Source organism: Micromys minutus, assembly GCF_963924665.1.
Source record: "Micromys minutus genome assembly, chromosome: 1".
NCBI lineage: Eukaryota > Metazoa > Chordata > Mammalia > Rodentia > Muridae > Micromys > Micromys minutus.
The window spans coordinates 223926875-224071053 of record NC_137969.1 but is presented as its reverse complement, the minus strand read 5'-3'; the positions used below and the strand labels follow the sequence as shown (position 1 = coordinate 224071053).

The 144179-nt window shown below is 43.0% G+C and overlaps 5 protein-coding genes across 6 annotated transcripts in view; 3 read left to right on the top strand and 2 right to left on the bottom strand.

The window, feature by feature from the left end:
* ZFYVE26 (zinc finger FYVE-type containing 26) overlaps positions 1–30344 on the top strand; it is a 57986-nt gene extending 27642 nt beyond the window's left edge. Inside the window, exons 22-41 of the mRNA XM_080936029.1 lie at positions 118–222; positions 1474–1596; positions 1958–2134; positions 3598–3844; positions 4487–4594; positions 7063–7226; positions 9051–9187; positions 11498–11529; positions 12345–12481; positions 13035–13255; positions 16167–16314; positions 16540–16749; positions 18288–18506; positions 21579–21776; positions 22654–22853; positions 23700–23841; positions 24343–24402; positions 25152–25334; positions 25838–25882; positions 28460–30344. Of these exons, the coding sequence (XP_080792155.1) occupies positions 118–222; positions 1474–1596; positions 1958–2134; positions 3598–3844; positions 4487–4594; positions 7063–7226; positions 9051–9187; positions 11498–11529; positions 12345–12481; positions 13035–13255; positions 16167–16314; positions 16540–16749; positions 18288–18506; positions 21579–21776; positions 22654–22853; positions 23700–23841; positions 24343–24402; positions 25152–25334; positions 25838–25882; positions 28460–28663 (3060 nt within the window). The 3' untranslated portion in view covers positions 28664–30344. The remainder of the gene's footprint in view (positions 1–117; positions 223–1473; positions 1597–1957; positions 2135–3597; positions 3845–4486; positions 4595–7062; positions 7227–9050; positions 9188–11497; positions 11530–12344; positions 12482–13034; positions 13256–16166; positions 16315–16539; positions 16750–18287; positions 18507–21578; positions 21777–22653; positions 22854–23699; positions 23842–24342; positions 24403–25151; positions 25335–25837; positions 25883–28459) is intronic.
* A 7512-nt stretch (positions 30345–37856) lies between these two features.
* On the bottom strand, positions 37857–50148 carry RDH12 (retinol dehydrogenase 12; the record flags this gene model as incomplete). Of its 2 annotated transcripts, none has more annotated exons than XM_080939377.1 (7): positions 37857–37959; positions 40605–40794; positions 45887–46096; positions 46897–47001; positions 47703–47858; positions 48266–48384; positions 50081–50148. In XM_080939377.1, 7 exons carry the CDS (start codon positions 50146–50148, stop codon positions 37857–37859), a joined length of 951 nt encoding a protein of 316 aa, XP_080795503.1. The 2 variants fall into 2 exon arrangements, with proteins under 2 accessions (XP_080795503.1, XP_080795504.1); XM_080939378.1 differs by having other exon boundaries at positions 46897–46965.
* A 21385-nt stretch (positions 50149–71533) lies between these two features.
* On the top strand, positions 71534–85136 carry RDH11 (retinol dehydrogenase 11). Its single transcript, XM_080940998.1, has 7 exons — positions 71534–71627; positions 74481–74599; positions 74946–75101; positions 76989–77093; positions 78091–78300; positions 80504–80693; positions 83282–85136. The coding sequence occupies exons 1-7, from the start codon at positions 71563–71565 to the stop codon at positions 83385–83387; spliced, it is 951 nt and encodes a 316-aa protein (XP_080797124.1). The 5' UTR covers positions 71534–71562; the 3' UTR covers positions 83388–85136.
* A 1817-nt stretch (positions 85137–86953) lies between these two features.
* Positions 86954–104126, top strand: VTI1B (vesicle transport through interaction with t-SNAREs 1B). Its single transcript, XM_080928871.1, has 6 exons — positions 86954–87167; positions 93156–93214; positions 94421–94612; positions 98938–99111; positions 102526–102587; positions 103860–104126. Exons 1-6 carry the CDS (start codon positions 87053–87055, stop codon positions 103954–103956), a joined length of 699 nt encoding a protein of 232 aa, XP_080784997.1. The 5' UTR covers positions 86954–87052; the 3' UTR covers positions 103957–104126.
* Positions 104127–104406: 280 nt separating this feature from the next.
* ARG2 (arginase 2) lies at positions 104407–129622 on the bottom strand (the record flags this gene model as incomplete). Its single annotated transcript, XM_080928861.1, has 8 exons — positions 104407–104617; positions 108141–108277; positions 109108–109212; positions 109343–109437; positions 110196–110355; positions 112758–112935; positions 128654–128726; positions 129512–129622. 8 exons carry the CDS (start codon positions 129620–129622, stop codon positions 104412–104414), a joined length of 1065 nt encoding a protein of 354 aa, XP_080784987.1. The 3' UTR covers positions 104407–104411.
* Positions 129623–144179: the final 14557 nt, after the last annotated feature.

The following is a 144179-nucleotide window of genomic DNA, read 5'->3' as shown; positions in this document are numbered from 1 at the left end:
CTGGAAAGTACAGACAGCTTGACACTTAATAAACGGCCCTTCCATGGACATACCAATGACTTGTTCATGGAAGGAACAGCTGCCGGCTGGTTTATGGGTCTGCCTGTCTTCTCTCAGATCCTAGGTTTACAGGATCCCCCAGCGTGGTGTGACTGGCAGACCCTGAGGAGCTGCTGTGCTGAAGACCCAGCAACTGTCATGAACATGATGCTGGAATCGCAGGTACCATTTCCCAGGGTGGATTAATCTTCCTTCCCAGGCTGTAGCTTCTTACTGGTCATGTGGATCGAGCCCTCTGGAGGCATCAGTGCCCACACACTTTATAACTACAGCATCATCTTTGTTTCTTTTAATTGTGAGATTTGCCAACACATAGAGAGTAGAAAGGATAGTACTGTCACACCTGTGTTCCCTCACACTAGTGTTCATGCATGCAGAATGTCCCCACACATGGAATTGCTGTTTATCACGAGCATCCCTTTTCTAGGATGAATTAAGTCTCAGCAAATCAGATGTCACAGCCTTACTCTCTCTGCTCCACATCATTGCCAACTCTTTATATTGACTTTTTTTTTTTTTTTTTTTTTTTTTTTTGCTACTCAGAGGTATCTTACTAATCCAAGTTGCATTTCCAGGATTGCTCATGAATATGAATCACTTTTATGAGTTTATTGTCCAGTTTGGCACTAATAGCAATGTATCTGGCTTTTAAGAAGCTGAAAAGTCAAAGTTCACAATGTACATGCTTATTCAGAAAACATTTACTAAGCACTAGACTAGATAACGGTAAGACAAAGTGAGCCACTCACCCTTGCTCTTGAGTGGCTCACATTTCAGAAGGAAAGGTAATATAAGATGCAACCCAAAGCAATGCAACATGAAATATCAAGTTACAAAATTTAGCCCAGACTCAGACAGGCACCTGACCACCACCTGCAAAGCAAAGAATCATGGTGATAAATCTCTGTAAAGCAAGCCCAGGCAGAGGCAGAGAGAGACATCCCAAACGGTAGCGCACTGGGAGACTTTGGCAATGTTAAGAAGCAGAACATGATGGTGCACACCTTTAATCCCATCACTCAGGAGACAGATGTATGTGATCTATGCAATTTGAGGCCAACCTGGTCTACATAGCAAGTTCCAGAACAGCCAGGGCTTACATAGAGAGACCCTGTCTCAAAAAAGCAGCAAAAAAAAAGAAAAAATGCTACACGTAAAGTTTGTATTACCATAATCTTTTTTAAAGATTTATTTATTTTTATTTCATGTGCATTTGGTGTTTTGCCTGTGTGTACTTCTGTGTAAGGGCGCCAGGTCCTCTGGGACTGCAGGTGTGAGCTGCCATGTGGGTGCTAGGAATGAATCCCAAGTCCTCTGGAAGAGCAGCCAATGCTCTTAGCCACTGAGCCATCTCTTCAGCCCCAACAGCTAGTAATTTAAAGGCACTGATTGAAGGTGTGTATTTCCTTCCAGGAGTATGAACTGTGTGAGGAGTGGGGCCGTCTGTACCCCATTCCAAGAGAACATTTGGTCAGTCTGCATCACAAGCATCTTCTCCACCTGCTAGAGGGAAGAGAGCATGAGCAGGCTCTTCAAGTAAGCTGTCCTTTTTACTCCTCATCCAGGGAGGGGCGAGGTTACTCAGCTCAGGTGACTGGTTTCCTACTGAATCCCAGGCAGAGTATTTGCCGTTGCAGACCTGCCCCTTCTGTGCTTCAGGTCCACTCACATTCATCCTGAGCTAGGTACCTACACCTGCCGTAGGTGCCACATGGAACATTTGGGTCCTCTCAAAGCCATGGCTCGTTGGTAAAGTACGGGGGTGGCAACAAATGTGAATGAGTCGAGAAAGATAATTAGCCGCAAATAAATGAACCTAAGTATGATCTTCTCACACCAAGCAAGGCCAGCTGGAGAGCTCTGTAGGTCTCACCTCCTTCTCTACCCTCTGCTGCAGCTCCTGCAACGAATCCCTGATCCCGCCATGTGCCTTGAAGTCACAGAGAGGTCCCTTGACCAGCACCCTAGCTTATCCACTTCACACTTCTTGGCCAACTACCTCACCTGCCACTTCTATGGAGAACTGACCACTGAGCGACACCGTGAGATCCAGGCACTGTACATGGGATCTAAGGTGAGGAGAAAAGAGGTCTGAGGACATGACACTTGACAGACACATCTGGCCTCGCTTACACTCTGGCCTGCCGGAGGCCCTCGTGCCAGGCACCTGCTCCCCTTGGCTTGTACTCTATAAAACTGTAATGTGGCAATTCACCTCGTCCTGAGTATCCTAGGTCTTTCTGTCTTCCCTCTGAAGAGAGGTTTGCCCAGTCCCCTCCCTTGGGCTTTCTATGGCGCCTGCTATATCATTGTTTCTCAAGACCGATCATGTATTAGAATCACTGGCCATTTCAGAAACATTGGTAGTCAGTGTTCACACAACCCGTGAACACCATGTGCTTTGTATGTGTGTGATTCATGTATAGACAAGCAGGTACATGTACACACACACATACACACACACACACACATGTACACACATAAATTTTAAAATTAATAGTCTGTGTGGTAAATAGTCCATACTTCTGGAAGAGGATTATTTGTCTCAGTAATTATATGAGAAAATAGGTGAGAGACACCAGTAAAAAAAGACTAAGTAACACATAGTGCAGGATTTGAAGACAAGACCTTCTGACTCTTTTCTAAGTTTTCTGATGTGTTGTATATACTGCCCGTACAAATAAAGTACCAGGAGAGCCAGAGACACAGTCTTGCTCTGAAGAGATTATTTTTCCTTCTTTCAGTTTGTTTTTGGTTTGTTTGTTTCTTTGTTATCTTGGGGGAAGTTTTGGTCTGTTATGTTTTAGCTGTCTGATTTTGGAGGCCCAGGCTGGCTTCAGGCTCACTACATAATTGGGGCTATTCCCAATTCTTCTGCCTCCACTTCCCATGAGCTGGGGTTTCAGGTGTAGCCCACCATGCTCAGCTCTTTTTGATCCACATCACTGAATTAATTGGGGAGTGGGAGGGTTTATAAGCAGCACAGGACCAATGCCTGGTCATCCTGACCACCAAAGGCCATTTAGATCCATCTTTTTATGACTAGGACGCTGGAGCTGCCAGGATCGCACAGCCTGCCAGCACCACTTCGTGTTGTCCATTCTAACCAAAACTTAGAATGACAGCATTCTAGGTTATGCAAAGCTCAACCACGCCTGGAGGGTCTAGGCCAGGGTGTTCTCTGGTTGCTGACTGTAGCCCAGAGCTAGCCTATTTCTGAAAGCCAAGTTGTATTGGAACAGGCCGCATCCATTCATAAATTTATTTATATATTTACCCATGCTTGCCTTCATGCTACCTTGGCAGAGCTGAATGGGTTTTAAGTCCTCAGCTCTAAAATATTTATTCTCTTGCCTCTTACAGAAAAAGATTAGCAACCTCTTGTCTATGCAAAGACCCTTAGGACACTTCTCATTTGCCACCCAGAGGACCCTGCTTTCCAAATGCAACAGTGCTTTAACCCTGTCACTCCTTGCAAGAACAGCGAGAGTCTCCTGAAGTTGATGTGCTATTTTCTTCTCGATACCCTCTAAACAGGTTCTTCTGACGCTGCCTGAACAGCACCGGGCCAGCTATGCCCACTTGTCCTCCAGTCCCCTGCTCATGTTAGAGCAGCTGCTGATGAACATGAAGGTGGATTGGGCCACCACGGCCGTGCAGACTCTGCACCAGCTGCTGGCTGGACAAGACATCGGCGTCACCCTGGACGAGGTTGACTCATTACTCTCCAGATACGCAGGGAAAGCCCTGGACCTCCCCTACCCTCTGAGAGGGAAACGAACAGGTGATTGACAGCATGCTAGACATGGAAGTTGTACAGGGAAGAAGAAATGCTATGCTACTCTTGGGTTCCATCTCCTCTCTCTACTAACTGAAGGGATCCTAGGGAAATGCAGCTGTTTATTACTTAGACAAATTCTGGATCTTAGGAGAAGGGCCAAATGCTACATGTGTGATAACACAGAGGTGTGGGAAGCCAGACAACCTGGCCTTGTCAGTGGATTCATAAGTGCTATGTTTTTTATGGGGGACACACTTCATTTCCAGGGTCATGTCAGGCATCAACTAAGCTGATTCAACTTCTTCTAAAAGGAAGAAAACACCAGTCTAGATGCTCCTGGCCAGTTCCCTGTCCTCCAGGGACATCATTTAAGTGTCTTCTGCTTCTCTTTGGGCATTTTTAGATTTATTTTGAGAAATGTGCTCCATTGTCTCATGTGCCTTAAGCATGACTTGTTTTTGTTGTTGTTTATTTTGAGGAAGAGGCATACATCTTGGGCTTACAAGTTTGTTTGTTTTTTACCATTGTTCTATATTTAATAGAACCATGTTGCAACAATCAACAAAACCAGCTGATGTTCATGCTAAGCATCTAAGATGCTTGTGGTAGACCAGTGTCTTGTCAGCTCTTTCTCTCTCTCAGCAGATTCCATGATTCACCTCCAGGAGCCTGTCCATCAAGCTTCAGACTCAGAGACACTGTCTAGGTCATCGTCAGCTGAGTTCTCCGCTGCTGCTGCTGCTGCTGCTCCTGGTGAGGACTGCTCTGCTCTCTCCTTCTCTCATTTGCTCTTATTTCCACATGAGAAGCTCTTTTTTTCCCATAATTTACTCCAGCTTTTTACTTCCCAGTAGATTCATCATATAGCTGACTCATTATCCATGACAGTGTACCTGTAAAATGTCTCCGAAAACACTGCATCAGTAAACCCTGAGCTGTTGCTCCCAGAGGAAGAAGCTGCGTACAGATGGGCATGTGTACACATACACAAACACACACACATTCATTCTCTCTCTCTCTCTCTCTCTCTCTCTCTCTCTCTCTCTCTCTCCTTATATACTTTATCTTACTCTGACAAAGTAACTCATCCTTGTAGATTCTGCATTCTTTATCTTACAAAGGAAAAAAGAGACCCAGAATGACTAACTCACTAACAGGAACCCGTGGTAGAACTCTAAGTCTGTCCATCAGTCTAGAACCAGAGTTCTTGCCCAGCCCTGACCTGCCCCTTCTATTTCCATACCCTTGACACCACCATGAGAGAGCTGAGACAGGCGGAAAGAATGTCACCTTAATCATCCTCTACTGAAAACCTGAATGTTGGATGACTCAAAATTTCTCCAGTCCAGACAAGCCCACATGTAGCTGTAAAAGCTTTGGGAATGTGGATTCTGAGTCTTAGTTTGCTTTTCTGATGCTGGGATAAAATACTGAGCAAACACAGCTTAGGAATGGAAGGGGTTTTATTGAACACTTGCAGGTTGCAAGTCATCACTGAAAGACACTAGGGCAAGAATTGAAGCAGAGAAACTCTGCTTACAGCTCGCTCCCGTGACTTCCTCAGCTTTCCCTTTCTCTCTCCTTCCTTCCTTCCTTTCTTTCATTTTTGTTGTTACTATTGTTGGGGGATTTTTGTTTTCTATTTTTTTTTTAATACTGATTTTCTTTGTGTATCCCTGGCTGTCCTGGAACTAGCTCTGTAGACCAGGCTGTCATCAAACTTGCATAGATCTGCCTGCCTCCCAAGTACTGCGATTAAAGGAGTACACCACTGTCACCCAGCTCACCAGCCTGCTTTCTTATACAACCCAGGACCACCTGCCCAGGGGTGACACAGAGAGCTAGACACACGCATGTATGCACGCACTCACACACGCACACACATGCACATCAGTTAGTAATCATGAAAAGGCCCTACAGACATGCCCACCAGCAGTCTGACGGAGGCAGTCCTTTAGTTGAAACTTCTTCTTCCCATGTGATTCTAGTTTGTGCCAAGTTGACAAAAACTAACAAGCACAAGAGTATTGATTCTGAAACAACATACTCTGAATTGACAACACTATAAATATGGGAAGATTAACTATATTTAGTCTTCATGAAAGCTGTATTGCCCACACAAGGGATGAGCTCCCTGAAGGCCTCAATTCTGCTCTGCTCACCGTTTTTCAGCACCCTTCACTACCAGTCTCCAAGGCCATGTACAGATGAGCCACATTCAGGAAAGTCTCAGTAGCTGTTAAGCCAAACAGTCAGGAGAGTAGGGCTCTGGGTGCTGAGAAGCTGTGTGTGTGTGTGTGTGTGTGTGTGTGTGTGTGTGTGTGTGTGTGTGTGTGTTTTCTTATTTTATCTGTGTGCCCATCCTTCTAAATGGGTTGTTTGCAAACAAATCCAGATATACATTGTTTCACTTATAAGTATGTCATTACAAACTTCTAAAAGCCAGGCACTTTTATAGAATCTAACCATTGGAGGCTGGGGGGATGGCTCAACAGCTAAGAATATGCACTTCTGTTACAGAAGACTGCAGTTCCCAGAACCCACACAGAGGGACTCACATTGGTGGAAACTCCAGCCACAGGGGAGTTAACACCTTCTTCCAGATTCTGTGGCTACCTGTGCTCACACCTGCTTATACCCAACACAAACACATAATGTAAAATAAAATAAAGTCTTTTAAAGAATCAAACTCAATGCTAGACCTAAAAGCAAATTAATGATTGTTATAAAATATCTAGTTGTTATTGAAATGTCCCCATTTGTCAGGTAAAGTTATTTTTTTTGTTTACATTTTTATTTTTTTGTTTCTAAATTCAGTTCCAAATAATCTCCACATGTGGCATTTGGCTTAAGTGTCTCTTAAGCCTATCTAATTGGTCAGCCCATCTCTTTTTTCTCCCTCATTTGTCCCATTTACTGATTTTTTTTTTTTTTTTTTTTTTTTTTTTTTTTTTTTTTTTTGAGACAGGGTTTCCTTGTGTAGCCTTAGCTATCCTGAAACTTACTTTGTAAACCAGGCTGACGTAGAACTCAGAGATCTGCCTACCTCTGCCTCTTGAATGCTGGGATCAAAGGCGTTTCTCTGTTCTGTGACTCAAACAGCCACCGAGTACCTAGATCTCTCATTCCAGTGGGACCTTGTGAAAGGTAAAATTCTGTCTTTCCCTCTTCACTGATGAGCTGGAATGTTGACAAGCTTTTTCTCTGACTTCTTACTCCAGGAAGTGCCTTAGTCCGTTCTCCCAGTCCCAAGGAGAGAGCTTTCCCTCAGACTCAGCCACCACTGGAGTTCATACCCCCAGAAACACCCCCTGCCAAGGATCAGTGGGTCCCAGATGAGACGGAGAACATCTGCATGGTCTGCTGCAGAGAGCACTTCACTATGGTAAGCAGCCTCTGCCCTCAGCATCACTCCAGGGAGAGAAAAGCAGTACCAGCTTGTGAGCTCGAGTTCTCAGTTAACTGTCCACAAGAAGATGTTTTCAGATCACAAACCCTACGACTGCATCTGCCTTTGACCTGAACAAGTGCATTTTCAGGACCCATTCATTAGTAGACATCCTCAGATATAAAACCATTGTCGTTATCACTGGATGATAAAAACAGGCAGAAGTCACCAAGCCTTTTGCGATCCTGTATCTAGTCCCTATGTCTTTCACAACAAGACAGTGACCTGATAATAGTTGTCTCTGCTAGCTCAGGAGACAGAAGACTCAGTTCCTCCTCTCAGCTCTGCTTCCTAATAGCATTGTGACTGTAAACAGTTTCAATCTCATGGGCCTCTTATAAGCTACAGTGGATGCATGAATTGGCTTATGGTGTTGTTAAAACTACATATAATTGCATATGGTACCACAGTTAATACCAGTACCTGTCAAAATGACTATCAACCACTGAAAGTGAAATGGAGCAATCCTTTAAAAACACAGTTTGGAGGGGCTTGGGTATGCACCTCAGTTGAGAGAGTGGTGGCCTATCATGGACCAAGCCCCTGGTTCAGTCCCAGCACCTCTAAGAATGGGTATGATGACGCACATCTGTAATACCCATACTCAAGAGGCAGAGACAGGAGGATCATCAGTTCAAGGTCATTTTCTGTTACATAGTGAGTCTGAGGCCAGCCTGAGCTACAGGAGACAGACCGTGAGTCCAAAAAAAAAAAAAAAAAAAAAAAAGCTGGAGAGATGGTGGTTCCATGGTTAAGTGCTTGCTGCTCTTACGGAAGACCAGAGTTCAGTTCCCAGCACCCACACCAAGCAGCTTATAACAGCTTCTAACTCTAGTTCTAGGGATCTGGTGCCCTCCTCTGGCCTCTGTTGAGGCCTGAACTCAAGTTCAGGCCTCACGCAGACATAGACATATAAATAAAAATAAAATAAAGCTGTAAAGCATGGAATCTGCTAATAATGTGGATTAACTCTGTGTAACCCTCCACTAAGCATGGACTCTGTTAACAATGCAGATTAACTATACTAACACTCGTGCAAATGCTATTGCCCTCAGAGCCTACAAGATCGTAGAAGGCCATGGCTCGTGCCTTAGTCTGTTAGTCTCTGTTCGGGGCCATTTCCCCAGTCGACAGACGCTTGCACTACAGCCACATTCAGAGGGAGCTCAGCAGTTACTTTACCAAATGGTCAGGAGAGCAAGACTCTGGAGTCCCCTGCTAGATTTTACTATAATTCAGGCTGGCTTAGAACTTACTGTGTATCTCAGGCTGGCCTCAAACTCTCAGCAATCCCCCTGCCTCAGCCTCCTGGATGCTGGGATTATAGGTGCGAGCCACACCTGCCTTCCCTGTTGCTTCTTATGGTATCTCCGCATGTTGCTTCCACACAGAGGCAAACCTTGTCAGGACCTGTTAGTTGAAAATGGAGCAGGACTTAAAACATTTGTTCTTCAGCTGAATAATACCTTAGAATATCTGTTTGGTAGGCTTTTGTTTGTTTTGTTTTCTTTTCTTTTCTTTCATTATATGAGGAAGAGGTGTTGAGAATCCAACCCAGGGCTTTGAGCACTAAGCTAAAAACCCATTCCCCTAAATATGGCCTTTCCAGGGACATGGGCTAGCATGCTTCTGTTTAGTAAAAACCCAAGTGCCCCATGTGCTTAATAAGCCATGATTTGTAGAAAAAAAAAGTGCAAACATATGAATGACAGTCTCACTTTCATCTCTTGTCATTTCTTCTATCCCAACGGCTCTCCTCAGTTCAACAGGCGTCATCATTGTCGCCGCTGTGGGAGACTAGTGTGTGGCTCCTGCTCCACTAAGAAAATGGTGGTGGAAGGCTGCAGAGAAAACCCAACACGCGTTTGTGACCAGTGCTACAATTACTACAACAAAGAGTGAGTATCCTGCCTGCGGCCAGTCTGACCACTGTCACCTCCCCCAGGTCCCTACTGTCCCATCACTCCCACTGTGCCCTATCACACTGTGTCACACCACAGAGGTGTTTGATTTAACATGTACACTGCAGTTAACTAACCGTATTGAGCAGGGCTCATAGGATGAGCTTTGTCAGAGACACTTTGAAGATGGAGGTAGGATGAGAAGGGAGTGTTCAGAGTTCTCACAGGCTGGGTTTTTTAGTTTTTTTTTTTTTTGTTGCTTTTTTTTTTTTTTTTTTTTTGGTTTTTGGGGTTTTTTGGTTTGTTTGTTTGTTTGTTTGTTTGTTTTGTGAAATCGAGACAGTTTGGTCCTCAACCCTTCCACACACCGAGGTCACCATCTCACCTCGTTACTTCTCTTACCTGGCCACTTGTGGTTCATGCGACTCCAGCTGGACTCCGAACGGTGTGCCCATGCCCGCTGAATGTGTGGCCTCATTTGCTCTAGCCCTAAACTGGCTAGTCACCTTGGCTTGTTACTCACAGACAAGCCCTTACACTCTCCTACACATGGTTAATCTCCGGATAAACTTCAGCAACTGCCCCTCCCTCTAGCAAGGCAGATGGATGAAGAATATGTTTTGTGAGTCATGGTGACTTGGCTTTTTTTTTCTACTGCTTTCTCATCAAGAGTGTAAAGTGCAAAGTCCTTAGAGGAAAATCAGCTATGCAAAAACAGTAGTATTTAGAGTCTCGGGTTTTATTTTATTTAATAGACTTAACTAGATTTTCTATTCTCCTCAAAGGCATTTTTGGTCGTTACTTGCAATAATACGTATTGACAATGTAGGAATGAAGGCATGACATACGTGTCGAACAGTTCCTGAAACCCTAACACACCACTCCCTGATCCCCCTTTCAGGGGTAGGACAGGGATTACCCAAACACCATCCTGATGGGATTTTAAGTGAGCAGAGCCTTTGCAGCAGTCACTCTGCAATAGTTCCATCCTCCTAAGGGGACCCATTTTACTAGGAAGACAGCTAATAAGCCCACCACAAGGTGACTGGCTAGGTGCAGTGGTGACAGAACACACAGATTGGCCCAGGGAGTTGAGAGAACCTCCTGGAGGTGACCCCTAGAGATGAGTCTCAGAGAATGAAGAGTTTGGTAGAAAAGGGACCTAAAAAAGAACAGAACAGAAAAGTTACTCCCAGAGGGTGGAATCGCACATCAAGAGCAGAGGCAGGAGATGACGTAAACCGTTTGGGGAGCTGTGAAGAGGGAGATGGGGAGATGGGCTAGGGTTCTGATCAGTGGACCCTAGACTTAAATAAAGCAGGCAACCGAATCCAAAAGATTTACTGGCACAAGACTTTGGCCTCTTCCCTGGTGCCAGGGACTGGAGTAGGTCAGCATGTTTCTTATAAACATTGTAAACTTAGCCCTTGACCAGAGCTCGTGGAGGAGCAATGGGACCCTTACAGCCTGAAGACAGGTCATGGGTGACAGGAGATAACTAAAGATGTGGCCATGCCCACTCTCAGAAGCCTTTCTTCTGAACCACAAATGAGAAATACTTTCAACCTGAGCAGCTTCTGAGGAATTCTTAAGCAGGAGCAGAATGTGACCATATCTGAGTTTCTGAAATCTTGCTGCAGCCACAAGTAGAGGCTAGGCAGTCGGAGTCAAGGAGAGTTATTTGCAGAATCATGGCAAAGTTATTACAGGTGCCAGTGAAAAATCACGAGGTCTCCTCAGCCAGAGAGAGATGGGGACTTTTAAATGGATATGTAAGAGATAAAAGGGACAAAATATGGTAAGAGATGGTCATGAGCATCAAGGAAGAGAAAAGGTTATAGGTGATTAATTCTCTGACTGTCTTAGTTACAGCCTTATTGCTGTGAACGGATGCCAGGGCCATAGCAACTATTATAAAGAAAACATTTAATTGGGGCTCAGAGGTTCAGTCCACAGTCTGTTATCGTCATGACAGGAAGTGTGCCGGCGGCATCCAGACAGGCATTGCGATTTAGAAGGAGCCAAGAGTTCTGCATCTTGATCCTCAGGCAGCAAGAAGAGACTGAGACACACTAGGCCTGGCTTGAACTTCTGAAACCCCAAAACCTACTCACAGAGACACACTTCCTCCAACACCACCACACCTACTCCATCAAGGCCACACCTCCTTGTGTCAGTCCCATGGGGCCATTTTCACTCAAACTGTCACACTGACCAATGACTAAGTATAACAAATGTCAGTTTTGTTCACTATGCAAAAAAACAGAGAAATGGTGGTTGAGGCATTTTGTTTTTCTCTGTTTCTAGTTCACCAGAGGAGAGCCCATGCCAGTCAGAAGGTAAGGCCTAATCTTGTTCCCTGTGACAACTCAGTCTGCTTGGTTTAGGAATGGAAAGTCATGGCTTTTCTATCTATCAGTTTCCCTTGACATCCTTCACAGGAACCTTTATCTAGGCCCATTAGCTTCTAGCACTGGGAAGGCCAACAACCAAGGGCTTTAGGTTTTAGCTCTTAGTAGGTGACCCCATCTACCACCACCCCAGCTCCCTCCTCTGTCATCCTTTGTCCTCCATTAAGCACTTTGTCCTTCCCTCGGGGGATCACTGTCGGCAGTTTAACCAGTACCCTTCTACTGCTGGCTAGTTTGGGGAGCATCCATGGTTGAGCCATGTCTTTCAGGGTTTCTTGTGTGAAACATCACAGTCATGTCACAAATGCTGTGACATTTATCCCATACATATGTCCAGGGAAGAACACTTGAAGTACCTTACAGGCTTTCCTGAAAAAAAATAAAATAAAAATAAAAATAAAAGGAAAGGGGGGAGAGCACAGTCAAAAACACTCACTGCTCTCACAGAAACCCAGATTTGATTCCTAGTACCCAAACTGAGTGATTCACAACTGCCTGAACGCCTAATTTCAGGTAATCTGGCGCCCTCTCCTGGGCTCACACACACACACACACACACACACACACACACACTCACGCAGGCACACACACAAATAAGTAAGTCTTTTAAAAAAGAAAAGGGACCAAGAAGAAAGATGGGGACCCTCAGACAGCAGGCGGGTAGCTGCCTGTGGCACACACCAGCTTGCCGGGACTGCAGGACCAGCCAGTGACTGGCACATGAATGACAAGCCTCTTCTCAGTTCCAGATAGTGCTAAAAGTGAAAGTCCTTCATATTCGGCTGTGGTGAGAGTCCCCAAAGCAACCGAGGTGGAATGGATCTTGAGTCTAAATGAGGAAGAAAATGAGCTGGTGCGGAGTGAATTTTACTATGAGCAGGTAATAACAATAAAATGTATTGGTCACATAAGATTCTTTATGAGGTCTAACAGTAGAACAGGAAATACAGAGGCTGACGAAGCCTGGTCCTTGTTTGTGAACCACAAAATTATATGCGAGCTGAAACAGGTAACCCAGTCAGGCAGAAAGTGAAGACCCTCACCGGAAATGGACAAAGAGAAGCCCGGAAGACTGTAGGAGTATGGTTGCCCTTGTGAGACAGAAGACCAAGAAAAGGAGGCCACCTGTGTAAATTGTCAAGCAGTAGGAAGTTCCTGAACAGCCAGGGCTATGTAGAGAGACTGCCTGAAAAACAAAACAAAAAGACAAAAGAAGTAAGAACTGTGGACATACTATTTTCTCACAGTTGGACAAAACCTAGCAGCCAGAGCTCATCAGCAGAACGTTGGGCATCTGAAAAGTGTCTGCTCTGATGGTTATCTGTGGAATGTCCAGCTTCCTTTTGCAGCGGTTTCCAGCCCTACAGCTGCGTTTAAACAATGCTCTGTTCCCTGAACTCACTGTCTTTTTCTCCCTTCCCCACCCTGATCAGGCCCCCAGCGCCTCCCTGTGCATTGCCATCCTGACCCTGCACCGAGACAGCAGCACCTGTGGCCACCAGCTCATTGAGCACTGCTGCAGGTTGTCCAGGGGCCTCACCAACCCAGAGGTGGACGCCGGGCTGCTGATAGACATCATGAAACAGCTACTCTTCAGTGCCAAAATGATGTTCGTCAAGTCTGGCCAGAGCCAAGACTTGGCTCTTTGTGACAGGTACATAAGAATGAGCAGGTTTTTATCTGGCTTCCTTTTCTGATTCTACTTCCATCTTTCCATCCTCTTTGATGAAACATGCTGACCTGTATCCTATCGATGCTTATGAGATATAAATACTAATCACAAGTGGTCTAGTTGGCAGTCCCTGCCCTATGTCAGCCTGTGTCCTTTTCTTTTCCATGGTCCTTAAAAGCAGATTATATTCATTTGCTTTCTCTTACCATGATAAAATAACATGACTAAAAGCAATTCTGAGAGGATGGGGCTTATTCAGCACAAAGTTCCACATCACAGTCCATCATAGAAGGAAGTCAGGACAGGAACCTGGAGACAGGAACTGAAGCACAGGCCATAGAGGAGTGCTGCTTACTTGCTTGTTCCTCGTGGCTTGCTCAGCCTTTCTTTTACCATTCAGGACCACCTGTCTGAGGGTAGCACCTCCCCAGTGAGTTAGGCCCACTCACATTGATCATTAATCAAGAAAATAGCCTACAGACTTGCCTGGCCCATCTTATAGAGGTATTTTCTCAATCGAGAGTCCCTCTTCCCAGATCAGTTCAGCTTTGGTCAAGTTGACATAACACTAGCACACAGAGTTTCCCTAGTTGCACCAAGTCACAAAGCAAGGAAAGACCTTAACTAGATTCTTTGTCTTTAAAATAATTTAGGGAAGTACCTTTAGTGTCTGTGGAACTCTAATTTTTAAAAGAAATGTGACCAGTGATTAACCTTGCACAAAACTCCTTCCCTGTCTTGACTGAAACCTCTGTGACTTCTGGATAATGGGTCTATAAAAAAATTTGGGACCACCTAGCCTCACTAGATGGAGTTGGTCTCTGGGATCCACATGGTAGAAGGAGAGAACTCCCACAGGTTCTCTGACTTCTACACACATGCCATAGCACCAGTGTGCACACAAGAAATGAAGAGATGTCTTTTAAAAATTAGGGAACTAGTGGACTTCTGTTTCATGGTGGATTGTGAGTCATCTTATGGAAATGAGGAGAATGTAACTGGTGGTTAGCCTATCTTCTCCTGCAGATTCCTGCACAACCTGCTTTGACTCCATCCATTAACTTGACAATGAAAACTCCTAGTTCCTTACTTATCCACCCAAATGCATGACTCATGAAGTGTGCTCCAGCACCAGTCCCAGCCAGCTTTGGGAACCAGGGATGTAAATGCCTCCTTCAGACACTCACTCAGAGCACATACCTGCACCATCATCTCTTCACACTCTAATCTCAGACAAGTCTCCTTAACCCCATGAGCCTCCTGAGGGTGGCAGAGATCCAGGAAGCCTAACTTTAACAGGGTTCTCACCCCCACAAACTAACACTCTCTCTCTCTCTCTCTCTCTCTCTCTCTCTCTCTCTCTCTCTCTCTCTCTCTCTCTCTCTCTCTACTTCTCTGCTACGTATTGCTATACAAACCAGAATATTCTGTTTTTAACTATGTCTCCTTCTGATGGATAAATAGAGAAAATGAATATATTTCAAAACAAACAAATAACATATCTAGTTCAAATGTTTTCATTTTCCAAATGGAGAGTTATATTACAGCTTCAAATCTGATTTTATAAACCATTCTCCTACCCTGTCCCTACCAGGTTAAAATTATTAAAGATGTGAAATTTTAAAAAATTGCTAAGCAGATGAGTCAGGAGCCACAGATTTCTTTGCTGTAGTTATGGGACAAACCTTAGGAACCATGAGCTTACCACATCAGGCAGAATGGTCTGGCCCTCTAGACCCTCTTGATAAGATTCTCCCAGTCCTCAGGTGTCAGGAGTAAAATTTTTGATAGAGAATGGCCATTCTTAGCACAGAGGAAGAATATGAAGTCTAGGAGACTAGACCAGAAAGGCCAAGGTACCTCTGTAGGTACCACCATAGTAATGATGAAACCACTGTACTGACCAGGAATATAGGTCAATGGGTTTTTTGTTTTGTTTTTTAAGAATTATATGTATGTATGTATATGTGTGTGTGTGTGTGTGTGTATATATATATATGTATGTGTATATATGTATATATATATATATATATATATATATATATTTTTTTTTTTTTTTTTTGTCTGAGTATGTGTGCCCGGTGCCCCCAGAAGTCAGAGATGGTATCATGTCCCCTGGAATTGAAGTTACAGGTGGTTGTGAACCATCACATGGGTGCTGAGAACCAAACCCAGGTCCTCTGGAAAAGCAGCCAGTGCTGTTAACTGGTGAACCATCTCTCCAGGCCCTAAGTCAATGGTTCCCGTTCTGTACTTTCTTGCAACAGTGTTCCAAAGGACCAAAAGCAAGTGGGTAGCTTGTGAGCTCCAGCATTCAGTATGGGGGCCTGTCTCAGAAATCCCAAACACCCATGCTCCTACTCAAACATTAACCACACAGTAGGACTGCCTCAGAAGTTCCAGACACGCATGCTCCTACTTAAACATTAACCACACAGTAGAACTGACTTAGAAATCCCAAACACCCATGCTCCTACTCAAACATTAACCACACAGTAGGACTGCCTCAGAAATCCCAAACACCCATGCTCCTACTCAAACATTAATCCCACAGTAGGACTGCCTCAGAAGTTCCAGACACGCATGCTTCTACTCAAACATTAACCACACAGTAGGACTGCCTCAGAAGTTCCAAACACATCTGACACATTGCATTTTATCCTTAAAACTTTCAGCTTTACATCCATTAAACAGATGAGTATCCTGAGGCGGGTCTCAGAGCTGTTGAGTTAGAGGTGGGGTTAAGAGTCTGACTCTAGACCCTTCACTCAGAATACCTATGCTCTGTATCTCTTGGCTCCCATGATCACACTTAGCACTGAAAACGAAATAGCCTTCCAGCAGCAGTCACTTCAGAACTCAACACAGCCTCCTCTGCTCTTTCTCCCTGTAGCTACATCAGCAAGGTAGACGTCCTGCACATTTTAGTCGCTGCTGCCTACCGCTATATGCCTTCTCTAGATCAGATCTTGCAGCCAGCTGCAGTAACCAGGCTGAGAAACCAGCTCCTGGAAGCTGAGTACTACCAACTGGGCGTTGAGGTGAGACAATGATGAAGCGTCCTTATACCCTGCTGTCATTAGTGGCTTTGAAACAGGCCTTTCTGTCTCCATTGTCCTCATCATGGACAGACACATAGAGGGTACACCCAGCTTGCCAGGGTGAGTGACAGCACTTGGACGGTGGGCAGGCAGTTGGCAAAGGAACAGAACAGGGCTTGGGAAGACTCAGACCTGAACATAGACACCTCTCGTTTTTACCTCCAGGTCTCTACAAAGACTGGGCTTGATTCCACAGGAGCATGGCATGCCTGGGGCATGGCCTGCCTCAAAGCTGGAAACCTCTCTGCTGCAAGGGAGAAGTTCAGTCGCTGCCTGAAGCCTCCTTTGGACCTGAACCAACTGAGTCATGGCTCAAGACTAGTCCAGGATGTGGTCGAGTACCTGGAATCCACAGTGAGACCCCTCATGTCCTTGGTAAGAGCAGAGCAGGCATTGGGCTCCATTCAGTAAGAGACTAGGGACAATGAATGGTGCATTTGGGCTCAGAGGTTCCTCACTGATGTCTGTCTGTCTGTCTCTTTCTATTACTTTTGGTTAGATTAGTGTTATAAGATTAGATAACATAAGATTGCATAAGGTTAAATAAGATTTGGCTATCTATGGTTATATAAGTAACTGAGTTGGGAGGGGGTTGTTATATGATTTTTGTTTTTTCAAGACAGGATTTCTCTGTGTAGCCTTGGCTGTCCTGGAACTCACATTGTATACCAGGCTGGCCTTGAACTCATAGAAAACCACCTGTCTCTTCCTCCCAAGTGCTGGGGTTAAAGGCATGGGCCACCACCACCGACTTACAAAATCAGTTTTTTAAAAGAAACTATAAGAGATATTAAAAAAATTAAAATCTCATTACCAGATTACTGAGTTTTAATATTCCATTTGGAGTTTCTTTGCTTTTTCATTTTGAACAGTGCATCGCCATGTATTTATGTGTGGCCATATAAACTCACCCATGCATGTATTGTTGGCTGTCGTCTCTCACTTTCCGTTTTGTTTGTACATTTGTTTTGAGTGTGTGTGAGTGTGTGACACACACACTCATACACACACACACACACACACACACACACGTCAGAGGACAACTTGCAGGAGTCCATTCCATCCTCCCTCCAAGATGAAATTCAGAGGTCAGGCTGGTTTCCTGCACCCTCACAGGCTGAACCTCACTGCTGCACCCAACTTGCTGGACTTTGAGCTCACCATTAACAGCAGATTCTCTAGTTAGCCCCAACCCAAACACTGGGTTACAGATGCCCCAGAACACAAACTTTTACACAGCTGCTTGGGTCCACAGACCTTGCACAGCAAGCACTTTGACAACTGAGCAGTCTCCAGTCCCTGGTTTAATTTTGTTTTATCCAGAACAGCCTTGAACTCATAATCCTCATGCCTCAAGCTTGTGCACCATCAAACTCAGCTAGTGTTAAGATCTGCTGGGAGACAGGCAAAGTGATGCAGACCTACAGTTCCAGCTACTTGGGAGCTAAGAGGGCTTGGAAGAGGGAGAACAACTTCTTAAACTGCAATTCAAAGTCAAATTGATTAGCCCAGGAAGACTGTCTAGAAGCAAACAGCATGTTTATGGTGTTGAATGGGGCTTGAATTGTGCCTCTTGTAAAGGCTCTCATATCCTTCCTGTCTTTCTACCCTACAACTGTAGACTTTTCCACTGTTAAGTGTTCCCTCAAGCAGCCATGCTTCCCTGAGGTGCAGACAGATGCTTCTAGTAGCTGTGAAAACTCTCCACCTTTGATTGTTTGTATGCCTGTTTTTTGAGACAGGGTTTCTCTGTGTAGCCCTTGCTGTCTTGGAACTTGCTCTGTAGACCAGGCTGACCTTGAACTCATACATCTGCCTGCCTTTGCCTCCTGTGCATTGCTTCTGTATATTGCATTACAGTTATAACACAGTACTCCGTGCCTGGGCTTTTCTCACCCTCTTTTTCCTGCCAGCAAGATGATGATTACTTTGCCACCTTGAGAGAACTGGAAGCCACCCTTCGAACTCAGAGCCTCCTCCTGGAGGCCATTCCTGACGGGAAGATCATGAACAACACTTACTACCAAGAATGTCTCTTCTACCTGCACAACTACAGCACCAACCTGGCTATCATCAGCTTCTACATGAGGCATAACTGCCTTCGGGAAGCCCTGCTGCACCTGCTCAACAAGGTAAGACTTTCAGACACAGTCCAGGGGCAGTGGCTGCCCCATTACCTCCTTAGACGTAACTCAGTGTCAGGTCAAAATGAAAGCTTGTCTGTAGTCATTCAATGAGGGCAGCAAGTCTTAACTTAAGAATCAAAAATTCCTCCTGACCAGCAATAGCAAATTTGTCTCTTTTCCCAAAGCACAGAGCACATTCAGAGAATCGACCCAGCCTCTAGAATAAGGGGTTCAGTGAGAGTCTTGTGTGGCATCAGGCACATTGTTGCAGAGATGGGCACACCACATGTGTGTGTACTTAAGAAAGCAGCATGCCCTCTCCTTGCCCTCTCTCCCCGGCACCTCCTGCTGGAGGCAAGAGCACTAAGAACACCACCACTTCCTTGGCCATCACTCTACTGTGTACAGGGGAGGGGGATCGGGGGCAAGAGAAAAAAAAGGGGTGGAAGGGAGAGCAAGAGAGAGAAGGTCTGTATATAGGGGTCCTGGTACACGTGGCAGTCAGAGGATAAATCCCAGGAGTCACTTCTCACCTTCCATCTTTGAGGCAGGGTTTCCTTCCTGTCTCTGTGGCTCTTCTGCATCCTCTAGGCTAAGCTTTCTCTTGTTTCTGCCTTCCATCTCGTCAAAGGTGTCCTGAGCTTACAAATACACGCTCCTGCACGTGACATGGGCTCCAGGACCAGACTCTGAGCTCTCTTCTATGCCTGCACTTCCTTTTATCTCAACATTCCATGAGTAACTTCCCGACAAAGCAACTGATATTTACCAAAGTTCACAGAAAACGAAACATTATTATTCAACCACACTAAATCTGAATAGCAGCCAATGACAATTTACAAAGAGGTCTATCTTATAGATGACTCCAGGAGAAATCCTGCATCATGGTAACTAGACCCTTCTAGAACAGTGAGAGAGACCATTGCTTAGCTTGTTAGTCTTGGCTGCTGAGCAAGTCTTAAAAGTCAGATAGAATGAGGCTCATTATTTGGAATTTCATTTCCCCTTTTCCTCCATCTCCACATGAGTTGAGAAGTAACGATGTTTCCACAAGGCACAGACTGATGGTGTAAATAGGTCCCGTTGCCTTGGATAAGGACAGCCAGAGGTTAGCAGCTTATCTTCTTATCCAGGGAGAAGCTGACCACAGCACTGCCTCACTCTGAGGTTCTGTCACATTGGCTACCTTTGCCTTTGTTAAGAGCCTTGCCTTTATCCTCCAGGAAGTAGGGATACAGAAAAATGCACTGAAACATGACACTTGAGCTCCTAGCATTGCAGGGTTTCTGCCCTCAGTGTGAACATTCTAAACATGACACCCTCATGTTGTTCCTCTCACCAGAGGGCCTCGATGAGTCATTAGGATGAAGGGCACCTCCTTAGCATGCCCCTGGACTTCAAGATCTCTCTCCATACATCTCATGTTTTTGTCACCACAAATGCTATTGATGTTCCACATTCCAGACTCACCAAAATGTTAATATTATTATCTTTATTGGTTTCATGCACTGCTCTATTCATCTAGAGTGCCCTGGCCCTCCTTGTTTCCTTGGAAAAATTCCATTCATCCTTTTAGGCTAAACAGGGGTTAAGCATCCCTAGACTAGGAGCACAAACTAGAGAGGCAGAGTCAGGGATATTTCTGTGAGTTCAAGGTCAGCCTGGTCTATATTTCAAGTTCCATGACAGCTGGGGCTCTGTAGAGAGGAAGAGGAGAAGAGCTTGGAAGGAGAAAGAGAAGCAGAAGAGAACAGAGGAAGAGTGGAGAGGGGTGGGGAAGAGAAGGAGGGAGCAAAAGAGCAGGTTTGTGCAATATTACATGGGGTGCCCCAAGAAGGTGGCCTCTGAGTGAAAGGCTGAAAGACAGAGGACAGCTGGAGGGAAGTAGCAAATGACAAGGCCAGGGTGGCTGAAGCCAGGAAAGATGAGACAGGTTAGTAGCAGAAGCAGATACAATCAGGAATGCAAAAGCTAAATCATTCAGGGTATGTATACATTGGGAGAACCTGGGCTTTCTTTTAGTGAATGAGTAACAAAATCACAGGAAGATGGTGGGCAGAAGAGTGACTTCATCTGACTCATGTGTCAACAGCATTGATGTGTGGGCTTTATGTGGAAGGAGTGGGCGGTGGGAGGTCATGGAGAAGGCTGCTTCAGTAATCCAGCTGAGTTGACGGTGGTGAGGGTCAGCGCATGAGGTGTTCCAATGGTACAGCTTGCTAAAAAGTTCTGTCAGAGTTTGAGGAGGAAAATGGTCCTGAGGCTTTTGACCTCAGCCACTGGAAGAATGGCATTGTGTTTGGGAAAGAGGGGAGTGTGAAAGGAGCAGGTTTCATGGAACAATCAGGAATGCACTTTTCAGTGTGTTGAATTTGTCAGCTTTGCAGGAAGACGTTAAAAGTTAGCTGGGTTCCATGGGAGATGTCAATTTGGAGGTCCAGGAGGGTGAGCAGGCTGGGATAGAGGTGTGCGTATCGTCATCACACAGCATGGAAAGCCATAGGACTAGATAAAATCACTAGGGTAGAAGGGCTACAGGGATGAGAGGAACCAGCTAGGACCTCAGTGGCTGGAGATGTTGAAAGAAAATCTTTAGAGGATGGTTCCTAGTGTCCTGGAAGCAAAATAAAGAATTTTTTCTCAGTTAAAGTGAAAGTTTTAAGCTTAAGGGTCTTCAAGGAGAAGGAAGGCATCATCTGTCAAAAGCCACTGTTCCCATTGGGGATGACAAACCAGTCTTCTAGCATGCGAGAGGTCTTGGTTGGTCCCCAACACCACAGAGAACCAATTCTGATAGAATTAACAGTGTAGAGCTTCTTGTTAGCTAGCTAGCTGCAGTGTGAAAGCATTTGGGGGCAAAAGTGATATTAGGAGAGAAAACCTTGGGAGAGGAAAAAGAGCCCATGAGTGTAGAGAGACGTCAAGCAAGGGGCAGAGTAGAGCGTCTAAGGAGTGTGTTCTCAGAGGAACTTGTGATGCTAGGTAGTGCTCCAGGAAGATGCTGAAGCTCAAAGCCAACCCTAGAATTTGCCAGAACCAGCTCTCACACTTCTGACTTCCTACCTTTCCCTACTCCAGGAAAGTCCCCCAGAAGTCTTCATAGAAGGCATTTTCCAGCCAAGCTATAAAAGTGGGAAGCTGCACACTTTAGAAAACTTACTGGAATCCATCGATCCAACCTTGGAGAGCTGGGGAACATACCTGATCGCTGCCTGCCAGCATCTGCAGAAAAGGAACTACTACCACATCCTGTATGAGCTGCAGCAGTTTATGAAGGTGATAACACCCCAGCCTCTCTTCCTCTCCTGTCCCCAGTGCTCTGTCGTGCAGGGAGGCCGTGCAAGAGAAGGGGACAGAGCTGTCATTTCATTCCTGACCTTGGTATTCCACCAGGCTCTCTAACATTGTTAAATATTTAGACTTTCATCCTACATTTAGAGCCAAACTTTAGTTTTGTCCATAATAACATTTTTCAGAATTCAAAAAATGTGGGGACTCATAACCATCTATGATTCCAGTCCTAGGAGATCCAACGCTCTCTTCTGACCTCTGTGACCACCAAGCCCACACGTGGTACACAGACATGCATGCAGGCAAAATACTCACACACATAAAATAAAATAAAACTTAATTTTAAAAAAGAATTCAAGGACTGTAAAGATTAAATATATATATATATATATATATTTAATATATATGTATATTATATATATATATATATATATATATATCGAATCCATAAGGAATGATGTTCCAGAAAAGAAAGCTGGGGTCTTTAGAAGGAAGTGTATACAACTAGAAAGGCCACGTTTCCTATAACCTCAAAGAAATTACATCATCTGATGCCAATTAAGACCGAATCCATACTCAGTGGAGAATCAGAAGGATCTTTCTTTAGATCTCTACAGGGTGAAGTAATATCTAACCCAAGAGCTTAGCTGCAAGTCCACTGTAGGGTCTCTGGGACCCTGTAATTACCAACATAAAAATGCCAGGTGATAGGAAAGGCACCAGAGCTTATCAGGGAAGAAGAGGGAATCTGGAATAGAGATCATAGGGCCAGAGCACAAAGGTCTGCTGTGAATTCTCATGACACCCAACCTCCAACATCTCTGACCTCTCCTAACCCAAACATCAACCTTTTCAATCCTAGGACCAAGTCCGGGCTGCCATGACCTGTATTCGGTTCTTCAGTCACAAAGCAAAGTCATACACAGAGCTGGGAGAGAAGCTGTCATGGTTGCTTAAGGCCAAGGACCACCTGAAGATCTACCTCCAAGAAACATCCCGCAGCTCCGGAAGGAAGAAAACAAGCTTCTTCCGGAAGAAGATGACTGCGGCTGATGTGTCCAGGTATTGCAATGCCCTGCTGATGGTCAGAGCAGGCAGGGAGCTGGGGCTGAGGGCATCAGCCCTGGACAGCAGTGTCTGCTACAACCTCGAAAGCTCCTGGGGTGCTTGTAGGAAGGGAATTAGGATCACATAGTACGGCCAGACTGAGACCCACATTCTGTACAATGAGCAAAAGTAATTAGAAAATAAAGGTCCCGTAAAATGTTCCTCTTTCCTCTTTTCTCCCTTGGTATACATCAGCCGCTGGCCAACCCGGCCTCCAGGATCCTCAACCCAAGTGCTTTCTTCTTTTATGCTCATCAACCACTTTATTTAGAACACACTATTGCAAGTAAATGCTTAGCCAGACATGGTAATCCATGCTGAAGCAGAAGAATTATGAATCTGAGGTGAACCTAAGCAGTGTAGCTAGATATAGTAAAAAAAAACCTGAGTAAACAGTTTTCCACTACCCTAATTTGTTCTTTTTAGACTCAGTCCCCATAATAGCTCTTCTGACTGGTTCCTGTCTGCTTCTCCTCTGGTATGAGCTGTGAGGCTGGGGCCCCAGCCTCACTCTGGTACCTGCCACATAGGTACTTGGGAAGTATTTATTGATTCAGTACTGAAACTTTATCCAGCTCCACAGTACACCATAACTGTCGTGTGCCAGTGGGTAGACCTATGTTCTTCGTTTTTGCTGAACCATAACTGAGAGGTATCTCAAGCCCTTCAACTTCATGTTACTTCTTTGGTCTTTCCATGGCCATGATGAACCATGATGAAACAATCACCCAGCCGCAGACCCCTACTCCTGAGAGCCTCACGAGGCTGGACCTGCCTCACATGCCTGCCCTGTCCCCACAGGCACATGAATACGCTGCAGCTACAGATGGAAGTGACCAGATTCTTACACCGCTGTGAAAGCGCAGGGACCTCTCAGATCAGCGCCCTGCCTCTGCCAACACTCTTCGAAAACAACCACATGAAAATGGAAGTTGCCTGCAAGGTACGCAGAGCGTGTCACCTCTGGCTGGCTGCTAGCATCTTCCAGAATGCATGTTCCAGTTGTAATTATCTGGCTATGTCACTTGTTCCCTTGATGGCTTCCTCCACACTGGAAAGTGAGCCTCAGGCTGGAGGCAGAGTCCAATTAGATCACTTGTATCTCTCCTACTTGGATGCTTAGTAAAGTCTCAACACATATTTAATAATTAGACAAATGCATTGGGTGTGTTGGCTCATATCTGTAATTCCAGCTCTAGGGAGGGAGAGGTAGGAGACTCACTGCAAGTTAAATGCTAGCCTGATCTACATAGTGAATTCTAACCCAGCTAGGACTATGGAGGAAAACCCTGTCTCCACAGAAACTGACGATGATGGTGGTGGTGATGGTGATAGGAACCCTGTTGTTGTTGTTGTTGTTGTTGTTGTTGTTGTTGTTGTTGTTTTACTGAGAAGCTATTTGAATAATTATGATTCCTTTAAGCATCTCTCTCTCTCCATCCAGGTTATGCTTGGAGGGAAAAATGTGGAAGATGGTTTCGGAATTGCATTCCGTGTTCTACAGGTACGATATATGATTCAAGAGTATGCCAAGGGAACCCACACCTGGCATGTCTGTGAAATGGTATTCTTTAAAAAATATTCTTATTCTAAGAAGAGCAGATTTACATGTACATTAGGGGTGAAATCATATATGATACAGAACTGGACAGAACTGACAGAACTGTGTCACTTAGCCACAAGCTAACCTTAGCCTCTCGAAAGGTATCAAGGAGCCCATGTAAGACGGCTCCCCAGAACTGGTTTACTGCAGAACTTTTACTCATCTTCTCGGGAGAACATGTCTGTAAGGAGGAGTGAGACATCTCTCCCGAGACCTGTGGCATAAGAGCTAACCTAGACTAGGTTTGGTGTATTTATTTGACAAGTTTCATCAAATGAGTCTTTTGATAAAACGTTTCAACACTTACGCAGTTCTTAACAGACAACACTATTTCCAAGATAAAAGTGAGTCAGGGGAGAGAGAATTTGTCGTAGGAATTAATAGAATGTCTTCTGCAAGTCCATGGAGCCAGGCATGGTGGCATACCCTGGATTCTCAGTGTTTGGGAAGTAGAGGCAGTCAAATCAGGAGGCATTCAAGACCAGCCTTGACCCTGTCCTGAAGAAAAGAGAAAAGAACTGGAAACTCGTAGGATGCACCATTCCGTACACTGAGGAGGCAGTGTTTGTAATCACGTCTTAAATGTTTTCCCGACTCCTCTCTTGCTTTCCTGTATCTCTGTGGTCCTGTCATCCTACATTCTGTCCTAGGACTTCCAGCTGGATGCTCCTGCGACCTACTGCAGAGCTGCCAGGCAGCTGGTAGAGAGGGAAAAATATGGCGAGATCCGACAGCTGCTCAAATGTGTCAGTGAGTCAGGCATGGCAGCCAAAAGTGATGGTGACACCATCCTCCTCAACTGCCTGGAAGCCTTCAAGAGAATTCCACCTCAGGTGCGCTCCCTCCTGGGTCTCTCTGGTCTTCTGTCTGCAACCTCCTCCTCGTCATTACAGGATTTATTTTTCTTTCTGACTCTGCAACTATGGCCTCCCTCTTACCTGTGTAGTTCATGATTGTGACTTCTGTGTCCAGATCCCTCAATATCCTCTCATCTAATATTGTGTGTTCCTGGAAATGTCTGTGATCTGATGAGACAGAGATCACTGGAATGGGCCATTGGAATGGGCCTTTGTAACATATCAACCACAAAACATGCTTGTGAGATAAACTGAGCCTCATCCATTTGTGAATGCTCAGCACAGGCCACTTAGGAGATACCCTTCTAGCCCAGTTTTCAAGCATAGTGGTATCATTGGCTCTAATTTGTTATTCTTGTAATGGGAACTGAGTTAGAAGAATCAAGCAGGTGGCACTCCCCTTGGAGTCACAATAGCTGGGCTCAGAATGGGTTGAGGTTCTTCTCTCTTCATGGCTGCTATGTCTCTGTTGTACACAGGAGCTGGAGGGACTGATCCAGGCCATCCACAGCGATGACAACAAGGTGAGCAGATATGACCTAGCCCTTCTGATGCTGCTGAGTGAGCACTGAGCTTCCCCCACCCCTCATGGCTCCATGCAGCTTGAAGTCAGTTTTCTTTGTCATCCAGGGCCTAGATGGGAGAAATATAGGCAGATGAACATTGACTGCCCAAACCTTTGCCTTCCCAATTCTTTATCCCTAAAGACTGTTTAACCCTCCATGTTATTCTGAGGTCTCTCACCAGAGAGCCAAGGTAGGGACGCCTGCTTGATTTCTATCTTCAGGTATAAGGTTCCTTGGGTAGGCAGGTATTTCCTTATTCTGGAGGGCGAAAGAGTTCAGTAAGGAAAGTCCCACCATGTCAGCTACTGTTCTCATTGCTATGACAAAATACTTGACAAGAAGTAATTTAAGGAAGGAAAGATTTACTCTGAATTACAGTTGAGTTATACACTCCATCATAGTAGGGAAGGCAAGGCAGGAGGAGGTGGCTGACTGGTCACACTGCACCCAGAGTTAGAAATCATCAAGAGAACGGGTCCCACAACCTCAGTGCCTACCCCATGTGACCACTTCCTCCAACAGATGTTCTACCTTCCAAAACACTGCCACCAGCCTCAGGCCAACTGTTCCTACAGATGAAGGGTATCTCACATTCAGACCAAAGCATCCACTCAGCCCTTTGGAGGACTGTGCTCCTCTGGGGCCCAGGAACTCTTCCCTGTTTCAGATACGACTGAGCCTTTTGTCTTACATTGCCTCTGTGATGAGTGCCAGCCAGAATAAAAGTCACTGGTTGTGGCTAGTCATGAGATCAGCCATCCTGCCATCTTCAGGAAGGCCTCCAGGCCAGGAGAGTCCCACTGACTCAAAGCCAGACCAGCTGGCCATCTAAGACCCTTGTGATGAAATGCCTAGTGTCAGGCAATGGTGTCTTTCACAACCACAGAACTGCTTCCACTGTGGTGGCATCAGTCCCTGGGTGGAACCTACCAGCCATCTTTTTCAGTCTTGGTCTTAAGGAAAACATATTCTAAACATTTCCTCACTTTCTGGGCAACATCCTAATTAGGTCCTCAGGAAGGATGAAATTCTCACGCTCTAAAATAACAGTTACTTTTGTAGAGTCTGAACAGAATCCAAGAGACAAGCTAGACATTGTTACTGCTTTTCAATTGTTTCTCTCAGCAGCTACTCTAAGGTACTTCCAGGACTTAGGGACACAGGTGTAACCAAAAAAATAGTTTGATATATCATCATCATCTTCTTCTTCTTCTTCATCATCATCTCCTAGCAATATCATTCCCCTCTTGAATTTTGCCTGTTAATTTGTGGTTCACACAGGTAGGAGTAACTAGAGCTAGAAGCCTAGATGAGGGCTCACTTCCTAGGGCAATATATATATATCCAATTGCTTCAGTGAGCTCACAGCACACCAGATGTATTCTGTAGTGGGAAACTATGTGTAATCAAGCCAAAGAGACCTGGTTGAGGAAAACTCACCCACCCCCAAAAAAGGTAACTCATTTAACATGGAGCACGAAGGAAGGAGAGAAGGAGGGAGGGAGGAAGGAAGGAAGGAAGGAAGGAAGGAAGGAAGGAAGGAAGGAATTCTATGATTCAGAAATAACTGTTACAGCAAAAAGTAAGCTGTTAGTGGGACCTCAAGCATGGCTTGTGGAGGCCTTGGCACTGCTTGGCCAAGAGTGATGGCTAACCAGAAGGGGCTAGTGAGACCCAAGCCAAGAAGCAGAGGGCTCTTGAGCCTTGAGATGGAGAGTACGGGAAATACATTGTCCCTACACTGAGCTGTCTTAGATCCAGACAACAGTAGCCTGTACATGGCTCACTGGGGTAAGATCATAACTTAGACCTCCAACTGTGGGAATCCATTTTTCTCCCCCATGTCATCTGACAATGGGCTTTAAATTCAGATTTAGTAATATGATATAGCTCAAGGGTAGAGTACTTGCCTAGCATGCATAGGGCCTAGGTTTAGTCCCCAGTACCGCCCAACCAAAGGCTTTTTGGCTTTGTTTTTTGTTTTTGTCTTTTTTTTTTTTTTTAATTCAGCATGCTCAAAATAGACAACTAGAAAAAGGGAATCCTGAAAATCCTTTGCAATAGGAAGGTATGCATACACTCAGTTGCCCTCATAAGCCTTATTAACTGAACACTAACTACCAGCTAGGCACCGAGAATACAAGGGGTAGAAAAGGCAAACACTATTACTGCTCTCTCAGACCTTGTAGTCTAGTCAAGAGTATCACCTAACCACCAAATAACTGTAAAATCACAGCCTGTGGATACTGGCATTTTAAGTTCTGAGTCTAAAAAGAAGTTGGAAGAATAGACAGAGCCCGATTCTTCCCACCTTAGTTTCTAAATCTTATTTTACCTGTGCTATTAGAACATAGGGCCATGCAATAGCCTGGTGCCTAGAACACTTCAAGTTGTTGTAAAACAATAAAAGGCAAGAACCTTGCCCTCAGTTCGGTGAGAGGTACTGTTCATCTGCCTATGCTTTCTGATGCACTCTGTGCTCACTGATTTTCCTTGTGGTCATTTCTTTTAAAATGTCTCATCCCCGATCCCTAGGTCCGGGCCTACCTGACATGTTGCAAGCTGCGTTCTGCCTACCTGATTGCCGTGAAGCAAGAGCACTCGCAGGCTGCCGCCCTCGTCCAGCAGGTGCAGCAGGCAGCCAAAAGCAGTGGGGATTCTGTAGTACAAGACATCTGTGCTCAGTGGCTTCTGACAAGCCACTCCCGTGGTGCCCATAGCTCAGGCTCCAGGAAGTGACCCTGGGCCTCAGAACCTGAAAGCCATAGCCCGGGAACTATGGCAAGGGCACAATGCCACACAGCACCCTCCATCTCCGTCTTCCTGTGGAGTGGGACTTCTGCTCCTGCCCCAGGTTGGAGTGAGCAAGTCGGACCCTACTTGCCTGAATGGGCAAGAGCGGGTCCTTTCACACAAGTGCCAATGTAAACTTGTAGACTCTGTGTTTGTCTGCAGATAGCCACTTCTTTCTACCTCAGAGTGACTGTGTGTGTGCACACGTGTGCACACCCATGTGCATGTTCCCGTGCACTCATGTTTACACCCAAGCATAGTCTGAACAAATGAGACTCCTCCATTGAAGAGAGGCACTTTACTTCCTACTTTCTGCTGGTCTGAAGACCTTCGGTGTGTTTGGTTCTTGTCCCAGATCGGCCTGTTCATCCACAGTTCCCCCCACTAAACATACATGCTTTAATAGCTCCTCCTAACAAGAGGAATTACAGAGCAATGCCAAAAAGGTTGCTTCTCCCCAAAATTCAGAGAGTTCGAGGAGTATAGCTGTGAAGGTGACAGCCTTTCCCGCCACACCCCTCACAAGCACAGGGTTTTCAAGTGCGGGCGTCTGAAAGCTCTGGCAATGGTCTGAATGGTCTGATCTGGGAGACTGAGGCCGGGCCCCTTCACATTCTTTCAGAGGGAGGAAAAGGCAGACCTCTCTGAGCACAAAGCTGACTCTTGTCAGTATCCCTGCTGCAGGGCTGATGGCTGGGGAGAAAAGTGGTAGCCAGGACCCTGGGGCTGAATGAATGCTAAACTCTATTTAATTGCATCCCATTCGCATCTGTACCTCTTGAATTAGTTAAGCAACCATTTCTCCATTCCTCATGCTTCCCTTCCGAAGGGAAGTTAGATGTGCAAAGACCTAGCTCACTGAGGCAGCCGTACACTGAGGGAATGGGGTTTTGTTTCAGAATTGGGTCTACAGACAAGTCAGGACAGGAAGAAAAAGTAATTCTCATCATCATGGTGGGGAACTAGATGAAGGGTTTAATATGCATCTGCTTTTCACCTGAGGTGAGTTGGTGCTCTAGAGAATGGGTCTGTAGTTTGGTGACTGATTTGCAAATGAGCCCTAAGCGAGTCTCCCACCAGCCAGAGCTCAGCCTATTGGTGTCCCCTTTGTTGCCAAGGCAACAGAAACTGGAAACTGAAGTCAGTGTCTCTGGTGCTTAGAAATCCTGTTCGTTTCTTCTAAACCAAGTTTTTCTTAACTAACAGTCGTTAGTGGACATCTGTCAGATTCCAAGCTTTGGTCCTAGTAGAGAAGAAAGACTGAAGCAGAATCCCAGCTCCCCTAAGAGTGAGGTCTGACCGTGACATTTCCTTCCTGATGCATAGAATACAGCACAGCTCCCAGGAAACCCCATTGCCTGAGGTCTGCCTACACTCAAGGCTATCTATGTTTGCACTGAACAGAAGCACTTTAAACAACTAGGCTGTAAGTCCTGCAGCCTTTAAATTAGGATGTCACAACCAGATTTCCCTGACTTTCTTCTAACTTGAATTGTAAAATAGGTGAACCATTGACCAGATTAACAGAGAAAAGACTGCAGACCTATGACAGCATACTGTGGTCTCCTGAAAAGCAACAGTAACATCAAACAATTGTACATGTTGTGGGATTGTATGTCCTACTACAACCCAGCCACAATAAACTGACTATCCCACCTACTTCTTGGCTTCATAGGCTTTTTAAAATGTTCATTATTTACTATGATGTGCATCGGTGTTTTGCCTGCATGTATGTCTCTAAAGATGTCAGGTGTCCCGGAACTAGAGTTACAGACAGTTGAGAGCTCCCATGTGGGTGCTGGGAATTGAACCTGGGTCCTCTGGAAGAGCAGCCAGTGCTCTTGGCTTTATTTATATAAGCACACTAGAGAAGTGTGTGTGTGTGTGTGTGTGTGTGTGTACCACATGCATGCCTGGCACCTATGGAGTCCAGAAGAGGTATCCAATTCCCTAGAACTGGTGTTACAAGTGGCTGTGAGCTTCCTAATAAGGTTTCTGGAAACTGAATTCAAGTCCTGCATAAGAACAAATGCTCCATGTATTTATCCCATGACTTCTATGTTTTGAGACAAGAGTTCATATAGCACAGGCTGACATTGAACTTGCTATGTAGCTGAAAGTGATCTTGAACTCCTGATCCTCTTGCCTCTGACCTTTGCTTGTGTGTTATGTGGAAAGAAAAGATGAGTGGGAAAAACAGTTCAACTAGCTAACTTCCTCTTAAACAATTCCAAAGTGACCATTCACTCACTTAGGATTTCCTCAAATTCCCTATGTATTAAGAAACTATTAGTAGACCAAGGAGATGTCTCAGCATAAAGCACTCACCACACAGGTCTAACAACCTGAGTTTGATCCCTGGCACCCGTAGGAAGATGGAAAGAAAGAACTGACTCTTCCAGTCCTCTGACTTCCGATATACCACGGCATGAAAGTGTTATGTGCACAAGACTATGCACACACGCACTATATACATATTAATAAATGTTAAAGCCTTAAAGGGGCGCTGGACATGGTGGTGCACACCTTTAATCCCAGTACTCAGGAGACAGAGGCTGAAGGATCTCTGACTTCAAAGCCAGCCTGGTCTAATAGTGATTTCTAGGCCAGCCAAAGCTACATAATAAGATCCTGTCTCAAAAAAACAAACAAGAAAGTAATGAGTTCATACTCAGCTCCCTTTGGGACTGGAGAGGTAGCTCATGGGTTAAGAGCTTTGGCTGCTTTTCCAAAGAACCCAGGTTAAATCCTAGCATCCACGTAGAGAAGCACAGCCCTCTGTAACTCCAGGTCCAGGGAATATGATGCCCTCTTCTCTCCATCACAGGCCCCAGGCACACCTATGGTCCATAGACATATATGTAGGCAAAAATACATACATATATATATATATAAAATGTTTATTTTATAAAGCATTGTTTTATTAGTTTTCTAGCAATGTGACTCAATGAATGAACAGCAGTTGCCTAACATGTCCATGATCCTAGGTTCAATCCCCAATTTTACCATAAAAAAATTAAATTTAAAATCTTCTTAGCATATTCTCTACCACCAGAAAATTTGGTGTTTCATGTCTGCTCCAGGTGAAGGGGTGGATAGATGATGTATTATGAGCAGGAAACATAAATGAGAAGTCCTCCCATCACTACCCCACTGGCTGTCCCTCCCAGAGGTGAGCAGGGTTACCAATATCTAGTGTATAGTTCCTGGGACAGGGAAGTGGGCAGGGGGTACTCTTGCCACAGCAACTTACTTGCAATGAAGGATGCTGAATTGCTGACCTGGAGAATATGTGCATTGGGGAAATAATTCAGTCACCTCCCATTGCACATGACTCTCGAACCAGCGGGGTAAGGTAAAGCATGTCTGTTCACCCTACCACTCCCACCATTCTTACCCCTGATACTCACAACTTTGTGTGTGTGTGTGTGTGTGTGTGTGTGTGTGTGTGTGTGTGTGTGAGAGAGAGAGAGAGAGAGAGAGAGAGATTCCATTTTCTCGTGAAGAAGTTTTTTTTTCCCTGTCTCAGGAAATTATTCTTACATTTGTTATGCTTTGGTAAATGTACTGTTCCTACTTACATATAGTCAATTTCCCAAAGACGAAGAGTCGCAGTAGAGCTGTTACCAGGGGGAGTTTTTGTGAGTCATAGACCATGCTAGGGAAGACTTTTCAGTGATGCGGTTGCCAGAGACTTATCCATGCTCCTTGGAGTAGCCCAATAAACTCACTGGTTAATTAAGCTACACTGGAGAGGATTTATTTCTTTGCTCTGCCATTGTTGCCCTGTGCCAGGTGAGTGTACACGTCTATCCACATCTCCTCGGGGAAAAAAAGCATAAGAGAGAGGGTGAGACCAAGAAGAGCCTGTTTCTACCAGGGTAATGTGACTATTAATATATGCTTGCCTGGGTATTAAGAGTCTAATTGCCTGGGATCTACTTTGCCTAAGCCTCAGCCAAAGGCCTCTGGCAACCTAGCCTGTGTCGGGTTTCTAAACATTGTTCATCTGCCTTACATTCAGACGGAATGTTCTGGTGTGCTTTGTTGCGACATGCCTTTGTGTCATGTCCACACCAGATGTTTTCAGGTCTCCTTTAATTATTGTCATTTGTTTGCTGTATTTGGTTTTTGTTGGTTTTGTTTTACTTTGAAGGAGGAGTAGGAAGGGCTCGCGTTTCTGGGGAAAGGGGAGAAGGGCTGTGATGAGAACGCTCTCAGCTCAGGTATCCTTCTGCAAGCATCCGGCCCCAAGAGAAAGACAGCCGGTGTTTTTTTTAGGCTTGAGTTATGTTCTTCTCAAATACTGTACAGGTGGTTCTAAGAAAAAAAATCCACAAATAAGTTAATAGTAAAAATATAGTTGGCTAATTTTTTTTGTCATGCTACATATCACAAAGTTTTATTTTTAAAAAAAAAAATGGCAACTCATTTTAAAAAGGTTTCGGTGGAAAGCATCTGCCTTCCAGTCACCTGCTTCAGTTTTCAATCAATTCAGAAACCTTTTTTAAAAACTAACAAAACTTTTTGCTGTGTCTCATTGGCCGTAATCGCATGCCTTTTCCATTGCCGGTTGATTGCCGGTTGCCGTGATTGCCTTGGACCAGTTGCCAGAGCCCCGGGAGCATATCAGGATCATCTGGGGGACTTTCAGCAACACTTTGCCAAGACCAGAGAAGTCACATATGAGTCCTGGTGTATAAATATTTTACAATATAGGCGGAACTAATGATACTGAAATGGGCAAGTTGGAGCCATAAAAGGGAAAGTGTATGAAATGATAATTGGTCCTGTCGAAACAACCTAATGGAGAACAGCTTTATCTGGGGGCTCATGGTTTCGGAGGACTCAGTGCATGGTCGCTTGCCCACATGCTCTTGGCCAGGACATTGTGGTGGTGGGAGGGTGTAACAGGAACTTTTCCACCTAGTTAATATAGGGAAGCAGACAGGAAGGAAGGAACTGGGAACTAGACATAGCCTTCAAAGGCATGCTCCCAGTCAGGGACTTCCTCCAACAAGGTTCCACCTCTGAAAGTTTCCAGAACCTCCCCTCAAATAGTACCTCCAACTGGGCAACAAGTTGAGTCTGGAGGGGACGTTTCACGTTCAACCCAGAATGGGTGGCAGTTAGCAGGATCATTTTTAATTTCCAAGTAAGATGTGAAAATATCCCGTTTTTTAAAAATTGAAAAGTTTTCTCACATCAACCTTTCCTAGGGATAACCATGTTTAAAGAATTCATTAGAAGGACAGAAATAGAGCTGAAGATATAACTCAGCCATTAAAAGTCAGCCTCACAACCAAAATATCAAAGATGGGATATAAATCAGTGTGCTTGCCTAGGGCGAATAGGGCCCTATGTCTAATCCCCAATGTTAGACTGGGGAGAGAAGATTAGAATTAATTGCACACATTCCTATTATATATATATAATTTTATACAAACATAATTTTAAAATATAAATATTATCATACAATACACATTTATCATTGTGCAATTTATCTTTCTATCCATGTGTTGTATGTGGTAAATTTTTAAATAATAGCCACTTCAGTAATAATAGCGTTCCATGTATATTTATACTGAGGATTAGTATTTTTTCCACCATAGAGCAACTTTGGGCATGTTTCTTGCTAGTGTCTCCTTACATACATAGTCTCACATCACTGTAGATGCTAAGAGGTAAAGAACAGAGGGGGACTAGGTGGAGGGTTAGGGAAAGGAGCTTGGGAAAGTACAAGGAAAGGCCTGGGAATGTGCAGGAAGATGGTTGGGTGGCTCAGCATTTCATTGCTATTTCAAATCCAGAGGAGGAATGACTTAATTTGGGTCAGAGGTTTCAGTCCCTGGCTGACAGGCTCCATTGTTTCTGGGTCTTGATGGGACACACTGTCATGGTGCTAAGACATAGGAGAGAAGTACTTCAACTTAGCTACATTCTCAGAACCCAACCCTGCTTTCTCCTAAGCCACAAACCCACGGGTCTCTATGGGGGCAGAACCAGCAGAGGCTGGAGTCCCCTGGTGTCCTCTTGGTGGAGTTTTTCTTTTCCTTGAGTTTCAGCAAAATGTTCCATATTTTTGTCCTGAGTCTGTTCAAAGTGTGTGTGTCTTGTAACTAGAAGGGGATAAACACATGAAGTCTGTCCTCCAGGGTTTTGGGTGCCTGGTGGCATTGGATGCAGTTAAGTTAGTCTTGAGCCCGGAGGCAGTGGAGCTCATCTATGACCATTGGTCAGCCTCCTGTAATCTGCATGCTGAAACACTTCCTCACTTGCCTGTGTTACTTTGGTTCCTTCCCTCCCCCACCCCCAGGTGTTATTTTATAAAATTATAGGACTGTCTGTGGGACAAGGTAAAGGAAAAAGATTTTCTACTACTGGGCTAGCTAAGGGTATCAGAGGAACCAGGAACAATAAAGGCAAGGGAGCTGGAAGAGTTGGGGAGCAGTGGGGACAAATGACTGTCACTCCTGAGCCATTCTGATCTAGGACACAGACTACTGGACCCCAGTGAGCCTCAACCGAGAAAGGATGCCATATCCACATTCAAACACAAGCAAGCTGAAGAAAAAGTCTCTGTGGTCATGGGGAAGCCCTAAGATGGACGGGTTAGTGTCTCCATCACTAATAACAGCATTATTGATGTGGGACCAAGACTCGGAGTGGCTTACTTTTTAATTTTGGAAAAGATCCCGCTGGAAAAAGCCGAGGCTGACAGGTTTTCCTTGCCTAGGCAGAATGCTAGACAACACTTTGGGTGCTGGAGGACGCTGCAGAGAGGTGGTACCTAGCCTAAAGGCCTGTTGCTGAGGGAGGCGAGGGTCAAGGGAGCACGGAACAGCAGAGGATGGTGGAGACTGGAGATGACTGGCACCTGTTCCATCCAGAGAGGGATCCAGGAGAGCCACGCTGTCAGCTTCAAACGAATCAGCGTGTTAAATACATAGCAAACAGGAAGTAAAGAAAAATAACATAGCGGAACATCACATCAGGTGCTGCCATCATGCAGAACAGTTCAAGGAAACAGTCAGCCGGAGCCCCTGGTCTGTAACCAGACCCCAGGCAGAATTCTTCCTTTCAGGTGAAACTTCCAATTGGCTGTTTCCACAAACATTTTGATATTATGGGCTTACCTTCCAGCTGTTCTTACGTGTTTTTTGATAATCGGACTTACACTCCTGTTTTCAAAGGGTTTGTGTTCTCACCCTTGGGCTGTTCTGCTAGTCTCTTTTCTCCTTGTCATAGGACCAGGGAGCCAGGCTATCCTGGACCATGAGTTTTGGGGAACACTTTGGGATGAACATGATTGGCTCTGAAATGGTGGGGGAATTACCTTGATTCTAGATCCAGCTTCAGACTTGAACAGCATGTGGCAGTTTACAGACTTGATTTCTATTACAGCCTCTAATGCTGGTTTCAGTATAAGCATGATGCCCTGGATGGAGGAGCCAAAGCAGCTAGCTTCTTGCAGCCCCCACATGGGTTTGCTTCTTCTGCCTCTCTCTAACCCCCTCTGACATATATGTGAACCCCACCTCACACCTGGCCCCTGTGTCATGGTTTACACTGCTTATCTCTGAGACCTGGTTTAGGTCACACATTTGTATCTTTACCCCCATATCCATAGGGTATTTTGCTGCACAGAGAGCATCTGGGTGTGCTTGCTTCCCACCTTCCATGCTTCTAAGTCTTTGTTTCTGTTTCCAACACATAGAAGACATTCAGATTCATCTTCAATACCGTACAACAGGTACTCCATTTCATCTGTTTTTTCTTGACTTCACTTGTGCACTTGCTTAGAATGCTCAAAGCTTTGAGTTCAATACCCAGCATCTCTCTCTCTCTCTCTCTCTCTCTCTCTCTCTCTCTCTCTCTCTCTCTCTCTCTCTCTCACACACACACACACACACTACACAGAGACAAATAGGGAAAAAATAATAAAAGATTTTAAAGGTTATTTCCAGGGGCAAGAAGATAAGTGTGGAAAATGGAGATAAACATGATCAAAGTACTACATCCACATGTGTGAAAAATGTCATAATTTACATATACTAATAAAAATTTAAAAGAGAACATTTATCAACAGATGCCCTTTGAATGCCTCATCTGGGACTGTTAAAGATGGTTTCTTGGCCGAAGTGTTATAACATTGGGCACATCTGCCCACCTCTTCTGGGTGACCTTCAGCAAGGGGGTCATGAGGGCTACACCACAGAAGAGGGGAGGCAGAGGGAATGAGAGCCATGTTTACGGAAATGGATTGCTTTTTTTTTATGTATATGTCAAATCTTTCTAGTCATACATAATCCACAATGGAGCAGAATGGCTCTGTATTTAAAGCTAGACTTCTCACTCCTCATAATAAAATGTTGGCACTGAAAGAGGCCTGACTGAATGCCTAGCCTGGTCAGCTTACTTTGTGTCCAGACACAGTGCTGTGAGAAAGTTCTGGAGGTAGGGTGAGTGTCTGAGTAGAGTGACGTGTGACTCACTGGACTGATTTCCTCTCTTCCATTTCTCCCTGAAAGAGGACACAAGGCAATGAGATGAACGCAAATCTTTATTTCTCTAAAAACTGAGGTAAAGAGAACAGTTTAGGGGAAAAAAACTACATGGTGAAAAATGGGAAGACCCAGCTTCAGGAATGGTTCTGGGATGCTCCAAGGAAGAAATGAAGTTTGGCCAAAGTGAGCTACTTCTTCCTGAGTTGGTCCAGACTCTCTGGGGTTGTGACTAGCATTTCCTTTCAAAGAGAAAGAGGCCAATCTAGAGTTTGAGGGTATAGAAATGTGTGGTGCGGGTACTCCTATGAACGTGTAAGCCCATGTCAGTGGTACTGTAGAGGAAACTGATCCAACTTCCCAAGATCCTCTACCACCCCCACGTTCAGCTCTCTCGCCCCAGAGAACTGTGGATTCTCTAAGCCTTTGAGAATGATCTGGAAGTGTGACTACCATCCTGTACTACGATCCTGCCTCACAAAAATGTGTGTATAAAGGGTTCCAGAAGGTTCTTAGTAGGCAGGAGTCACAGCAGCAGCAAGCCAGGAGGATAATCCTTTCAGGTCAGCCTTCTCTTTGGTTCCCTGTTTTTCCAGCATGGATTGGGCCTGAAAAGACCCTGGTCTTCAGGCCGACTATTCCCACTGGATTCCTAGAAGCTCACAGCTGACATTCCACAAGCGCTCAGCTGTTTTCTTATCCCGGGCCCTTGGAGACACCCATGTCCTCTTGCAGTCACTGGTAGGCAGAGAGGGTGAATGTTAGAATGCAAACTGGCCCATGCAGAACACACCCCTCAGGATAGATTTCTAATCATATAAAATATGTGCACTGGACTTAAAGAGCCTACACTGAAATGACTTCTTAAGTATTTCAGGGCCAGGTATGGTGGCACAGCCTAAATAATCCTAGCCCTTGGGAAGCAGAGGCGGAAAGATTGGGAGTTCAAAACCATCCTTGGCTCTAGAGTGACTTTGAGCCTATCCTGGGCTGCAACTAGACCATTTCAACAAACCAAAATAGAGGGGCTAGCGAAATGAGTTGATAGCTAAAAATGTTTGTTGCTCTTCTGAAGGATCTGGGTTCGATTCCGGGCACAGTGTCAAGCAGGTTACAACCACCTGTAACTCTAGTTCTAGAGGATACAGTATCCTTTCTGGCCTCTATGGTCTCAAATACATGCATATACTCACATATACACACATAAGCACTGTCCTATTTTAAAGTGAGCAGAGGGAGTAAGGCTGGGAGGAACAAGGAAGAGAGATAGAACATCCCATGGGGCACACTTTGATATTTTATACTTATAAAACTTCTATATGCTGTTTGTAAAATATGGTTCTGATAGAAAAGCCCATCCTTTGACTGCCTTTTTTTCAACCTTTTTTGTTTACCTAGAGATATACAGAAGTTTTATTCAAAAGCGGGATTGTGTATTTAGTTTGGGGAAGTCTTTTATTAAAATGTATTTTAGCCAGATAGACAGCAAATAAATGTATGTTCTTCTAAAAATGTTTTAAGTGATAAGGAAATGCCAAGAAGAAGGAGAAGGAAGAGAAGGAGGAGAAGAAGAAGAGGAGGAAGAGGAAAAAAAAAAAGAAGGAGGAGGAGGAGGACTAGGAGGAGGAGGACTAGGAGGAGGAGGACTAGGAAGAGGATGAGACAGAGAGAAGGAAAAGGAGAAGGAAAAGCTGCAATCCTCTTTCATGCTTTGCCTGGCTCTTCCTCAAACTCCTTGAAGTAACTGTTACTACTCACTGATTGGTCTGTCGAGATTATTCATTATGTATTTGTAACAAATGCTTATGTGTTTTAAAAAAAGATTTTATTTTTACTTATATGCATCTATGTGTGTCTGTGTGAGGGTTTGTGCATATGAGCAGGTCCCTGCAGAGGCAAGAAGAGGGTTTCCGATCCCCTGGAACCAAAGTTATAAGCAGTTGTGAGACATCTGGTGCTGAGAACTAAACTGGGGCCCTTTGCCAGAGCAGTAAGAACTCTTAGCTGCTGGGCTATGTCTCCAGCACTCATAGTTTTATATTCTATGGTTTGTTGGTTTGTTTGTTTATAATGTTGTATCATAAAAATCCTTTATTGGGTTGGGGATTTAGCTCAGTGGTAGAGCACTTGCCTAGCAAGAAAAAGGCCCTGGGTTTGGTCCTCAGCTCCAGAAAAAAAAAAGAAAAAAGAAAAGAAAAGAAAAAAGAAAGAAAGAAAAGAAAAGAATCCCTTATTAATTAAATATTTTCTGAAATCACATTAAATGACTATATCGTACCTGTCACACTCATAAGGCAGTAATATAAAAACTCATATTGTGGGGTTAATTTGCTCAAAAAAACATGGAATGTCTACCAGGCATAGTGGTGTACACCTTTAATGCCAGCACTTGCCAACCAGGAGGCAGAGGCAGGCAGATCTCTATGAGTTCCAGGTCTGCCTGGTCTACATGAGTTCCAGGATGCCCACAACTACATAGACAGACCCTGTCTCAAAGAAATAAAACACAACAACAACAGCAAAGGTTGTAAACCAAAAACAGGAGCCACATTTTAAAAAGAAAAAGGAGCTAGGCATGCTGGGATACAGCAATAATCCTAGCACTCCAAAGACTGAGGCCAGACTGAAGAAGAGCATAGTGGAGGTGGAAGGAGGCATGATCCTTTAGTCCCAGTGCTCGGGAGATGACTGTATGAATCGACACACACAACAAGCTTAGTTGAATGGCAAACACAGTTCATGCGGTCGAGCAGTATTCGCCTCTGTCACTCACCCATTCTCCCACAGCAGACACTAAGTCTACTCTTGTTGCTTTACTTAATAAATGGTGCCTCGCTTAGCAGTGAGCAGCAGAACAAACTGGGCTGGCTAAATCGTGGGAAGGAATGGAGCCTTTGTCTTGGATTCCTCATGTGGAAGTTCTGGCTACATGTGGAGTTGTGTTTACATGTGGTACTCAAATTCCTATCTCTACACACCAATAGGCAAGGCCAGTCTTGACAACACCGAGGGGGAGGGTTCCTACAGGGTAAGTATGACCTCCCCCCTAGCATTTTACGATGCCAAAGAATCCAAATGTCAAATCAGCTGAGCCTTAAAGGAAAAAACAAAATGCAGAGGGCCAGCTAACATTCTTGTTATAGTACAACCAACAGGGGAAGGCTTTCAGAACCAGCGCTGCTTGCGGAAATGTGGCACGCTGAAATAAAACAGAATGAGAAAAGCGATTCTTCCTAACTTAAGCTTCTTCGGGAAACTCACTGCAGTTGGTTTGCAGACCCGACTCAAGCCTAGATTCTATCATCAGGCACAGGAAGTCTGACTGGTGCAAAGATCCTGAGGTACTGTCATTCGCAGGCACGCCGGGCACTGCCAGCTCCTACCTGAAGTACTTTCCGCTCAGGGGCTCCAGGCCCTCTGCCAGGGCGCAGTGCAGGCTGGTCTGAGCCCCCTGCCAAGTGGTCTTGAAGAAGGGTGAGAAAAGTCGCCATAACAAGCAGAGCAGGGTGGAGTGCCTGGCGATCTCAGACGTGACAATACCTGGGTGTACCGCGTAGGTGGTGACTCCAGTCCCTAGGACAAAGAGGACACAGTAAGACTATGGACACATTGTAGGAGTTCCTCTGGCTCCTACAATCCTGTGCCTCCTCCTTCCACAGAATTCCCCCAGCTCTGTCTAATGTTTGGCTGTGGGTCTCTTGCTGGGTAAAGCGTCTCTGATGACACCTAGGCCAGGCCTCAGCCTGTAAGAACAGCAGAATATCACTAGAAATCATCTCATTGACTGGGTGTTTTGTTGTTGTGGTTGTTCTGGGTTTTTTTTTGGGGGGGGGTGTGTTTTGGTTTTTGCTGCTGCCAGTTTTGTTTGGTTCTACCCTAGGTCTCTGGGCTATCCAGCCTAGTCCTGGCCCACCAGATAGTATCAGTGATGGTCTCCCTCCCAAAGCATGGGTCTCAAGCAAGTCACTGGTTGGCCACTTCCACAATTTCTGCACCACCTTTACCTTAGCGTGTCTTGTAAGCAGAACAAATTGTAGGTCAAAAGCACAAGAAAACCCACAGAATCAACTAACCTGGGCTCACAGGGTCTCACAAAGATTGATTGGCCAACCAGGAAGCTTGCATGGGACTGACCTAGGCCGTCCTCGAATATGTTATAGTTGTGAAGCTCTAATCTTCTTGTAGGGCTCCTAACAGTGGAACCGGGGCTGTCTCTGACTCTGCTGCCTGCCTTTGGGACCCTTTCCTCCTACTAGGTTGCATCATGGATCCTTAATAGGAAAGGGGGTGTCTAGTCTTACTGCAACTGGATATTCCATGGCTGGTTGATGTCCATGGGAGGCCTGCCCTTTCTGAGGAAAATTAAAGAGGAACAGAATTGGGGGGGGGGGGCTTCTTAGAGAAGAGGAGGGAGGGGAAACTGTGGTAAGGATGTAAAATAAATTAATTTAAAAAGAAGACACTTGGGAAACAAAAACCTAGGCTTTGAAAGGTTCTGCTCACCCTGCCTAGTAATGAATTAACCTCTCCGAGAAAGAGCTCTGCTTGGCTTTCTCTGCTCCAAAGGCAGAGTCCTATTTCAATGTTATCTTATATGAGGGCTTCCATACTACTAATAAAAACATGTGGGAACTAGTAGTGTTAATCATTAATAGCAGTATCTTTGCCATTTCTGTGGGAGAAGCTTTGGGACAACAATCTGTTTGAAGGTTGGGGGTAGAGGCTAGTTTGGCAAGCACATTTATGAGGTGTAGATGGAGGGACGTTGGTAGAAATTATGGCACATTATGCTTCCCCAACACAATTATTAAGTACCATCTCACTGTCTGTACTTCTTGCCAACCAGGACCACACTGTCCACTTTGCCTGTGTCATCCCATTTCTTTTTAGTTTTGTTTGGTTTAATACAACTTTACTGAAGAAAAATGAAATCAATTACTAGCAGAGTTATCATTGGAGCAATCAGCCACTAACAGCTTTGCATCAGTTCATCAGTGAGATATTAAACTGTGTGATGGAAGATGGGCTGATAGCTCAAATTTAAATGAAATGTAAATTTCTCCCAGCAATTTAAATGAAAACTACACAGGTTTTGAGATTCTGCTTTAGAAGGCAGAAGGTGCCTGACTTTCAGTTTCCACTCTGTAAAGTAAGAGCAAGCGGTTCCTTTACTGACACACACAGCTTGTGTCACACTTTCTCTGATGATGTTATAAACTCAGTACCAGTTATGCAGCCATATCAGTTATGCACGCAGAGTATAACTCTAACAGTGGATGGAAGAGACACAGTTGGAATGCCATTGTTTCCTTCGATGAGACAACAGAGTGTCTCTCACACCCAAGTTAACATGAGAATACTGGCCATATAATACACACTTTCTATTTAAAAAAAAAAAAAAAAAAACTGTATCAATCTTGGACAACTTTTCACTTGTTACTATTTCAGAAAGTAGTTACTGTCCAAAGCTGGGAGAAAATAAAATGAAGGTGAGGTCTGACAGGGGTGCAGCAGGATAAGGAAGTCAACAAAGGAGCAGCAGTTTAGACTTGGTTCCTGCAGGTTCTTCTGAGTTTAAGGCGACAGTCCATGGCCTTCCAGAGCCCATATCTGGTATGCACTCTCACCTGAAACACTGTTTTGTAGATTAGGGACACAGGACATGTAAGTTTGGGTCACTTTGCAGATGTCATTTTGCAGTGGTCAAAATGGACAAGGGAACTTAGGAAATCACTCAAGCAGGAGACTGCTGCGGTCTCAGAATATTGTGACAAATGGTGCAATTCCTGTTAATAAGCCGAACAATAAATCAGGTTGTAAATGCAGCCTTGGCTGGATGAGAAAAGTAGCACTGTGGGGCAAGCTTGGTGTGGACTGTCATCGGGCTGCTTAATTAAAGAAACATTATCCTCAATTGACCTGTAGGACATTGTGGGGGAGGGTTATGGGTCAAGTCACTAAGTTCCTTATTAATCCTCTTCAACATGCAGTCTGAGCACCTAGCTCCTCACTGCCTCAATGTGTGTTCAAAGGTCTGGCTAAAACTCCTAATCCGATGGTGAGAGATAGCATCTTCCTCTGGTACCAGTTCTAACCCAACACAGGTGTCACCTGCCACCAAGGTCAAACAATTCTGTGCTGCCCCTTGCTTCTCCATTTTGGAATAGTACCTTCTTGCTCAACTAATCAGAGGTAGGAGGATTTGTTGAGCAGCAGGCAGAGGCCAGTCACATCTCCATTCTAAAAAGAGGCTTATTAGGTACTAATGTAGGTAACATGAAGATGCTCATGTACTAAAGAAGTTGAGATGCAGAGAAATTAAATAAATAACCCACAGTCATATCTAGCCGGATGCAGGCCAAAGTCTGGTGCCTCGAGTGGAATAAACAGTTCCGGGGTGAGAACTCTCAGGAACTTACTTGAACAAATTCATTGATACAGATGCACCTTTTCTCTTCATTTGTAGAGGGAGGAAAATAATAGTGCTAACCTCATTATCACTGTTATCACTTTGAGGCTTTTACGGTGCCAGGCACACAAAGCTCCCCATCATTACTATTCATTGCCGTGATTGTCCTCTTCTGTTTGACATTCTGATACAGACCATTCTTCCCAAATTCTGAATAATTCACAATATCAAGTAGTCCCCCAGACTCAGAGACATCAGAGCCCATAGCTTACCTAAGACCCCAGGGAAGTTCAGAATTAGTAATAATTACAATTATTAATCTTGTTACAGTTGGGGAAGTTAAAGGAACAGATCTATGTATACACAGCCCTCAAATATGGAAGAGCAAGAACTCGGGCCAGGGATCTTGGAATCTAACCCTAACTTCCTGACAGTAGACAAGGACCCCTTTGCAGCTTAGCAGATCTCGGAGAAAGGCACACAGGGGGAAGAGCTCTGGGCTTAAAGCAGAGAGCTCACATTCCAGTTGGACATTTTTACAGACTACAGAAGCAATTCCTGAGGTACAGACTGACGACTCTGTTTGCCGTATAATCCTGGTCTAGCCATTTCCACCATCTCAGTTCTGACCCATAAAACAGAAGAATAACACCCACTCCGACTGTTCCACGGGGTTGTCGTAAGAACAAAATGAAATAATAGGAGGCTCAAGTGTAACAAATGGGAGGTGACTGCAGTGTTCCAGCACCTCGTAGATTAGGTGCTTCCTGTGGGACAGCACCATGATTCTGTGCACAGTCTCGTCCTTCTTAGCTCCCCAAGTTCTTCTTGGAGCAGGAGAGATGGCTCAGCAGTTAAGAGCACTCACTGCTCTTCCAGAGGTCCTGAGTTCAATTCCCAGCAACCACATGGTGGCTCACAGCCATCTGTAATTAAATCTAATGCCCTCTTTCTGGTGTATACTTATATATGATAAATAAATAAGTCTTTAAAAACAAAGTTCTTCTTGGAAGGTACATTGTACTGGTAAAATTTTATGTGCCGTTTGAATTGAACTCACTGAAAGCTAGTTCGGGAGGCTGGCTTTCCCTCCTTCAGGCTCAAGCATACTTAGGTCAAATGTCTTCCAAAAGCTCCTGCCCTTTCCTGAGTCAGGATGGCCCCTGGCTCTGTAATGGGGAAAAGGGAAAATGCTAAGAGTGTTTCTTTAAAAAAAAAAAAAAAAAAATCATTGTTCTTAGCCACACTGTGGCCCGTGACTTAAATCCCAGCACTCCAGAGACAGGCAGATGTCTGAATTTGAGGCCAGCCTGGCCTACAGAATGAGTGAGTTCCAGTACAGCCAAGGCTATACAGACAGAGAAACCCTGTCTCAAAAAACAAAACCAAACCAATCAAACAAAAAAGAAAAAAAGAAAGAAAGAAAGAAAGAAAGAAAGAAAGAAAAGAAAAGAAAAGAAAAGAAACCCAAAGCATTGTGTTCTTGAGAATAACAAGTATTTCCAACCAAAGGTTACTATTGTCTATCCCATAAAAGCCTCCTGGAGAAGGCACAGGGATGCGAGGTTCAGCTACTGGAAGCTCATCCATGGAGAAAAAGCTAAAAAGGGAGTTCCAACTGACTGCTTCAGTCTCAGTAGTTGGCTTCTGCTGGACATTGCAGTGCCTGCTTTGATGATGCTGTTATGTTCAGCTGAGGCTACTTTTCTTTTACTTGGAAGCCCTTCTGTGGTCTATCCAGTTTTCTGAGTCAGAACTCTGACTGACTGGCACAAAGTGGCTTCCTCAGTTAACTGTTGCAAGGTCTGAAGACCTGGCATGGGGTGTTAGCCTTCCATCTCTCAATTCAGTGATTCCGGATGCCTCGTAGATGTCGTTAGCACAGAATTTGATCATTTTTTAGTATCCATTAGCTGCTTCTACCTGCTACTCACTATTTATTCTTTTATTTTTGCTTGCTATTGCCTAATAAACTCATTTATTCAGAGCAAAAAGCATGTATCATTTTCTGGACTCTACAGAAGACTATTAAGAAATATATGGTCAACAGCCTGATTCCAAAAGTTTCTATGAACCTATAATCTGAACCAAGGATTCCGTTCTTGTTTTTGTCTTAAATTTTATTATTTATTATATTTATTTTATTATTTTTGATAATTAAAATTTTTTAATATATATTGTGTAATCTAAATAATATTTTAATATTTTTTTTTAAATAACAAGATACTTAATGTCTTATTATGTCTCCATACTTACCTTGGAGCCGCTTGGCTAGCTCTCGTGTGAAAAGCACATTGGCCAGCTTGCTGTGACTATAGGCAAAAGCCCTGCAGTATCGCTTCTGGCTTTGGAGGTCATGGAAACGAATCTTGCCAACAAAATGGACCAATGAGGATAGGTTTACCACCCGTGAGGGAGCAGACTCCTTCAGCCGCCCCAAAAGCAAGTATGTAAGAAGGAAGTGGCCTGCAAAATGCAAAAGAAAAACCTCAACGGTAGAATGATCCTAGGCTCAGGATATGTGGATTGAATGACTGGACTTCCGAATCAGCTCTCTGCTTTCTGAGTGTGAATAAAGTTTGACACATTGAGTCACTCAGTACTAACTGGTCACTTACTCTAAGTTAGTCCATTCTTCAAAGCAAGGGACAAAGGCAGACTGCAGTAAGACAGTATCTAATTTATACTTATGTACCTACTGTGTATATACCCCATCTGCTAGCTTCTAATATCTCTCTCTAACTGCGGGTCCTCACACTCATGCAGAAAGAAAGCTATAGTAGTCAGGGAAAATAACATTTGCTTAGGATCCAAGAATATGACCCATGCCCCCCTGACTAGAATGAGACTTCACTGAAAACTCTGCACACCAATTTAACTTGTGTGTAAACTCAAGGGTCACTCACTACCACGGAGCAGCTCAAAGCTTGTTTCGGTTCTCATATGGATGTTACTTCCCCTGTCAAATCCAGATTCTTGAATACCCACAGGTTGACTCTGCCCAACAAGCCCTGCACTGCCACTGCCCCATCCAAGGATGACAATTTTTTCCTCCCTAGCATCTTCTAAGATGGGGCTTCTGGACAGAATTCACAGAGTCACGTTTTTGACTGCTTAGCAATGTATCCAGAGTAGGGGAAGTCCTATCTGGATTCTCTGAGGCTCTTTGAGGACCAGTGGGAATCCTGAACTCTAGTGCAGGGCCATCTTCCTACAAAGAACAAGGTAGGTTGTAACTCACTTTTTAGTCACCCAGAGATACTTACCCAGGTGGTTGACTCCAAAGTGGGTTTCAAAGCCATCTGTTGTCTTAGAATATGGACACATCATCACTCCTGCATTATTGATCAAAATATGGAGCTTCTTTTCCTCTGTTGAGAACAATCAAGAAGACCCGTGGCTAGCAAGGCATCTTCTGTCCACCTCTCACTGTCCCAAGTGTTCACCTGGGCTTTCATCTATGAATAGTCTTGGCTAGGCAAGGTTTACACTCGTCTTTCTCCTGTCTTCCAAGATAAGGTGTTGGTTCAGAAGTCGGTAACTATCCCCATCCAGACCTGCCTGGGTGTAAGGACTCTCCATTGTTGCTGGAAATTATATATATATATATATATATATATGTATGTATGTATGTATGTATGTATGTATGTATGTATGTATGTATAAAACCTTGTCCCTCAAGGAGCTGTAGTTTTTGGTATATGTTGGTAGTTTCCCAAGACACAGGAGCCTTTTGACAATGGTACACACTCATCTAGTGCCTGTACCCACAGAAGGTTGATTTTCTGGATGAAAGGAAAAAGCAGAATCAGGGCCACACCTTATGCCAAGGTACAAGCTCAGACATGGAGACGACACCTCCAAGATTCTCACTGTGGAGCAAAATGCCGATAAGGATCCTGCTCAGCTTGTCCACCTGCCATCCCTTTGCCAGTTCCCTGTCCTGCTGGTTTATGTAGCTAAACCTGCCCAGTGGGATCATGGGTGTGATGCAAGAGCCATAAATGTCCTGGGTGGAGCAACTATCCTACACTTAGTTTCCTGCCTTCCTGGCTGCTCACTGGAACCTTACCTGCTAGGAAGCCCTCAGCAAAGGCTCGGATGGATTTGGTGTCAGATAGGTCCAATTTCCGCACTAGCACCTGGGAGTTCTTGGTATCTGCTCGGATTTCACTAGCAGCAGACTCTCCCTTCAGCACATCTCGACATGCAATGTATACTCGTGCTCCTGGGACCAAAGTAAGCAGGACAATATGTGCAGAGGGACAGGAAGTGAGCTGGGGTTGATAGGTAGAGCATACTCAAAGCTGTCCCTACGGCAGTGTTACAGCCATATTGCTGCTTCCAAATTCTCACAGTGGGGCCAAGAATCCTCTAATATTTAATTCTGCTTAGCCTTAACCAATATTACACTGAGACATTATTCTTCTTCCTTTCTCCAACGGAAAATGCAAGAAGGAATGGAACTATGTTGAAAGCCAGAATAAGTTAGTGTCACATCGAACTTGGATTCCAGTTTCTTTGAATTCCCATCAGAGCCTCCAAGCCCAGGAAGAAAGAAAAAGAAATTCAGTCAGAACCCTAGTGAAGAGGGTGGGAGGTGTGACCCTGCAGAGACAGAACGAAAGGACTCACCTCTTCGAGCGAGCTCTCTGGCTGTCTCCTTGCCGATGCCTGTGTTAGCACCTGTGATGACCACTACCTTCCCTGGGATTTGTGCATTTGTTGTACAAACTCCACCAGCAAGGAACTTCCTGTTGCCAAAGGGAGGAAAATTATCCGTCATTTTCCCAATCTCATGCTGAGATGCATAAAAGAAATAAGGCCACATAAACCCAAAGAGGGAGGTTTTTTAACTTGAAACCATAAGCCTTTATCCTTGTCAGAAGTTAATTTGCATGGGCCACCTTTTGGTTGGGCAAGGTAGTGGCCAGCTCATAGAACTGAAAGGTCATATGCCCGGAAGCTAAAATAGTCACCTGAGCAAGCAGAGAAAGTGTCCTGAGCCAGGGCCAATGGAGACATTCCTTATCAGATAAAAAAGATAGCTGTCTAATCTCTAGACTCCCGTGGGTCAGTTTCCTCCTTTGACCCACATTGGAATCACATGGGTGATACACATTAGAGGACTCGATGGTCCTGAGCCCTACATCTCCAATAGTGAACCACAGGAACTAGCAAACAGCATCTGGGCTGACACATACCTACCTCCCCTCAGCTGATTAGAGAGAGCATCCTGAGAGACTTTCTGTGACTTCGTTAAGGATTTTATTTAGGCCATTGGCACACAGAGAAAACTTTCTTGTCGAGAACAAGAGCAGAGAGTCTAGAATACTTCCTGAACATCATTGGCTGAGAGACACTGAGATTGACACTTTCTACACGCTATCTTTTCTCAATACTTTCTACAAGCACTGTCTAGCCTAGTCTAGACATTCTGCACACAATATTTAGCCCAAGATAGACATTTTCTATACTCAAGAGGTCTATCCCAGGCTTGATTTTCTACACAATATCTATCCCAGGCTTAAACACTTTCTACACTCAATCTACTCTATACTAGATTGTCTACACTCACTATCTTTCCACATTTTCCATATGTCATTTTACATTAATTTCCCCAGCCATTTCAGCATTATTTCTATATTACAAAAATAAACAACCAAAAAATAAAAATTAAATTAAAATTAAAAATTAAAAACCCTGAAGCCCAAAGATGTTTAAGCTATTTCTAGGGTGGCCAGGACCAAAAATGATACTTTGACATTCTGTCCACACTATGCCTATCTAACTTTCCTTTTGATTGGGGGGATTAGGGAGGTAGGGGTTCAAGACAGGGTTTCTCTGTACAGCCCTGGCTATTCTGGAACTCACTCGGTAGACCAGGCTGTCCTCTAACTCAGAGATCTCTCTGCTTCTCTTAGTGCTGGGATTAAAGGCATGCACAACCACATCTGGCTCCTAACCTTTTTAATCAACAGATTTTTTAACTCCCCACGCAGAATAGCCATTTCTTGACAGCTCCATAAATCCCAGGTGAAAGAGTCACTTCCAAAAACATTTATTGAAAGAAGTATCAGGGGGAGAGAGGTTGTTTCCTTCCCAGATGCCTACTACTTAACAGTGAGTCCCTTAATGATGAAGTTCCCATGACACCCACCTTACCCAGGAACAGAAAAGAAAAGGAAAGTGTCAGAGAAACCTACAGGAATCAGAGGAAAGAGCAGGGCAGTCATCTACTCTGCCTTCACTTAGCATCCAAATTCAAATCAGCCCCACCTCCTCCCACCGGGCGCTTCCTTCTCCCCCCCCACTACCCGGCAACATCCATAACCCCTCCTTTTCTGTTTTTAATGCACTAATCTTGCCTTCACTGCCTTCCCTCGTTCTTCTCTTAGCAGTAGAAGTCAGCTTGGTAAAGTATCTTTAAGTGGCTGGATTAAAACGAACCTGATGGATGGAGCAGTCAGATACAAGATCGAGAGGAAAGACGTGAGCAGTACCAAGGTAGCCAGCATCTTGTCAACCGCCTTAGTCGCTGCTTCTGCACCTTCCACCCTCAACCTTCTCTGGCTCCAGTTCCTGGCAGCTTCTGTTGACTCTTGGCTCCTCTCACTCCGGGGCACTCAGCAACTGGCTGGCTTAAGCAGTGCCCAGAATCTTACTTAAATCCGAGAGCCACCAGAGCATAGCCTCCTGGGAGATGTAGTTCTGGAGGGGTGGAGCTTAATGAAAGATTAGGGCTTTGCCTTATATTGGCAGAGAGAATTTGGCAAAATTGGAGCTCCCCACAGCACTCTATTTTCAAGATAGAATATGTTAAATATTATCAGCAGGCTTCATAAAAGCCACACATAGTGACAAAGTCTTATAATCAATTTACTTGGCAGGCTGAAGCAGAATAATCACTTGAGTTCAAGACCGGCCTAAAGAACATAATAGTGTCAAACAAACCAAAACAAAAGAGCAAGCATAAAAACGAACAAGCAGACAACTCCTAGTCCTAACGATGCTTGAAATGCGTGTGATTAGAAATGAAAGAGAGATGGTCAGAGAGGTGGCTAAGTGGGTCAAAGCACTTTCCATGTGAGCTTGTCGATATGTGTCCAGTCCCCAGAAACCATTCAGAAGTCAGAGGTGGCAGCTCAGGCCAGAAGAGTGACCGGCATCTGTAATCACAGTAATCCTAATTCAAAACTGAAACTGGAACTCAAAGGCCAGGTAGCCTAGCGGAAGCAGAACTGCGGCAGAATCAAGAGGTTTGTACTCTCCTACCTTGCCTCGAAGAGAAGGTAAAAGGGACCTACCTGACTTCTGAAAAGTTGTTCTCTAATTTCCATATGCATGTCCCTACAAATCCCCCAAATAAATACATAGGGCAGGGGAGATGGCTTAGCAGGTATCAGCAATAGCAGGCAGGCACAATGACCTGAGCTCCTGGGTTCCACAGCCAAACTCCCCAAGTGAGATGCATGCTGTGGTCTGTGCTTTCCTGCACTCACATATACACACCCAATTAAATAAACAATAATTCAAATAAATGAATAGGAGACATAGGATGAAGAGGCTGAAGGTCCTGTGGGGCTGGCAGTGGGCTGATCTTTGATCTTCGTTGTAGTACACGGGGATGCCTGCTGTGAAAATTCATTGAGTCAGATGCTTCTGATTTGGGCATTTTGTGTGTGTGTTTTATGTTACACTTCAGTGACACACCCGATGACATGTCAAAGAAAGGGTATAGTGCTTAAGTAGACTAAAATTCCTGGTTCAAATCCCAGCTCATCATCCTTCAAGCTCTGTGGTCCTGGATGAGTCTTTCTGCTACCTCGGTTTACTTGATTATCCAGTGGGAGTGATTATCTGTTACAAGTTTCCACATGGACACTCAGGCCGCTCACCACAGATGATTCACAGGTCAGCCTGATTCAGGGGATGACACAACAGTGGAGCTGGTGGAGGTCATGCTCTATAAAGCAGAGCCAAGAAGCTACTCTCATATTTGGTGGTGATTTGTCAAGTGGAGTCACATAGCGGTGGCTGATGTCATCAGTGTCCGGAATAATCTGTAAGGACAGAACTCAGAGAATCAGGGCAAGTGTGGAAACTGTAAATGCTCCTGTTCTTCCTTTCCTTCTCTCCCACTCTTTTTATCCTCAAGTTACATATGCTAGCATTTAGATGAGAAAAGTGGGAGCCTAGAAAAGCCCCCAATGGTTTCCCTAAAAGATCTTTTGTACAGTAATGTGTCCATTTCTAGTTATGAGCAGTCTGCTGCCTCATCTACATCCCCACTCAAAACTGTACCAAAATGAAAGAATTTGGGGTGCTGGTGGGGATGGTGGGGGGTTGTTTGTTTTTACTGGTAGTGAGTTTTTTTTTTTTTTTTTTTTTTTTTTTTTTTTGAGTCAAGGTCTTACCAGATAGCCCTGGTTGGCCTGGTACTAGACCAGGCTGACCTCATAGTCACAGAGATCAACCTGCCTCTGCCTTCCAAGTGTAGGATTAAAGTTGTGCAATGCCACCAGACCTGCTTGTAACCTTGCTTATTCAGTAAAGAGCCATTGTTCCTCTTTCTTCATCTTTTAAAAATTTCTATTTTAAATTATGTGTGGGGGGAGATAAATGCCCGTGAATGCATGTATCCACAGAGGTGGCCTTCAAATCTCTCTGGAACAGAGGTTATTTACAGTCGTGAGCCACCCAGTGTGTGTGCTGGGAGTAAAACTGGGGTCTTCTGCAATAGCACGGCATGCTCTTAATGACCACTAAGCCATTCTTTCAGCCTCTCTTCTTGACCTTAAAAGGTAAAATAACACATCAACTTTTTTATAAAAAGAAAAGTTTTCATTGAGGGCAAACTGCAATGGACTTCCTCCTACAGACAACATACCTTAAACCTGTAGCAGGTGCCATTTGGGGTTATAAAATGGTAAAAGACTGTGCGCTGCAGAGTGTTAAGCGGGATTTTGGGGCTCCATTCAGTAAACCACCTATGCAGTATTCCTGTGACAACCAAAAATGTCTCCAGACATTTGTCAACTGTCCACTGTGGGGTACAATCACCTCCAAATGGAAAACACTGCCCTTAGCATTGTTGGGCATATGGGGGAATCCTGGTGTGAGATTTTGGTGCTGATGTTACAGAGTGAACACAGAGCCTGCATCCTCTAACATCGGGTCACAATGCAGCTCTGTTGTGTGTGATATTGAAAGGACTTGAGCACAGCAAAGTTTCACTTAGATCCCACATATTTTATGCAGGTTCAGCCAACCTAATCTGCTTACTGTCTGCAGCAAATGACTAGTATCTCACAGGATCTGGGATGCTGGTTATCAACTAATCATTTCAACCTTCCAACCTTTATTTCTCATGGTTCAATTCCTTTTACCTCTGCTCACTCCATTAACCTACAATATCTGGGATCTGTGCACATGAACAGGTCAAAAACTTCTCTTGCTAACGAAATGGCTCATTGGGTAGAAATACTTGCCACCCAGCCTAATGACCTGAAGTCAATATTCAGGACCCAGGTGATGGAGCAACCAACTCCCTGTGAATTGTTCTCTAACTTCTACACGCTTTCTGAGCGTGCGCACATACACAAAATAAAACATATTTAAATCAGTAACTAAGTGTAATTTTTTAAAAATTTAAAGCCATACCGCTAATAAATGCCTTTCTTGGATGATAAGAATACTTTGCATTGGTAGAGTTTTGGGTTGGACTTTAGAGCGGCCAGTGGGATGGCTTACCAGGTATAACAATCTGCCACAAAACTTGATGGCCTGAGTTCAATCCCTGGGACCCACGATGAATCTATTCATTGGTCAAAATGGCAACTAAACATTTTAAACTTTAACATTTCATTATATGTAAATTTCACATAAATAAAAAAACTTGACAAAATATTGAGCTATAATTAATGATATACATGCTGAAGTTTTGAAAAGGAAATTGATGCCTTCAATTTGCTTTGAAATAAAAGAAGTCTGTATCAGGGCTGGAGAGATGGCTCAGCATTTATTGAAGAGCACTTACTGCAGAGGACCCAGGTTTAGTACCCTGTCTCAACATGGTGGCTCGCAAATCTGTAATTCCAGTTTTAGGCATACACATGGTATACATACATACATGCAAACAATAAGTATATAATAATATATATTATTAATATATAATAAATATACTTATTTATTATACACTTAAAATAAATAAGTATAGTTTTAAATGTCAATAGCATATCACTAATTTTTTAAAAACTAACACTTGCCACAATATCACACAATTCAGAAAAGCTTATCACATTTGTATTAAGTAGATTAAATGCATCAATAAAATACCATAGTTTTTGGACAGGGGGAAGTAAAAACCAGTGATTCACTATATATTTGCTGTATTTAAAATGTTTGAATTATATTTATTTATTGGGGGTGATGTGTGTGTCATGGAGTGCATGTGGGGGGCAGAGACAGCTTTCAGGAGCCAGTTCTCTCCTTCCACCAACAGCGTCTCAGGAATGAAGTCAAATGATCAAACTCAACAGTAAGGTTGTCTGCCCACTGAGCCATCTCTGTGGCTGCACCATATCTATGCTAAGCACATGGTGATTCCAGCATGCAAAAATGTAAGTGTGGTTGGATATTTACCATGAAACTCTACAAACTCTATGAATGTTCAATATTTTTCAATGTAAGATTTTACATACATTTTGAAACATGCCTGCACATAGACCTTTTGTTGTGGAAGTCAACCCAGGAAATATTTCAGAATGGAGACTTGGGACATTGCTATATTTATTATTTTTACTTTCTAACATCGTATAAATGTTCTTTAGCTGAATAAACTTGTAACACCCCTCATGTCTTACCTCTACATTCTCTGCAGCCCAATCCATCTTCATCCATCACACCCCCTGCTCCCACATACTGTATTCATTTACCTCTTTCTTAAGACAATCATAATAGTTGGACTTATATCTTTTTTGACCAACTTTTGTTCATGTTTTTTCAAGACAGTGTTTCTTGGTGTAGCCTTGACTGTCCTGGAACTAACTCTGTAGACTAGGCTGGCCTCAACTCAGAGATTTGCCTGCCTTTTGCCTTCTGAGTACTGGGTTTAAAGGTGTGCACCACCGCTGTCCAACCACCAGCGGGGCGAACAGCCACTCTACTGGGGCTCTAGCATTTACATATCCCCTGAAAGATCCCCAGAATTCCAAATGTCCCACACTCACACAAACTATCTGCAGTTGATGAAATCACACCCTGGCCAGAGCACAATGCAAATTATATTCAGCTGCTGTGGACAACTTGTAGCAGCCTCATATCACACACCTGGGATTAAAATGAAAACATATTCTTATAATATTTCTGTTTTTAAAGAAACCAAACTTCTCATTACAAACCTCCATGTCACTTTCTTGAACTACAGACCACATAGAAGAGGCCTCTTCCTAGGAAGACTTAGGAGTCTTCCTGTCTCTTGACTATCACTCCTGGAAAATAAAGTCATCTTGTTAGAAATTCAACAGACAAGATTTGCATGCATAGCTAAAAAATATATTCTATTGTGTATGGATGTAACCAGTTTCCTATTACCTGAAGTGTTCCTTTTAACTCTCCTATGAAAAGAAATTTATAAATACCAAATAAGATTCCTAAAATATGAGAAGAAAACAGGAGGAGAAAGAAAAGGAAAAAGCAGAAGAGCAGTAGCAGAAGGAGGAGGAGGTAGAGGAGGAAGAGGAGATGACCAACCAGCATTCTGAGGAGGACCATAGAGAGGTTCTGAGTCTACAAAGAGAGAGTAGCTCAGCCTAAGTTCAGCTTTACTGCCAAAAAAAGACATTTGAGAGATAACTTCTTGAATTTCCTCAGACCTACCCAAAATCAATCATACACCCTCAGGGCTCTCACAGTCAACCTATAGGATGCAGAAGAATCACCCGGTGCAGCCCTCCTGAACTCTTTAATCATGACCAGATCAGGGCCATTGTTAAATAAATTTTATTTAATTCCTAAGTGTGAATGGATTATTACTCAACAATGGATAATTGGAACAATGGTCTGACAGTACTGCCCTAGAGAACTCTTGCTCAACTGCATTTGCAAAATAAATACACCTTAAGCAATAAAGCAAAGACTCCTTACTAATGACATTTTACTCTCCTTGAATCCCTGCCTGTATGTAAACATGAAAGAGAAAGATATTAATCTATAAGTCAGTGATATCTGGGGGCCACGTTACCTAGGCCTTAAGCTTGTTTGTTTCTTTTCAAACATTGAGCACATTACCAGCATAGATTAATGAAAGTGATGTTGGATTACAGCTATTGAGAGGTGATTTGCCAGGTTCCCAACCTACCCAGGGACAGATACTTTCAAACAGCCCCATCAGGCTCTCTGGAGGCATACAAAAGGATGGTGCCATTCACCAAAGAAACACTCAAGGAACTCATAGAGGGACCTGATACGTGGTGGGAAACATAGGTGTGGGTGGGAGAAATGGGTTTATTGGGCATCATGATCTCTTTAGGGAATGAAGTAGAACATGAATTCAGTGCCTCATTCTTCCATCTAAACCATTCACTGCTTGATGTAAAGTAAAAATATAGTTCCATCTTAGCATTCCAGGCCCATCACATTCTCCCTGGCTGCTGTGTTTGCCTCCAGCCTTAGCTGCAACCACTTGTCTGAACCCACCCTTCTAAATTATTAAAATCAGCAAACAAGATAATGGGGTTTATTATAAATTCTAATCTCCCTCTCTCTCTCTCTCTCTCTCTCTCTCTCTCTCTCTCTCTCTCTCTCTCTCTCTTCTCTCTCTCTCTATCTCTCTATATATATATACTTTACTATCCTCCCCAATCCCTCTTCCCACCTCACTGGTTGTATCTCTCTAATGCTTCCTTGTCTTGTTGTGAGTGTGTGTGTATGTATGTTTGTGTGTGTGTAAGTAGATACACAGATAGATAGGTAGATAGGAAGAGAGCTAAATCTAGATTCCATAAATATATGATTATATTTATATTTAAATCTAGATTATGTATATGAGAGAAAACATGAAATCTTTGTCTCTCTGAGTCTGGCTCATTTCACTTAACATGATGATCTTCAGTCCCAACCATTTTCCTTAAAAAATGATACAATTTCACTCCTCTGTGTAGCTAAATAAAATTCCATTGTGTATGTCTATCACTGTGATGGTTTGAATGAGAATGAACCCAATAGGTTCATATGTTTGAATACTTCCCTATTAGTGGAACTGTTTCAGAAGGATTAAGTGTTGTGGCTTTGATGGAGGAAGTATGTCATTAGCGGTTGACTTTGAGGTTTCAAAAGATTAATTCTATTCCTCATGTGCTCTCTGCTTCTTGCTTGTGGTTTGACATGTGAGCTCTCAACTGTTGCTGCTGCCATCTCTTTGCTCAGCGATCAGGAATTCTGGAACTGTAAGCCCAACACAATGCTTTGTTTTATAAATTGCTTTGGTCATGACCTTACCACAGCAGTAAAAAAGTAACTAATACAGCCACATTTCCTTTAGCCATTTATCTGTTCATTGGCACCTAGGCAGTTCTGTATCTTAGCTACTGTGAATAATGTAACACACATAGATTTGCAAGTATCTTTGCTCATTTTACCCTGTAGACTCTCTTGTGCACTGTATGGAAGCTTCACCTGTCAATAAAAATGCTAGCGGTCAATTAGTTTAGGCAGGAAATAGAAGGTAGGGCATCTGGCAGAGAGAGAAGTTGCCAGGTGGAGAGATGGCTCAGTGGTTAAGAGCACCGACTGCTCTTCTAGAGGTCCTGAGTTCAAGTCCCAGCAACCACATGGTGGCTCACAACCATCTTTAATGAGATCTGGTGTGTCTGGAGACAGCTACAGTGTACTCATATATGATAAACAAATCAATCTTTTAAAAAAGAAGATGCCAGGATAGAATCAGGTGTAGGGGATTCACCCAGGAATGCCGATGAAGACAGATGCATGAAACTGAATGGGAGGTCACCAAACATGTACAGGGCTTATAGTAGAATATACAAGTTAATTGAGTCATGAGCTAGTCAGGAAACCAGAGGCTTAGAGCCTAAGCATTTATTCATAAATTACTAAGTCTCAAAGTCATTATTTTGAAGAACAAAAAGGCTGTATGGAAAAGCCCAAAGTTACATTACCCTTTGATCCAGATTCAACCACATTCTAGGACATCTGTCTTATTTAGGGTTTGTACTGCTGTGATGAAACACCATGACACAAGCAACCTGAGGAAGAAAGGCTTTACTTCCTCAACAATGTTCATCATTGAGGGAGTCAGGGTAGGATCCTGGAGGCAGGAGCTGATGCAGAAGCCCTGGGAGGTGGTGCTTACTGGTTTGTTCATATGGCTTTGCTCAGCCTGCTTTCTTATAGAACATAAGACTGTCAGCCCCGGGATAGCACCAACCACCATGAGCTGGCTCCTCCACAATTAATAACTAATTTAAAAAATACCTTACAGCTAGATCTTATAGAAGCATTTTCTCAACTGAGGTTCCCACCTTTCAGATGAGTCAGGCTTGTATCAAGCTGACAAAAGCCAGGACAATTGACCCCTTGTCAACTTCACACACAAATATATCACTGTTCAGTCATAATCTTTCCTTTCTTTTCATCCCCAAGATCACACATTAACATCAACATCACAACATAAAACATTTTACAAATGTTAAAAGTCCCACAGTCTTTAAAAATTCAAACACTTTAAACACTTTAAAATTCAGTCTCTTTAAAAATTCAAAGTCTTTTTTAAAGTCTAAAAAAATCTCTAGAAATTTAGTTTTTCCAGGCTGGAGAGATGGCTCAGTGGTTATGAGTAGTTGCTGCTCTCTCAGAGGACCTGGGTTCGATTCCTAGCACCCACATAAACAACCACATACAACTCCAGTTCTAGGGAATTTGTGCCTGTTTCTCTCCTCTGCCCCCATGAACATTGCATACATTCAATACACAGACACACATACAGGCAAAACACCCATCCACATAAAATAAAAATAAATACATCTTTTAAAGAGTAAAATAAAAATTTAACCTCTCAACTGTGGGTTCCTGTAAAATATAAATAAATAAATAAATAAATAAATAAATAAATAAATAAATAAATACTTTCTTACTTGAAGAGGGAAGAATAAAGACATAGTCACAATCTGAACAAAGAAAAACCAAACTCCAATAATCTTCAGGGCCTCTCGAAGGGGCCCTGGGTCACTTCTCCTGCTCTGCCCTCTTCAACACACACAGCTTGTCTTCTCAGGCTCCAGAAGGCTCCATGCCACTGCTGCTACTGTTCTTGGTGATCATCCCATGGTTTTGGCATCTCCAAAATGCTGGGGTCTTCTGCTGCAACTAGGTGGTACTTTCACCTATAGCTTCTCCTCATCTCCCTTCATGGTGCTAAGCCTCAGCTTCTCTGCATGCCCGTCAATGCTGGGCCATACATTACTATTGAGGCTGCACCTTCAACAGTGGGCTCTCCTGGCCTCTCACAGTGCCAAACCTCAGCTGCTCTCATGGCCCTTTGTGCCTTCAAAGCCCACACCACTTGGGTGACTCTTACACTATGAAGTTCTGCTGCCAGTATGAAGTATGCCCTTGGCTGCCTCTGGAACACAGTTTCTGTATGCTGACTCTCAGGAAACACTTCCCAGATCTCACCCCCATGATGCTGGTCCTTTCCCAATCATCACTAATGTCTTACCTCCAGCTGACCAGCATCAATTGTCCCAGTAACACAAAGGTTTCACTTCAGTGGTGCTGGTTTCCTGTTAACTACAGCTGACTTTTTTCAGCTCCAACTGATCAGAATGAAAAAATAATAATTTAAAATAGCAAATAGAGTCTTTAAACTTCCTTTAGAAATGTCACAAGCCAGGTCTCTATCTGCTGCACTGCTCTTGACATTCTTACCTTCCAAACATCTATAGAACATCCCACTGAGCTTTCCACACTCAATGGTGTTTCTAGCCCAGAGTTCCAAAGTCCTTCTAAAGTCCTCCCCAAAGCAACAGGGATGGGTCTGCCCCAGCAAAACCCTACTTTGCCTGAACCAACTTGGCTGAGGTGGTTTTGTGGCACTTCCTTGTCCATGTCCTCTAGTCCTGTCCCTCTCATATTTGCTATTTTCCCCTGAGGATTCTAAGGCCTGCTTCTCAGTCTTTTTGTCTCAGCTTTGCCATGGTTCAGGTCACTTCATTACCTTCATGCCCTGCTCACTTCTGCTTTTAATGATTATAACCCCAATGCTCGGAACACTGAGGCAGAAGGACTGTGAATTCAGGGCCATCCTGGACTACCTAGTGAATTCAAGACCAGCCTAGGCTACTAGTAAGATTCTACCTCAAACAAAACAAAACAAAAATAACAAACAAATAAAAACCTAACTCCATGTCCAAATGGAGCTGGGCTGTGGTAGCACACACTCTTTCTAATCCTAGGACTCAGGAGGCAGAGGTGGGCAGATCTCTGTGGTTCTGGGCCAGCCAGGGACTTTATGTAGAGCCTGTATCAAAAAGAGAGGGGAGTGCAAGACCAAACCAAACTAAACCAAACCAAACCAAACCAAACCAAACCAAACCAAACCAAACCAACCAAACCAAACCAAACCAGAATGTCCAAATAAAAGTTTGCTTTTGGCAGAATCTTATCTCACTGGGTTTCATTAATTCATTTTTCTAATTTTTTAATTGTGGGAAAGTCATATACTATAATTTTTAAAAATCTAACATTTCCTTTTTTAGAATTGTTGTTTATTCTTTCATAATTTCATGCACACACATACACAGTTTGCCAATATTCCTGCCCGTATTATCTTCTCATGTTGCTCTCCCCTTCTACTGACTCCTCCCATCTTCCCCAGTTTTCTGTCATGTGAGGGGAGGGAGTTCTACTGCATGCATAAGGTCACAGACACGAGCATAGGTGGGGCATTATTTACTTGTGCAACAAAATTTTATCAGTGGCTATAACACTGAGGTATAATATATACTATACCTTCTAGTCCAGAAGCAACCATTTCCATGTTGTTCTGTATTCTTACCAGTTCTGCTGTGTTGGGATGACCAATGCCCACACACAAATTGTATCAAACGGCTTTATAGGCGTGCCACTGTATTTTCAATTGTTAATTGATGAACCCAAGTGCTAGCAGAATATTTGGTATTGTCATTTCTACAGCCCATTAACTGCTTTCTACATGGAAATGTTTCTCAATTCCTCACCTGCCCCAAAAGATATTTATTCTCTGAGATTATCCTGTTAAAAAGCATACTGCTGTCTGGGAGGTTCCAGAAGGTCATTGCTGCTCCTTCTGCCCAGAAGGCCCTGGGGTGTTGGGCTTTCTGTCCTGCCAATCTAGATAAGATCCTGATTATTAAGTACTCATGGGACATTGGTCTCACAGCCTTATTTTGTGCAAAAGAAGTTCTCATTGCAAGCCCCATAGTCATTTGCATGCACCCAAAGAATTGGCTGTTTGTGAGTTGCTGTTCTTGGCAATCCTTCCCACAAGTCGGCCTAGAACCTTGCAGTTTCTGATATGGCAAATAGGTTTTACCTCTCAAACCTAGACCCTTCCATACATATCCGACCATGGCACAAAGGTCTAGGTTAAAAATGGGAAGGTGGTATTCAACAGACCAGTAAATACTAAAGTTTGTACCCTCTCTCCCTAAGTCTTGTGAGGTTCTCTCAAGACCTCAAAGTATCAACTTGGTGGTAACAGTTTGGTGAGGATTTGTGTCCATTGAAGTCTTATTTCTAAGCAAACCAAGTATGAGGACCAGGTAAATGAAACCCTTTGGAGATCTATGAATGCCCGCCTTCCTCTATGGCACAACGGGGTGTGCATGAAGCAAGAGGTTTTTTGTTGTTTGTTTTTGATCCTTAGCTTGAGTGGATCTTGAGGGTGGGCACTAGCTCACTACAGTCCAGCACTGGCCTAGGGCATGCAGTCATTTGGAAACTGCTCTTTGTGGTGTTTGGGCTGTTGAGTTGTTTCTAGTCCTGCAGGCTTGATGGATCTAGGTCTTTATTCCATCCACGTTTATGTCTATGGACATTGTCAGAATCACTGTGTGTGGGCCCTTCCAATGAGGTTCAAGGGTCTGTCTGGTCTGGTTCAAAGCAATGTGGGTTAGGAGGGGATGCAGATTCATAGAATTGGCTGATGCTTGGCCATATTTGCTTTTGCATCCTGTGAAGAGCCTGTACTGCCCTTAGGAACTTCTGGTGGTCATATTCTGCAAGAATGTCAGACTAGAGGTTAGGGAGGTGGGGAGGAGGTCTTCCATACAGTATCTCAAAAGGGGTCAATCCTAAAAAAATAAAGGGTGTCCCTACTCTTATACAAGGTATAGGGGAGAAGGAGGGTTACCCTGTCACTCCCAGTTTCTAGAGTTAATTTAGTTAAGGTCTTCTTTAAGGTTTGATTCATCCTTTTTACTTGTCCCGAATTCTGGGGACAATAAGCACAATGCAGTTTCCAATCTGCCCTCAACATTTTAACAAATGACTGTGTTACCTAAGAGACCAAGGCTGGTTCATTTTTAGACCCCAACAGTGAGGGTAGTCCATACGTGGGCATGATATCCTCCAGCAGCTTCTTGGCTATCATGGTAGCAGTTTCTCTTTTGGTGGGAAACACTTCTACCCAGCCTGGAAAGGTGTCTACAAGGATGAGGAGGTATCCATAACCAGGCCCACCTAGCTTGATCTCAGTGTAGTCTATTTCCCAGTTTGTGCCTGGCTTCTATTTTTGAAGCCTGATTCTTGGGTTTCCTTGTCTTGTATTCAGGGGATTTACTGCCGTGCAGACTGGGCAGTGGGAACAATCTCTTTTACTAAGGATCCTACATGGAAGATTTTATATATGGCATTCCTTCATAGTTCTTTGAGTTTCCTGTGGCCCAGGTGGTATTCTGATGACTATGATGTCTAAGCTGTCTAGTAAATTCTGAGGGGGAAGATTACTTGACTTTCTGGAGTATGGAGCCATCCCTCTTTGTGATCGAATCCTTGACACTTTATTTGATCCTTTTTTCCCTGTGGGCTATAATATGGGGTTAGGAGGAACTCTGGTGGCACTAAAGCTACTGTGGCTTCAGTTGTGGAATCTAATGCAGCCTCCTTTGCAGCCTTATCAGTGAGCCTGTTTCTTCTTGCCCTCTCATCTGCGTCCTTTTGGTGTCCTGGGAGGTGGATGATGGCTACCTCGAGGGGCAGCCATAGTATCTCTAGTCTCATCCTTACTTTTGATAGTCTTTCCCCCGACCATGAGCAGCCCCTTCTTTATATATGAGTTCATGAACACGAACCATAGTGAAGGTATATCGGCTGTCTATATAGATGTTAGTAATTTTGTCCGTTGCCGGTTTTAGGGCCTGAATCGAAGCAACTAATTCAGCTAGTTAAGGCCAAAGCCCATACTATAGAATCAGGAGCCACCACCTCTGCATCTGCATACTTGGTTCTGCCCTGCATGAAACTGCTCTTGATCATGAAGTAGATCATTTCCACATCTAGCCAAGGGATGTCTGTCAGGTCTGGTCTCAGGTTCTGGTCGTGGCTCAGCATTATTGAGCAACCATGCTTAATATCCAGGTCCATGACTGGGAACAGAGTAGCTGGGTTTTAGGTGGATGCAGGGTGGTATTTAATGCGGGGTGGGTTCAGAGCAGGGACTGAACCTGGGAATTAGCTATCCAGTGGTGGTGGGGAGGGGGTTTGGGTACTCCCTTGATGGCATGAGAGGGAGTTATAATCAGTTCTTGTCCCATGGTGAATTTATCTGTGTTCTTGACCAGCAAAGCAGCAGCTGCCACAATATGGAGACAAGCTGGCCACCCTCATGCAACAGGGTTCAATTTCTTAGACAGGCCACTGGCCTCTTCCAAGGACCCAGGGTCTGAGTCCATAACCCTTTGGTTATGCCTTTATTTTCATCTATATACAAGAGGAAAGGCTCATAGATGTCTGGTAGGGCAAATGCTGGGGCCTTAAGTAGTGCCTCCTTAAGCCTATGAAAAGCTTTGTCCAGCTGGAGAGTCCAGTTTTAGGTACTCTCCTGCCCCCTAGTGGCTTCATAGAGAGTCTTTGCAATATCTATGAATCCTGGTACCCAGAGTCTGCAGAATCCTGCTGAACCCAGAAACTCACAAATTTGATGCAGTCTTGGGTACTGGAATGTTGAGAATAATTTCTTTTCTAGCCTGGGATAGCAGACGTCCCTCCCACCCCCCAGATATATACCCAAAGTATGCTATCTCCTTTTGGCAGAGCTACACCTTCCTTATAGACATTTGATATCCCATTTGGTCTAACCCTCTGAGCAAGGTATAAGTTGCCAAAAAGCAAATCTCTTCATCTAGGGCAGCTATGAGCAAGTCATCAATATACTGCAATAGAGTTATCTGGGGGTATGCTTGCCTTTGCTAACCAGGTCTTCATGCAATGGATCATCAAAGATGGTAGGCAAGTTCTCAAGTTCTTGTAGCAGCCTGGTCCCTGTTTGCTGCCCATTGAATCTACACTCCAGGTTGCTTCATTTGAAAGCAAAGGTTGGCTAGCTGGGGCTTACTGACAAACTAAAAAAGGTGTCCTTAAGGTCCAGTACAGTATAGATGTCTTGTTTTGGAGGCAGGCTGCTCAGTACCATGTAAATGTTAGGCACAGTGAAGTGAATATCTTTATCCTTTTGTTGACTTCCCTTAAGTCTTGTACTGGCTGGTATTATTGAAGTGAGGTTTTCTTATTGGCAGCAAGGGTATGTTCCAGGCTGACTGGCCAGGGACCAGTATCTGCTGTTTCCAGAGTCTAGTTACAAGTGGCACTAATCCGGATCTTGCCTCCCTAGGTGTGGAGTATTGGAGAGGAAGTGAGTATTGATTGAGCTTTGGTGAGGTTTTGTAATTGAATGATGAGTTGGGGGTAATGTTTGCCTATAGAAGGGTTTTAAGTATCCAACACCCATGGCTCTACCTGGGAAGCAGGTAAGGGAAAAGGTGTATCAGAGCATGTAGTTTGGGGGAAAAGGAGGAGAGAAATGATTGGTGAGTCTGGAGTCAAGCAAATGTAGGAAAGAAAGAAAATAAAGGCTCCCATTTTGGCTAGAATGTCCCTCCCCAGCAAGAGGAGGAGACAAGTTGGTATCACTAGGAAGGAATGGATAAAAGGGGATACCCCTATATATTCAGCTAATGGTGGGTTTGGTAAGCTTGGCAGACACCACAGAGGAAGAACTGCAGTGAGCAAGTGAGCTTCCTGGAGACAGTCCACCATTTTTCACAGCTGTGATAGATGTACCTTGTAGAGGCACAGCCCCAGAGGGTCTGTCCCTGGAGTGCTTCTTGCTGCTGCTGTGCCTTCTCATTGTCATTGCTATATTCCTCATATGTCTAGTATGGTGTGATTGGGCATGGGAAGACCCTGGAGTGATTGCTTCTTTGGAGACAGCCTACCCTCTTGGGCACTTTTCCTGCAGAACAATATGAAGATGAACTTTCATAAAATAGTATTGTTTAGATGAAGTAATGATTTTACAGAATCCCTGACTTGATTTAAGAACAAGATTAAGGAAGTTAGAGTAGTTGATAAAAAGTTTAAGGAGAAGGTCTAAGTTGTTTTTTTCCAGAAAGAGCAGAATATGCCCCATCCCTTATAGAATAGTGAGGGCTGTATTGGTTAGAAAGCAGCACAGTAAACTTTCATGCGTTGCAAGTGAGTAATTGTACTTAGAAGAAGAAAATAGGCTAGGGGATAATGATCAAAAAGCATTTCATTCTAGGTTGGATCTGAGTTCCTGGATCTTGGGATCTAAGGATGTGGCTACAGGTTTTGGTGTGCACCCTAAAAAGACAAGGTTTTGAATAAAGAGTAAATAGTTCTGTTATAAGAATAGAGAATGATTTGATAGAGGGCTAGTATACAATAGATACAAAGAACTCAAGAAGTTAGACTCCAGAGAATCAAACAATCCTATTAAAAAATAGGGTACAGAGCTAAACAAAAAATTCTCAATTGAGGAATATTGAATGGTTGAGAAGCATCTAAGGAAGTGCTCGACATCTCTAGTCATCAGGGAAATGCAAATCAAAACAACCCTGAGATTCCAGCTCACACCAGTCAGAATGGCTAAGATCAAAAACTCAGATGACAGCAGATGCTGGCGAGAAGGTGGAAAAAGAGGAACACTCCTTCACTGTTGGTGGGGGTTGTAGGCTGGTACAACCACTCTGGAAATCAGTCTGGCAGTTCCTCAGAAAATTGAACATAGTACTACCTGAGGACTCAGCTATTCCACTTCTGGGCATATACCCCAAAGATGCTCCAACATATAATAAGGACACATGCTTCACCATGTTCATAGCAACCCTATTTATAATAATCAGAATATAATAATAAAAAGAACCCAGATATCCTTCAACACAGAAATGGATACAGAAATTGTGGTACATTTACACAATGTTATACTACTCAGCTATTAGAAACAATGGCTTTACAAAATTTCTAGGCAAATGGATGGAACTAGAAAATATCATCCTAAGTGAGGTAACCCAGTCACAAAAGAACACACATGATATGCAGTCACTGATAATTGGATACTAGCCCCGGAAAGCTCTGAATACTCAAGAAACAATTCACAGACCTTATGAAGCTCAAAAAGTAGTCAGACCAAAATGTGAAAGCCCCAGTCATTCTTAGAAGGGAGAACAAAACACTCATGGGAGGAGGGACAGGATCAAGTGGAAGAGCAGAGATTGAAGAGGGGATCATTTAGGGGCTGCCACCCCATGTGCAGCCACTGGGCCCAAGCACTTTAGCTGATGCTGTTAGGTGCTTGTTGGCAGGAACCAGATAGGGGTGCCTCCTCAGGGGCTCTGCCAGAGTCATGCAGCTGAGCATGCTTGCAGCTAACCATCAGACTGATCACGGGTACCCTAGTGAGGATGCTTTGGGGGTGATGAAGGAGCTAAAGGGGGTTGAAGCCTCATGGGAAGAACAACACTGTTAACTAGATAAATCCTCCACAGCTCCCATTGACTAGAACACCAACCATTGAGCATGCAATTAATTGAGAGGCCCTTGGCTCCAGTTGCTCACTGGAGCTTTGCTTCATCTGACAAATATGTATGTGCACATGTGTGCACATGTGTGTGTATGTATGTATGCATATATATATGTATGTATATATGTATTGTATGATTCTCCGTCTTCTCTCTTTTCTTTCTCACTGATCCCCAATGAGTTTAAAGAGTTCAGAGAGTTTCTTGCTGGTGACAGGGAGTGCCAGCCTTAACGAATCAAGCTTTATTCCTTTAAAGTCTGCGGAGTGATCGATCAATCGTTCACTCTATGCCTTTGCCTCAGTTTCCCCTGACTTGTCAAATCTGGCCTTCAACAGAGTAAATACTGTCCATAGGGGAACAGAAAATAAATGTGAGTCCCTGGAACTCAGTCAAGGCTGAGTAGGTAGCTCTGGCATCCAGAAGGAAGATGGATTGCCCTGATACTGTGATGGCTACCCAAGGCTCCCTGCTGGAAATGGTGGTGGTCAGGCCAAGCCCTCCCAGTTGTCTTTGGCCAGACCAAGATTGGCTGAGGAAAGATCTAGACCTGATTTTCCCATGCCAAGGGAAATGGAGGCAGTCAACACTCCAATACCCTTCTCGATGAACCTTAGACATGGCCCAGGTGGTTTACAAGGATTTGAACAGGCCTGAGCACAGTGACCCTTCTGACCACATTTGAAGCAAGATCATTCTCGAGCTTCTGGGAGGTCAGGGAGCCTGGGCGTTTACTTTGGCAAGTTGAGAGCCCTTTGCCATCACTAGGTGTTTTTGTTTTCAGGACTTTTCATTTTTCCAAAAGTACACTTTGAAGGCCAAGGCTAAAATTTCCACCTGAGGAGTCCGGTGTCTCTCACTAGGTGTTTAAGTTTGGCTCTAATATCAGGGAGACTCTGGGAGGAGAAGTAGCTCATGAGGAGCTGCTTTCCACCAGGTCTCAGGATCTACATTAGTGCATTGTAGGAGGGCCTTCATAGGGTATTCTAGGAATTCAGAAGGATTTTCATTTTTGTCCAGAATGACCTCTCGGATTTTTTCATTATTTACTGCTGTAAGGGCAGCTTTGTGGGGACCAGCCAGGAGGCAAGTTATACATTGATTCTAAGCTAGGATGTCCCCTGGGCTATTGTAACTCCACTCAGGGTCCTAGTTGGGGACTGTCTTAGCCCTGACTGGGTGGCCAGCTTGTCACTGGGAAGGGAGAGAATCCAGAAAGGCAGAAGAATAGAAGGAACTGTGGGTTTCAGTTTGTTAGTATGATCAAACACAATGCAAGAATAATCTAGTTTGGGCCTCAGGGCTAGGAGGAGCTGTTTTTCCATAATTGGCTTATGCCATGTGATCATTTTTTTATCAAGATGAGACTGAGGTCATATGGTCAAGTCCTTCCTTTCCAACCCCAGTGAAGATGGCTACCTCCATCCCAAAGGGGGGACAGTGGCGAAGATTGCAGCAAGCCCCATGTTTCTTTCCTTTAAGATATCTATGTATAGATTTGTAACTACCAATCCTGTTGTTATGTGCTTTAAGTTAACTCCCTTGTTAGAGATTTTTTAGGGTTTTACTCATACCCAATATGCTTACAAATATTGAGTTGAGATTTAGACCCTAGCAAAAATTTTAGAGAGTTAAACTAAAACCTAAAGCGTAGAGATAGGTAGCAATAGTCCCCAGTCAGAATAGTCTGTTCCTTTACTTTGTTTCGCTCTCCTTTTTCTGTCCCATAGTCAGGTGGATCACCTGATATGCGGCAGAGATTTTTAGACGAAACCTTTAAACATGTATGCTTGGGTCTAGAGCGGGGGAGAAGGGGCATACCCCCAACTCCAGGGCCACCTTTTAATTGAAGTGGGGCAGCATAAAACAATAATCCAGTACCACTCATACCTAAAAGACACCTAAATCCCCATAAAACTAAATCCACTAAGCTGAGAACAAAGAAGCTTGAAGATAGGGAATTTTTGAGGTCTGGCTATAGACAGAGGATACTGTGAGAGGGGGCTGAGAGATGCACCAGCCAGCACAGATGCTGCAGCTGTCTTTGCTCCCTCCTCTTGCTAGGCTGGGCTTCTGGCTCCCATTTTGCAAAAGAACTTACAGAGCCATCAATGGCAACTTAGAAGACAGGGCATTTAAATCAAGTAGGGGTGAGGGAGAGACCAGACAAAAAGAAACTGCAATCAGAGCAAAGAGCAGTAGGGAATACAGAATTCCCTTCCATTCCCTGGATCACTCATATTTGTAAAGGTCCCAATTAATATTAGGATCAATCATGCCATTAGGCAAGCCATTTGGATTGATTATCTACAGGATATTAAAGGCAAATTTGATTGAAAAGGTGAATAAATTTAAGCTCTTTTGGCTTGGCTTTCAGGTGTAGAGGCTGGTAATTTTCTAAGAGGCATCCCAAAGGGGAAATGAGAGGGTACAGAAAATATTGTTCTCATGGTTAAGAGAGGAGAAGAAAAATGTCACTCAGCCTGTGGTTGTGGGTGTCCCCAGGACTCATGGAGGACCGATCCATTCAATGGGTTGTCACCACACTCAGAGTGGGGGCAGGGGCTTAGTCTGGTTAAGCTGAAGGAGAGACTCTGGTACCAGACTTTTGTAGAAGCCAGAAGGCAAGGAGGAAGATCAAGCTCTAGTGGTAGGTTCTCATTCACAGGAAGTGGTTAAGGAACAAAGTTACAAAGCCCCGAGGGCCTAGAAGAGCTGTGGGATATATAGGCAGCTCCAAGCAATAGCCTGGTAGGGCTAAGGAAACTGCAGAGTTGCAGATCCCAGGGTGGTGGGCTAGGGTCAGGTGAAGAGGGCTAGCCATCGCCTTAAAGACTGTGGATGGGGGTACCTCCACCTCCAAGAGTACAAGCCAGTCATTCAGTGGTCACTTCCTTGGACTCAGAGAAACATTTACACTGACCAAAGAGGAAACTTACATAACTGTCACTGGTAGAATGGGGTGCTGAGGGATCAGGGAGCCAGAAAGTAAGTCTGTTGTGAGTGGGTTGTAGATGAAGGATAGGGTTCCAGTGTGGCTCAGACCACAAGGCAGGGGATCACAAACACTAGGAAGGGCCTATGCCAGGTTTCCCCCGCCAAAATGTAAGCATTGACATTCTGAGGGGAAAGGTTTCCCCTACAGAAGTGTTGCAGCAAAAGTGTTAACAACTCTGCTGGGCTGGGGAAGGGCTTCCCCAGTAAGAGTTTTAACAGTTCTGCTCCACTCTGGAGAAAGTGTTACAGCTCCTGGAAGTCACACCTCACAGCAAACCTCATGGTTATCAGGAGGGAAGAATCCAGGAGTGACTTTGTTCAGGGGAGAAGCCGCTGAGAATTGAAAAGTTGGCAGGGCTTATATAGGATTTCTTAGGGGGCGGAGCTTTTCAGGGCAGAGATTTCCAGAGTGAGAATTGGTGGGATTTCAAGTTCTGACCTTGAGGAGCTCAGGGATTGGTGCTTTTGTTTTTTTGTTTTTGTTTTTGTTTTTTTTTTTTTTTTTTTCACCTCCGTTCCTGGCACTGGGCCAGTGGGTCAGAGTGGCTGAGGCATCATCACTGAGGCACTTCTCAGGGAGGGTGGAGAGGAGGTGAAGTTGCCGAGAGCAACTCCTATAGGGTTGTCTCAGGAAGGCAAAGCTGTAGCTTTGACTGCTCCTGCAATAGTACCTCACAGCTGTCTTTGTGTCACCTCTCAGAGATCACACCAGTTCATGGTAGAAATACTGTTAAAAATTTGTAAAATGAGTAAGAAACAGAACACATAAAAGGCTTCCATTGAGCTGTGAGCTGCTCTCTAAATACTAGACATCACAGTGTGACAAGAAAGGGACAAATGATGATGATTACTAAATAATCCAATACTACATTCTGTAAGAATATGTCTTCTTCACAGGGGCTATACAACATACAGCTTCAACTTGACCATGGGACAGGTGTCCTCCAATGAATGGAAATTAATTATGCAAATGAACCGGAAATGAATAGTGTAGGTGGGAAACCACAGATAATGACTTTTAAAACTTGTTAAACATGATAATCTATGTTTATCCTCATGAAATACACCTCAAATGAAAGAAAAACTTGAACCAGGAGCTTGACTGTTCCTGGAGAAATGTTCCTGGCCTTAGATCAAGACAGGATTAAATTCTTGGACAAGGTGATAAAACCAACTATGCCAATCTGAGAAACTCATTGTTACCATGAGGAGTATACGTGATTCAGTCATCCAAGAAACTATTTTATTATCAAATAACGACCAAGTACTTGGGAAATTATGTAGTTCAACGTAGACACGACAGTGATTCTCTAGGGGAGGTCTTAACTTGCTTTGCCTCATAGGACAAAGGCAGTCTCCGAGGAAAGACATCTTCCACCACACCAACTGTCAGACTAACGGCTCCTGTCCTGTGTAATCGGCCTCAGAATACTTTCTAGACGCTGTCTCCCAAACAAAATGTGGTATTTTCCTAATAATGACTAGGGAAAATTGAACCAAACACTGGACTTGGGCCCTAGGAGATAGTAAACTCATGAGACTTCCACGAACCAATTAGTGGCCAGAGGACGGAAGAAGGGCTGGCTCAACGATCCCACAGGACATACGCTCTGGACCATTGAAGACTACTGTTCCAGTGCTGTGTTATTCAACTTTTCATAGTGCTTGGAAGCATCATTTTGAATGCATTGCCGCCAGGCGGACGCCAAATCCAGGACTACATTTCCCAGAGGGCTTTGCTCCCTGGCGGTTGCTGTTGAACCGGGGTGTGTCTAGAAATTAGAAGCCATAGTCCGGCGGTCCTCTTTGGAGCATCAACTGCGCTTCGGTGGTGCTGAGATGTTTGGCTTCCTGCTACTGCTCTCTCTTCCCTTCATCCTGTACTTGGCCACGCCAAAAATCAGGTCTGTGAGAATGTTGCCTTTTCTTGCCAGGTATTTTTGAGAGGACAAAAATCCCCGCTGAAGCTCCCCACACCCACCCACCCCCATCCCCCGTAAAGAAAGACTAGGAAATGACCGAAAGGTCCTTAAGATAGTTAAGATCTGGAGTTTACTGGACTTCATGTGAGATCCTGATGCCCTGGACATGGGCACGGCCAGACCCCAGGTGGTCGTAAAGCGCTCCGGGTCTCCATCATTCTGTTTTGCTCTTTCTGGCCTACCGTATTTCCTCTAGCACCCTCCGCTTTCTGGCTCCGGGAAGCTGGTGAGTATGGCGGGCTTCAGATTCTAACAGTGTTTTTTTTCTACTCCCACGCTTTGAACCAGCCTTTGTCTAGCTACTTGCCTCCAGCCCTTGAGGGGTTGCCCTTTTTGCTCTCTGAAACCGATGCCGGTGTTATCTGGGGCGTGCTCTCTTATTGCCCTGTTTGAGACAGTTGAAGTTCGGGGAAGACTTTTTCCTTCGGAATAGGGGGTATGTGCTTGTTTCCCAGAGTTAGACAACTAGGGACCAGGAGAGGAAGCACGTGGTCAAAACAGGCTGAATGGTCTTTTGATTAGGTTACAGGTCAACCTAAACCTGGCCTTGTAATCACCTGAGAACCCGCGGCAAGCTACAACAAGATGCAGTCCACTGATTGGTTCTGAGTAAGTCACCAGTAGTGACGGTGGACCAGTAATACACACCCTCTTCTTTCTTGGCTTGTGGCCAAAGCTCCTATTGGACCTGAGGCCGTGCCATCCTGTCATTTCTTACCTGGTCCAACGTTTTTTTGACCGGCTTCCCACCCTTTTTGCTTTTCCTTCTCTCTCTGGTGGCCTACTTCTGTTTGTATTTTCCCTCCCCTCTGAATACTTACAGCTCCCACATGGGCCTTGTACTTAGGTGAAAACATGCGTTTCTTTCTACCCCAAGATCTTTATATCTATATAGAATCTGAACAAAACCTTGAAGCGGAGCTACACCCAAGATCTTTATATCTATATAGAATCTGAACAAAACCTTGAAGCGGAGCTACATCCAGTGAAATGCGTCTTAGAAGAGAGCACGCTAAGAACTCTACTATTGCTGTTAGAGCTAGTTGTGAGCATGGGGCCAGAGTTTCCCTTCCAAAGTTGGTTGTCTTGTTTTCACTGATTACGGAGGAAGGGCCGATTACTGGTTCTCAGGGTTTGTCAGTGTTGAAGCTGAAGTTCTATGAGAGACAGCCAGGGGCCTTGATCCCTGAGGAGAGAGGTTCCTTTGGGCACCACAAGTTAGTTTGCCTTAAGTAGAGGCTGCTTGCAGTTAACAGGTTTGGTAGAATAGGTTGAAATTCTCCTTAAAAAAACGCACCTCTTAGTCAACAGATCCTTTTAGTCCTAACACTGGGGGGGGGGGGGGGGGGGGGAGAAGAGGAGCATCTGAGGGTTGTGTTTGTGCCTCATCCATTTGGAAAGGTTTGCAGAGCCTATAGCATAGAACAAACGAGATACAGATCATCTCTCTTTCTGCTGGGGCTCTGCTCTGTTGTTCTGTAACTAACGTGTGATAGTCAAACCCAGGGCTTGGCAACTGGGGTAAACCACGTATGTTTACCCCGTCCCATGCCTAGCCCTTGCCTCATTGTTAAACGTATTTTTTAAAATGTGTGACTGTGTTATCTTTTTAAAAATTTTGACCTAGATTCATAAGCTTGTGATTCTATTCTTTGAATTGGATTAGCCATTCTTAAGATTATAAAATACTGTTTGTCACAGATTGGCATATAAAGACCACTTTTCTTCTGTTTGGTTGAGTCTTATGATTTCCTAAGCCAAAAATGCCTGATTGGAAATTCTAAACTGAAGTCAGGTGCCTGACCAATCAAACACTCATCGAGGCCTTGTCTTTGGGAGCAGATTTAACTTTTTTTCAGATTTTTGAGAAAACATCTCTCTATATCACCCTGGATGTCCTGGAATTCACTAGGTAGACCAGTGGCCTTGAACTCAGAAATCTGCCTGCCACTACTTCCCGAGTGCTATATCCAGCCAGATCTAACTTTTGTCTTTAAAATGCTATCACTTTTTGTCCTTAAACAAACAAGAACATAAAATTTTTGTTTTTCTGGATTCAAAGGAGGAATGTAGCTAGTACTTACCTAGAAACAAAACAATCACTAATATTATAATGGTAAGAAAAGCTTTGTTCCAAAAGCTTGCAATCTTACTCCAGACACTAAATGAAAGAATCTTCTGCCTTCTGTAAATCAATACAATTAGATTAGATAAGCAAACAACCAAAGACAAACAAACCAAAAGCAGGTCTTGAAATATGTTTAAAATACTGAAAAAGTATTTTGATAATAGCATGGCAAAAATTAAAGACATTTAAAATTTTTTTTTTCTTTTTGAGACACACTATGTAACCCAGGCTGGCCTTGTACTTCTCTAGCTCCTGAGTGGTATATACATGGCCTAAGAGTGAAAAGCTGTCTTCTTTCTTTACTTCTTACTTTTTAACATTGATTTACTGTGTGTATGTTATTATATGTTGGGATGGGTGCACATGTGTTACTGTGGTGTACATGTGGAGGGTAACTTTGAGGAGTTAATTCTCACTTTCCATCCTAGGCCCTGGAGACTGTACTGCTGTGGACAGGCTTAGAGGCAAGCGCGCCTTACTGCTAAGCCATCCTGCTGACCTTGCCATTTTTTAACCTAAGCTTATAAAAGAATAACATTGGAAGAAATAAAAGCAGACTCAGCCCTGGAATCAGAAGGCAGATGGAGTTTCAGCAGTCCTCAGCAGGAATGGAAATGGAGGACTGATCTGTTTTCCTGTATCTCTAGGAAAATGCTGTCCAATGGGGTGTGCACATCTAATGTCCAGCTTCCCGGGAAGGTAGCCATAGTCACCGGTGCAAACTCAGGCATTGGGAAGGAGACAGCTAAAGACCTGGCCCAAAGAGGCAAGTGCACATGTTCCCAACTCACCTGTGCTGATATTTTACCCCTCACAGTGATGGTCATGTTTCTTCCCAGACTTGGAATGTAAGAACACTCCAAATACCTTATTAATTTCCTGTTACAGTCTGAATCTAGTATGATGTTCTACATATAATGGGCACTTAAAAAAACTTTTAAAAATAGCAAATATCAGTTTTTCTTTACTAGTTTGATTCAGATACCATGGTTGTGAAGTAAGGGATGAAAATTCCTATTTTGCAAAATGTCAGGAGCACTCAGCATCTGCGTTCATTCTTTCAAACTACTTGAAACCAGAGCTGACTACGTTTTCCTTCCTTTGGTTTACAGGAGCCCGTGTGTATTTAGCTTGCCGGGATGTGCAAAAGGGGGAACTGGTGGCTAGTGAAATCCAAGCCACCACTGGGAACAGTCAGGTCCTGGTACGGAAGCTGGACCTAGCTGATACCAAGTCTATTCGAGCCTTTGCCAAGGACTTCTTAGCTGGTAAGTGGTGACAGACTATGATCACTGGGACATGATTTATGTCAAAGGGACATCTTCAGGATGCAGAAATGAAAAGAGCCTGTTTTAGTTCCTTTACTATTGCCATGACCAAGGCAACTGATAAAGAAAGTGATTAATTTGGGGTTCCGAGTTTCCAGAAGGCTAGAGACCATGACTGTCATAGCAAGCAAGGAGCGTGGATGCAGGTAGGCAGGCACCTGAGACATCCTATCTGGATCTGCAACCACAAGGCAGAAGTAGCTAAATGGGAATGGTGTGGGCTTTTGAAATCTCAAAGCCCACTCTGAGTCACATACCTTCTCCAGCAAGGCCACACTTCCGAATCCTTCCCAAAGAGTTCCTCCAGCCCAAAATTACAGCGGTGAGCAAGAGCTAAAGTCAAAACATTAGCAGGAACATCAGAACTCAATAGTGGCTTGGTAGGGTATATCATAATTATTCATGCTAGGATAGAAAGATGATGAGGCCCTAGGCTCTTGAGAGCTGGAGGTATATAGGAGGTTGAGATTCATAAGAGAGCCATTTGGTTCATGGTATATGAACTAAGAAGAACAAAGCCCTGGCCACCAGCTTACCAGCTTTGGGTCTATGGCTTACTTTTTCTTTGCTATGATAATACAGTTCCAAAAGGGTAGTGTCCATGATGGCAGGCTAAGGCATGGCAGCAGGAGCTGCTGAGAGCTCCCATCGACAACAGCAAGCAAGATACGGAGAGCATACTGGGAATGGCACAAGTCCTTTGAACCCTCCAAACCTGTCCCCAGAGACATACTTCCTCCAGCAGGGTCACACTACCTAGTTCACTCCAAGCAACCACCAACTAGAAACAAGTATTCAAATATCTGAGATTCACAGGTGACATCTCATTTAAGCCACACACTTAGAATCTGGGTAGAGAGAGAAAGGGTGGAGATGTACAAGAATTAGAACCCAGGCTGATATCATGAAATCATTCTACTAAGAGATGTAGGATCTTAATTTAAGAACCTGTGGGGCCACCAAGATGGCTCAGCAGATACTGCCAAGCAACCAGAGTTCAATCTGTAGGACCCACGTGGCAGAAGGAGAGAACTAACACAGGTTGTCCTCTGACCTGTACATACTTCACGTCATGCATTTTTGTCTCTCCTCTCTCCCTCTCCCTGTCCCTCTCCCTCTCCCTCTCCCTCTCTCCCTCTCTCCCTCTCCCTCTCCCTCTCCCTCTCTCCCTCTCCCTCTCTCCCTCTCCCTCTCCCTCTCCCTCTCCTTCTCCCTCTCTCCCTCTCCCTCTCCCCCCCCCCAGTCTCTTTCGCTCTTTCTCAAGTAAATAGGTGCAATAACATTTTTTAGAAATCTATGGTGGTATCTCAGCAAAAGTAGGTTTGCCTCACCCTCATCACCTAGAGATCTAGACCTTTTGAGGAAAACAGCTTCCACCCTTAAGAGTTTATAGTCATAAATTACAAATCACACAGGAAATGAACTATGAGAGAGAGGTGGTAGATTTCTTGGAGGGCCTGAGTCTCACAAGTACAGGGTGCTCATGAAGCACCCCAGCCCCACACCTTTACCCTTGCTGGCTTTTCCATTAAGCTTGGAAAGTCTGTTGGTAGAGATAGATGGAACACTTCCACAAAGCAATGAGTAAGGAACGTTTGGGAGGCCTGGACACAATAGTATGTGATGTAAAATGGAATTTTGCCCTGTAAAATTGTGTGGATTAGCCCCAGTCTTACAATAAAAAATCAATACATAGTCACTTGGGGGAATAAGGGCAAAGAGTGAAGTCTTACACCCCTGCTTTCATCCCCCACTTTGAGGCCTAGGCCTAGGTTGTGAGGAGGATGTCTGAGATGTGAATGCCATGGCTGTTTTCTCTTCCTACAGAGGAAAAGCATCTGCACATCCTAATCAACAATGCAGGAGTGATGATGTGCCCCTACTCTAAGACTGCAGACGGCTTTGAGATGCAAATCGGAGTCAACCACCTGGGTGAGAAGTCTGTCTCCAGTCCAAAGCCAGGGGGAACTGAAACCTCAGAAAATTCAGGAGTCAGGTCAAGCCTTCTTTGTGGCATCATTGGGGCTGGGGCTATAATCAACCATGCAGGTATAATAAATAGTTGAGAACTTCCTGAAAGATGAGGGCTAATCCTGAGGGTTGCTTCTGGTTCTACTTACACACACACACACACACACACACACACACACACAAATATGTATGTATACTTATACATGTATGTATGTATATATATGCATGTATAAGGATTTATTTGCGTGCATGTTTGTATGCTACATGTATGTATGTGTTTGCAGAAGCTGAAAGATCTTCTGGAGCTGGAGTTATGGGTAGTTGATGACTACTAGAAAACAAACTTGGATCCTCTAGAAGAAGAGCAAGCACTCTTAACTGCTGAGCCATCTCTCCAACTTTTCTCCCTACCTTTTAAATCTGTAATTCAGATTTGGCTTGTGTTGGGGGTATGTGTGAACAGCTTGGTTAAACAGAGGGCTGTGTTGCTATTCTTAACAAACAATCTTTATAGTTAGCAACAGGTAGAAGCCATGTGCTCGCCATGTTCCTTTGTGGGTCAAGGTCTTTCTGAGACTACCTCCAACTTGTGATCTTTTTGCCGCAGCCTCCTGAGTGCTAAGATTACACTGTGTGTGCCACTGTTTGCTCTTAAACAGCAATAGTAACCTCTGTTGAACTAAAATGGGATTCATATCCTTAGCACAAACATGTCTCGTATTAGGCCGTCTCATATCTTTGGCTGCTTCTAGTTCCTAAAATCCCCTCTGAACCTGTTCTCTAACTCATAATGAAAAGCTGTGGTGGGCCTTGTTCCAGAGCACCACCTCACCTTTGCCGGCTGCTGTGGTGGTTCCCTCCCTTTCTCCCTCCTTCCCAGAGCTGATCTCTGCTTGTCATGATGCTTATCCCCCCACGGGTGCTGAGCAACCCTGATAATCCTACTTTCTCTCAACAGGTCACTTCCTCTTGACCCATTTGCTGCTAGAGAGGCTAAAGGAATCAGCCCCGTCAAGGATAGTCAATGTGTCTTCTTTGGCACACCATCTGGGAAGGATTTACTTCCATAACCTGCAGGGCGAGAAGTTCTACAGTGCAGGCCTGGCTTACTGCCACAGCAAACTAGCCAACATTCTCTTCACTAGGGAACTGGCCAGGAGGCTGAAAGGTGAGTGTGGAAGTGAGCAGTGTGAGAAACAGGAGACAGTGGGCATCACGAAAAGCCATAGGATGGGAAGTGTTTTCCTGTGCCTGTTACCTGGACAGGACCTGCTTCCATGAGTATAACTGGGTGTGCTCTTAGTAAGTAGCCCTCACTGAATATTGGAGGTGGCTGGCTAAGGACAGGGGAATTCTGACTTTGAATCTGAAGACTTGGCCTCACTGCTTACTGCAGCAAGTTACTGAGCTTTCCATGTATTTGGTCCCTCCTAGGTAAGGTGACAACTGCTTCACAGCTGTGGTCATAATCCATTCAGTCCTCACAAGCAAGTCAGGGTTCTTCACTCCTTGTGACAAGTGAAGTGGTACTTAATAACAGACATTAATATGAAACATGTCCTGGCCATTGGTGGACAGAGGGAGGGGGCATCTCCCTAATAGCAAAAGGTCAAACAAGGGGCTGGAGAGATAACTTAGCATGTAAGAGCACTTGTTGCTTTTATAAAGACTTAGGTTCAATTCTCAGCATTCACATGGTGGTTCATCCATCCACAATTCTAGTTCCAGAAGATCCTGTAACTTCTGACCTCCTTGGTACCAAACACACACATAGTATCCATGCATACATGTAGGCAGCATAGTCCTAACTATAAAATAAATGTTATTTTTTTAAAGAAAAGGTCAAATTCATGGGAAAAAATATACTTGAGAAAGGAAATCTCTAGTCATGGTAAACAGAGTTGTTAACATTTTCTGCTGTGGATTTCTAATAAAGAGAAAGAGAATCTAGGGCAGACAGTGCGCCAGACAGAATTGAAACTCAAGGAGTCAGGAGCTAGAGCCCCACTATAGAAACAGGGCGATCAAACCACATGGACAGCTGCAAAGTTGTGAGATGAGAAGAAGGAAGCCAGTGGTCAGCTCAGACTCAGTGTCCAGTCGTTGCTGGGGCAGGGTATTCCTTATCAGTTCAGGACGGTTAAAGAGAACTACCGAAGGACTGATGAGGAAGCTAAGATGATGCAAGGTAGAGAGATACATCCATTGTGAGAGTTAGGAAAAAGGAGAGGGGAGTTAGGTTCATTAAGTGGAAAATTGTGGTGTATGTAATACAGGAATGCTGATGTGCAGGAAGATTGGTCATGCATCCCACAGACATGCCTTCCATGTAGTACTTAGGGTCTGGGGATGAAGTACAGGACAAGGCAGGTTCAGGCACTTCCTTGATTTGCTTTACAGCTCTGGGGGAGAGAGAGGTTAACAAGTGTTTATACAGCCAGCACAGGAAGTTACTCTAGTTGTATGTGAGTCACATTCACTTTATGACATTCACATAGTTTAGAAGTACACAGAACTAAAGACAGAAAGCCTCTATTCTTTAGATTTCCACTGTCAGCAGCTGCCAGTCACTTTCCTGTGCATTTGCTTCTGTTTTTGTCATAGACGGATCTACAATTCTAATAAGATCTCTGTGGTCTTTCCATGTAATGTGTACAAATTTACCACTGTTCAAAAGAACAGTTGCCTGTAACTCCAGCAGTAGTAGATCTTTTGGCCTCTGCATGGAATCCCACACATGGAACACACACAGAGAGACACGCATACACACATAAATAAAATAGAAATAAATCTTTTTAGAAAGTGAGTATCAGCCAGGTAGTGGTAATACACACATTAATCCCAGCACTTGGGAAATAGAGGCAATGGGTCTCTGTGAGTTCCAGGACAACCAAAGCTCACAAAGGAACCCTATCTCAAAAAACCAAAAAACAAACAAACACAATTGTATGGTGGGAGTTTAATGAGCCATGAGAATTCTGAGGTTTGGTATTCAGATAAGGTGATGACTGAGGTACATTCGGAGACGAGTCACAGCACTTAGGGATTTAAGAGCATTGAAAGAGGCATGGGGTCATGGAAGCCAGTGGAAGAAGCCTAAGAGGGAGGGATGAGGTTGGCCAACAATGTAAAGAGCTACTGAGAGGTTGGGACTGGGTTCTACCATAGTGCAGTGACAAGTCTGTTTCTTAGGAGCCTGGTTCCCGAATCTGTGCAGTGTGTATAAGTCACAGTGAGTAGGTGCATGTGATGCCACCAGGAGCACAGAGATCATCTGTAGGAAGTCATAAGTGCCTTCACATGCTTTACTCTTTGTCTAGTAGATAAAATCAAATCTTATCTTCCTTCTGACTTGTCGCTGTCTGCTCCAGGCTCTAGAGTGACAACATATTCTGTCCACCCTGGCACAGTCCATTCTGAATTGATCCGGCACTCGTCTTTTATGAGATGGATGTGGCAGGTTTTCTTCTTTTTCATCAAGACCCCTCAACAGGGAGCCCAGACAAGTCTGTACTGTGCCGTAACAGAAGGTATCGAGAGCCTAAGTGGAAGTCATTTCAGGTATGAATGCATCTGTCTTTGAATGAGTTGTTATTGCATAAGGGAAGTAACTTGGGGTTTGTCTGGTATAGAATATTCTTTTTATAAAATGTATATTTCCCAGAGCTGGAGAGATGCTGGGTTAGCATAAGCTACTCTTCTAGAGGACCTGGGTTCCATTCTCAGCACTCAGTTATAATTGTCTGTAACTCTGGTTCCAGGAAATATGACATTTCCTTCTGGCCACCATGAGTACCAGGCATGAACATGGTTCATAGCCATACACGCAGATAAATACTCATACATATAAAGTAATATAATAAGTTAAAATTTTAAGGTATATTTCCTAAAATAGCTTTTGATCAGATCCCATTACAGATGGTTGTGAGCCACCATGTGTTTACTGGGAATTGAACTTAGGACCCCTGGAAGAGCAGTCAGTGCTCCTAACCACTGAGTCATCTCTTCAGCTCCTCAACTGAAACAGAACCAATCGAGTCCCTTGTATTTTACTATTTTCTCAGTGCGGGGGATGAACCCTGGGGCCTCTTTCTATGCTAAGGCAAGTGTTCTACCATTGCTACATCCCCTGCCTGATTTTCATTTTTTGGGTGTGCTGTATGCATTTTTGTATATGCAAAGGTTTGCCTGTGTGTTTGTACATGGGGAAGCCAGAGGACAGCTTCAGGCACTTTCTACCCTTTGAAGGGGATAGGACACAAAGAATGACAAGATTTTTCTTTGACTCGAGACGTGTCAAGAAAGCTAGACTAAGTGGCCAGTGAGCCGCAGGAGCCTTCTCAGTCTCCCTGCCCTGGGATTACAAGCCTGAGCCACCACATCTGGGTTTTTTTTTTTTTTTTTTTTTTTTTTTTTTTTTTTTGTAACATGGATCTCATGCTTGCAAAGTGTGCACTTTATCAACTAGGCTAATCTCCTAGCCCTGTTAGTATCTATTTAGATATTTATTTTTGAGACACAGTCTTGCTGCATAGCCCAAACTGATCCCAAACTCATATACTCTGCCTGCTTCTGCCTCAGTTTCTGTTGTAGAATAAATAGCATATTAACCTCATATTTACCCACTATCCAGCTTAAGCTGCCAAACCTGCCCCATTCCCATCCTCAAGCCTATTTGCCATATGTTTATAAAGAAAATCATGCATCACATCAGTTTAAACTTACAGCATATTTCACCCCCACCTTCAAGATAGTGTTGATTTTATAGATGAAACCATGAGTAGCATGGAACATTTAGATTGGAAAGATGAATAACAGATGACAGAGGGTTGATAATGTTAGACTGGTGGAGATGACATAGAAGTTAGTGTAGCAGAAAGATAGAATCTAATCTCTGCTTTGGGAGAAACGGAAAAAAGGAAAAAAAAGATTTAAAAAATGATTAAATAAGTAACCCTGTAAGCTACAGAGTTCTGGTTTCAAGCAGTGCTTCTATGAGAGACCTGCCTGACTTCTTTCGTGGATGCCTACTTGAGTGTGGGGTGGATAGAGGATTTGTTAACTCAGTTTCACATCTGTGGGACCAGGAGGTTGATGAGAATGGGAAAGGAGACTCAAAATGGGAAAAAAATACATGCAACTTCAGGACCTTAAATTCCAAGGCAGTGGGTGTGATTCTGGCTAGGAAGTGGATTACAGTGTTAGCACAGACTGGGAATGGGCAGAGGCCAGCTGTCTGACATACCTCCATGGGAAATGTTTTGGGAGCGTGGGGTCTCCAATCTTAGGAGGGTAAATTGATGGGGAGGGTAAGTTTGCTAATCCAAAAAAAACAAAACAAAACAAAACAAAATAAAAAAAACCCAAAAACAATGTATGTGATATCTGCATGCATACAAGTAGAATTGTATAGCATATAATTGGAAATAAAAATCTAAACCTCAAAAACTACATAAAGTATAAAAAGCACTGTACACTAGATACATATGTGTGTTGGAATTATTGTGGTTTTTTTTATTTGAGTTAAGGTCTTACTAGGCCCTCACCATCCTAGAACTTGCTCTGTAGACCAGGTTGACCTCAAACCGTTGTCCACCTCCTTCTGCCTGCCAGGGTGCTGGGACTAAAGGTGTGCACCACCACACTGGTCTCGTCTTCTCTTACTCTTTTTTTTCCCCTTTGGGACAGGGTCTCATGCTGTCCAAGGCCTTGAAGGGTAGACCTTTGATCTCATTTGAAGTAAATGGACCTGTACAGCTGTCTGGGAGGCGCTGATATAGTTAAGCATATACATAGACCACATTATATAATGGATAAAGCATTCTGATCGGAGATATTAGAGTGAGAAGATATTTTCTTGAGGGCTGGCTGTGGTGCCTATAACCCCAGCATTTGAAGGGAGGGAGTCAAGGCAAAAGGATCATGAGGTTGAACCCAGGCTGGGCCAACAGAGCAAGTGTTCCAAGCCAGCCTGGGCTACATAGAGAGATGCAAACAAGTAAAAGGATCAATGAATGAAGAAATAGGATCACATTGTCCCTGTAAAGTACCCGCGAGACCTAGATTATTTTCCTAGCATATTCTTTATATTAGACAAAGAGAAAATTTCATTCTTAACTCTGTGTTTCAAGTCTCTGTTTCCCTTCAAGCGATTGCCAGTTGGCACGGGTCTCTAACCAAGCTCGCAATGAGACAATAGCCAGGAGGCTGTGGAATGTCAGCTGTGACCTGCTGGGCCTCCCTGTGGATTGGTAAGTGGTGGTTTGGACTCAGAAGAAGATTGGAGGAAGAGATGATTGCCCTTCAAAGTGGCCAAAACTTTGAACATGAAGAGTGCAGAACTTCAAGCCTTGCCTGCTTGGCATCCAGTTAAACCCCAGTCCACTGCCAGGTGCCTCTAAACCCCATGAGTTTGTACTGACTTATTTTGCTGCTGCCAGCATTTCTAGTGATTATCACCAACTAAGACAGAGGATCTTTGTATGACCTGCACAATTCCTATTTTCCTTTGGAAGCTACTCTTAACCAGGAGCATGGAAGCGCTATAAAGATTGGTGTGTGGCGATGTGGATTAGATGGAACTCCTCCTATCCAACCATCCTTTCATTGAAGAACTCTATTGTAACCTCAGCCGAACCTCAGGAGTCCAGTGACCTGGCTCACGAGCAGGTCTTTGTGGTCCTAACATCTTGATACTTAAGAAAAGTTTTCACTAAATCTAGTAGTCTGAAGCTTTTGCTACTGAAACACTTTTTTATGTCTAGACCACAGAAGAGCTTCTTTCTCTAAGAAGTTTGTGGAATTTGAAGGACAGAAATAAAAATAAAGCTAAACTGTCTTCTTCTTACTATTTCTCAGCCTAGTAATGAGGTAAAGAAAGGAACATTATGAGTTACTGACCCATGGAGGTCTCCTTTTTGTGCCTTAGTTTCTCTTAGGAAACTAGAAAAGGAAAGGCCTTCTCATGTCATTGTGCTGATTTTGTGTATTTTCTTGAGTATTCATGCAGTTGGGTCTGTTTCCACAAAATTCACAATCACTCTGGAGGAAAAGTACTTAACCAGACTGTACTGTAGACAAACGGACCAGAGATGGAACAGACCACTGTGGAGTGTTTGAGTGTGGTTGCAAAGTGAGGGAGACACTGTCTGTGTAAGTGGTCACTGAGAGGCACAGATGCAGCAGGGAAGACGTTTAAAAGAAAACTAGGAGGTAACACATGATAATGAAGGGGTCAGCTAAGGATTTGAAACCACAACCGAAAGGCAGTAATGGAGAGCTATAGAAAGCCATACTGTCTTAATCACCAATCGGTGTGGCAAGAAAACATCCAAAGCACAAGAGTGAAACCAGGTCTCTACTTAGAAATGTTATCCTAAGGATTGGTAATTATAGTCAGTTCAATAATCTTTTAGAGCATTTTCTTACATTAGTTAACAAGATGTCCTTTTCAGGAGTGTGTGTTGAAGAGATAGGATGGCTTAGTCTTGACTACTGTTCCAGAGAACCCTGGTTCAATTACTAGGACCCACATGGTAACTCACAGCCATCTATAGTCTCAGTTACAGATGGTCTAAAGGTTACGACAGCCTCACTTACCTCCACAGGCATTGGAGGGATGTAGTGACAGATACACATGCAGGCATTCATATAAACACTTTGGTTAAAAAAAAAATCACTTTTGAGATTGGGGTGCATGCTCTCTTGGAATGTGTGAGGCCCTGGGTTTGATCCCAGCACTGCAAAAGAAGTGGAGATAGCTTCAGTTTACTAAAATTCTGCTTTATTTGGAGACCTTTTATTAAAAGTAATACAGACCAAGGGTATCCAGAATCCCTCATGTTCCAAACAGTTGTTTCTACGGGAGTTTGCCATTGTCTTGAGCTGACAGTTACAGATTAAGCTTGAATATTCAGGACTGACAGGACCACAATCTTTAACTTCTAATATTTGTAAATTAATCATTTTTATGGGGTTGTTCAGACCAATAAACTGTATGTTAAAATTAGTTTACGGGGATATTGGAAAACTTTTGACAATTGCAGTGATTAATTGAATTAATATTTTTACTTAATTTATATTTACCTATCAATGAAAATAAAGGTTTTCTTCAGTTACCACGTTTTTTATTTCCAGATTATAACTGTAAGAATTAAACAGAAGTCTGGTTGTTGTTTAAAGAAAACACTTGTAGTTATGCATCTGTTTCCTAGTCTATTGAATGCACATGTCCCGGAGTCATTATGGTACACCTAAAATGTACATGCCATTAATTTGGGTTGTAATCATCAAATCATTTCCAACTTGGCAGGAGCTCCTTTTTCCATCTATCTATTTCTGCCACAGAGAAATATAAGACTTGAGGTTGAAGAGATGGCAGTTCTTAGGATCACATACAACTCTTACAGAGCATGCCAGAGAGCTCATCTTTAACTCCAGCCCCAGAAGATCCACCGCCCTCTCCTGGGCTCCTCAGGCAGGGGACTCACCTCACACTTGTACAGACATTTCAAATGTAAATTTTTCACTTCATCTTTTGTTTTTGAGGTAGGGTTTCTCTGTGTGGTCCTTGCTGTCCTGGAACGTGCTCTGAAGACCAGGCTGGCCTTGAACATGGTGATCCAACTGCCTCTGCCTTCCAAGTACTGGTAATTAAAATCAAGCGACACCACTCTTGGCCTATCTTTTAATTTTATGAGAAAAATACAAGACTTTGCACCACTGCTAACAACATCAGATTTTGTTATCTCTGCACAATGCATTTTACATTTTTTTTCTCACTGAATTTAATGGTCAATGGATTCAAGCTTGTAAAACCCAGGGCTTCAGCCCCATATTTGTCTGTCTGTCTGTCTATCATTTATCTATCTATCTATCTATCTATCTATCTATCTATCTATCTATCTATCTATCTATTTATCTCTTTCCATGTGTAAATTACTGAGCTCCCACACAAACTTTTGAGAGTGGCATCTTTGTGTAAACCCTGCCAACAGTATACATAGGAATTTATACCTATGGAAGAACGGAAAGGACTTCATTATTGTTGCTATATTTTACATAAGGGCAGATAAGACATGGTAAGATGGATCTGCTTTCCATACCAAATCATACATTACCCAAGGGCAGAGACTAAATTATTTTGATCAATATATAACTTTGGCTTATCAAAATGTCTATTCTTAACCCATTGTGAATGAGAACCCAGCACAGCATAATGAACTGGACTGGTTCAGCCACTAAAAGCTGTGTGTATTTTGGGATCAAACTGCTCATTTTCCTATTCTGAAAGTATGTGACCCTAGCCACTTAATCTCCCCAATTACAGGGTTTTACCATCCGTGGGTAGGTAAGCCTCTGCTCATCTAGCTAGGGCTGAGACAGAACATTTAGACAGGATGTGAATTGAAGTCAGGTGACAGAATGAAGTACGATGACAAGTGCAATGACAACGAGGCAACTGTAGTATCCAGTCGCTGTGCAACAAGGCTGGCACCCAGGCCCTTCCTGCACAGCCGTCCTTCCTCACTTAACTACAACTCCCAGTATGCACTGCAGGACCAGCGGGCCCGAATGAGGCGAGGCGTCCGAGGCGCCCGTCCCGCTGTCTCCCTTGGGTTCTTCGTTTTGGTACCTCCCCTGTGCCCACTGCCTGTCTCCAGGTTGGAGACAGCCGCTCGCCTTGGCGCCAGGCCGCGCCCCTGTAGTATCCCGGTGTCGTCTCCGCCTGGCTTTCTGTCAGGCTTTGGCGCCCGGCGCCCGCGCAGTGACACCAGGGAAGAGCCTCCAGCTCCGAGGACCCCGGAAACGCCTGATTCCGGGAGGCGGAGGTGGGGTTGCAGTGATGGTTTCGGGGCCAGGTAGCTGATTGCTGAGGTGGGAGTGGGCTCAGCGGCCGCAGCTCACGCGCAACCTGCGCCATGGCCACCTCCGCTGCCTCCTCCGAGCATTTCGAGAAGCTGCACGAGATCTTCCGCGGCCTCCTTGAAGACCTACAAGGGGTGCCGGAGCGGCTTCTGGGGACCGCGGGGACTGGTGAGGCGGGGGCGGGACCAGGCCGGGAGAACCCCGCAGGGTGCGGGATCCCAAACGGGGATCCCGGGCTCCCCGCTTCCCATTCGGGCACGCCCCTTGCTGCTGTCGGGCCCTGGACGCCCAGGATCTGCAGTCTCTTGTAGTGACTCGGGGCGTGCAAAAGGATCGACATTAGGATGTCGTCTCCTAGCGAGCCTCCTACGTTCTAGCCCCCACATTCTTAGTTATCTTCCTCTCCCAGCAGCATAGGGCGTTCTTAAATCTGCGGTCCTGTGTTTCGTTAAGACAACTTAAAAAAGAAAACCTTAATTTGGTGTTGGGGATGTAGGAGTTTGGTAGGGAATGAAAATTTAAAACTCGTTGTAAAGCTTATAGGTAAGACAGTGGGCGGGAGGTGAGGGGAGTAAAACAGCCACATTGAAGAGAAACCGGAATGTCTCACATTAAGATTTTTGACGTAATAGGGTAAATCAGTAAGCAGCGGAGAAATGTGGATTTCATTTTAGAAGCAAGGCGGCGGATAGCTGGATAGAGGATGTGAGAATGGCTATAAGAGACTGTTAGGAGCTTCCGGGACAGTTGACTAGGTAAGCATGGGAATCTGGAGAGTGAACATTAAATCCAACAGGTGGTTCCGAGGCAGAGATTTATGAGACTGGTGGATGTAAGTAGGAAGAAAGATTGAAGAGGGTCCGTGTTTTCTCACCTGATCAGTTGAATGAATGAACTTTAAAAAGAGGCGCATGCTTGTTTGAGCTATAGAATGTCTACCTGTAGAAATAACAATGTATTCTGTACCTAGCATGACAAAATATTTTTCTGCCATCAAGAACATGATGAAAATTTTATTAATTTAGTAAATACAGTAAAAACCAAGAGATTGCCAATGGTGAACACTTTTAATCCCAGCACTTGAGAGGTAGAAATAGGAGAATCTCTGTGAAATCAGGACCAGCTTGGTTTACACAGCAATGTAGAGAGTTCCAGTCCAGCTAGATTTGTATCTTGGGACTCTATTTTTAGACAGAGAGAGAGTTCTAGAGCCAGACTACCTAAGTTACATATACCTTTTATTAACTATGTTACCTTGCAAGTTATTTTAACCAAACTAGTTTCTACTATAAAGTAAAACATGGCATCTAACTTCATGAAGTTTTTGTGGGGAGAAAATGAGATATGTAAAGCTCTTAAAAATATTGTCTGGCAATAGTAAGTGCTACCAGCTAGTATTAATACATGTTTGCTGTTTTATTTAGAAATATTGCTCAGTACACAGTTATTTTTGGGACGCCCCTTTTGTTTATTTGTTTTGTGTTAGTTTTCCAAGACAAGGTTTCTCTTGTGTAGACCTGGCTGTCCTGGAACTCACTCTGTAGACCAGGCTGGCCTGTGCCTCCCAAGTGCCCACGTTAAAGGTGTGCGCTCCCATCTCCCAGCCTCAGAACACTTGCCTTCTAATGTGCTCATCACTGTGCATATTTGCAGTATATTGTCTGTCTGTTACTAGAAACATAGTTTGGAGTGGCAGGCTATGAATCAGCACCATCAGTGCCACCTGGGAACCTGTCAGCTGCACAGGCTCAGGTCCTAGAGTCAGAAACTTAGGATGGGCAGTCTGTCTTAACTGCACTACAGTGTTTCTGGTGCTGGCTTAGTTTTCATTCCAATGAGCTGGAAATGAAATAATATTTTTGTTTGTTTGTTTAGCATGTGTCCTAAATTTGCAGGAACAGTACCCAGCACATCATACATATCTGATAAATATTTGCTAGATATGTCTGAAGTAGTGGTCTGTACCTTTAGTCCTAGCACTTAGGGGGCAAAGGCAGGGAATCTCAGTGAGTTCAAGGCCAGCCTAGAGTACCAGTGAGACCCTGTTTCAGAAAATAAACTACATGTTGTATTTGTTAAATTATTGTAAAAATCATTTTTGGTTGTTAAAGGTACTATGAATTCTTAAAAGAAAATAGCTGGGTATTGAAGCAGAATAATTTATTTCTCTTCCTTTTTTCCCCACATTTTCATTACTCTTCATATTGATGTATACACTGGTCAAACAACCAAAGCAAAAGAGATACTTATTTCCCAAAGTATCGCCTGTGTTCTCATGGCCCTTGAAGGATAGCTGCCCCTGTGTGTCCTAATTGAGGAGGAGGGTTTTGTGGCAGTGACAGTCTTCCCATGTATGGTAATCATTAGACTATTTATAGTGTTTATCACCTACACATGTAGTTTCTTATCTTGGCTTTGCATCATCTAAAGAGCTTTTTCTAAAGCCTCAGAAGTGATAGAATTTTGTCATCTGATTAATATTTTAAGCGCTTATGGTTTTATGGTTATTGTTTTAAGTTTGGTTTTTTGGTACCTGTAGACATTTGTCCTTGTGATAAAATTATTGACAGTTTTCCATTTTCATTTGTGTGAAGTCCAGAATCAATACCTGAGACGCCAGTTTTGTTTGTTGTGTGTATGTGTGTGGGACTTAGAAGACAGCTTATGCTTTCTTGTTCCACTGTATGGGTCCTAGGTTATCAGGCCGCAGCAAACACCTTCACCTGGTAAGTCCTCTACCCAGCCCTAAGACCTCTATTTTTAGAGCTAAGATGGAAATATGAAGTGCCATCGAAGGCAGGCTGGTAAACACTAATCACAACAGGTTACAGAGTTTCAATCACTTCCCACCCTGTATACTCTGGTGTTGTGCTCCAGGTCTTACTTAGAGAAGCAATGGTAGTTCATGATATTTGAAAGTTCACAGTGCCCTCTGTAGTCAGCATCACTGCATTGCACTTAGAAAACAGGTTGAGAAAGCTGATGTTTTTGTGTCTTTCATCAGATGATATAAGTATGCTGTGAGTCTACAAATAGAAGCTGTGTGTCTACAGAAATGCCACAATAGGGTGCTAAAAGCAAAGTAACCTCGTGTTTTAAAGCTCTTGGTGAAACTGAAGTTTTCTCACTGTCTAATGACTTAATTAATATTCCATAAGATAAGGGCGCCAACCTTAATGGTACATTAATTTGAGCTCCTATGGCCTTAGGGCAGGCACTTGTCCATGTTAGTTTACTTTCTTTTTTTAAAAGATATATATATATATATATATATATATATATATATATATATATATATATATATATATATATATTGTAGCTATCTTCAAATACAGTAGAAGAGGGCATCAGATCCTATTTCAGATGGTTTTGAGCCACCATGTGGTTTCTGGGAATTGAACTCAGGACCTCTGAAAGAGCTGTCAGTGCTCTTAAGCTCTGAGCTCTCCCTCTAGTCCCTTAGGTTCTAATTTCTGCAGCTGTAAAATGAAGTTGATACTTTCTGAGAACTATTCCAGCTCTGATGTTGATTGTGTGTGAGCCTGTCAGTTTAGTAGAGACAAGCCTCTTTTGATTTCTGAATATTTGCTTTTCTAGCATCTATTTTTCTAGATGTTTTCTGTCCTTATGGGCTTTGGTGGAGGTTGAGGGGCAGCACCAGCTTGTTTAAATCATGGTAGGGTGTTAGGTCCTTCCAGCTTCACAGGATTGATTCCTGACTACCTTGCTATGAGTGTCACCGACCCCTGGGTTGGGTAGGGTAGCTTGACTTAGCGCTTTTGGGAAGCACATAAGCATCGAACACACTCACTTTGAAAATGTCCCTAATGGTAGTAGCCTTTATGATGTTTGGAACTTCTTTATGGCTTTGTCCTTGGGCATGAACCAAATGCACTTTATACAGCCCTTTTTGGTATTACTGTTAGTTGTTTCTTTCTCCCCCCCCCCCCCCCAGGCTGTGTTGGAGCCAAGACTGGACAGATCCCTTTCTAGGTTCTTCAGCAGAAGGAATGGTTTCTTAGGCATTTCCTGTTTTAAATCTAGGCCTCCATAAAGGAGCTCAAAGGTGAAGGTCTGTTTTGAAAGGTAATAAATAACTGTGACACTGGAAAGTTGGTGAAAGCAGCTCTGTCATCAAACTGTTGCCTCCCCCACCACTTTTACTGGCACCATTTTCTTGAATTGTTCTAGAGTTTGCCTCTTTGAGTGTAGATTTTCAGATCATTAACAAAGGAAGGTAAAAAAATGACAGTGCTGTAGAAAAATCTGAGCTAGGAAAAGGGATGAGATGTGTTTACAGTACTGCTGCATGCTTCCTAGCTTAGGTCAGGGAGAGGCTGGACTTGAGTTTGGGGATATGCTCTGTGGTAAGAGTAGTGAGTGACACTCAGATCTTGTGATAGTAGCTGCATGTGTCACTTTTCCGTTCTTGCAGACTAAGGGCTCAGCCCCTCAGGAACAGTGACAGATGCTTTGCGGTCCATCTCAGTTACATCACAGATAGCACATGTGTGTACCATTTGCTAAACTTCTCCTTTTTTAAAAAAATTATGGGTTCTTGGGTCTTGTTTGTTTTGTTTGTTGTTTATTTTGTGTTGTATTGTAAGTAGTATGAAGAGTAGTTTGCTGGGAGTGCTTGTGTGTGTCCAGGAAGTATCAGACAACTGGGTGGGCATAGTAAGTAGTGAGTTGGAAGGCAAGAGGCTCACTCAGAAGTTCAGGGTGATCCTTAGCTACCAAGTAAGTGGTGAGTTTTGAGCTACATGATACCCTGTCTCAAAAGAAAGAAAAAAAGAATTAAAAACTGTTGTGAACAGTGAATCTTTGTAATAAGTAAATTATGTATAGATTTTCCACATGCATGTAGGTCATTCAGGAGAATGGTTTTTTGTTTGTTTGTTTTTTGAGACAGGGTCTCACTGTGTAGCTCTGGCTATCCTAGAATTCACTAGACCAGACTAGCCCCAAACTCAAGGATCTGCCCACCTCTGCATAGGATTAAAGGAGTGAGCCACCACACCCAGGGAATGCCTGCATCTTAAAAAATTCATTTTTTCCACAAATGAAGCTGATTGCTATTTGTCAGATAAAAAGGAATGATCTGCTTCTTTGTGTTATAGCCAAAGAAATGAAAATTACCCATGCTTTCATGTTAAGGAAGGTTCAGCACTGGTGTCTGAACCTAATCCCTGTCTAGCCAGGGCTCTTCCCTCTACAAAGGTTTCCCAGGTGACAGCATTTCACATTTCTTAGTAATTTTTACTATGCCAGGTGTCATTTTACTCTTTAACATTCTCCCTTTATCAGTGTATTCTTAATAAAATATATGTGTCTAATGCAGTTAGCTTTAAAGGAAATTATATTTTAAGTGGGCAATCTTCATATTATAAATGATCAAAAGAAACATAGTAAAAATGAAGTAATATCATTTAGATATTATTACTTTGAAACTGAAGTTTTTTCTCTTACTATACTGCTAAAAGGGAAGATAAGTAATTTCTATTGAAGACAAAACCAGCCAGGAATGTTTGTACTCACTATAGGTCTAGCATTTGGGAGACTAAGGCAGGAGGATTGCAAGTTTGAAGGCAGCCTAGACAACATAGTGAGGGCCTACGTAAAAAACAAACAAGTGCAGCAGTTTAGATGGCATGGGAAGGACTGAAAGAAAAATGACAGTCTGATGGGCAAGTCATTATCCCTGCCACCGCAGGGGAGAGATGTGTCACACTAGTGAGCAGGTGAGGTGGAGGTGAATGTAGAGCTTGTTTTGCACAACAGATTCACAGTGGAAAACAGTATTAGTAGACACTCTTTTTGATGAGAGTGCCTGCCCTCCATGAGGTTGGGGAGGAGAAAAGGTTAAGAATGATTGTTAGTTTAAATCTTTAGGGATGTTGTTGGCTTTAGAACCAAAATCATTATGCTGGACTTTGTCCTCAGCAGGAGTATTTCCCTGGGTACTAAATGCCAACATAGTAGGCACCCTTCAGGCATAGTGAAAGCAAGTCTCCAAACATAGCTAGGCCTCTAGGGGTAGTTAAGTGTTAATACCCCCACTCAGGAAGAATGGGAAGGTTATTGTCAGCAGAGGGAATGCCTCTACAAATGCACAGAAGCAGTAATAAGTGTTTGAAATGCACCTATCTTTTCTAGAAGAGAAGAAGAAGCTGGTCAGAGATTTTGATGAAAAGCAACAGGAAGCAAATGAAACGGTGAGGACAGGGAGCAAGTACTTGTTTCTTGTACTTGGCTTTGAACTTTTCTAGAAATACTCTGACTTCATAACAGGTAACCTCTTCCTGTCTTCTGATCTTGATTTTGACAGTTTCTTAGGTTCTCTTTTGTTATTGTGGTAAAATACTCTGACAAAAGCCACTTACAGAAGAAAGAGTTTGTTCTGGCTCACAGTTCATGTGGTAGAGGAGTCAAAGCAGTAGGAACTTGAAGCAGTTGGTCACATCACAGAGTGATGATGAATGCATGCTACTGCTTAGCTCTCTTTCTCTGATCTTTCTGGGATCCTAGGTAGGGAATGGTGCCCCCCACAGTCCTTTGCATTTTTGAGTAATAAAATCAAGATAATCCCCCAGAGACTAACCTAGACTAACAGGTGTGTCGAGAAGTTTGTCTTCTAGGTGATTCTAGATCCTAACAAGTAACACCACTAACCATTGCACTTACTAAATGAGGCTAACTGGTGGGAATAGGTGTTGAGTGGGCTTAACAAACACAAATAGGTAAAGCTTAAAGATTTCTGAAGTATAAGCCTTTGCTGACACATTCCTAATATGAGTAGGAAGGGCATTCCTATAACTTTCCTGAAGCTGCCCTTTGAGATCAGTTACTGACCTTTATTAAACTTACTAACACAGAAGATATATAATTTACAGGGCATGCATATATGTATATGCACACTAATTTGCATTGTTAAGTATAGAACCTAGGTATTTATGCATGTTTAGTATTGGTAGATAGGCACACTACCACTACTGCATTCATTAAACACTTATGTTCGTTGTGAAAGTTGTGTATATGTGGCTGCACATGCATGTGATCTCCTTCAAGTTCCACCCAACTTGCCTTTCCTTTTTCTTTAGTCTTTTTAAAACAGGTTTTCTTACTGACCTGGAACTTGCCAGCCAGCATGGGGCTATAAGTACATGCTACCATCCGCAGTGTTATTTACACGGTCCTGGACATTGGATTCAGGTCCTCATATTTGCAGGGCAAACACCTTACTGTCTCTCCAGCCTATCACATGCTTTTTTGAGAGAATGTCTCCTAGAAACTGTTTCAGGCGCTTAAAGTGGATGTGGCATTTGTGGTTCCTGCCACAAAAATATCCTTGTTATTTTGGATGCCTATGCCCAGGTTAGGGGAAAGCCAGGCTGTCTGCTTATCCCTTTCTGCCTTCCTAGTTGGCAGAGATGGAGGAAGAACTACGATACGCACCCCTGACTTTCCGTAATCCCATGATGTCTAAGCTGCGAAACTACCGGAAGGACCTTGCTAAACTTCACCGTGAGGTTAGAAGTACACCTTTGACAGCCACACCTGGAGGCCGAGGAGACCTGAAGTATGGCACATATGCCGTAGAGAATGAACATTTGGTAAGTGTTAGCTACTCCTCCCTAAGGGCCTAAGGTACAAGAACTAGAGGGTTTATGTTATCAGTGTATATTGGAGTCTCAGGTTTTTGTTTTTTTACCCTTGGTCTCTTTCCTGCATGGTTGCCATTCTCCCCTCTGGTTGCTGATCTTTTTAACTACAGTCTGCCTAAACGATATGCCTAGATTTCTTTGTAAGCTTAGACAGACAGACAGACAGAACAGTACTTTGTCTCTACCAAACCTAGAAACTGTTCCAGGCTAGACTCTGTATTTTGATCTGTTGATCTAATTCCTTTTCTTCTTGAACTTTTTTAATATAAATTTTAGAATCATTTTCTTGGGTAAACTTTCAACATTCAGTTAGATTTTAAGTTTTTGTTTTGTTTTTGAGATAGAGTCTGGTATTGTCAAGTAATTATCTCATCACAACCTCCCGAGCAGCTACTGGTCATTTAGGTTTTTAATTAATTACAGAATTTGCACAAGATTGATCCAAGCTTTCTGTTATAAAGATGGCCCCCAAATTGGTAGAGAAACAGAGTACTTCCCAGTAGAGCCATTCTGACACCTAGTCTTGTAAAGTCAGCTAGAACATTTCTAAGAAAATGATTCTGACTTAATTTTGTACTTTAAGAACCCATATCTTGAAACCATCTAGAGAAGCTGACTAGTTAAAAGAATAAAATAGAAACTTCCAAAGGTTAACTTTAGTTTGCTGCATTTGGATTATAATCCACAAAGTTGACATAGAATTTGTAAACAAAATGGAAAGGGACGCAGCACTGCAAATTAACATCGATAGAAGGGCTAGCAGTAGAATGTTAAATGCTACTTCATGATGTGTTTTTATTAGTGAGAGAAACAAAGTTCTACTGCCTTAACATTGTGGGTGTTTAAGCACATCATTTGGAGAGGAATGTAAAACATTGACAGGGGGACAGGTGACAGATAGGGAAAGGCTGGGCCAAACAGTAAGGAGATCAAGAAGTTCAAGATGAGGCTTCTGTCAGTGCTGCCAGATAATGGCTTTGGTAGCATCCCTTGGAGACCCCACAGACCTCTCTGACAAGCCCCTCAGTATCTCTGTTGAAGCTTAAGGGTTGCTGCTCACAGTGATTGTACTTAGAACTCAGAGACTGGATGGAGATGATCATTATCCAAGTCAGAATCTGTGTCAGCTGCAACCCATGCTCCTCAGATGGCAGCCATACCAGCACATTTTGTGTAGCATAGGCAAGCACTCATTGTCGGGGTCACAGACATTGATGAGATGCTGGATGGCTTGTACCGCAAAGTGCTGACTGAAGAACTTTGTGCAGAGACCACCAATACAAGCAAGATATGGGAGCTTTTCAGCTTTGCTCCAGCCTAGCACCTGACCTACAAATACTTGCTCAAGTCCCCGAGGTGTGCCCAGCCCTACTTGGTAGCTGACCTGGAGCAGAGCCGAGGTATCTTCCCTAGCAATGGCCCTTACATTTAGTTCCTGAATTTTTATACACAATTTTTTGAGGAGAAAAACAAAACAATAGTTTTGAAATGGATACATAGAATGAGTACACCTGTGAAGGCTGAAAAAGGCAAATAGAATTTGTTAAAACAGAGATTGTAAAATCACTATATATATATTTATTTATTTATTTATTTATTTTTGCTAACTTCACCCTCAAAAAAGAGGGTTGACAAGTCCAAGCATGTGCTTTAAATTTATTAATTTCAAAATGCATAAGGCATAAGTCAACTTGAAATAAGATTGTCACTGTGATGTCAAGACTGTCCTCAAATGCCCAGTCAAGCCTCCTGACTCAGCAGCCTGAGCAGGTGGGACTGATAGGCACTCGTCACCTCACCCATGTCCATCGTGAGTGTAGATAACATGTATATCCTCAGTAGGATTATCCCATGTGTGTCTGAGGTTGATTTATGTGGTGTTATCTTTTCTTGCTCTTTCATTAGCCTAATCATTTAAAACTCTGTGTATTTTGTATAGAAATCTTTTTTCTTCCTTTCAGCTAATTGTGGCTTTTTTCTAAGACCTATTTTAATGTGTATATGTTCACCATGTGCATATAGTTCTCACAGAAGCTAGGTGAGGTTATTGATCCCCTGAAACTGGAGTTTCAGATGGTTGTGAGGCAGTATGTGGGTGCTGGGAACTAAACCCAGGTTCACTGGAAGACAACCAGTGCTAATCACTGAGCCATTGCTTCAGCCCTGCTCTGTTTATTATGTTATTTATACATATGCATAAACACATGGGTGGACGTTAAAGGACCATGTGCAGGAGTCGCCATAACTGAGCTCAGGTCTTCAGACTTCATACTGAGCCATCTCACCAGCACCATTTTTGCTAGACTGAACCTCACTATACTGACCAGAATGGCCTCAGAGCTAGAGCCATCTTCCCACATCTGCCTCCTAGGTGTAAGATTACAGGGGTGGACCAGTCATGATTGGGTTTATTTGCCCCTCATTGGTTTATTTACTAGTCTGTGTAAACATTCTAAGAATCGAATTTAAGAAAAAGAAAAATTTTGAGAGAATATATAGTCCTTGAACTCCCTGTTGTAGATCAGGCTAGCCCTGAATTTACAAAGGTCCTTTTGCCTTGGCCCCCCTGTGGGTACTGGGATTAAATGTGTGCAACACCTTCCTGGCCCAAGAGGCTATTTCTTTTTTCTTTTTGATACCGAATTTCTCTGTATAATCCTGACCATCCTGGAATTGCCTGCCTCTGCCTCCTGAGTTCTTGGCTTAAGAATCTAATTGTTGATGACATCTTATGTCATTTGCTAGTGCTCTGTAGTAAGTTCTCAGCTGTGCCCTCTTGACTGTGGATGCTACTCCCATCTCTGTCCATCATTTCCTGATTCTGGCCTGACCTGGGCTGCTTTTGTTGTCATGCTGTGTTTAGGATTAGAGAAAAAATTTCAATGAAGAGTAAGAATTCTTGGGAAGTTAGGGAAGCTTGCTTGAGGTTCAGGTTTCTCCCTTCCCTGCAAACAAATCAGCAGCTTGATAACTTCAGAGTGCTATTTGGCATGAGGTAACATTCTTTTTTGGTGGTATTGGTGGAGTTCACCAACAGATTATAGCCATGGAAGTTTTTTTTTAAGAACACAACAATGTCTCTAGCTTCTAATGACTTCTGTGTTGAGAAGGAATACTTGTATTTGTGGTCTCTAAGTCCTCAGTACCAGTAGAGTAGGAATCTTGAGTGAATTAATTATTTTCTAGAGTTTTGGAAGCTACTTGTTTACTTGTGGCACTGTTAAAGTTAAAGCCTAGCCAGGCATGATGGCACACATCTACATTTCCAGCACTTGGGCAGTGAGCCAGGATGGTCAGGATGAGTTTGAAGCCAGCTTCAGTTACAGTGAGACGGTCTCAAAAAACAAAAATGAATAAATATTTAAGCAAAGAGTTTTAAAGTTAGAAGCTAATTGCATTTTCAGGTCATTTTTGCACATGCTACCATCTTCTCACCTCAGTCTGAATGCTGACTGAAGTTGCTAGTAACCAGTTACATGTTTATGATGAACTTTAACTGGTTCACAGGAGAAATGCTCTTTTTTTTTCATTCTTTTTTTTTTTAGGAGTTTAATAGGAAGTGGGATCTACTTGCTTTAGTCTGTGACCTTGAACAGGATCTTATGATTCATTAGAATCTTTGATTCTATTTTAAAAGCACAACTGACCAGCTCTTCATACCCACTGCAGTTGAGTATTCAGTCAGCTTTGGATTGAAAATATTTTTTAAAAGTATTACATCTGTCCAGGAATAGTGGCACCTAGCTTTTCATCCTAACACTTGAAAGGTAGAGACAAGTGGATCGCTGTGAGTTACTATGTAGCCAGGCCTGTCTACATAGTAAGTTCCAGGTTAGCCAGGACTACACAGTAGGACCCTGTCTCAAAAAAGTTCCAATTCTGAGGGATCCAATACCCTCTTCTGGCATCCATGGGCACCCTAGTGCACATGTGTTGTACATATAAATAAATCTTTAAGAATGTTTTTATTTGCTGAACATCTATTGATGTTTTTCTTGTCATGATTCTCTTGAATAATAAATATTTACATAATATTTACCTTTTCTTGGGTATAAGTAATATAAAGATGATTTAATGTATTGGGGGATATGTATATGTATATGCAGATACACTATTTTACACATAGGACTTCTCTAGAATCAGTGCCCTGCAGAAAGAAAGGAAAACCTAGTGAGATGATTGTTTACTATAACCTTGTACATAAGTCACAAGGAGTGTATTGACAATACATTTAAATGGAAGTAACTAACACTTTTCTTCCTTACTCCTATCAGAATCGGCTACAGTCTCAAAGAGCATTACTTCTACAAGGCACTGAGAGCCTGAACCGGGCCACCCAAAGCATTGAGCGTTCTCATCGGATTGCCACAGAAACGGACCAAATTGGTTCAGAAATCATAGAAGAGTTGGGGGAGCAACGAGACCAGTTGGAACGTACCAAGAGTAGAGTAAGTCTGGGCAGTGTGTAAAATAGGGGGTTCCTTAGTACCCAGATACTGTACTAAGGCCAGACACTACTGCAGTTCTGAATTCTGGGAATAGCTCTTTTCTTCTCCCTCTAGGAATAACAACCCCTCCTCTTTTCATAATTTTTAAAAATTGCTTGGCTAAAAGATTCCCCATTAGAATTAATTTTACAGAGCTAAGGAAAATGGGTTTGTCAATAAAAGTCAGTACAGATGCTCATGCGTTTGTAACCCCAGAATTTGAGGTGAGAATTTAGAAATATTTGGGTCTTTGGAGCTTGTTGGCCAGCCACTGTATTGCAAGATCCTTTCTTAATAAGGTAGTGTAACCAGTCTTTACTATTTTGGGGGTTTTTCTTCTACCCTTCTCTACTCTTTCAACCCCCTAACACTAGATAGAAGAGGGAACAAAAGGAAAGAAAAGAAAGTGGTTGATGTTATAGTTAGGCTACTTCCTGCTGATTAGGGGTGTTGAGTTTCTTGTGGCAAATTTTGATCTTCATCAAGATATCTAATTTCTTCTTCTCATCTCTTTATGCATAACTTCTTGAGGAACCATGACCAATAACCACCACCAGCAACCAACCAACAAAATCTAACCCATCTCGCTTCTTGGGACTGTAGCATTTATATACCCTCTAAAAAGTCCCCAAAGTTCCAAACATCACACAGTCACAGAAACCATCTACTTCTGGCAAAACCACATTCCTACACAAGGCAAGTCAAAGTCAGCTGCTGTGGACAATCTGAACTAGCCCCATATCCCATACCTGGGATTAAAACAAAAACATATTTCTATATTTCTGTAGGCTTTTAAAAAAAAGATTTATTTTTATTTTATATGCATTGCTCTTTTGACTACATATATTATATGTCTGTGTGGGGCATCAGATCCCTTGGAACTAGCATTATAGACAGTTGTGAGCTACTATGTGGGTGCTGGGAATTGAACCTGGGTTCTCTGGAAGAGCAGCCAGTGCTCTTAACCACTGAGCCATCTATTCAGCCCCTATATAAATTTCTATAATTTTTAAAGAGACCAAAATTGTCACTACAGTGTAAGAGCAGTTGAGGAAGGAACCCTCCATACCCACACAGGTGTGCACATATATAGACACAAACACATATATGTGTACATAACGATACATATATATGTCTGTAATATTTGTGACTTAGTCTCGCTGTTTGTGCCTAGCTGCTGGCCTGGAACTCAGTGATCCTCCTGTCTCTGCCTACTGGGATTAAGGTTGTATGCCACCATGCTGGGCCACAAAGCAATAATGATTTATACCCTCCCATATCTTGCTTTATTTATTACAAGAGAATGTGAAAACACCAGTAAGGATTCAGTGTCACTGAAAGGAGATTTTAATTTCAGATCTAGCAGCATAGTTTTCTATTAAAAAAAAAAAGTGTATAGGTGTTTTGTCTGCATCTATGCCTCTGTATCACTTGATCCTGGTGCCTGAGGAGGCCAGAAGAGGACAGCAGATTCCCTGGAACTGGACTTAAGGGTCCTGGCAGTATACCCAGTCCTCTGGACAAGCAGCAAGTGCTCTTAAGTGTTGTGTCACCTCTCCAGCTGTTTTCCTCTTCTCATGACAACACTATCTACAAATAAGACCCTATTGTTTAAGGCAAAGGTTCTTTTTTCCTCACCTGTCAATAGTTTATTGGCTCATAAGTTATACTTCAATCCCGTTAGCCTGAAGTAAGTTGGACCCTTGAGGGAAGAAAGCAGAAATATGCAGGCCAACTGATGGGCTATATTGGTTTCTCCTATGATTATGATTCTTTGAAAAATAATTTCTTTTTCCTTTATATAAATGGGTTAGTTTACATCACATTTAAAGAATAACACATGGTTTACCTATGGAATGTTATATTCTTAATATTTGTCCTGGGACAAATCTTAACTGAAGACATTATAGCTAGGCTTTAGACAGGAAAGTACTAGTTCATTATGAGAATTTGAAGAGAGTTTTTTTATACATCTTATTAAAGAGATTCCCTTATCTTCCTACTTATGCAAATTCACAATAAAGTGTTAATTTCAAGGTAAGCTTTGGAGAAGGCCAATTTACATTTTGGGTCTTGAATATACTTAAATACCAAAGATTGGCCTGAGAGATCGATTTACTTACTGTGATGGTTTGTATATGCTCTGCCCAAGGATTGGCACTATTAGAAGGTGTGGCCCTGTTGAAGTAGGTGTGTGACTGTGAGTGTGGGCTTTAAGACCCTCATCCGTGCTGCCTGGAAGTCAGTGTTCTCCTAGCAGCCTTCAGATGAAGATGTAGAACTCTCAGCTCCTCCTGCACCATGCCTGCCTGGATGCTAATGTCAATGCTTCCATGCTGATGCTAATGGACTGAACCTCTGAACCCAGAAGCCAAGCCCAATTAAATGTTGTCCTTATAAGAGTTGCCTTGGTCATTGTCTGTTCACAGTAAAACTGTAACTAAGACACCAACCAAGGCTATAGGACAGTAGTAACAGACAACAAGGAGCTTCTTCTAACTAAGACAGTAATCAAATTAGAAAGGTACATTGGGACTCAGTCCTTTCTCCATTCAGTGTAACTACTCAAAGAGGTAAAGAAAAACAAAAAAACAAAAAAACCCCAATAACCAAAATTCCAAAAGCATTAACCCTCCAACGTACAAAATACTAACAATACTTACTGTTCTTATAGGTCCAGTTTCCAACACCCACGTGGCAGCTTACAACCATGTATCCAGTTCCCAGAAATCCAGTGCCCTCTTTTGACTTCTGAAGACATCACTTATACATACATTCAGGCAAATATTCATACACATAAAAGTAAATCCTTAAGAAAATATAAGCAAACACCAACTCAAGAGGCTCTCTGAGTATCTGCATGATGATGAGATTAAATCTTAAGTTGCCTACAGTCAGTGGCCTGGCACAGGTGGGGGCCTTATAGCCTATATGGCAGTCAGAGAGGCTTGGTTTTAAAACTATGGCACTGTTCTCTTCTTCCCCACCCCCCCTTTTTTTTACTTTCTGGGTCTCATGTAGCTCTGGCAGTCCTGGAACTCTCTGTAGACCAGGCTGGCTTCACCTTGCTAGGCCTCCTTCTGGGATTAAAAGTGTGCACCACCATGCCTGTAGCCTTCCTGTCTGAATAGCCGAGGTGAAGGATTAGGGCCCTCACAGCCACCCACTCCTACAAGAACAGTGAGATATAGTGCTTCCTCTTTAATGAGCACCCACATACCTTGACTTTTCTAGGTTCCTTTACTTATACTTAGATATAAGTCATTAAATTCATTTGGTTTTTCTTCATCTTAACAAAGACCTTTTTAATGCCCATGTTCAAATTCTATAAAAAATTTTTGAAAGAAGGAAATGATCTGTTATTTTCTCTTTCAGCTGGTAAACACAAATGAAAACTTGAGCAAAAGCCGAAAGATTCTTCGCTCAATGTCCAGAAAGTAAGTTTCAAAAACCCCACAAACTCTTGATATTTAATGCATTTCAACTAAGAGAGCTTAAACCAGTAACTTAACAAATGCCCTGGTAAATTACTTTAATGCTACCCAAGCACTCTGCTCAGCACTCAGCAACCAGAGGAGAATATAATTTGTATAGTTAAATATCTCAGGATAAGGTCCTTTGTTCAATTCATTAGATTGTTCCAACAGAAAATAGTGGGAAAGCTGTCTACTGAACAACGTCAATCCCGGTTTCTATTTCTTAGAGGAGACCTAAGGAACTAATAGAGCTTTTCTGCTCCCTGGAACGTGATTGTAAACACCTGACATGTGAGCACAGGTAGTATGTAGTTCTTGCCTTTCATGGCAGGCCCTTTTTGGGAAACCTGTCTTATTAGCAGGAAGTATTTAAAATAAACAAAAACAAAAACAAAAGCAAGCAGCAGCGGGTCAAGTGGTTATGACAGGAGCCTGGCAATCGATGGGACAGAGTCATGCCCAGTTGTCCTCTCATGGTCATAAGTGACCTGTGCAGCACACACACCTATGTTCAGTAATTTAAAAACTAAACAAAAGCCAACCTTGAGGTAAGTTCTAACCACAGTAAAAGCAAGGCCAGAGGGAGGTAGTGACATTGGGGCTCAGCTGGGTACCTAGTATGGCATGTCCTTGGTGCATATGAATGAGCAAGAGCTTCAGTAGTCTATTTGTAGGGTGAGCAGTGGGAGTAGGATTTCCACAGACACTAGTAAATTCTTTACATAGGGGGAAACCAGATAAGCTGAAGTAAATGTTTTGGAGAGTGACTGTGCAGGTAGTAGAACAGAGAGAGAAATAGGGAAAAGTAAGAAGAACAACAACTTTATGAGACACTGAAAAGCAGTTCTCAAGGGCGCTAGTTACTTGTCTTAAAAGCAGGACCCATCCATGAGCTTAAAGAGGGTGCCCCAAACCTTGTTTCCAACGTGTACGCATGGCATAGGCCTGGTTAGTAGGGCCATATTTAAGACAGGACAACAAGGGAAGATTTTGTAGAGTCAAGAAGTCATTCTCATGTTTTAGTATTCCTGTTTCCTACATCTTTTGAGATGTAATCAGTGTTGTCCCTCACAGCTAAGAGCACCGTGAATTGTCACTATCAAAGCACTTAGTGCTTGCTGCTACGTGGCTGTGTAGACAATCTCAAGCTCTATCTGCCTCACTGTGTTTAGCATTAAACAGCTGGAAATGAGGTTATGCAGACTCATGTCTCCTTCTCTGCTGTCTTTGTAGAGTGATAACCAACAAGCTGCTGCTCTCCATCATCATCGTGCTGGAGCTCGCCATCCTGGTCGGCCTGGTGTATTATAAATTCTTTAGACACCATTGAAGTCCTGTAGGGAAGGCATTGCGGACCAGAATCTTGACTCTGAATGAGTGGTGTTAGGGATATGTGTTGCTGCTGCAGGTTAACAGTTCAAGAATGTATTGTCTTGTCAGACTATGGGAGGGCGGGCAACGGAAAACCACATAAATGTGAAGGAACAGCAACAAGACCAGTATGATATACTAAGGTAATAAATGCTGTTTATGACTCCTTCAAACTTACACGTATAACATTAATAGCTTGTAAACTTCAAAAACAAAAATACAACAACAACAACAAAATACATATACAGTAATCGTATTGGTGACCAAAATAGAGAAGGGACTTTGACAGTTATGAGAGTGCACAGATGTTCTCATTAAGGCAGTATTGATCCAAACAGCCACTTAATATCTGTCCCTTTAAATGCCTTGCAACTCTGGAATGCTGTTGTGAAAGGTGCCAGAGTACAGTATTTCCTAAATTCTCACACATTCTTTACTTTCTGATTGATGTGGTGAACTAGGAGTAGGAAGGTGGTCACAGACAATGTGTCCTCCTTCTCTTGTCTGACCAAAACATGAAGCAATCACATCCACTGCGAGTCTGGCTGTGGCCTTAGCCTCTTCCTCAGAAGTTGCCAAATGAGGATTGACTTCAACAAGATCCAAAGCTGACAGCAACCCTGGAACAATAAAAGGGAGAAGACCTTAGAACATGTTCTGGCTGCTACTTTGAGGGCTGTTCCACCTCACACAGTGACCTACTATCAGAAAGCCCTTCATAGTCTGGGAAGATAGCTCTGTAGGTGAAGGTACCTCAGCCACGCCTGATAACCTGAGTTTGATCCTTAGGCTCCACATAAGAGAGCCAGATCAGCAATTTGTCCACTGATCTCCCCATGTACTCACCACTCCACAAACAGACACAAAACTAACAACAAAAACACCCAGGCAGTGGTAGCACACCCTTTTAATCTCAGCATTCAGGAGGCAGAGGTGGGTGGATCTCTTGAGTTTCAGGCCATCCTGGTGTACAAAGTGAGTTCTAGGACAGCCAGGACTACACAGAGAAATTATGTCTGTATAAACTAAACAAACAAGAAAACCTGGTGGGCCCACAGTTAAGAGCACTTGTGCCTCTGATTGAGGACCCAGGTTAATTCCTAGCACCCACGAGTGTCTATTACTCTTAATCCCATAAGATCCAACACCCACTTTTGATTTCTATGGGCACCAACCATGTATGCACAGTTATATATAAAAAAGCATACACATCCATACAGACATTTAAAGACAGCCCATGTGTCTCATCCTCTTGACTGCATGTTTAAGTTAAGATAACTGTGTTAGTACAGAACAAGTAAAAAAAAAAAATCTACTCATGTTTCAACTACTGTAATAAGTAAGCATAGTTGTCAGAATTTTAGGTATTGTGTCTGTTGGGGGTTTTATTGGTTCTTTTCCCTCTCATGCAGTACTATATATTGAACCCAGAGTCTTTATGCATACTGAGCATGTACTTTACCACTGCCCATCAGTACTTTAATTCTTGTGTGCGTACACGCGCCTGTCACTATGTGTATGTGGAGGTTAGAAGGCAACCTTGGATGCTGGTTTTCATTTCTGCTTTGAGACAGTGTCTCACACATGCCAGGATAACTGTCGCCATCTTACCACAGAATTACTGGTGTTTGCTGTCCCTGGGGATCCAAGCTCAGGTCTTTATGTTTGTGCAGCAATTGCTTTACCAAACACTTAGACATCTTCCTAACTTCATTAACATATCTCTTGAAGCACCATCACATGCCCAGAAGTATAGTTATTGCTGTAAATTTTTTTTTATTTTGAGACAAGGTCTTGCTATGTACCCCAGGCTAGCCTCAAACTGTCAACCTACCAACCTCAGCCTCCTGAATGTCATTTACTCCACAGCTAGCTCAGACTTCCATGACTGAGTTCTAAAAACAGGTTCCACACGACATATTTATCTTTTATCTGACTGCCTCAGCACCTTAGCATTTAGTCAAAGAAAAGATCCAGCTATATGTTGACTGGTTCAATCTAGATTTCAGTTGCCTAAACTGAGAGTTTGAGTTTGTGCCCAAGTCCTCAGCATTATTCCTTTGTTTGGAGTGGGCTGAGGGAAAGGAAAGAACTTAATCCATAGCTGCCTTTCCACTTCTGTCCCTCCTTATCTGGCCTGCTTCCCCTGAGACTTTTAACACTTACTCTGGGTTAATCTACCTCTTAAAGAGTGATCTGAACAAACTAAGATTCAATAACACAAGTATTTAAGAATATCTAGGCTGGCTATAAAGTCATATAAGGTATATTCTAATACCTGATGGTTCATTTATATTACATTATGGTACATGACAAACTGTCCAGTATTTCTTACAGTCTTAGTGATGCATAGTTGAGTGTATTGTACTAAATTACAGTATCCAAGGATGCTAACAATGCATTGTCATCATTTGCTGCACAGGAACCCATGTCCCTAGTGAGTTGTATCTCATTCCCAGTGGTTGAACCTAGCATCTCTAGCATATCCTAAGTAGTAATCAGGAGGATTTGCACCATCAAAAATGTATATTGCTTGTGTTTCCAGACTATTGCTGTCCTACAGGTTAGTTTAAGCAAATTGCTGTCTTTGTTGATAAGGTTATGTCAACAAAACAGGGAAACACAAGACACACCACTGCCACAACTGCTTACAAAGGTTTTTAACCTCTCTTGAATGAAAGTAACAGAAATGATGAATTTCCAAATTCGCTGTTAACTGAAAGACCATTGCAATATTAATGTTTGTGGGTCTAAGAATAATTCTGTCTCCTTACAGGCAGAGCTAATAGGCAATTCTCTCCTAAGGTTATAGTAGACTCTAAAGACTCAATCCCCATTTCTTTTCCAGCTAGATAAGGGTTCCTTATATGGCTAACAGGGTAAAGGTGTCTGCCACTAATCCAACAACCTGAGTTCTATTTTTTAGGACTAACACAGTAGAAGAGAGGGGACTACTACTAGTTGTCTTCTACACACATACACACATGATAAATACTTTCTAAAGGATTTCTTGTCTATTGTGAAGTGTGCACTTTTAATCCCATCACTTTGGAGGCAGAGACAGGCGGATCTCTGAGTTAAAGACTACCCTGGTCTATCTAAGTGAGACCAGACCCTGCCTAAAAACAAAAAAGAATTCTGTGTAGGTCTTTAGCCTTTGAATCTTGGGATTGTTTGCTTCTGTCTCCTAGTTGCATGAAATAATTGTTGAAGTTGTATCATGTGGTTGTTACTCTTGATAATTTAGAATTCACCTTAATCATGACCTTAGTAGACGTTCATTAGCCATTTCTCTAATAGTATCCTTATTAAAGTTACCAACAAGCCTCAGTAAGGCTTATCTCTGATTAAAAAGAAAAAAAAGATACTAACTAAAACTGTCTTCAAGACCAAGTTTGGGGAGATAGCTCAGTCAGTAGAGTGTTTGTCTAAGCATGAGGACCTACCACAGACCCTCAATAAGAAGCTAGGCATAGTGTTATGTGATTGCAATTCCAGTGTTATGGAGGCTAAGTTTAGACTGTATTGGCTAGCCAACTTGCCCAGTCATTGAGTTCCATATAAGTAAGAGATCCAAGAAACAAGATGAATAGCACCTGAGAAATGACAGTTGAGACTGACCATATTAAAAATGTTTTTCAAGAAATGCTATTAAAAGCTGGACATGGTGGTGCACATCTGTACTCTGAGCACCGATGAGATGAAAAGCAGGGTCATCCCCTCCTCAACTACATGAGTTTCAAGTCAGTCTTAACTACACAAGACCAAAAAAAGGGGATTCAAGACAAGCTTAATTCCAAGTAGTGTCTAACTGCTGGTGAATCACCACCAACCCTTTACAACTAGAGAAAGTAACTAAGCTACTTGGCTTGTCTTCTTAATCTGCCTTTAGGCAGCTTAGACACAGGAAATGCATGTTCGACATTCTGTTCCATATACCATATCTATTGAGTGTGTGAGTGACATAATTTCCTGTGAGGTATTAGCATACTTTGGTATAGTCCCAATCCAAAGATGGCTCTAAATATTTATTAGCCATATGACTCTGGGCTATAAAAGTTTAACCCAGAACAAAGTGATACAGAAAAGATCCGCTGCAGAAAGAGATTTAGGCATGTTTCATATTCCTATATGGCTACATACCTGTATTATGTATTTCTTCAGTAATATATACTCCTTCTCTGTAGGTTAATCCCCCTACAACAGGGGTTCCTGTGGCTGGAGCCAGTTTAGGGTCAAATGCATCGATATCAAAGCTCAGGTGGATTGGCCTCTGTCTCCTGGAGAGGAAAAGAACGAGACACTATGTTATGCTTGCAGCCTTCATTCTGTGGCCACAACTTGTTTTGTTCTCCTCCTGGTGCTCTGCTGATTCCGTGTGTTTCTAGATTTCTATTCCTACAGATGACCAAGATTGGCATATTAACGTCTTCATGGTACTTTAAGATATTGACATTTGTTCTGCCTGCTTCAGAAAACCTCTAGTACATTTTTCTGGGTTTCCTAGGGTATTGCCGTCTCTCGGGAACACTTCACTTCCGTCATACACGAATTAAGTTAGCTCAGTTAGGTTATAGTTGTTGAATGAACATAATCCAGTTTTATGCCTGCAAATTTATCTTCCAATTCTAACTTGAGTGCAGGTATCCCATGAATAAAGCTAACATCAACATTCTTGTAGCAGATAACTTGTTGGCAGCTTAGAGAATGATGAGATGCAATTCTGATATCAACCACTCGGAAGAGAAGCTCCATTGTGGGAAAATGAGCCTAACTAGCATATTGTTTGTTTAATGCAGAGCTTGGATGAAGCAGTAATGAGGTTAGGAAGAACGGGGCCACTGGAACAGTCTTGAAGGCTTCTCACCAAAAGACATAAAATTGAAAACAATTAAACTTATAAGAAGCAGGATGAGTCATTGACTTAACCCCTCCCAGATCTAGAAGAATGTGGTTTATGATGGATACTGTGCCTTTCTGAACTATTTGAAAATGCATGTACATTTTACTTTTTACTTTGCTCAATGTATGGGCTTAGGTGTGCTGCTCTTCCAGAGTTTGCCCTGCCTCCTCCTGGGACCTAGAAATAGACATTTAGGTCATTTCTTACTTGCCGATCAGCCGATCAAATGTCTGTTCCATGACCTTCTGGATACCAAGTCGATCAATCTCTCTCATGGAAAAATACTGGATGTCATAATTCTTTAAGATAAAACTGGCAAGATAAAAGGGAAAACTCTAGTTTTAAAAGCCTTTAATATGTATTTAGGGACTCTTGCCTTTATAGTGACCTAAAACAGATAGGCAGGGCTGGCCCAAAGCTAACCTCTTCTGCGTCAACTTACTGTTCGGGAGGTTCCACATCTCTTAAGCCAATATACACAATACTTGGGGAAGAGAGGCAAGGCTTGATCCAGGAAAATCCTGGCATCTGTGGTACCTGTGAAGAGAGTAATGAAGCAGACCAGTCATAAATCCTTACTCTCACTACGACAGTCACATGTGCCCCAGAGTATACTGTCACTCTTCTGTTTACTACGAGATGACACAGCACCTGAGCTGGGAGGAAAAACTGTCCAATGGGAATGATTCAGAAGATCAGCTGCAAAGTAATACAGGTTTCCTGAGAATGTAAAAGCATCTTTTCTAAGGTGATCCTGGTTTCTCATTCCCAAGTAGCAGGAATATTGCTGGTTAGCCTTTCCCACCCCTTTGCTCATTACAGATGGAATCCTTAATCTGTTCTAGCTTAGCTTTCGAATCTTGCTGAACAGAGAGTCTCATCTGTCAAACAAAGACTTCCTTGGCTTTTGAAGAGCTCAGAAGAATTTTACCCAGAGGTAAGCATGGTGACAATAGCCTCTAAATCAGTGTGTTTTTGAGTGTGGCCTCTGACCTAAGTCTGGGCTATGGAAATATCCACTACTACAGTTCTCACCTACTACTACAAACTTCATTTTCCAAATGATTATGCACTTCACAGAAAGCAGAGACCTAGTTATTTTTGTAGCCCTAGCATCTAGTTGACTGCCCAGTCCATAATAATATAAATATAAATATAAATATAAATAAAAGTGAAAGAGTTAGAAAGAGTTAGTAAGTCACATTTAGCCCATCCTTGGTTCAAATCTCACTTAGATTTTCAAAGCCCGGGCATAACCGTGCAAGCCATTCATCTTCTCATTTGGGCCAGCTTACCTTGTCTTGTAGTTCTCTGACAAGAAAGGAGAGTGGCTGTCCATGTATATTTCCAGATACAGTGGTGAGGGGTGTATTAATGTCAGCATGAGCATCAACCCAGATGACACAGAGATCTGGGTGGTGTCGGGCGTGGCCGATAATGGTACCTATTGCCAGGCTGCAAAGAACAAATATAATAATCTTCAAGGCCTTCTACTTGGCAAACATGCCCAGTAACAGATAACCTCAGCCAACAGTGCTTACACTCTGTCCCCAGGGCAAAGTCAGGGTCTAGCCTGAAGCTGGGCTGCAGTGAGACCGAGACGAAAGTCCCTTAGTTGTACCTCCCAAAGATCAACTTTTAAGGGAATTAGACAGGATTAAGATAGAGCTTTATAAAGAGTCAGTGCTTCAGGCCTAGGGGACCCAACACCCGCTTCTGGACATGTAGGCAGAACACACATTCACATACAATTCAAAGTTACCTGGGAAAAGCCGTTCTGGTGACTGGCTGTCCCTGCAGTGTGGCAGCTGTCACAGCTGCTCCATGTTAGTTTGTTCATTAGCACCAGAAAAGGAGCTCAAATACTAACATTTGTCCAGTGAATGAAATTTAGTTGAGCAATGGAGTTTTGTCTGTAATAACTTGCAAAAATGCTGCCTAATCTTTTTAATCTAACTTCCCGGGGATCTGGTACATGAGGATTTTTGCTGTTTGGTGGCAATGGAGTCTCTCATGTTGCCTAGGCTGGTCTCTAAGAAGCTCAGGCAGTCCTCCCACTTCAGCTTCAGCTTCCCAGGTAGCTGCAGCTATAGGTATATACCATACATCCACTTACATTAACTTTCTTAAGATAAAACTTAGGAAGCAGACTTGCAGTGTGTGTGAGGCCCTGACTTTAATCCCCAGCACAACATACACACGCATTGTGTGTAACAATGTCTGTCTGTATGTATGTAACACTACTGAAAACCTGAAAAGTGAGGCCATTAGACATTAAAGTTACAAGGCTATCCTACCGAGCTCATGTACACCACTGGACAGTCATTCAATAGGCATCTCTTCCTTGCTATAACAGCCCGGTCAGTTTTGAACTGGAAATAAGTAACCTTGGTTTCAGTGTATATAGCTGTAGGCAAAAAGGAAAACTAAAGGCTGTGGCTGTCACTCTGATGAGATCTCCAGGGAGCCATGACCAGGAGGGAAAACAAAAACCAAAACAAAACCCAAGAATAAGCATTTAGAGATGGGACAGAGATAGGAGACAAGAGACCCGTCCTCCCCTCTGGTTGATTCCATTGACTGTCCAGTCATCTCTAGAGAACCTGAGTCTGATCTGAGTTCTTTCTTACCCTTCCTGAATTTGTGTTCCTTTTTCTTTTTTACTGGATAAATTTTGTTTACATTTCTAATGTTATCCCCTTTCCCACATTCCCCTCCATAACCCCATCCCATTCCCCCTCCCCCTGCTTCTCTGAGAATGTTCACCCACCCCCTTCTGCCTCCCTCCTCCCCACCCTGACATTTCCCTACACTGCAGCATCAAGCCTTGGCAGGACCAAGAGCTTCTCTCATTGATGCCCAGCAAGGCCGTCCTCTGCTACGTGTGCAGTTAGAGCCATGGGTTTGTCCATGTGTACTTTTTGGATGGTGGTTTAATCCCTGGGGGCTCTGGTTGGTTGGTATTGTTCTTATGGGGTTGCAAACCCCTTCAATTTTTTTTCTCAGTTCAATGGTTGGCTGCGAGCATCTTCCTGTGTGTGTTAGGCTCTGGCAGAGCCTCTCAGGAGACAGCTCCTGAATTTGTATTCCTAATGAGGAACCTACTTGCTTCTGAAGCTGGAGCAAAGGTTTAACCTCTGATATTATCTAGAAAGTTCTCTGAGGAAAGTTCTCAGGGAAAATTGCTAGGCTGAATCAAAAAGGGAAACAAAGTGGATTTTAATGCCAGCTCTGGTACTTCCTGGGGTCAGGCCTTGAACAAGGTATTTAACCTCTGTCCCTCAGAGCTGCTAGCAATAAATGAGATAAAGCTGTATCTGCCACAGGACACCACTGGGATTAACTAACTGAAAGCGTTAGTAAGTGTTCACTGCTGCGATACTTGTACTTGATGAGTAGCTCACACCAAACACCCTGGTGGAACCTGGCTACACTAGTCCAGATCTCAACCTCTGAAATTCTATAGTCTTCAGTATTTTTCAGTCTTTAATTTTACATGTATTTATTTAGTCCTAATAGATCTCGGTTGAGCATTATCTCATACTTGGACATAATAATTCACCAAGAAAGACTTAAAGGCCTGACCATATCCATATTAGAGAGAAAATGTGTTTACAAGGAAGGAGTCCTAATAAATGAATTAGCAGAAATGCTAATAGAAGCATGCAAATTCTGTCTATGGATGGATCCTACCAGTTCTCCCAATACAACCAGAAGAATGTCTTGAGACAGTTTCTCAGAACCTTGCTTAGTCTACCCCTGCACTTAATGTGTTGAGTGTGCATAGTCTCTTTTGTGATGCGTTTTTTCTAAGTAAGGACACTGAAATAAAGGTAATCACTAGGCCCAAACCTTACCTGTGGTCTCCTCCCATGGTGACACAGGTATAGCCACCTGACACAGCTTTACTAACCACCTCAGCCAGTTCCTGATTGGCAAGACCCACTGAGCGAGGATGCACGACCAGATTATTGAAGGGATCATCTTTGGGAACATTAGTAAAACTCAAGTCTCCAAAGTCTTTTAGGTGGCATCCTGCAACAGATGAAGAACAATAGAAAACCATCTGTGTCATTCCAGTGTGTACTGGCCTGGGCTACAAGTAATTACTAGGGACAAAGTGGTAACATGTCTTACTTTGTCCGACAACAGTTCCACATGTCACCCACTAGCAAAGTAAGCCCTTTTATGAACACCATTTTCACTAACCTAAGAATCATGAATTAGGTAACAAGCAAATAGACCTCACATCTCAAAATTATAAAGTGGAATTAAAGTTTTTAAAAAATCATTAGGATATAAAAATTAAGTGGTTTGGGGGCAAAAATACATGTGTAGAAATTCTTATGGCCCTAATTTGATACTTAGCAATGCAAGACAACAAATTCTCAAATTTTTTTTCTAGAATAAAAGGTCAGGAGCTAAGGTTGGAGAGATGGCTCAGAGGTTGAGAGCACTTTCTGCTTTTCCAAAGGACCTGAGTTATGTACCCAGCACTCACATCAGCTGTCTATAACTAAAGCTCCAGGAGATCCAGTGCCCTCTCCTGCCTTCTTCGGCACCAGCACACAGAGCATATACATGCATACATGCATACATGCATACAAGCAATACATCTCTTTTAAAAAGTCAGGAGCTGGGAATGTAACGGTGGAATATTACCTAGTGTACACAAAGCCCTAATCCTGGCACTTAAGATTTAATGGCAGGAGGATCAGAAGTTGTCTGTCACCTTGGTTACATGAACAAGCTCAAGGCCAGCCAAGGCTATAAGACTTGTCCCCAAAATAATAACAAGTCAAACAGAGGACATAAAGAGAGAAGTTATCCAACATTTATTTGTTACAGGGACCCAGGAACTGATCTATCTGCTTATCATAAATTATTTCAGACTCAAAATAATGAGACAACTGAAATAAAGTTTACTGTATAAGTGAAGAAAGAAAAAGAAACAGCAGAGAAGGAACCTGCTCAAGGTCATACTCCTCCGCCAAGTGCCAACGTCAAAGCCTATGGCTAAGACATCTGGAAAGCATTTGATTTTTGTTACTGTTTTTGTTTGTTGAGACAGGATCTCACTGTGTAGCCCTGGCTATCCTGGAACTCACTACATAAACCAGGTTGGCCTCAAACTCAGAGATCCACCTGTGTCTAAGTCCGGAGTGCTGGGAACCATACATCTCAACATTCAAAGAGGTCAGTTAAAGATTGGAGTTATGACTGTGTGACTAAATCATGAATTTACACTGTACAGTTAGGATTTCCTTTTTAACCCAGCTCACTCTAAAGCAGAACTTGGAGAGAGTGTAGAAATGAGAAGTGTTAACTCAAAACAAAAAAAATCATAAGGCCAACAATGACCTGCTGAAGACATGAGAATGGTTCTACTCTGTTGTGGTAGACACAGTGACTAAAATCAACTTGGAAACGCAAGTATTTGGTAAATACATTTCAGATCATAGTCTATCACTGAGGGAAATCAGAGCAGGAAATCAATTCTGGAACATGAAGACAGGAACTAAGGCAGAGACCATGGAAGAATGCTACTTACTAGCTTGCTCTACATGGCTAACTCATATATAACCCAGGAACACCTGTCAGAGGTTAGCAATACCCATAGTGAACTGGGCTCCTTCACCTCAGTCGTTCAAGAAAATGCCTCATGACTGGGTATGGTGGTACAAAACTTTATTTCTAGTACTCAGGAGGTAGAGGGTGGTGAGTTCCAAGCCATCCTGGTCTTTATAGGGAATTCTAGGCCAGCTAGGTCTACAATAGAGAGACCCTGTCTCAAAAGAAATGCTCCCTCAGACTTGTCTACAAGCCAGTCTAATGGAGACAATTCTTAATTGGTATTCCCCATTCCTAAATGACTCTAGCTTGTGTCAAACAGACAGAATAGCCAACCAGCTCAAGAGCCAACAGAAAAATTACCAAATAAAACAGCTGTTTAAAAGGGTTTGTAGGTGAGGGGCTCCTGGTGATATGGCTCAGCAGTTAAGAGCACTTAACTGCTCATACAGAGGACCTGTGTTGAGTTCTTACATCCTCATGGGTGACTCAAAACCTCTTTGAACTTCAGTATAAGGTGATCTGACGCCTTCCAGCTCTTGCACAAACATGGTGTAGATACACATTAGAAAGTTTGGAGAAGGGCTAAGTAAGGTGGCTAATAGAGGAAAGGCTCTTGTTTCCTGCCAGACAATCTCAGTCTGATCTCTGTCTCTGGAATATGCATGGTAGGTGGAAAGAACCAACTCTCAAAAGTTGTATTCTGACTTCTACACATGTACCATGCCTCATACATGCTCACACATACAATAAATGGAAAAAAACATTAAGTTTGAAGATACATAGACAAAAAAAAATTTTTCAAGCCTGTGTGGCTGGAGAGGTGGCTAAGATCTTCCAAAGGAGTTCCCACTCCAGTACCTACACTGGGCCATTCACAGTCTCCTCTAACACTAGCTCTGGGGAATCTGAGTTTTCTTCCAGTTCCCCAGTTACATTAACACTCTTGGTACACTAGAGACCGGTGTAAAATTCACTAGAGCTGGAGTTACAAGAAGTTGTGAAGCCAGTACAGATACTGAACTCCAGTCCTCTGGCATAGTAAGTGCTCTCAACTGCTGAGCCATCTCTGCAGATCAGCTGGACAGATCTCGTGGGATTACTCTTCTAGAGTATTTCTGCCTCCTTGTTAACCACAGCAACTTCCTAAACTACATCAAGTGTGAGGTTGTTAATGTGGTATAAGAAACTGGAGCATACCTGGTGTTTTGAATATTATGATATTTATTATTAAAGGCATGATGGCTATTCTTGGTTGTCAACTTGTCCATCTGGAATTAACAAAACCCTAATGGCTTCATAAACCTGCCAAGAATTTTTCTTAATTAAATATTGTGATGTAGGAAGATCTAATTCTAATTCAGACCTTCGAGGTGGGAAGATACACCTTTAATCCAGATCTTTTGAGATGAGAAGATTCACCTTTAATCTGGGCTATACCTTCTGCTGAGAGCCTATATGAGGACATGAGAAAAGAGTTTGTTCATTCTTTGCCTGCTTGCCTTCACTTTGCCAGCACATCGATTCCTTAGATGGCATTGGAACCGAGTTCTTCAGAATTTCAGTATGTACTGAAGACCAGCTGAGACATCCAGCTTCATAGATTGAACCACTACTGAATTCTTGAACCTTCTCTTGGTAGGCAGCCATTGTGGACTAACTAGACCATAACCTGTGAGCCATTCTAATAAATCTCCTCTCTATACATTATATAATGAGTATATAAATTTTGTAAGTACTGTTTCTCTAGAGAACCCTGACTAATCAAAAGATTATAATAATGTTAATATTAACTTTCAGAACTACTTGCCAAATCTTTAACTCATAGAACTCTTCATATGACCAATAAGAAAACAAGGATATTAACGTTTCCGTGGATAAGATTAAGTAATAGAACTTAGGGAACACTCAAGCCCAATCAAGGATGCTAGGGTATAAACTGAGATAAGCCTGACAGAAAACAGTATTCTACTCACTTAAATGTACTTACCAGAAAGGAGCTGCACAAGGTCTAAAAAGAACCTTACAGCATTACACCAAGGAAGAGAGACTGCATTTCATGGGAGGACTTTGGTCATTAAATGTTCAGCTCAGAGGCTAAGCTATAACTCTGAGGTAGAACAATTGCTTAGAATGCACGAGACCCTGGATTTGATCCCTGACACTAATTGGGGAGGTGCTGTTCGAGGTAGTTCAACAGATTCATTTATATATGAATGTGGACTCTTAAGATTACCAACTCTGGAGGAGTAGATAGATGTCCCAGTGATGACTAGCACTGACTGTCCTTTCAGAAGACCTGGGTCTTCTGAAAATTCCTAGTACCCACATAGTGGCTCACAACATTTGTAACTCCAGTTCTAAAGGATCTAATGCCTCTTTTAGCCTCTATGGGCGCCAGACATGCAGGCAAAACACCAATACACATAATAAATTTTTGGGGATTGCTTGTAGAGAGATTACCTACTACTTACTGACTCTTAAACAGTTTTCTTGTTTCCCCACTTGCTTCCTAGGTGCCTCATATACCCACAAGGGCTTCCTGACAGTGCATGCTGGAAGAACTATTTCTCAATCTAATTATGCCAGCTGCATGCAATTTTGATAATTTATATGTCAACATGAGTCTGGCTATGAAAACCTGATAAGCTCTGCCTTGTGTTTTCACAACATTAAGAGGCAGACCCTGAAGGGAATTCAATCTTGAAAAGGTATGACAGCCTTTCTAACTCGGCTTTTAGATTTTCACAGTGTAAGTGCCAGGTGAAGAGTAGGGACAATGACTACCAGAGTCAAGGAATGGCCCTCTGCAAGTCCAATTTTTACTAATACTGTATCGATGTGTATTTTCCCTCCTCCCTTATAGACGATAGAAATTCTTTTTTAAAAGAATAAGAAAGTATCTAATGACATAGGCTCCCATGTTACTTCCTAAACCTGACAATGAATTCTTGAAGACCTTTATGCATAATACAAGATTTTTAGGTGGAATAGGTTAAATTGCTGCAATTAACTACTCAAAACATAGCTCAAATACAGCCATGTTTGTTTACCATCCAAGTAAACAGCAGGCTTTTGTCTGTACAGTGATTCAGGAACCTGGCTCTTGGCTTTGCCACACCTAGGGTTTTGTTCTTGTGTGTCTAAGGATAGGTCTCCCCAGGTTCAAGACATCAGAAAGAGAAAAAGTCACAGAGACACACCACAAATTGCAATGCCTACAGCAGACATTGCTCAGCAGAAAGGGCCAAGTTCTCCAGAACAGTGCATTACTACACAGCACAAAGCCAGTGCTTTCAAGGTTGAACCAATTGGGCAATGGAGCCCTGCCTCATCCACCATGCTCATCTGACCTTTCACCATCAGGTCTCTTCAAACATTCAGACAGCCTTTAACGTAGCCAGCAGAATGCAAAAAAACAAAACAAAACAAACCTGCTTCCTAGCACTTTGTCAAACCCCAGAGCAGGAATTCTTTATACTGCAGAACAAACAAACATTTCATTGTGTCAAAAATTTGTCATGGCCCCTATCTTAATTAGTAAGCATATATTTGAGCCAGGCGTGATGGTGTATCTCTTGAGTTCCAGTTCTAGTTTGAAGCCAGCACGGTCTATGAACTGATTGAAGGACAGCCAGTGCTACATAAGCAGACTCTACATTTAAGAAGAAAGGTTTGGGCCTAATAATGACTTAAAATTCATGGTCTGAAATTATGAGCAAATACACTGGGACAAGAGTCCCAGCTGTCACCAGAAGTCATAGAGGGGTTCTATCAAAGGACAATGAGTTTCTAAGCCCTTTCTGCAAATTGTGTTAAATGGTAACAAGGATTAACATAGTAACAAGGAAGGGGGCAGGACAGGGGATTACATGTCACATGAGACATCTTTTTGGTTTTTCTCTCCACCCTTCTTCCTCTTATGCTTTCTTTGAAACTAATGTTGTAACTTAAAACTTCCCAAAACTTGTTTATGTCTGCATCATTTCATGAAACAATTTTGGGGAAGAAGACCCAAACAGGCAGACTGTCACAGTAAATAAATGAGATCATTAAAGAATAAAAAATAAATACACTTGCTGTTTGAGTTTCGGACTTGAGATTTATTCTTTAAATAGTCATATGGGGACTACGGAATTTACCACCGGAAATTCTGAAGCCTTTCACTACAGAGAGTCGGCACGGCAGCCTAGCTAGAGAGGCCCACTTCCGCCCTGTTAAAGGATGGGGGCGGCCATCTTGAAAGAAACTTAAATTTTGGAAATAGCGACTCAGTGTCACGGCCAGCCGCCTTAATGAATATCTAGAAGGAAGTCAAATCACTTATGTGAAAGGCGATCTTTTCTCATGTCCCAAGACAGACTCTTTAGCCCATTGCATCACTGAGGCTTGTCAAATGGGTGCTGAAAAAGCTGTTCTCTTCAAGGAGAGATTTGGAGGGGTTCAGGAATTATTAAGTCAACATGACAGAGTTTGGAAAGAACATTATAGCCTATTTCATGCTGGCTGAAGCCTGGTTTGGTCTTCCATTATACTGTGTCCATGGACAGAGATTTCTTGTGACTGCTTTTAACTGTTAAGAGAGTTTTGTTGTTGCTGCTGCTGTAGTTTTTTTTTTTTTTTTTTAAACTTCCTCAAGATTGGCCTTTACCACATTATATTAGAGTTGTTGTCAAAGTTACCGGTCTCTTCCCCTTTTTTGTCCATGAGTTTGCAGTGTGCATATACATACATGTAAGGAGGCAAGAGGTTGGCACCATCTGTCTTTGTTTACTCTCCACTGTATTATTAAAAATTTTTGAGACAAAAAAAGTCACATGGGGCTGGAGAGATGAGTAAGGGGTTAAAAGTACTTTTGCAAAAACCTTACAATGATTCCCAGCATCCACATGGCATCTCAAAACTGTAACTTCAATTCCAGGGGATCCAATGTGCTCTTGTGACCTCCTTGGGCATCAAACACACATGGTGCACATCCGTACATGCAAGCAAAACATCCATAGATAAAAGTGAATTTAAATTTGTTTCTAATTTATTACATGAATTTTGGCTTGGATTCGAGGCTCTGAAATAGCTTCAAACATAATTCTTTCACTTTGTATTACATGTTTATGTGAAGCAGCATTCTCAAGGTTGACTATAGAATAAGATCAATAAATATCAATCAGCTCTGAAAAACATTGACAATAACTATGTCTGGAAAAATCAAGTATTTAGCCAAGATTTGTTATTTTTTTAATAAAGTCTTACATTTGTACCCAGATTTGCCTGCAACTCATTATGTCCCTTGATGACCTCAAACTTGTAACGATTCTCTTGTTTTAAACCCCATTTTTGGTATAAGGGAACATAATTGGTTCAAGATTTAATTCTGTATGTAAAACTAAACACATCAATCTCAGTATATGGATTTGCTATTGTATTTAATAAATATTAAAATGTGTATATAATTTATGATTATCAGAAAAGGTTTGATTTATATAACCATAAACATGAAAAGATAAAAATTGCTCAGGGGAACTGGGTGGTGGTGGCATGCCTTTAGTCCCAACACTCTGGAGGCAGAAGCAGGTAGATCTCCAGATTCAAGCCAACCTGGTCTACATAGTAAGTTCAAGAACAGCCAGGGTTACACAAAGAAACCTTGTCTTGAAGCAGGGAAAATTTCTCAGGTTAAAAAGAGTCATAAGTGGAAAACTTTAAGTCCTAATATAGATTAGGAAATAACATGGTGGAAGCTGGCCTTCCATCCACAAAGATTTTTCTCTGGAGTAAACCTGTTAGAATAAACTAAACTCATCAGCTTTCCTAGAAGTGGGATGGGCCCATGTAACCAGCATGAGCCAGCAAGTACAACGGGAGAGTAATGTTCTGCCATAGCTTCTTAGAAAGGGAAAAGTTCTTCTGCTCCCAGAAATGAGTATACAATTAAGTAGGAGCTTTGCCAACAGCACGAGTTAAGAATCTAGATCTGAGACCCAGAGCTACCAAACAGGTTCTAAACTTCCAGATTGTTTGCTTGAAAGTGAAATTCATTTTTTTCCTAGCTGCTGACGTCTCTGGTTCATACAGGTGAGGTTAGCTACCTGCCACAGGGCTTGGATGCAGACTCTGATGATAACGGAGGAAAAACTGGCTCTTGTTAATACAACTAATTTGGGAGATGACAAGGAGAACTTAGAGTTTGTATCTGAGTTGGTAAAGCAAGGGCTTGAGATTGCAGACAAGGAGCCATCACAAGAAATGGGAACAAGAATTTAGAGGAAGTTGACATTGAAGACCATGTGTATTTATTTATTTTCTGGGAAAAGATCTCACTATATAGGTCAAACTGGATTCTGTGTCAGCCTCCTAAGTACTGACTGGGTTTACGGTTATGTACCACCATACCTGCTAGACTGTAGAAATTGCCCTGACTTGTACATGCACACTGTGCACAAACACATAATTTAAAATGTGTTTTTAAAAGGGCTGGAAAATGGCTCAGTAGTTAAGAGCACTTGATGCCCTTTCAGAGGACTTAATTTGGATTCCCAGTACCATTGGTAACTCCAGCCCCAGGGAATCCAATACCCTCTTCTAGCCTCTGAGGGCACCAGGCACCCAGGGGGTACAATACATACATACATACATACATACATACATACATACATACATACATACATACATGTTATAGGAAAAACACATAAAATAAAAAATACATGAACAAAAGCTGTTTTTTTTTAATTAAAAAAAAAAGGAAATTGATCACCAATAGTGACATCCAAGGTGTAACTGAGAGTAGGGAAACCTAAAAAGACTTTCTCAGGCCTCAGCTCCTACTTCCCCAGGGCAGATGGTTCATCCCACAAGGGCAATATGGTTCAGACAGGACCAAAGCAATGCGGCATTTTGGTTTGTGCTATAGTCTTGATATGGTTTTAAATGTGCCTCTCAAAAATCATACGTTGAAAACTTAAATCATGTACCAGTGCTGGGAAATGTGTGTGTAGTGCAGGAAGTGTAGTGGGACGTGTGTGTGCAGTGCAGGAAGTGTAGTGGGATGTGTGTGTGCAGTGCAGGAAGTTTAGTGGAACGTGTGTGTGCAGATAGATCACATAGCTTCCTCACACACAGATTAATTCTAATTACAAGAGAACACAAGGCTATAAATTGGTTCTAATTCTCTTTTGCCATGTGGTGCTCTCTGCCATGTTAGGATACAGTAAACTCGGGCATCACTGAATGTAGTCTCTTCATCATGAACTCCTCAGCTTCTATACCTATAGCCAATAAAACTCTGTTTATTGTACCTCATTTAATCTCAGGTATTCTATTAAAGCAATAAAAAATGAATTAACACAATCAGCAGCGGAAGTGTAAATTTTCTGACGTTTGGCTTCCAAAGATGTGTCCAAATGATGTTACTGACAAAGCAGATTCCGGAACTTAATTTTAGAGACACTCCTGCCAATCACCTTCCAATCCCACATATAGACCTACACTGAATTACGCTCATTGCTCTTTGACAGTTGCTTTGTTTCCTGACTGCGAAGGCAGACTGTCTTTTTGTATGTAAGAGTGACTACACACCTGCTCTATTCCTTCACTGATAGCAAATTCTGATATTCGCTATTTGCTACTGATACAACCTAGCAACCAATTTTTTGTCCCAAAGATATCCACGTGTTATTCAAACAGCATCCTAAAGACATTAATTTCATTTTTTCCAAAGTAGAATTGTCTCCTTTTCCCAAAAGCTAGAGATTCTAAGTTTGTAGCCTAAGATCTAGATGCCAACAGCCACGATTCATAAAGTCTATGCAAAAACACAATAGTTTACGGTGTTTGTAAAGCAAACAGCATAAACCATGCAGGTCACAAGTCCATACTTTCTTTCCAGTCACAGCAGTCTACACAGTTTGTTAGATGCAACTTATATGCCATGAAGTTCATTCCTAGGATTTACAGTCCAGTGGTTCTTTAACATATTACTCACCACACTGTAAAAATGTCAGTACTAGCGAATTCTAGAACAGCGTCAGCTACCTCCCCTCAAAACCTAAACCCATTTTCAGTCATGTCCTATTTCCTCAGCCCTTAGGAATGATTAAGTTACTTCCTCCACAGATCCACCCACTTTAGACATTTCACCCTTAGGAAGCCAGTCAGTGGCCTTCTGGCCTTCTTTCATAGCATAATGTCTTAAGACCTCTATGTTTCAATTTTGATAAAATCCATGTGATCTATTTTTAATTCTGTCACATGCGATTTTGGTGACTGGGTAAGACAGCTAAGAAACTAGAGTCTAGACTAACCCAGATCCTCAAAAGTTCACATGGTTGCTTACACACTTTCATAACTTTACATTACATTTAGAACTTCGGTAAATGCCCAGTTGGTCAGAAGAAGGAAAGACTTATTTTTATTGCATGTTCACATACATACATGTGCATGCCTGTGTATGTGCATATATATGCACCATGTGCATACCTGGTACCCTTGGATGTCAGAAGAATGTGTTGATCTCCTGGAACTGGAACTACAATATGGAGACCCCAGTCCTAAGAACAGCCAGTGCTTTAACCACTGAGCCACCTCTCCAGCCTGAATTAAGAATTTTGATAAATGTTACAAGAAAGAATCCTTTTATAAATTTTATTTATTTTTGTACAAGGGTATCCAGTTGCCTGAAACCACTTATAAAAGATTATTCTTTTCCCAATTGACTTGTGTTAGTCAAATAAAGATCAGCCTTGTAAATAGAGGATTCTAAGAAACTACTAGAATTCTCAAATAATGACAATTTCCTAGGAACAGTCTTTTGAAGATGCTAAAACCTGGAGTAGAAGGCTAACCCTTTTGAACACAGCAACCTTGGCTAGGGTTTGGGAATGGGTTCTATTCATAATCTAGACCTGACTCGGGGTCTTTGTAGGTGCTGTTTTCTCTGCCTAAAATTTGCTCAGACCTTTTTTTTCTTCCTTCCCAGGGTTTGCTGACTCAGCTGCTTTTCAGTGACCTCTAACTAAGGTTTGATACTTAACATCTCCAACCTTCTCTGTCCCCATCCCCACCTGACATATTTCTGTGTTTTCTATTTCCATCTCCAATCACACCTCATTAGGGCATTGTTAACAGGAATTAATTTTGTCCACTAGGGTTATATATAGGTCTAGCATCTATAACTTATCAGCACTCTAACAACAATATGCAAATTATACAACTTTATGCATCAATTATCAGAAATGAATACACTCACTTTTGTTTTGAGACAGGATCTTGCTAGCTAGCCCTGTAACTTAGTATGTAGACCAGAATGGTCTCGAAATCACAAAGATCCACTTGCCCCTACCTCCAAGTTAAAGATGTGTGTCCCCATGCTCAGCTTGTCATAGTTTTTTAGTGCCTAAAAGCTGCTCTTAAGAAAAATAAACCTACCAAGTGGTGGTGGTACACACCTTTAATTCCAGCTATTGGAAGACAGACACAGGCAGATCTCTGAGTTCCAGGACAGCCAGGGCTACGCAGAGAAGCCCCGTCTTGAAAAACAAAAACAAAAATAGAAAATAGAAAAGAGCCCTATCCTTTCCTCTTTCTCTCGAACCAGGTGACCTCAGCCATGAACAACAGCAATGGCCAAGAGTAAGGCTTGGGACCTGCGCAGCAAGAAGGAGGAGGAGTTGTTGAAACAACTAGACAATCTGATGATGGAACTGTACCAGTTTCGCATGGTCTAAGTTTACAGGTAGCGCTGCGTCTAAGCTCTCCTGTGTCCTCACGGTCATTGACCAGACTCAAAAGGAAAACCTCAGGAAATTCTACAAGGGAAAGAAGTACAAGCCCCTGGACCTGCAACGCAAGAAGACTAGAGCCATGTGCCACCAGCTCACCAAGCACAAGGGGAAGCTGAAGACCAAGAAGCAGCTGCAGAAGAAGCGGCCGTACCCACTGCGCAAGCGCACAGTCAAGGCCTGAGATGGTAATGACAATAAGGTCAAGACTTAAAGGAAGATAGAAAGAAAGAGAGAGGGGGGAGGGAGGGAGGAAGAAAAGAAAAGGAAAATAGACCTCAGCTGGGCACAATGCCACACACCCGAAATTCCATAACTCGGGAGGCTAAGGCTAGTTGTGAACTTGAGGCGGGCTTGGAATACATAATGATAGCTACTGAGAGAAACAAAGAGAAGGAGAGATGGAAGGAGGGAGAAAGAAACCTGAAGATGTGAGGCATACTTTGTGCTAATTCACAGTTTAAAGTCAATGTGTTTTGAAGGATATTTAGTCCTATAACACCACCATCTCACTAAAAACAGAATGAAAAAGAAAATTCAAGTCACAATAGGTCCATCTATTGAGAACTTGATAGCTGCAAGGAATGTGACAGTTCAAAAATCAAAGCACCAGGAAGTTGCTGAAATACAAAAGAATTAAGATGTACTCCAAGATTAAAGGCCAAAGAAACTAAACTAGGAAGATGCATTAAAAAAGAAAGAAAGAAAGAAAGAAAAAGACAAAACAACAAAACCCAGATTGTGTAAATGGGGAGGGAAGCAGAAGACCAAAATTTGAAATCTAGGTCACAGCCTGGACTCACAACCGCCTGCTCCTCACCGCTGCTTATGACGTAGCTAATGACAAACAACAGGAACCTGCCTAAGCAGAGAAACAACTTACAGAACCTGAGACTTTCCTAGAATCATTAAAGAGAATCTTAAGTCTAAAGTCAGGCACAGTGACAATGACCTGTAAGCCTTGGGTTAGGGAAGCTAAGGCAGAAGATTGCTGTAAGTTTGATGCCACCCTGGATTTCCCACCACCACAGTTATATAGTAAGACACTGATTTAAAAAAAAAAAAAAAAAGTCTAGTTTAAATGCTTGCCAGGAATAAAGACACGGGCAATGCAGAATGACCCAGTGAAGGAATCGTCACAGTGCCTTCTGGAATTTCAAATCAAAATTTGCTATGCGTGCTTTTCTTGGTGGAACCCAGGTCAAATGGCCACAGCTCTAGCTGCAATAAAAAACAAGGTGGAATGTGCAAATGAAGAACCTGACACTGTCGATCAAGGTTCTGAGGCTCAATCTGCCCCAGATTCCACAGAAGCTCCGAGCACCCTGGAAATTACAAGTAGAAAGTGTCCTGTGCTTAGAGACAGCATCGAGCCTAAATTACCACTTTGAAGCCTCACTTTGGAACTATGGTCATGTGACTCAGCTGTGCTCGTGAAGAAGCCACGTGTCCTGAGGCTGCTGTACGAAAGGACTGAACAGTGTTGGTAGGCCACAGGTGCCGGAACTCAAGAAGCCGCTTGGGGATTTTTTGGTCCTTCATCACAAAGCTCACATTATTTTTCCTAAGACATTGCTTCTTGAGTTCACTTGGCACTTCTTCAGATAACAGAAAAGGAATCTGTTTTGCTAATGCAAGAAACTGCTGATAGAGCGTCTGAGGTAGTCTTTATACATTAGAAACTTTGAGGCTGAGAACTGAGATCCAGAGATCTGTGAATTCCACATCTGCATTTGCTTTCAGAGGTTAAGAGAACCTCAGGAGGTATGTGAGCTGTGCTGTATGACAGCCATGGCTCAGCCTGACTCCTTCCCACCATCCACTAAAATGTCCATGCTCATCCCCAGGGATGTGCCTGGTGTATTCTGCTGGTTACTTATCATACAGCTGCTTGGATCAGCACTTCACTCTCTCCTGGCCTCCTCTCCTCCCCTGGTGCTCTTCCCGAGAGATCCTCTAATCCACAAACCTTCAACTGATGTGTCTCTGGCATTTGTTCATTATGGCAGACCCTGGTGACAATCACATTTTATGTATTTTATGTATGTATTATTTATATACATACATATCTGCATATATACACACATACACATCTGCATGTATGTGAGTGCATATGTGATACAGTTTAGGAGTCTTGACTAGGTTTGTTTTCTGCCAGCTAAAGAATTTAAGCAGGAAAAATTCTGGATTGCAATAGGTTACCACAGAGCAATCTTAAACATGGCCAACAGGAACAGACACCATCAGCAGCAAAAGAAAGGTGTTTATTGGGGGCGAGGAAATGCATTCATACAACAGAGACACAGAGAAGAAGACACTCTGAAAAGACCAGAAAATCCATTCTTTTCTTGAGGGCTAGGGTTTTCAAGTCTCTGAAGATTGGTCAGTTTATAGAAAGTGAGGATGATTGATTGGCACACAACTGTTGTGTGACACATCCTGATCTGGCTTTGAACTTATTGAGCCAGTCTGTCATCAGAGTGCCTGCTGGTGGGAAACAAAAGCCTACAAGGCATTTCTTATAAGATGCCAGGCTTTTGTCTCAAGTCAGGAGAGCGAGGTAGAAGTTGGCCATCTTGGAAATTCTCCACCTTTATTAGATAGCCATGGCCCCTATCCCTATGTGTCTACGTGCCAGGCGTCTCTCATATGTGTGTCATGTGCATGTCCAGTGCCCATGGAGATCAGAAGAGGGCATCAGATGCCCCGCAGTTATAGTTGAGCATCTGTGTGGGTGCTGGGCCCTCTACAAAAGCAGCAGGTACTCTTAACTGCTGTGTTCTCTCTTAAGCCTCCTCCCCATCTTACAGCTCTGCCCCAACCTGACCACCCTCTAGGAAGCCATGCTTGCTTCTCCACCTTTGTTCTAATCCCTCGTCTTTCTTTTACAGGTATCTCAAAACCCATTATGTTTAAAACCAAGTTTATTTCATCTTCAGATCTGCTCTTCTGCTGGGCATGGTGGCACACACTTTTAATCCCAGCACTTTGGAGGGAGAGTCAGTTATATTTCTTCAAGTTTGATGCCAGCCTGGTCTCCATATCAAATTCTAGGACAGCCAGGGATACAGAGAGACCATGTCTCAAATGATGAAAATCTGCTTTTCTTTCTATCTTTTCTTTTCTTTTTTTTTTTTTTTTTTCATTTCACAGAATCACCCATAACCTAGTTCACTTAAGCCATTCCAAAGACATCACCACCATCTCTACCTTATCAAAGGCCACCCCTCCTTTGACAGTTGGCCCAGGCTAAGTTGAAAGTGCTCAGGTGACTTCAGTTGTTTGATACTCAAGCTGGGGTAGGCTCTCTGTAATTAACCCCTCACCCATTCCCCTGTAAGCCATTTCAACAAACTCACTGGTTCACCAACTTCTGTGGTTATTTTTACTTTCATCTGTCTTTGGTTCCCTATCATGGTCCCACATAAGAGGGACACATTGGATGATATTATTCCTGATTCTGAAAGATGAGTGCTCCTTAGAATGACTTCATGACTAGCACCTGCTTCAGGGTAAGGATGGACATCTGTAGTTCAACCAGATTCTGCATTCCCATCCCCACAGCTTTCTATTGGCTATAAAGTCTGTATTCACAGCACCAGATACGATACGTGAATGGTCCTAGTGACAATGGGGGACATGCTGGAAGTATTTGGGTCAGATACCAAACAGGAATCGGAATTTGGCGCCTTGATACTAATAGTTCTCCACTACTGCAGACATGGTGTTTATCTCGGTGTCTGATTTACTTCTGGTCCTAAACGTCTAAACAGTACCTTAATTACAACACAGAGAATTGCAAATCTGACTTTAAGGAATGCCAGATTGTAAAATGTAAATATAAAATGTAAAATGTGCATTGTAAAAATGCACAGATCTGTCTAGCTCTTGACTCAGCTTGGAGGAGTCAGAACTCTTCCATGTAGGAGGTCAGGAACTGCTTTTAACAAGTCACCCAAGTGATTTTGTAATTAGGGAGTTTGGAAAAAAAAAAAAAAAAAACCTACATCAGGCTTATAATGATACAAACCTGTTAGCCCCAGAGAGGCAGCCTGGAAGGTGAATGTCTCAGAGCAGCTCAAGTCTCAGGAAAGCTACCTTGTAACGGGAAAGGCTATTGAGCAGTTAAGAGTGGCGCTAGCTAGCATCCTTAGCTGCACTTGTCCTACACTGATGGCTTGTTGCAGGACCTGCTCTGCTTCACTTCCCTAACACTGGAGGCTTCCTCTTAAGACCCCCTGATAGAGTGTTTATCTGCAGAAGGAATCCAAAGGCCAGATGGGAACAAACCACTTACAGGTGCCAAGCTGATACCACAGGATCGGAATAGGAGAGATCAGATTCTGAACAGGTCCCCCCCCCCCCCCCCCCCCCCCGTCTTGAACAAGCATGGAAACCCAACCACTTACCCAACATGGAGAGCCTCTTCAGCAAGCCAGCTTCTCGAATGGCAGCTGGACCATATTCCACTCCTTTCTTTTTCTGTGAATCATACAAATCCCACGGGCATAAGAGAAGGCGAGGGAAGGAGCAGCAACACTTTGACACACAAATCTCGGATGCTACATTGAGCTCCTAACAGACTCTTCTGCAAACCTTTCGCAGCATCAAAACTTCTACGGCGGTTCATTAAATGCTTAAAGGATGGAGGAGGGAAGATTTCCTTCTTGAAAGCAAATCAACCTTCTGAGTCCCTCACTGAGAGCCGGACCAGAGGAGTCTCAGATTGGAAAAGGGCTCAGTGAGCTATGATCGGGTGATTAAGAGTGTGTATCTGACTGGACCCGGCACCTAGCTTCCCCATCAGTGAGTGAGCCCTCCGCGACAGCAGGTTTCTTTCATTGAAGGCAGAACAAAGCCCCTCAGGTCCTTCCGCAGTCGCAGAGACCAGCATCGATTCTTTCCAGGTTAATGCTCTTTCTGCAATAATAGAACCTGAAGCCTCCCTTAATCAACGATCCCGGTTTCCGCCTTCTCCAGCTTCTCCATGGAATCCTCTCCCCTTTCCTTCCTTTTATCACTCCAAGCTGGAAATACCCACCTCTCCGTCGTTGATGCCCACTTCCCTCTTCATGCCCAGTGCCCTCTTAGACCCCTTGCCTTCTTCCATCAATCTCTCATCTCCTTCTGGATCGGGGGAAAAACCCACGTGCACTCCAGGTACCCGCCAAGGGAACCCGTGAGCTCTTCCCCACCTTTTCCCACCCTCCCGGACCCAGGAAACTCTCTAAGCTTAGTGTCTGGTCATCTCGGGTCGCAGCTCTCACCTGTCCCCGAGAGAAAGGGGCTCCGATTACAGCTACAGAGTGGACGGATCTCGTCAGGACGCAAGGAATTTGCCGGTGGAGGAGACGGGAGATGCTGCTTCTCAGGAACATGACTGTCAGGGAGGGGATCACCCTAGGAGAAGCGGCTCTTTGCAACTCAGGACCTCGAGTGAGTGCAGCCTCCCACAGCTTCACTGCTTCACTAGGCGAGCGCTCCGCCCTGTGACGTCAGCATCTCTCGGACACGCCCCCAACCAGCGCTGCCCCTCCTCCCCCTGCACCTTCTCCGAGGACCACAACTCTCTTTGGCCTGGGACGCGCCCGCTGTTGAATCACCAGTAGATATGTCTTCTCTTTCCCTGGGCACACCCCAAATGCCTAAGCCACGAGGGCGAATACCATAAAGCCACTGATCAGAGTGGCACCTGTGTGGCTTCCCGGGAGCAGTGGTCCTTGCCAGGTTGGAGACCTCAGTGGAACTTGGGAACTTGACACACATACCGCCCCAGGTGCTATCCCAGCTGAAGACTAGCCGCACCCAGGGTCGTCTGCTAACCCACACCAAGCGAGCCTCCATCTGCAGCTTTCTATCTCAAAGCATAAAATCCTAGAAACATTTACCCCCATCTTTGAACAGTCAAGACTCAGTATCCTGAATCTGACTTTTTAAAGACTAACCTACCTTGGATCTACGGGGGAAAATTAGAATCTACCTAGCAATTACTTTCTATGTGTTTTTTTTTAAACAAAATTTTATTTCTTTTTTAGATTTTATTTTATGTGTATGAGTGTTTTGCACACACACACATATGTATATATATATATATATATATATATATATATATATATACATATGTGTGTGTGTGTGTGTGTGTGTGTGTGTGTGTGTATATATATATATATATATATATTATGTTTGTGCACCACATGCATTCATGGTGCCCAGGGAAGTCAGAGTAGATATAGGATTTACTGGAACGGGAGTTAGTACTACTTTGTGAACCACCATGTGAGTGCTGGGAATGGAACCCAAGCCCTTTGCAAAGACAAGTGCTAACTGTTGAGCCACCTCTCCAACCTGTTTTCAATTCTTTACATGAACGATGAGAGCACTGATTATTAAAGGCCAAATATAACAACACATTTTGACCATGCTAAATTAATTAAAAGGAGGCTAAAACAACCCCAAAATATCAAGGAGTTTCTCGTAGCCTTAATAGTAAGTAATGTTTGATGGCTCTGCAATTATGAACACACATTGCTCTGGCAGAGGACCTGAGTTTTTGCAGAGTTTTGTTCACAGCCAGTAACCCCAGCTTCTGGGGAATCAGATGTTTCTTGTCTTTACAGACACTGCAATCTAGGGGAGACAGAAGGTTTTGAATTGCTGATTGTAAGCCTAAGTTCACAGTATGAGAAAAAATGACATATTGAATGTTCCATACAGTGGCACAACTGTCTAACAGTGCATTCTTAACTGTGACACTGTAGGGTGCAGATATCCAGACCTTGCTGTTTCCCAGATCCATTTTTATATAAACATCTGAGATTTGTTTCACCTGATGCCAAATTATGTGCTTATTTCTAAAGTAGTTCAGCAGTCTCCATAGCAACACTAACTCCAAGTTTAAAGGCCTTTATTCTTAGGGGATACTCAGCATACTTGTCTCCCCCTGCTGGTTTAATAAAGACATCTTGCGCTCTTAGCAAAATCAGCCACTTATTACCAGACTGGCAGGGCTGTAGTTCTTTAAATGGCTTTGTGTTTTTTATTACTGAGATAAAACAGCATGACCAAACAACTTGGGAAAGCAAAGGTTCATTTCAGGTGATAGTTCCACAGCACAGAGAAATCAGGGCAAGAACCTGGAGGCAGAAACTGAAGCAGAGGCCACAAAGGACTGCTGTCGGCAAGCTTGTTCAGCCTGCTTTCTTAGACAGCTGGGGCTAGCCTTGAACTCATAGCAATGTGTGTACCTCTGCTTCTCCAGTGCTAGAGATTAAGATGTGTGCCACCACGCCTGAACTGAGAATTCTTTTGTGTATCCCCCAGTCCTTCCCCCTGCTATATAAAATAAAGTTTCAGGAGATATGATGCCTTTCTTCTAACCTCCACCTGCATACACACACACACACACACCATTTAAAAATAAAATAAGTATACAAATCAAATATTTACTGATGACAAATCAAAATTTTATATTAAAAACAATTATTTGGCATACATATCGTTTTACCATTTATTTAAAATTGTGGGGAGCTTTCGAGGCTGCTTCTAGACATCTGGCAAGAATTTGACATTGGTCTGGGGAAAACTAAGTAGGCTCAAGGTAAATATAGCTGAGGAATGTATTCTATTTCTTGTATTGTGGTCATCCTGATAAAACCCTAAACATAGTGACCATAGGATTTTGTTTATTGCCTTGTTTGGTTACTTTGATGATTGTCTTATTTGTTCCTTGACTACTTTGTTTATGCCGTGGGACTGACCATATTCTTTGTATGTACCTAGAATGATATAAAAGCAGAGACTGGAAAAAAAAAAAAAACCCACTTCAGCCACGTCAGCTTCAGAACTGGCTAGAGTCATGTAACAGTGCTGTCTAATTGTCTTTTCTTTTCAGTCCTCACTCCCTCCCTGGAGAACCCATTGAGTGACTGAGCTGACTTGGTTAAAAAAAAAAAAAAAGCAAATTTGCATTTTAACTAGATGGATTGATTAACTTTACATAAATAAATAAATCTTACCTGCATATTTGATACCGCCAGTGAAGAAGGTCGTGTTAGTTAATTTTTTGCCAACTTGACCCAAACTAGGGAATTTTAGGAATAAAAAACAAAAAACTTCAGTTGAATTGGTTCTTTCAGATGAGCCTGTGGGCATGTCTGCAGGGCTTTCTCTTGGTTCTGGATTGGTGTAGGAGGGCCCAGCCCACTGTGGGTGGTATTACTCTGTGGATGATGTCTATGTGCAAGTGAAGGTAGGCATAAGATAAGGCAAGGCCTGTGATTGGGCAGTGAAAAAAAAGGTGGGGGCAGAGTTTTTGAGGGATGGGAGAGATAGGAGAGAAGAAACCAAGATGGAGGAGGAGAAGGACGAACCAAACCCGTGTGGCTTTAAATAGTCACAGGTAGCTATAAATATCTTATAAAGTATGGATAATTACAAGACAATTTATCTTATCTAGGTGGGTAGTTTATATCAATATCAGTTAGCTCTGAATTTATTGTATGGACATATCCAAGCAAAACAAGCAATACACATAAAACAATAAAATAAATACGTCTAAAAAGAAAGAAAGAATGATCGCTAAGCAAGCCATTTACAGCAAGAAAACAAGTAGCTTCTTCCATGGTCCCTGCCCTGACTCCCCTAGTGATGGATCCTTTCTTCCTCAAATTGGTTCCTGGGCTGGCTAGTTTTATGTCAACTTGATACAAGCTAGAGTTATCTGAAAGAAGGGAGCCTCAATTGAGAAAATGCCTCCATAAGTTTGGGGTGTAGGCAAGCTTGTGGGGAATTTTCTTAATTAGTGATTGATGGGGAAGAGCTCACCCCATTGTGGCTGGTACCATCCCTACGATGGTGGTCCTGATTTCTATAAGAAAGCAGGCTGAGTGAGTCATGAGGAACAAGCCAGTAGGCAGCACTCTTCCATGGCCTCGGTGTCAGCTCCTGCTTCCAGGTTTCTGTCCTGATGAGTTCCTTTGATGAGTTCCTTTGATGATGATCATGGTTTGGTCATGGTTTATAGTCTTCATGGACTAGCTTTGGAAAGAAGAATTCTGGATTCTCAGAAAAGAAAAGGGTTAGGAGACAGAAAGGTAGAAAGAGACTGTGATCTGAGGTCCTTCTGATGTCCTTTAGTTCAAAGTAGTCAGCACTCCAAGGTCCTACTCTGAGGGTAATGTATTCTGTGCTCCACATAGTTATCTCTTTAAACTAAAAGTATATTATTTCTACATGTCTGAAATATTTTGGCTAATCTTTTAAAGAACGAAATTATAGCAATTTAGAAGGGATTCTGCTTGTTCAATTAGTTTCGTTTTTATTTCCTTATTTTGACACAGCTGTGTTGCTCAAGCTAGCCCATAACTCCATATGTGCCCAAGGCTTGTCTTGAACCTGCCTTCCCACCTCAACCTTCCAAGTGCTGAGATTACTCTTATTTCTGGCTCACTTGCTTATTTATGTATTTGTTTTTGTAGTCCTAAGCAAAAATCCTTTTTTATCTCTTTTCTCCTTATTCTTCCTTTTCTTCCCTTCTCTTCCTCATCCTCTTCTTCTTTCTGAGACAGAGACTCTCTATGTAGGCCTGGCTTGTCACTATACAGACCAAGCTTGCCTTGAACTCACCTGCTTCTACCTCCCAAGTTCTGAAATTAAAGTCTTATACCACTATGCCTGGCTTCTTATAAAGATTTGTTTTTCTTATTTTTAAAGTAAGTGTGTGTGTGTGTATGTATGTATGTGTGTCTGTGTGTGCACGTGTGTATGCATATGTTCCTATGGAGTTCAAGAGGAGGATATTGGATCTCATGGAGCTGGAGTTACAGGTGGGTGTGGGAAACTAAATTCAGTTCCTCTGCAAAAACATTACATGCTCTGGACCATTGAACCATCTGAAGAAAGTTTGACTTTTTGTTCTTGATTCTTTTGTGTTTTGTTTTGTTGAGACACACAACCTTACTATGTAGCCCAGGCAAGCCTTGAATTTACAATAGTCCTGTCTCTGTCTCCTGAGTCAGAACTGGTTATAGTTCTGAACACCACATCAGACTCTTGAACTTGACTCTTGAAGCACCCTTGGGACTGTCACCACACTCGGGCCCAAGTTCAAATCCAGTTACTTATTTACAGCAGGCCAACTAAGTCAAAACTAAAGGGTGGAGGAGAAGAAGGCAGCTTTATTTTAAAGTTGTGTGGGGCTGGGACAGAGAGACAATTCAATGGTTAAGAGCACTTGCTACTCTTACAGGGGTCTCAGGTTGGTTCCCAACACCCAAATAGTGGCTTACAACTATCTGTGAGTCTTGTTCCAAATACCACAGTGCACTCATTCATACAAGCAAAACTCTCATACCCATAAAATAAAAATTGTGGGGTTGTCAGTGAGGATTCAGTACTAATAGAGTAGCAGAAGTCAGAGGCCTCAAAACAGACCAGTGACTCATTGCCATGTACATTTGCAAGTAAAGAAGTGTAGACCAAAGGCTATACTGCAGGACACACTGTGACCACTACAGGTTCCACAACTAGATGTACTTTTCTCTTTTTGTTTTTATTTTATTTGGGGGGAGGCAGTTGCAAGGGAGAGGGTGGATACAAAGTGTTGGGGAGATGAATGGGATTGGGGTACATGATGTAGAATTCACAAAGAATCCATAAAACATGTTAAAAATAAAAATAAATAGCTGGGCAGTGGCACACACCTTTAATCCCTGCACACAGGAGGCCGAAACAGGTGGATATCTGGGTTTGAGGATAGCCTGGTCTACAGAGTGAGATCCAGTATAGCCGGGGCTACACAGAGAAACCCTGTTTTGAAAAACCAAGGCACATTGCCAGCCCCATATATTTGTATTGTTTGAAGATTATGTTTTTATATTCATGAATGTTTGTTTTCACGTGTCTCTGTGCACCACAAACCATGGAGACTACCTGTCTGGCAAGTTTGAAGCCCTGAGGTTAGACCCCAGCACTGTGTAAGCCAAGACCTAGTAGCACATGCCTGAACTCCCAGCACCTCAGAGGTGGAGCCAGGAAGATTCGAAGTTTAAGATCCGACTAGGGAGATGGCTCAGAGTTAACAGCACTGGCTGCTCTTGCAGAAGACCAGGTGTTGGTCCTAGCACCCATATGGTATCTAACAACCATCTGTAAGTCTATTAGCAGGGACTCTGAAATCATCGTCTGGTCTCTGAGGGCCATGCACTGGGTGCACACAGATGGTCCTTTGGGAAAACATAATTAAAAACAAATTTAGGACAAAGAAATTCAAGATTATCCTTGTCTACATAGTGAGTGTGAAGCCAGCCTCACTGGAGTGGGGGGAGAGCAAGTTCTTTTTCCACAAAGCCCATCTTGACAGGATGGTATAAACTCTCCTCCTCTTTTTCCTGGGAACCCACCTCTCTATCTTTGCCCATCAATTAGTTTCTGCCATCTTTATTGAGCCAATCAGGAGACAATTAGGGAACCAAATTTTTGTTATCATCTCTTCCTCCTACAGTAGTACAGCTTTGACTATGTCTGATGGCATTTCCACGGGACTGAATGTGAAACAGTGTCCAGGTTCCAGGGACGTTAGGTATATATTTGTCATATATACGTTCATCTCTTTTTTCCCCACAATATTTTGCATGTTTTTAAACAACCAAAAAGCATATGTAAAATCCGTGTGGATTTTCATCTTCTTCTTGGCTGACACTTTTAGTCTTTGTCAACACTGTGAATTTTGCCTCTTTTGCTGATGTCTCAACAAAAGAGACATTTGTCTTTATTTCTTGCTCAGTCAAGGCATAGAGCCCATATGTTAATAACCCACAAGCCAGCATGCAGAAGACTTGCTACTTTGTGGGTTCTTTTCCCACCCTTTATCTCCCCTTTCACCCCCTAGCAGCAGATAAAAGAGAAAGAAGGATAGAAGAGAGGGGAGAAGAAGGAGCGGGAGAGAGTGGGGGTGGAGGGAGGGGAGAGAGACAGCGCCAGTAAGACAGACACAGAGCTGTAGGAGCTCTTGTCTTCTATCATACTTAGACCTGTAACTTTAAAGTCCCAATGACCCTTGTTAACATTGTTTATTCACGGACAGCTATATACTGTGATGGCCATGCCTCCTTCAGTCTCTGTCCAATGGTTTTTTCAAAGAAAGTGGTAGGTTCTTCCTGGGCCTATTACTGCAGTGCTTCAGCATTAAACCCCGCTCCCAGACATGCCTCTAACAGGCCAGAAGAGCTTTGATTTTGTCCCCAGCATCCCCAGAAATGCTTTCTGTTGCTGATGTTTAAAACATGCTCAATTTGTTTGTTTCGTTTTGTCTTCTCCAATGTCAGTTGTATCCAGGGAGTCTTTGGACCCTTCAGAGCAGCACAGCTGTGGTGCGGGGCTCCTAGCCAAGCTGAGCTCCTTGCCGCCCTGGGCTGTGAAACCCAACCTGCTACTTCAGCTCCCCTCTCTTCTAAAGAACGTTTTAAAGCAACAGCACCGCCTTTAAACTTACAACTTGTTTGTACCTCTTTCCCTTATTTATTGGTTCACTTCTGTTATTTTTCCATAAACTTGCAGCATTTTGAAACAGTCCATCAAAATACCTCTTTCTCACTCTCTGGACTAAAGAGATGGGTCAGCAGTCAAGAGCAATGGCTGCTCTCTAAAAGGATTTGGGTTCAGTTCTCAGAACCCACATGGCTAACTCCATGTTCCAGGGAATCCAATCCCCTCTTCTGGCTTCTGGCTTCCCTGAGCACCAGGCAGGCCTGTGGTGATGTGGTGTACATATAGACCAGTGGGACAAAGTCATACACATAAAATCATCGTTTTTTTTTTTTCCCAATGAATTCTTTTTCTTTCTTACAACTTTACTTTTTTTTTTTTTTAAGAGAAAGATACATGTACAGATTTTTAAAAGCATTTTGGCATGAAACTATATGAATATATTTTTGTCAGTATTTGATATTTTTGAAAATCAAAAATATGCATTGGAATCTTACTAGTTACCATGAGCATAAAGTACATGTAAAACAAAACATAACATGGAAATAGTCAAAGTTTTCTTGGTGTGTATAGATTAAACATAATGATTTTTAAATACCAAAAATTGCCACAAGGCTATCTTCTTAGCTCTTGAGCTATTAATTATTTAAGGTCTAGGTGTACCCCACTCTGAGAGGGTGCTATACACTTGTTGTTGTTGTTGTTTCTATGAAGAACTGAGGCTTCTACCTTTTGGCCTTTCTTTTTTTGAGCTTCATCTGATCTGTGAGTTGTTTCTTGGGTATTCAGAGCTTTCTGGGGCTAGTATCCAGTTATCGGTGACTGCATATTATGTCTGTTCTTTTGTGAATAATCGGGTTTTAAATGGTACTTGTACTGGCTGGTTTTGTGTCAACTTGCCACAAGCTGGAGTTATGACAGAGAAAGGAGCCTCAGTTGAGGAAATGCCTCCATGAGATCCAGCTGTAAGGCATTTTCTCAACTAGTGATCAAGGGGGAAGGACCCAGCCCATTGTGGGTAGTGTCATCCCTGGGCTGATACTTGGGTTCTATAAGAAAGCAGGCTGAGCAAGCCAGGGGAAGCAAGCCAGTAAGTAACATCCCTCCATGGCCTCTGCATCAGCTCCTGCTTCCTGACCTGCTTGAGTTCCAGCCCCGACTTCCTCTGGCGATGAACATCAGTGTGGAACTGTAAGTTGAATAAACTCTTTCCTCCCCAACTTGCTTGTTGGTCATGATGTTTTGTGCAGGAATAGAAAACCTGACTAAGACAGTACTTTAAAAAAGAAAATAGCAATCAGATCTATATGGCTGAATATTCCAGGACAAATTGATCCCCAGATTCTATCTGTCAGATCTGAGTTTTAAAAAAAATATTCTCTCTCTGTTACATTTTTTTGTTACATTTGTTTTCTCTGTTACATTTGTTTGTGAATGTGTCCATGTATCCATCTCCTGAGTAGGTAAGAAGGTAACTTGTAAGAGTTCTCACCTCTCTCTGTGTGGGTCTTAGTGTTGTATCATGAAGCACCTCAAAGAGTCCCAAAGACCAACCAGGGGCTGATTCCGATTCAGTCTCACTGTGGTCTTTATTTATAAGCTTGGGCCACACCTGCAATTTGATGCAGCGGAACAGGAGGGAGCAGACCCCAGCTCAGTTTCAAGCAGGTATTTATAGAGGTAAGAAAGGGTGTCTAGCTTGGTACACATTTGATTGTGTGGGTGTATGGGGGGTACATTATGGCCTTTAATATAATTGGCAGATGCTGGGAGCCAAACCATAAACTTAAACTTCTGTTTTTCTCCTGGTTGCTAGGAAAGGGAGTGACAGGAGCAGGATTGTAACCTGGAGGTGCAGAACTGTTAGGGGAGTAACCTGGAAACTGGTGCGAGACACAGGTCTTGTTGAGGGGTAGCCTGGAAACTGAGTACCAGCCTGTTAGTTAGCTCAAGTTCAACCTTAGATTAGGTTCTCTAAGATGGAGTTGGTTTTCTCTCCTTTTACCATGTAAATCTAGAAGATCAAACACAGGTCCTCGGACTTGTCAGCAAGTTCCTTAGCCTTCTGGGCCATCTCCATATTAATCAGAATACCTCTATATAATACATGCTAAAACATTTTATTTGATTTTTGCTATGGATTTCTTTTCTGGGAATAATTAAATAGTTGACTGATGAATGAGATTAAAAATTATTTGTTATTGTGTATGTTCACACATGTGCACCTACCCACACATGCATTTACTCATGATATATGTGAGAAAATGTGCTAAGGACTGCATACAGAATCAAATAATGAATCCGTTAATGAGGTTGAGGATTCAAGCACGTCCCCATCAGCTGGCAACCAATCTGTTAGCTCTGTAGCTTTTGGGACCATTTTGGCATCTAAACTGTACCCAGGTTACAGGGCATAGTTGCCTGTTGCTAATAACCAGACTCACGGTAGTAAATGAAAGCATCCGAGGTCAGGTGAGGTAGCTCACACTTGTGGCTCTCAGCACTCAGGCATAGGCAAAGAGTGGCTGCAGTTTTGAGGCCAGCCCGAGCAAAACAGTAAAGACTTGCGTCAAAAGGTTTTAGTTACGTTTTCTATTGCTGCAACGAAACACCAAGACCAAAAGTGAGTTGGGGAGGAAAGGTTTATTTAGTTTATACTTCCACACTGCTGGTCTTTCCTGAAGGAAGTCAAGACAGAAACTCAAACGGGACAGCATCCTGGAGTCAGGTGCTGATGCAGAAGGCATGGAGGTGTGCTGCTTACTGGCTTGCTCTCCCTGGCTTGCTCCTGCTTTCTTATAGAACCTAGCTAGCATTTTAGAGAACAAACTCAGAGATGGTACCACCCACAATGGGCTGAGCTGGGCTAGGCTATCTCCAATTGATCACGAATTGAAAAAAATGCCATATAGCTCAGGCTCAGGGAAGCATTTCCTCAACTGAGGCTCCTTCCTCTCTATCTGTATTAAGTTGAAACACAAAACTAGCCAATACATAAAACAGATATAAATATGAATTCCAGGAGATAAGAATATACCCACTGTCAGGAGGCTGACAGCTCAGCACCATAGAAGGAAAAGTTTCCGCACTTAGACATTGCCAGACCTCGCCTTGTACGTCTGTTAATCTTATCTGTTCATTTGCAGCATGAAGCTTACAAGAGCTGAATCTTCAAGAAGGGTCAAGGTGGCTAAGTGGGTCTCAGCTCAATGGCCATCTGCCAATGAGAGGTCACATACAGTGTCCTAGAGGAACCACAGACTGAAACTTGCAGCCTCTGCTCAGGTAAGTTCCTCTTTCGACCCTGAGATGCTTCCTGAAGCTTTTTTTGCTATTGGAAGTCAAATTTAAATGCTAATCAGGACTGTTCCCCAGGTGTTGTATCTGTTTGCTGACAGCATGGAAACTTTCTCTACACAAGCCAGACCCTGATGTGTGCACGCATCTGTGCTCCAGTCTGTGTGTGCCTCAGTGCGAGACCTTGCATGCGTGCGAGGGTGTCCACGTGTGCGCATGTGCAGAGGCCAGAGATCAAAGCTGTCTATCTTGCTCTCCATCTTACTTTTTGAGAGAAAATCTCTCACTGAACCTGGAGCTCAGGGTTTTTTGAAGACACTGGAAATATTAACCTGCCTCCAAAGGCCTGCCTCTGCCCCAGCACTGGGATTACAGAGGTGTCACACTGCCATGCCCAGCTTTAACATGGGTACTAGGGACCCCAAACTCTGCTCTCCGTGCTCTGCTCCGTGTCCATGACTGCAAGTTGCTATTTAAAAGCTTGTATAAGAGGTAGAACATTTGCCTAGCATCCCCAAAATCCTAGGTTCAATCTCCAGTGCTGCAAAGCGAGTAAATAAACATTCAAACTAAAATAAACCATCCAGGTGTTCTCACATTCTTCTCTAATACATCATTTGTTTTGTTTTGTTTTGTTTTTTTGTTAGTACCTTTAGGTATCAGAAGTGGGGTCCTGCTGGGTGTAGTGTACTTCCAACACTCGGAAGGCAGAGGCTGGAGAATCCTAAGTTCAAGGTTAGTCTTACTGTGGGCTTTCTTTTTTTATTTTTTTTTCCAGAGAAGACTGCTCAGACATGGGTTTACGCCAATCGAAAGTCTTTGTTAGCTGGCTGGTGACTACGCAGAGTGTTCAGGATTCCACTATACCCCAAGCCTTTCTCAGGATGAGCATTTAAGCACACAAACCATGTTCTGGGTTGACATACACAGTTAGTAAGAACAGTTAGCCAGAAGTGGAACTACAAAGGCCAAAATGCAAGGTTAGTACATTTTGAGATTTTCCCCAGATCTATGGACTTTGGTGGATTAGATATTTGTTTTCATTTTTGACAGGTCTACATGGTGTTTACATGGCAGTCTACATGGTGATTTTACAGCCTGAATAGTTCTTCCTTCCATCATGGAGTCAGTTGTGCTAAGTTTTTTGGCCCTGTTATAGTCTGAGCTATATAGCAAGACCCTGTCTCAAAAATAGCAATTAGTGAAATAAAATAAAACAAATGAGTCTTTGATTACTTTCTCAGTTTTCTGAAGAACAAATTTTTAGAGCTCACAATGACAGCACATGATGTATTTATATAAAGATCAAGAAAAGATATGTCCTGGGTTTCGGCACCAATGTTAGGAAAAAGATAAAGAGAGTAGGAGGTATGTTTTATGGAGGTGTGGTTGAGGTATGGGGGGAAGGGGGATGCCTCTAGCAGACCCATGTTGGGCATCCCTTCCCCCTATTCAGGGCATGGGGAGGGGAGTTAAGAGGGTAGTAGGGGAGAGAGAGAGAGAGAGAGAGAGAGAGAGAGAGAGAGAGAAGAGAGGTAGGGACCAGCCATGAGCACGTGGAGAGGGAGCGGGGAAGGGAGTGGGGAGAGGAGGGACTAAGGGGTAAGAGCAAGAGGGCAAGAGAAGAGAGAACAAGAGACTGAGGAGGTGGCGAGCAGCCCCTTTTATAGTGCCAGGTAACTGTGGGGCAGAGCATACATGGCTGCAGCCAGGTACTGTGGGGTGGAGTTTACAGAATCCTAACATTCCCCTGTTTTGGTTTAACTAAAAAGAAAAAACTAAGGATAATGGGTGGAACAGGAATAGGGTCACCGTGATCTCTGACTTCTTCACGTTTGCTTTGGAGTGACGTTTCTTCAGTGAACCTAAAAAAGTGAAAATGGTGATGTTTGTCCAGTCTTAGAGTTTGCTGTTTCTTTGTTATCCATGGTTTGTGGATAACATCCTCAGATAACATCTGAGGATAGGTCAGAAGGAACAGGTCCAATAGAAGCATCTGTGTCTGCGAGAGAAGGCTGAAGCATCTGTAGGTTGCTTCTCTGAAGCTGTTCTGCATGTAATAAACGCCTGAACTTGGCAAGATGCTGGAACACACACACACACACACACAAACACACACAAACATGCATTGGTGTCTTGCCTGCATGTAAGAAAAAAGATAAAGAGATTAGGGGGTATGTTTTATGGAAGTTGAGGTGTGGAGGGAAGGGGGATGCCTGGAGTTCTGGACAGTTGTGAGCCACCATGTGGTTTCTGGGAATTGAACTCAGGACCTTTGGAAGACCAGTCAGTGCTTTTAACCACTGAACCATCTCTTGATCATCAACCTCCTACATTCCAAATATATTTCATGACTAAAAATTATTGTTCATAGAGCTGTAATTGGCTAAATCTGGACAAACATTACTCAGAATGACCTCAACTTTCCTGTCCAAATGAAGCTTTCATAGACTGGAGCAATACTTGCCCCAGAGCTACTGTAGCTGAGATCTGGGACCTCTGACAAAAGACTGGCAAAGGGTGACACTTCTTACCAGTCAGCATCCTAGAACCCTGCAGTGGGAACCAGTGCTGGTTAGCTTTGTAACAAGTTGACATAAACTAGACTTATCTGGGAAGAGGATCTCTCAGTTGAGGGAATAACTATCAGATTGCTCTATAGACAAGTCTGTGGGTGTCTTAGTTAGGGTTTTACTGCTGTGAAGAGACACCATGAACAAGGCAACTCTTATAAGGACAACATTTAATTGGTGCTGGCTTTCAGGTTCAGAGGTTCAGTCCATTATCATCAAAGTGGGAGCATGGCAGCATCCAGACAGACATGGTGCAGGCAGAGCTGAGAGTTCTACACCTTCACGGAAGGCAACTAGTGGGAGATTGGCTTCTAGGAAGCTAGGACAAGGGTCTTAAAGCCCAAGCCCACAGTGACACATCTACTCCAACAAGGCCACACCTATTCTAACAAGAAGACACCTCTAAATAGTGCCACTCCCTGGGCTAAGCATATACAGACCACCACAATGGAGCAGGGGGTTCTGTTTGTTTGTTTTAAATTAATGATTGCTGTGAGATCTGTGGACTGTGACATCCTCCTGCCAGGTGCTCCTGGGTTGAATAAAAAGCAAGCTGAGCAAGCCCATGCAAGGGATGTTAGTGAGCACCATTTCTCTGGGACCTGCCTGACGCCGGGTTCCTACCTTGGATTCCTGCCCTGACTCCTTCAGTGATAAACGGTGACGTGGATGTGCAGTAACTGCCTCTTCCCCAGTTTTTGTTTGGTCAGAAAATTTTATCATAGCAATAGAAAGCAGGACAAGGAGAAACTAGTTTTCTTTGGTTAAAGGGGAGCTATTGAGAACTCTAGATTCCTATTGTTAGGGAGAATAAAAGCCCAGGGGGAGAGCACAGGGACTGGTGACCCACTAATGTGAATATAGGAACTGGCTTTGCAGAGTGATTGGTTTACAATTCCCAACAATCTAATATTTTTTTTAAAGATTCATTCTGTTTTAAAATGTTGCATAGGTATGTCTTCATGTGGATATGTGCACAGAGTGCAGGTGCCTGGGAGGTCAGGAGTAGCTGTTGCATCCCCTGAAACTGGAGGTACCAGGTTCTGAGCCACCTGACATGGGTACTAGGATTCAAACTCAGAGATCCTTGGGAAGAGCAGGAAGCACCCGTAACTGCTGAGACATCTCTCCAGCCACTCCACCTCAACATCTATTTTTATGTGTATTTGTGTGTGTGTGTGTGTGTGTGTGTGTGTGTGTGTGTGTGTGTGTGTGTGTGAGTGAGTCTGAGTTTGTATGTGTGAGTGTGAGTTTGTGCCACATGTGTGCTTGTACCAAAGGAAGGTAGAAAAGGACATCATATCTCCTGGAGCTGGAGATACAGGTGGCTGTGAGCCACTAATGTGGATATAGGAAGCTTGGGTCCTTCTGAAGAGCAGCGAGTGCTCTTAACCCCCGAGCCACCTCCCCAGAAGAATGATGTCAACTTACACAGACTTTCCTGAGGGTCCCTAAAACAAACAATAGTAAAAAGCAAAACAAACCCAAAAATTATGTGATTCTCCTCTCTTGTCTTATATCCTGACACTCAGACTTTGTGACGATGTGTTTACAAAAAGATAGCGTGGGGGATATGTTTTAC

Excerpts from the sequence above, each read along its gene's own strand:
- RDH11 (XM_080940998.1), top strand. The coding sequence starts at position 71,563 with ATGTTTGGCTTCCTGCTACTGCTCTCTCTTCCCTTCATCCTGTACTTG. Across the intron at positions 71,628-74,480 it reads TTGGCCACGCCAAAAATCAG|GAAAATGCTGTCCAATGGGG; the intron begins GTCTGTGAGAAT and ends CTGTATCTCTAG. Across the intron at positions 80,694-83,281 it reads CTAAGTGGAAGTCATTTCAG|CGATTGCCAGTTGGCACGGG; the intron begins GTATGAATGCAT and ends TTTCCCTTCAAG.
- VTI1B (XM_080928871.1), top strand. The coding sequence starts at position 87,053 with ATGGCCACCTCCGCTGCCTCCTCCGAGCATTTCGAGAAGCTGCACGAG. Across the intron at positions 93,215-94,420 it reads AACAGGAAGCAAATGAAACG|TTGGCAGAGATGGAGGAAGA; the intron begins GTGAGGACAGGG and ends CTGCCTTCCTAG. Across the intron at positions 102,588-103,859 it reads CTTCGCTCAATGTCCAGAAA|AGTGATAACCAACAAGCTGC; the intron begins GTAAGTTTCAAA and ends CTGTCTTTGTAG.